Consider the following 144,179-nt stretch of genomic DNA (forward strand, 5'->3'; position numbering starts at 1 on the left):
CCAGATAATCCACATCACACCAGATAACCCTCACCAGATAACCCACATCACACCAGATAACCAACAGCAGATAACCCACACCAGATAACCTACATCACACCAGATAACCCACACACCAGATAACCAACACCACACCAGACAACCCACACCAGATAACCCACATCACACCACATAACCCACACACCAGATAACCCACATCACACCAGATAACAAACACCACACCAGACAACCCACACCACACCAGATAACCCACATCACAACAGATAACCCACACCAGATAACCCACATCACACCAGATAACCCTCACCAGATAACCCACATCACACCAGATAACCAACAGCAGATAACCCACACCAGATAACCTACATCACACCAGATAACCCACACACCAGATAACCAACACCACACCAGATAACCCACATCACACCACATAACCCACACACCAGATAACCCACATCACACCAGATAACAAACACCACACCAGACAACCCACACCACACCAGATAACCCACATCACAACAGATAACCCACACCAGATAACCCACATCACACTAGATCACCCACACCAGCCCAGATAACCCACACCAGATAACCCACACCAGATAACCCACACCACACCAGACAACCCACATCACACCAGATAACCCACATCACAACAGATAACCCACACCAGATAACCCACATCACACCAGATAACCCACGCCACACGAGATAACCCACATCACACCAGATAACCCCCACCAGATAACCCACATCACACCAGATAACCAACAGCAGATAACCCACACCAGATAACCCACATTAAACCAGATAACCCACACACCAGATAACCAACACCACACCAGACAACCCACACCAGATAACCCTCACCAGATAACCCACATCACACCAGATAACCAACAGCAGATAACCCACACCAGATAACCTACATCACACCAGATAACCCACACACCAGATAACCAACACCACACAACCCACACCAGATAACCCACATCACACCACATAACCCACACACCAGATAACCCACATCACACCAGATAACAAACACCACACCAGACAACCCACACCACACCAGATAACCCACACTACACCAGACAACCCACACCAGATAACCCACACCACACCAGACAACCCACACCAAATAACCCACATCACACCATCACTACTTTAGACCAGAGGCCATAGGGAGCCCCATAGGCAGCCCTGGATAAAAGTAGTGCACTATGTAGGGAATAGGGCTGCCATATGGGACGCAGACCCTATTTCCGTTTGATTAGTTTAACAGAAACTTCCTGTCAGTGGCCTCAGCTGATCACACCCTTTGTCGGTCGGTCGCTGCACCCCACTATGAGACACTGTATCTAGCTAGACAAGTAGACCATCATCCTTTGAAGCCGTCTCCACTTGGCATTCAATGAGTGTGTGTGTGTGGGTGGGTGGTTGAGTGGGCACTGAATGTTCTGTGCACGATTTACGATATCCGTCACACTTCTGTCCCTACCTAGTCTATATCTTATAAATAAATAATAATATATGACATTCAACAGATGCTTTTATCCAAAGTGCTTCATCCTTAGTGCATTCTCCTTCAATGTAGTCTCATCACCTTTGACCTCTGAGATGAATTCTAAAAGTGGAATCAACATGGTGGAAATCTACAGGGAAGAAATAACTAGTTGTTTTAGATCCTGCCAGACATCAGTAAGAAATCATAGCTTTCACCTGGTCATTCTATATCGTGGAAAGACGACGTGTTCCTAATGTTTTGTACATTCAGTATATTTACTGTGTAAGTTACATAGTCAATTTACTGAGTGTACAAAACATTAGGAACAGGTCATCTTTCCATGACATAGAACGACCAGGCGAACCCAAGTGAAAGCTATGATCTCTTATTGATGTCACTTGTTAAATCCTCTTCAAATCAGTGCAGATTGAAGACGAGGAGACAGGTGAAAGGATTTTTAAGCCTCGAAACAATTGAGACAAGGATTGTGTATGTATGATCGACAATTGGCAACCCATTCCCTATGGGATTAATTGACACATCAGCAAACATTACAATAATTCACTATGGTCATTAAATTATCATTTTTCTTCCGGCGTTCTCTGCATTGTGCATTACATAAAGAGTGAAAAAAAAAACAATCTATACATAATAGTAAATAAAGTTATCCAAACAATAATTATATCCTTAGAGCAGTAAAATAATATATCTACAGAACCAGTCAAAAGTTTGGACACACCGACTCATTCAAGGGATTTTCTTTATGTTCTACATTATAGAATAATAATGAAGACATCAAAACTATGAAATAACACATATGGAATCATTTAGTAACCAAGAAAAAGGGTTAAACAAATCCAAATATATTTTATATTTGAGATTCTTAAAATAAAACACCCTTGATGACAGCTTTGCACTGTCTTGGAATTTGCTCAACCAGCTTCACCTGGAATGCTTTTCCAACCATCTTGAAGGAGTTCCCACATATGCTGAGCACTTGTTGGCTGCTTTTCCTTCACTCTGCGTTCCAACTCATTTATTTGGGCTGCAATTTCTGAGGCTGGTAACTCTAACTTATCCTCTGAGACCCAGAGGGAACTCTGGGTCTTCCTTTCCTTTGGCGGCCTACATGAGAGCCAGTTTCATCCTAGCGCTTGGTTTTTGCGACTGCACTTGAAGAAACTTTAAAAGTTCTTGATATGTTCCGTATTGACTGACCTTCATGTCTTAAAACTAATGATGGGCTGTCGTTTCTCTTTGCTTATTTGAGCTGTTCTTGACATAATATGGACTTGGTGTTTTACCAAATAGGGCTATCTTCTGTATTCCAAGAGCTCTACTTCCTGAGTCGGCCAGGGCAGATGTTGCATATAGAAAGGTAATATGTTCATCAATACAAAATACCCAAATATTTATAATTGCTAGTAAACTCAATGTTTTCATTATCTGTGTTTTAGTCTGGTTGATCATGAGTCTCTTTTACACCAAGTCATTATCTGTGTTTTAGTCTGGTTGATCAGGAGTCTCTTTTACACCAAGTCATTATCTGTGTTTTTGTCTGGTTGATCATGAGTCTCTTTTATACCAAGTCATTATCTGTGTTTTTGTCTGGTTGATCAGGAGTCTCCAAGTCATTATCTGTGTTTTAGTCTGGTTGATCAGGAGTCTCCAAGTCATTATCTGTGTTTTAGTCTGGTTGATCATGAGTCTCTTTTACACCAAGTCATTATCTGTGTTTTAGTCTGGTTGATCAGGAGTCTCCAAGTCATTATCTGTGTTTTAGTCTGGTTGATCAGGAGTCTCCAAGTCATTATCTGTGTTTTTGTCTGGTTGATCATGAGTCTCTTTTACACCAAGTCATTATCTGTGTTTTAGTCTGGTTGATCATGAGTCTCTTTTACACCAAGACATTATCTGTGTTTTAGTCTGGTTGATCATGAGTCTCTTTTACACCAAGACATTATCTGTGTTTTAGTCTGGTTGATCATGAGTCTCTTTTACACCAAGTCATTATCTGTGTTTTAGTCTGGTTGATCATGAGTCTCTTTTACACCAAGTCATTATCTGTGTTTTAGTCTGGTTGATCAGGAGTCTCTTTTACACCAAGTCATTATCTGTGTTTTTGTCTGGTTGATCATGAGTCTCTTTTATACCAAGTCATTATCTGTGTTTTTTGTCTGGTTGATCAGGAGTCTCCAAGTCATTATCTGTGTTTTAGTCTGGTTGATCAGGAGTCTCCAAGTCATTATCTGTGTTTTAGTCTGGTTGAACAGGAGTCTCCAAGTCATTATCTGTGTTTTAGTCTGGTTGATCAGGAGTCTCCAAGTCATTATCTGTGTTTTAGTCTGGTTGATCAGGAGTCTCCAAGTCATTATCTGTGTTTTTGTCTGGTTGATCATGAGTCTCTTTTACACCAAGTCATTATCTGTGTTTTAGTCTGGTTGATCATGAGTCTCTTTTACACCAAGACATTATCTGTGTTTTAGTCTGGTTGATCATGAGTCTCTTTTACACCGACATTATCTGTGTTTTAGTCTGGTTGATCATGAGTCTCTTTTACACCAAGACATTATCTGTGTTTTAGTCTGGTTGATCATGAGTCTCTTTTACACCAAGTCATTATCTGTGTTTTAGTCTGGTTGATCATGAGTCTCTTTTACACCAAGACATTATCTGTGTTTTAGTCTGGTTGATCATGAGTCTCTTTTACACCGACATTATCTGTGTTTTAGTCTGGTTGATCATGAGTCTCTTTTACACCAAGACATTATCTGTGTTTTAGTCTGGTTGATCATGAGTCTCTTTTACACCAAGACATTATCTGTGTTTTAGTCTGGTTGATCATGAGTCTCTTTTACACCAAGTCATTATCTGTGTTTTAGTCTGGTTGATCATGAGTCTCTTTTACACCAAGACATTATCTGTGTTTTAGTCTGGTTGATCATGAGTCTCTTTTACACCAAGACATCATCTGTGTTTTAGTCTGGTTGATCATGAGTCTCTTTTACACCAAGACATTATCTGTGTTTTAGTCTGGTTGATCATGAGTCTCTTTTACACCAGGACATTATCTGTGTTTTAGTCTGGTTGATCATGAGTCTCTTTTACACCAAGTCATTATCTGTGTTTTAGTCTGGTTGATCATGAGTCTCTTTTACACCAAGTCATTATCTGTGTTTTAGTCTGGTTGATCATGAGTCTCTTTTACACCAAGTCATTATCTGTGTTTTAGTCTGGTTGATCATGAGTCTCTTTTACACCAAGTCATTATCTGTGTTTTAGTCTGGTTGATCATGAGTCTCTTTTACACCAAGTCATTATCTGTGTTTTAGTCTGGTTGATCAGGAGTCTCCAAGTCATTATCTGTGTTTTTGTCTGGTTGATCAGGAGTCTCCAAGTCATTATCTGTGTTTTTGTCTGGTTGATCAGGAGTCTCCAAGTCATTATCTGTGTTTTAGTCTGGTTGAACAGGAGTCTCCAAGACATTATCTGTGTTTTAGTCTGGTTGATCATGAGTCTCTTTTACACCAAGACATCATCTGTGTTTTAGTCTGGTTGATCATGAGTCTCTTTTACACCAAGACATTATCTGTGTTTTAGTCTGGTTGATCATGAGTCTCTTTTACACCAGGACATTATCTGTGTTTTAGTCTGGTTGATCATGAGTCTCTTTTACACCAAGTCATTATCTGTGTTTTAGTCTGGTTGATCATGAGTCTCTTTTACACCAAGTCATTATCTGTGTTTTAGTCTGGTTGATCATGAGTCTCTTTTACACCAAGTCATTATCTGTGTTTTAGTCTGGTTGATCAGGAGTCTCTTTTACACCAAGTCATTATCTGTGTTTTAGTCTGGTTGATCATGAGTCTCTTTTACACCAAGTCATTATCTGTGTTTTAGTCTGGTTGATCATGAGTCTCTTTTACACCAAGTCATTATCTGTGTTTTAGTCTGGTTGATCAGGAGTCTCCAAGTCATTATCTGTGTTTTAGTCTGGTTGATCATGAGTCTCTTTTACACCAAGTCATTATCTGTGTTTTAGTCTGGTTGATCATGAGTCTCTTTTACACCAAGTCATTATCTGTGTTTTAGTCTGGTTGATCAGGAGTCTCCAAGTCATTATCTGTGTTTTAGTCTGGTTGATCAGGAGTCTCCAAGTCATTATCTGTGTTTTTTGTCTGGTTGATCATGAGTCTCTTTTACACCAAGTCATTATCTGTGTTTTAGTCTGGTTGATCAGGAGTCTCCAAGTCATTATCTGTGTTTTTGTCTGGTTGATCAGGAGTCTAAGTCATTATCTGTGTTTTTGTCTGGTTGATCAGGAGTCTCCAAGTCATTATCTGTGTTTTAGTCTGGTTGAACAGGAGTCTCCAAGTCATTATCTGTGTTTTAGTCTGGTTGATCAGGAGTCTCCAAGTCATTATCTGTGTTTTAGTCTGGTTGATCAGGAGTCTCCAAGTCATTATCTGTGTTTTAGTCTGGTTGATCAGGAGTCTCCAAGTCATTATCTGTGTTTTTGTCTGGTTGATCATGAGTCTCTTTTACACCAAGTCATTATCTGTGTTTTAGTCTGGTTGAACAGGAGTCTCCATGTTTTACACCAACAGACTGCACATAACATGTTCTGCGGGTCTTGTTCAGTGTCCGCCATCAAAATAATATCATCAGCATATAAAAGGATACTTAGCATTTCATCATCATATCTTACTCAAAATATTTATCCGTTTAATTTGTTTTGCGCCAAATCAATTATAAACAAAGCAAACGAAGTCTGTGAAAAATGAGTTTCCTTGTTTTAAACCTGAGGGTGTGTGAAACCAATCTGAACGTTATTCATTAACACGCACCCAACCAATTGGTACTTTGTAAAGAGACTGAATTGCTTGATAAAATTTCCCATCAATCCCTGTAACAAACTATAGGCTAAATGTGTGCCATTCAGAGTGTGTTTGGGCAAGAAAAACGGTTTAAGTGCCTTTGAACAGGGTGTGGTAGTAGGTGCCAGGCACACAGGTTTGTGTCAAGAACGGCAATGCTGCTGGGATTTACAGCACTCAACAGTTTCCTTTGTGTATCAAGAATGGTCCACCACACAAAACACATCCAGCCAACTTGAAACAACTGTGAGAAGCATTGGAGTCAACATTGGCCAGCATCCCTATGGAACGCTTTTGACACCTTGTGGAGTCCATGTCCCTGATGAATTGAGGCTGTTCTGAGAGCAAAAGGGGGTGCAACTCATTGTTAGGATGGTGTTCCTAATGTTTTGTACACTCAGTGTATATGTATAAATTATTTAAAGTGATATACTGATATTTCACTCCAAGATGCCTCTATGTATATTGCCTTCTGGGTAGGTACTGCAGGTAGCAGAAACCTAAAGATGTAATAAATCACCCGTGGGACTGTTCCCATGTGGTGGTGGTGGAGGTGATGAGAGCTCATCCACCCTAGTCCCATGGTAGTAGAAAACACCTACCTGACCTGGGCAGACTGAACTGAGGTGGATGTGAACAATTTTAATATACAGAGATGGCCGCCCAGCCAAAGTGAGCAATTGGGGGGGGGGGGGGGTAAGGGCCTTGGACAAGGGAGGTGACCAAAAACCTGATGGTCACTTTGACAGAGCTCCAGTTCCTCTGTGGAGATGGAAGAACCTTCCAGAAGGGACAACCATCTCTTTCAGCACTCCACCAATCATGCCTTTATGGTAGAGTGGCCAGACAAAAGCCACTCCTCGGTAAAAGGCATATGACAGCCCGCTTGGAGTTTGCCAAAAGGCACCGAAAGACTCTAGTCTCCCAAGATTTAACCCTTTGGCCTGAATGCCAAGCGTCACGTCTGGAGGAAACCTGGCACCATCGCTACGGTGAAGCATGGTGGTGGGAGTATCACGCTGTGTGGATGTTTTTCAGCGGCAGAGACTGGGAGACTAGTCAGGATCTAGGGAAAGGTGAACGGAGAAAAGTACAGAATGATCCTTGATGAAAACCTGCTAACAGAGCGCTGAGGACCTCAGACTGGGGTGAAGGTTAACCTTCCAACAGGACAACAACTCTAAGCACACAGCCAAGACAACACGGGAGTGGCTTTGGGACAAGTCTCTGAATGTCCTTGAGTGGCCCAGCCAGAGCCCGGACTTGAACTTGATCGAACATCTCTGGAGAGACCTGAAAATAGCTGTGCGTCAACGCTCCCCATCCAACCTGACAGAACTTGAGAAGATCTACAGAGAAAAATGGGCTGTAATCGCTGCAAAATGTGCTTCAACAAAGTACGGAGTCAAGGGTCTGAATACTATTGCAGTTAAATTTAATTTTTTAGAATAAATTAGAAAAACAAATCTGAAAACCATTTTGTTTACTTTGTCATTATGGGGTATTGTCTGTAGATTGATGAGGAAAAACATACCATTTTTTTAATATTTTTTTTTTTAGTAAGGATGTAAATTAATAACAAATTGTGGAAAAAAATCAAGGGGTCTGAATACTTTCCGAATCATTCTAGCTCGGAGCTAGGCTAACAAGGAAGAGTTTGAGAGTCAGCCATCTATAGAATGTGGCATGCGGTGAGATAAGAGTGCCGACACACATTCGTCTAAAAGGAGATTATTAAAAGAAGAAGAGTGAAAGACCGGAAACGCAAAATGTCTTAATAAGTGGCAAGCTGCTACAAAACTACTTTAGACCGAGGACCGACTGTACCTATTTTGGTAGCAGCTTGCCAAACAATACTGTGCATTCATCTGTACAGAAACTTAATGTGGTGTGTGTCAGAAGCTCAGAAAAAACTCAGAAGAAACTGGAGAGAAAAAGCCCCCTCCCCAAAACATAATACCAGTGTTACCAGTTGACGTTATTCTTCAATAACACAAAGCCCAACGCAAATCAGGGGGAGGAAAACAGGTGTATTCAAAAGAGGATAAATCATAGATGTTACGCTGAGAGGTAGATGGTCGTTCCTTCCCTGTCCTCAGTGATTCTCTCCTGTGATTCTCTCCATCAAACAGTTCCTTCCCTGTCCTCAGTGATTCTCTCCATCGAACAGTTCCTTCCCTGTTCTCAGTGATTCTCTTCATCAAACAGTTCCTTCCCTGTTCTCAGTGATTCTCTCCATCGAACAGTTCCTTCCCTGTCCTCAGTGATTCTCTCCATCGAACAGTTCCTTCCTTCCCTGTCCTCAGTGATTCTCTCCATCAAACAGTTCCTTCCCTGTCCTCAGTGATTCTCTCCATCCAACAGTTCCTTCCCTGTTCTCAGTGATACTCTCCATCGAACAGTTCCTTCCCTGTCCTCAGTGATTCTCTCCTGTGATTCTCTCCATCAAACAGTTCCTTCCCTGTTCTCAGTGATTCTCTCCATCGAACAGTTCCTTCCCTGTCCTCAGTGATTCTCTCCTGTGATTCTCCCCCCCCCAGAACAAAGGGACAGCGTGTAGTTTTATAACCCAGCCCTAGCCTGCCTGCGGTTGACCAATTAGAATTCCTTGCAATAAAACTGAGCCAGTGGCCAAATAACAAATTATCCTATTTCAGACTCAATATATAGACAAATTCCTCCCATGTCTCTGCATTAATCCCCTATTTCCATTGATCGCTATATAAAACTCTATCGACTTTTAGTCCTCCGTGTCTGCGTTGTGTATTTATGTTCCAAATATTCTTATACACTGGACACAATCCATATTGACAGGTCAAACATTTATAAATTAATTTTTAAAACAACTTTAAAAAAACATGCCCTTTTATATTTTATTTTTAAACTTTTAATTATAAAAATATTTATTACAACATTCTTCATTTTGCGTGTAATTCATTCAATCCAGTTGATTAATTCATAGGCGTCCGTATTTATAAAGACCCATTTGGTTGGTTTCTACATGATTTAGAGACAAGACTCAGTCCACCTCCCGTTTCAATCGAAGCCTGTTTGCATAGATTCCAGGAGACATAATAACATCTCTGGGCAAGTCTATCCTTCGTTTCACAACGCAGAAACAAAAGTAGGAAAGAAGAGATGACATAACGTAAAAATGTAAAAAGTGATAAAGCGAGATTTTTGTCAATTCATTTTCTCTACTTCCTCAGAGTCAGATGAGATAACGGATAACATTTTCATGTCTCTGCATTCAGCACGAAGGAAGTTAAGAAGTCATTTCATTAAAATGGTATTTACATGCTTCTGACTCTGGGTATGTTGATAAAGGTTGATAAAGGGCCCAATTGCCCCCCCCAAAATCTCGCAATATCCCTTTACATCAAAATGAAAACACGACAACCAGAACTCCTTAAACATCATATGATTATTGATTACATGATCAGTTCATGATGTCACAGAGATGGAACAGCTGCCACATGGTGTAAACACGACGAACAGTTAACATACCAGGAACTCATGACAATAATATTGGAGATCTTATTAAAAGCTGGACGCTGGGAGAGACATACGGAGTGGCAAAACAATTATTTGGCTGTCAGTTCCAGAGAGATGGCTGTAAAGGGGGGAAAGAGGTGCTGAGGAAGACGACTGCTGAGGAAGACGACTTCTGCCCCTCTCTCTCTCTCTCTCTCACACGCGCGCACACGTGAAGAGTTGAACACACTCACAAAACATCAAACAATCAATACAATTTGAAACGGTTGCTTGAATGTCTTAGCGTTTTCATTTGTAAAAGTTTACCATGGTAACCCCGCCAGATCCAGCCATTGACTGGACCCCTCAGTCAGTCAGTCCATCCACCAATCAGTCAGTCAGTCCATCCACCAATCAGTCAGTCAGTCCATCCACCAATCAGTCAGTCAGTCAATCCACCAATCAGTCAGTCAGTCAATCCACCAATCAGTCAGTCAGTCAATCCACCAATCAGTCAGTCAGTCAATCCACCAATCAGTCAGTCAGTCAATCCACCAATCAGTCAGTCAGTCAATCCACCAATCAGTCAGTCAGTCAGTCAATCCACCAATCAGTCAGTCCATCCACCAATCAGTCAATCAATCAATCAGTCAGTCAATCAATCAAATCAACTGAAGATAGTTTAGTGTTTGTATATGTATCCGTATACCTACTTTGCGTTTCATAACGTATGATTGCTTATGGTAGATTTGCATGGCTTGTGGATTGGATTGGTTGTTTCAACACAATAGTCCAACTGTTACAACTTTTAAAAAATAACAGCTTTTTTTCCCCCCCCCCTTCCTTCATACAAGTGAGTCTTCATGTAAAAACTGATTGATGTTCTGCATAAAAACAATCAATCAATCAGACAAAGATGAATGGACTGATTAAATGAATCATTACAACGTTAATTGGGAGAAGTGTTGTAAAATGGGACCTGCTCTACAACTGCCTTTTGTGACAAATCAAGAACATGTGTATAACATTTTTATTTTTTAAATTAACAGTCAGAAGTGAAGTTGCACAATGAGAAGAAAGAAAGAAAGAAAGAAAATAAAAAAAAAAGGTCAAATTAAAGGGGAGCCTGGGATATCCCAGACATCTCAGGGGCAAATATCTGACCCGTGTAGGTCTTCCTAGAGACACTGGACGTGGTTGAACGCTGTGAGGGGTGACTTGAAGAATATATATGTTATTCAATTGGCATGTCCATTTCAGTTCCGATATAGATTTCCTAACACAACGGCAAAAACATTGTCGTTTCACTCATCGACCAGGGATGAGTATGGAAAGTATGTGTAAAGCCAATGACAATAGAGGCTGGGTTAGAGATGGACTTTCACGTACACACACACACACACACACACACACACACACACACACACGCTTAAAACAACTGCAACAGTTTTTTTTTTTTATAAAAACTGAAATTAAAGTGATTAAAGTGTCTTGGCAAAACAGCTCGCTAGCTTCTCAACGCTCAACAGGACACATACTAATAAATATGGGATCTACTGCAACACTGACACGGTCAACGTTTATAATAAATATGTCAGGGACCATCAACCAGATTCAGTCGCGGGACGATTATTTCTTGAGTGGATGGCCGGGGGGGGGGGGGTCGTTTTGTTTTTATAAAAACATTTTGCTCTGAAAACTTGGGGGAGGGGGGACAAATAGAACCGGGCCGTTAGTTGGGGTACCCTGATATATGTGATCCACTGCAACAGACGAGGTCAAAGTTCCTACACACTAGGTTTCCCTTCCTTCTTTACTTAAGTATCTCAGAGACAAAAAGTAATGAGTTATTATCTCTATATATTATCTCCGTATATTATCTCTGTTTATGAATTAATATGCAAAGTTTAGTATCAGGGTTTAATACAGGCTAGATCCAAGGTTATCAGTGCTTGTTGGGTCTAGTGTTCTTTATTCCTGGGGATGGGGACTATTTCTCTCAGGGTTTTAAGAGACAAAACTGGTTGGTTATTTTAGACTCGAGTGTGTCTCACGCACACAACAACAGATTTTGATGGACGGGAATATCCGACTAGTTCACGCAAACAAGAAGTGACTGTGATAAACCGTAGTCACATTAAACCAACATCTCCTGTCCTGAGGCAAACCATCTAACCCAACAGAGTTCAGAAAGAAGGGAGGTTGAATGCAACAAGCACGGTTTTCTCCCAGTCTCTCTCAGACTACTGTGAGAGCATACTATAAAGCAGGATCATTGAGTAAGCCAGCTAAATTTGCTGAAATAACGTTCACAAATTATTTTATTTTTTTGAAAGAAAGAAAAGCTTGACATGGATTCAACAAGCAAAAACTCCTGGCTCTAATTGCTAGGGGGCTGGCTGGTCCACATGGGGGAAAACGGCACAGAACAGCTTCCATACTACTCTGAGGGTTTAGAGCTTGAGGTAGTCACCTCATACCAGTACTTGGGAGTATGGCTAGACGGTACACTGTCCTTCTCTCAGCACATAACAAAGCTGCAGGCTAAAGTTAAATCTAGACTTGGTTTCCTCTATCACAATCACTCCTCTTTCACCTCGGCTGCCAAACTAACCCTGATTCAGATGACCATCCTACCCATGCTAGATTACGGAGATGTAATTTATAGATCGGCAGGTAAGGGTGTTCTCGGGTGGCTAGATGTTCTTTACCATTCGGTCATCAGATTTGCCACCAATGCTCCTTATAGGACACATCACTGCACTCTATACTCCTCTGTAAACTGGTCATCTCTGTATACCCGTCTCAAGACCCACTGGTTGACGCTTATTTATATATTTATATCCCTGGGTCGCTCCTCTTTTCAGTTCGCTGCAAATAGCGACTGGAACGAGCTGCAAAAAACACTCAAACTGGACAGTTTGATCTCCATCTCTTCATTCAAAGACTCCATCATGGACACTCTTACTGACAGTTTGATCTCCATCTCTTCATTCAAAGACTCCATCATGGACACTCTTACTGACAGTGTGATCTCCATCTCTTCATTCAAAGACTCCATCATGGACACTCTTACTGACAGGTTTATCTCCATCTCTTCATTCAAAGACTCCATCATGGACACTCTTACTGACAGGTTTATCTCCATCTCTTCATTCAAAGACTCCATCATGGACACTCTTACTGACAGGTTTATCTCCATCTCTTCATTCAAAGACTCCATCATGGACACTCTTACTGACAGTTTGATCTCCATCTCTTCATTCAAAGACTCCATCATGGACACTCTTACTGACAGGTTTATCTCCATCTCTTCATTCAAAGACTCCATCATGGACACTCTTACTGACAGTTTTATCTCCATCTCTTCATTCAAAGACTCCATCATGGACACTCTTACTGACAGGTTTATCTCCATCTCTTCATTCAAAGACTCCATCATGGACACTCTTACTGACAGGTTTATCTCCATCTCTTCATTCAAAGACTCCATCATGGACACTCTTACTGACAGTGTGATCTCCATCTCTTCATTCAAAGACTCCATCATGGACACTCTTACTGACAGTTTTATCTCCATCTCTTCATTCAAAGACTCCATCATGGACACTCTTACTGACAGGTTTATCTCCATCTCTTCATTCAAAGACTCCATCATGGACACTCTTACTGACAGTTGTGGCTGCTTCACGTGATATATTTTTGTCTCTACCTTCTTGCCTTTGTGTCTGTGCCCAATATTGTTTTTCCATGTTGTGCTGCTACCACGTTGTCATGTGTTGCTGCCATGCTCTGTTGTTGTCTTAGGTCTCTCTTTATCGAGTGTTGAGTTGTGTCTCTAGTCGTGATGTGTGTTTTGTCCTATATTTTTAATCCCCCATCCACGCTGGAGGCCTTTCGCCTTTTGGTAGGCCACCATTGTAAATAAGAATTTGTTCTTAACTGACTTGCCTAGTTAAATGAAGGCTAAATAAAATAATTCCATAAAAACAGTCGCTTTCTGTGACTAATTGAGGTAAAATAGTAATTCTGCATGTCAGCAGTACACAATGACACATCCAGCCCAGAGTAGGAGTTTTAAGAAATATTTGGTAGTCACCTAAATTTCAGAGCACGTCTTCAATGAGGAAAAAAATCTCTAGTTATTTCTGGTTGTTTATTGAAGTTAGCTGGCTAACTCATTGATCCTTCTGCCTATTATAGTGCTCTGACTAGCCTTTCCTACCTCAGTCCCACAACACAACTTTAAGCCTTCTGAGCAGAGACATCTTTCCCATGGCAACACCAGAACAGAAACACACCTTTCCCATGGCAACACCAGAACAGAAACACACCTTTCCCATGGCAACACCAGAACAGAAACACACCTTTCCCATGGCAACACCAGAACAGAAACACACCTTTCCCATGGCAACACCAGAACAGAAACACACCTTTCCCATGGCAACACCAGAACAGAAACACACCTTTCCCATGGCAACACCAGAACAGAAACATACCTTTCCCATGGCAACACCAGAACAGAAACATACCTTTCCCATGGCAACACCAGAACAGAAACACACCTTTCCCATGGCAACACCAGAACAGAAATACACCTTTCCCATGGCAACACCAGAACAGAAACACACCTTTCCCATGGCAACACCAGAACAGAAACACACCTTTCCCATGGCAACACCAGAACAGAAACACACCTTTCCCATGGCAACACCAGAACAGAAACACACCTTTCCCATGGCAACACCAGAACAGAAACACACCTTTCCATTGGCAACACCAGAACAGAAACATACCTTTCCCATGGCAACACCAGAACAGAAACATACCTTTCCCATGGCAACACCAGAACAGAAACACACCTTTCCCATGGCAACACCAGAACAGAAACACACCTTTCCCATGGCAACACCAGAACAGAAACACACCTTTCCCATGGCAACACCAGAACAGAAACATGCCTTTCCCATGGCAACACCAGAACAGAAACACACCTTTCCCATGGCAACACCAGAACAGAAACACACCTTTCCCATGGCAACACCAGAACAGAAACATACCTTTCCCATGGCAACACCAGAACAAAAACACACCTTTCCCATGGCAACACCAGAACAAAAACACACCTTTCCCATGGCAACACCAGAACAGAAACACACCATTCCCATGGCAACACCAGAACAGAAACACACCTTTCCCATGGCAACACCAGAACAGAAACACACCTTTCCCATGGCAACACCAAAACAGAAACACACCTTTCCCATGGCAACACCAGAACAAAAACACACCTTTCCCATGGCAACACCAGAACAGAAACACACCTTTCCCATGGCAACACCAGAACAGAAACACACCTTTCCCATGGCAACACCAGAACAGAAACACACCTTTCCCATGGCAACACCCAAACAGAAACACACCTTTCCCATGGCAACACCAGAACAGAAACATGCCTTTCCCATGGCAACACCAGAACAGAAACACACCTTTCCCATGGCAACACCAGAACAGAAACACACCTTTCCCATGGCAACACCAGAACAGAAACACACCTTTCCCATGGCAACACCAAAACAGAAACACACCTTTCCCATGGCAACACCAGAACAGAAACACACCTTTCCCATGGCAACACCAGAACAGAAACACACCTTTCCCATGGCAACACCCGAACAGAAACACACCTTTCCCATGGCAACACCAGAACAGAAACATGCCTTTCCCATGGCAACACCAGAACAGAAACACACCTTTCCCATGGCAACACCCGAACAGAAACACACCTTTCCCATGGCAACACCAGAACAGAAACACACCTTTCCCATGGCAACACCCGAACAGAAACACACCTTTCCCATGGCAACACCAGAACACAAACACACCTTTGCCATGGCAACACCAGGTGCAGGCCTGACAACTGACTGGATAGTGTTCCTCTGAGAAGGGAGACATTCTAATACATGCACCACACACACACACGTTGAGATTTTGCCACTCCCACATGGCATTGATATGTCTTAAAAAAGGTTTCATTTAGAAAATAAATAATACAATTCAATTTAAAATATGAATGATAAAACATGAACACGTTTGTCCAGCACGTCTTCCAGGACAGTTACAGAGGATCTCTGTCCATCACGTTTTCCAGGACAGTTACAGAGGATCTCTGTCCAGCACGTCTTCCAGGACAGTTACAGAGGATCTCTGTCCAGCACGTCTTCCAGGACAGTTACAGAGGATCTCTGTCCAGCACGTCTTCCAGGACAGTTACAGAGGATCTCTGTCCAGCACGTTTTCCAGGACAGTTACAGAGGATCTCTGTCCAGCACGTCTTCCAGGACAGTTACAGAGGATCTCTGTCCAGCACGTCTTCCAGGACAGTTACAGAGGATCTCTGTCCAGCACGTCTTCCAGGACAGTTACAGAGGATCTCTGTCCAGCACGTTTTCCAGGACAGTTACAGAGGATCTCTGTCCAGCACGTTTTCCAGGACAGATCCAGAGGATCTCTGTCCTCTGGTTTCCTTCCCTTTCCCAGACCCCTCCTCTCCCATTCCTCCCTTCTTGTTAAATCTCCAACGCTGAGGCGATGCGTTTCAAAACACAAAACAAAAGATGTGTCTTCTTGAGATGCTCTGTACCCGAACAGCGAAATGAAAGTCGGGGGGGGGGGCATTTTTTGTTGTTGCCTAATCTCCTAAAAAGACGGAAGCTTTAACCTTGTTCTCATTTTTAAGCTGGTACAATGTCCAATGAGCATCATTTACTAAAGAGAGGAGAGTGGAAAGAGCTGACTCAGCACCACGTACCCATGTACACTACAGACCACCCTCTAAAATCTACATGTACTGAGAGTTAGCGTTCATAGTATATATCCACATAAACAATATTTACATGATATGCACAGTCTCATAACAGAAGAGTTTTGTAGTCTCTCCCCTAATACTCTTTCACATACAGCAATTCCCTTCTTCGATTTCTCATTGTCCGAATTAACCTTGTCGTCCCCCCCCCCTCTCCCTCGTCTCTTCCCTGCAGCGCTCAGCCCTGTCAGTGCTCCCCTCTGCCCCCTGCAGGAGGGAAGGGGGGTAAACGGTAGCTGGACCGAGGAAAGAACCCACGTCCACAAAGTGTCTCCGAGGAGGGGTGCCCGTCTAGGACCTGTCCATGTGATTTAAAAGTTTAAAACGGATGATAATCTGAGATGTTTTGTGGACATGGGGGGTCCAGACATTCCCCAGATCACATTCCATCATAGATTTAAAATGGTAGGGAAAGAAATGCCTTCAGCCAATGCTTTTCAATCATGATGGGGAGTCTGCAAGACCACACATTGGGAGGATGGTGTAGAATTGGGACGCAGAATTGGGAGCATCACTCCTCAGGAAGGGCACGGAGACTGACAGCATCACTCCTCGGTGTCGTGGCTCTGGAGGAAGGGCATGGAGACGGCGTGCTCCTGGGCCAGAGCGGCCAGCTCCTTGAGGAACTCAGAGAAGATGACGGCGCAGTAGACGGCGTTCTTCACCCTCAGAGCCTCCACCTGTTTCTCCAGCCCCGACGCCCCTCCCCCAGTCCCTCCCCGGAACAGGGCACTGTGCAGCGATTGGCCGCCGTCTCGTACGTGGGCCAGGGCAAGTTGGGCGGCGTGGCGTGCCCGCGTGGGGCTGTTGGTGTGTCTCATGATCAGGTCGCCTAGCGAAGGTTTCCGGCTCTTCACTGAAAAGGAGACAGCAACACACAGCATAGCAAGTGGTTAAGATAAAACAGACTGACACAACAGACAGACAGGACAGGTGGCCCATTTAAAACAGGTCCGTTATGTCAGTTGAAAACAGGTCCGTTATGTCAGTTGAAAACAGGTCCGTTATGTCAGTTGAAAACAGGTCCGTTATGTCAGTTGAAAACAGGTCCGTTATGTCAGTTGAAAACAGGTCCGTTATGTCAGTTTAAAACAGGTCCGTTATGTCAGTTTAAAACAGGTCCGTTATGTCAGTTTAAAACAGGTCCGTTATGTCAGTTTAAAACAGGTCCATTATGTCAGTTTAAAACTCTAAAACGTGCATATATAGACATGGGTACATATTAGGTGCCCATGTCTGTGTGTGATTGTTCATGTGGCCAGAACACAGTTCCAGACTGGTTCACTAGAGACAGTGATGATGTAATAACCAGTGTCAGATGACCAACTGCACCAGCCTGGCTGACTGCTGCAGCCAAACCAGAACTATTCAGACAGTAGCAGCCACACCAGAACCATCCAGAGAGTAGCAGCCACACCAAACCATCCAGACAGTAGCAGCCACACCAAACCATCCAGACAGTAGCAGCCACACCAAACCATCCAGACAGTAGCAGCCACACCAAACCATCCAGACAGTAGCAGCCAAACCAGAACCATCCAGAGAGTAGCAGCCACACCAAACCATCCAGACAGTAGCAGCCACACCAGAACCATCCAGACAGTAGCAGCCGAACCAGAACCACCCAGACAGTAGCAGCCACACCAAAACCATCCAGACAGTAGCAGCCACACCAGAACCATCAAGACAGTAGCAGCCAAAGCAGAACCATCCAGACAGTAGCAGCCAAACCAGAACCATCCAGACAGTAGCAGCCACACCAGAACCATCCAGACAGTAGCAGCCAAACCAGAACCATCCAGACAGTAGCAGCCAAACCAGAACCATCCAGACAGTAGCAGCCAAACCAGAACCATCCAGACAGTAGCAGCCAAACCAGAACCATCCAGACAGTAGCAGCCAAACCAGAACCATCCAGACAGTAGCAGCCGAACCATCCAGACCAGAACCATCCAGACAGTAGCAGCCACACCAGAACCATCCAGACAGTAGCAGTCAAACCAGAACCATCCAGACCAGAACTATCCAGACAGTAGCAGCCAAACCAGAACCATCCAGACCAGAACCATCCAGACAGTAGCAGCCACACCAGAACCATCCAGACAGTAGCAGCCAAACAAGAACCATCCAGACCAGAACCATCCAGACAGTAGCAGCCACACCAGAACCATCCAGACAGTAGCAGCCACACCAGAACCATCCAGACAGTAGCAGCCAAACCAGAACCATCCAGACAGTAGCAGCCACACCAGAACCATCCAGACAGTAGCAGCCACACCAGAACCATCCAGACAGTAGCAGCCAAAGCAGAACCATCCAGACAGTAGCAGCCACACCAGAACCATCCAGACAGTAGCAGCCACACCAGAACCATCAAGACAGTAGCAGCCAAAGCAGAACCATCCAGACAGTAGCAGCCAAACCAGAACCATCCAGACAGTAGCAGCCAAACCAGAACCATCCAGACAGTAGCAGCCAAACCAGAACCATCCAGACAGTAGCAGCCAAACCAGAACCATCCAGACAGTAGCAGCCAAACCAGAACCATCCAGACAGTAGCAGCCAAACCAGAACCATCCAGACAGTAGCAGCCAAACCAGAACCATCCAGACAGTAGCAGCCAAACCAGAACCATCCAGACAGTAGCAGCCAAACCAGAACCATCCAGACAGTAGCAGCCAAACCAGAACCATCCAGACAGTAGCAGCCACACCAGAACCATCCAGACAGTAGCAGCCACACCAGAACCATCCAGACAGTAGCAGCCAAACCAGAACTATTCAGACAGTAGCAGCCGAACCAGAACCATCCAGACAGTAGCAGCCACACCAGAACCATCCAGACAGTAGCAGCCAAACCAGAACTATTCAGACAGTAGCAGCCGAACCAGAACCATCCAGACAGTAGCAGCCACACCAGAACCATCCAGACAGTAGCAGCCAAACCAGAACCATCCAGACCAGAACTATCCAGACAGTAGCAGCCGAACCAGAACCATCCAGACAGTAGCAGCCGAACCAGAACCATCCAGACAGTAGCAGCCGAACCAGAACCATCCAGACAGTAGCAGCCACACCAGAACCATCCAGACAGTAGCAGCCAAACAAGAACCATCCAGACCAGAACCATCCAGACAGTAGCAGCCACACCAGAACCATCCAGACAGTAGCAGCCAAAGCAGAACCATCCAGACAGTAGCAGCCAAACCAGAACCATCCAGACAGTAGCAGCCAAACCAGAACCATCCAGACAGTAGCAGCCAAACCAGAACCATCCAGACAGTAGCAGCCACACCAGAACCATCCAGACAGTAGCAGCCACACCAGAACCATCCAGACAGTAGCAGCCAAACCAGAACTATTCAGACAGTAGCAGCCGAACCAGAACCATCCAGACAGTAGCAGCCACACCAGAACCATCCAGACAGTAGCAGCCAAACCAGAACTATTCAGACAGTAGCAGCCGAACCAGAACCATCCAGACAGTAGCAGCCACACCAGAACCATCCAGACAGTAGCAGCCAAACCAGAACTATTCAGACAGTAGCAGCCAAACCAGAACCATCCAGACCAGAACTATCCAGACAGTAGCAGCCGAACCAGAACTATCCAGACAGTAGCAGCCGAACCAGAACCATCCAGACAGTAGCAGCCGAACCAGAACCATCCAGACAGTAGCAGCCGAACCAGAACCATCCAGACAGTAGCAGCCGAACCAGAACCATCCAGACAGTAGCAGCCACACCAGAACCATCCAGACAGTAGCAGCCACACCAGAACCATCCAGACAGTAGCAGCCACACCAGAACCATCCAGACAGTAGCAGCCAAACCAGAACCATCCAGACAGTAGCAGCCAAACCAGAACCATCCAGACAGTAGCAGCCACACCAGAACCATCCAGACAGTAGCAGCCGAACCAGAACCATCCAGACAGTAGCAGCCGAACCAGAACCATCCAGACACCCTCCCTGCTGCTGCCTATCCAATTCCATTCAACCCAGTAACCCTGTGAACAGATGGCACAAATCCCCCAAATCAACTACAACACAGCCTCTGCATTATTCATTCTCTCTAGCTTTCCAATGTGCTACTACAGGGTGTGTGTGTTTGTGTGTTGTGTGTGTGTGTGTGTCTCTCTCACCCAGGGAATCAGAGCGTCGCAGGGTGGGTACCCCCATGGGGGAAGAGTCAGCCCAGTCCACCTTGCCCCTGGCAACCAGGTAGCGCTGGGCTTTCCTCAGCATGGCAGGGAAGTCCTCATGGGATGCTGCAAACACCTCAATGCGGTTCTTTACTGAGCCCAGAACCTGAGGCAGGGGAGAGAGTTGGAGAGATGGGGGGGAGTGGGGAGAGAGGAGGAAGGAAAGAGAGGAGGAAGACAGGAGGAAGGGGGGAGAGAGAAGAGAGAGGAGGAAGGGGGGAGAGAGAAGAGAGAGGAGGAAGGAAAGAGAGGAGGAAGACAGGAGGAAGGGGGGAGAGAGAAGAGAGAGGAGGAAGGGGGAGAGAGGAGGAAGGGGGGAGAGAGGAGGAAGGGGAGAGAGAGAAGAGAGAGGAGGAAGGGGGGAGAGGGAAGAGAGAGAAGGAAGGGGGGAGAGGGAAGAGAGAGGAGGAAGGGGGAGAGGGAAGAGAGAGGAGGAAGGGTGGAGAGGGAAGAGAGAGGAGGAAGGGGGAGGGAAGAGAGGAGGAAGGGCAGAGAAGAGAGGAGGAAGGGCAGAGAGAGAAGGCAGAGCAGGCAGAGGAGGGAGATGGGAGGGAAGAGAGAGGAGGAAGGGGGAGGGAAGAGAGAGGAGGAAGGGGGGAGGGAAGAGAGAGGAGGAAGGGGGGAGGGAAGAGAGAGGAGGAAGGGGGAGAGGGAAGAGAGAGGAGGAAGGGGGGAGAGGGAAGAGAGAGGAGGAAGGGGGGAGAGGGAAGAGAGAGGAGGAAGGGGGGAGAGGGAAGAGAGAGGAGGAAGGGGGGAGAGGGAAGAGAGAGGAGGAAGGGGGGAGAGGGAAGAGAGAGGAGGAAGGGGGAGAGGGAAGAGAGAGGAGGAAGGGGGAGAGGGAAGAGAGGAGGAAGGGCAGAGAGAGAAGGCAGAGCAGGCAGAGGAGGGAGATGGGAGCGAGGAGACAGGGGAATGAGGAGACAGGGAGATAGTAAGTAATCTGATCATTACAAAAAACATACAGCCATATGGCCTCCAGCTATTCTGAAGTACGGTGCATTCAGAAAGTATTCAGACCCTTTCCCACATGTTCTTACGTTACAGCCTTATTTAAAAATGGATGAAATACAATGATTTTCCTCATCAATCTACACACAATACCCCATAATGACAGTGAAAAAGTGAAAACATTTATAAGAAATAAATACATAGAAATACCTCGTTTACATAAGTATTCAGTATTCATTGCTATGAGACTCGAAATTGAGCTCAGGTGCATCCTGTTTCCATTGATTATTCTTGCGATTTTTTCAACAACTTGCTTGGAGTCCACTTGTGGTAAATTCAATTGCTTGGACATAATTTGGAAAGGCACACACCTGTCTATATAAGGTCGCACAGTTGACAGCGCAGGTCAGAGCAAAAACAAAGCCAGGATTGTGTCGAGGCACAGATCTGAGGAAGGGTACCAAAAACATGTCTGCCGTATTGAAGGTCCCCAAGAACACAGTGGCCTCCATCTTTCTTAAATGGAAGAAGCTTGGAACCACCAAGACTCTTCCTAGAGCTGGCCGCCCGGCCAAACTGAGCAATCAGGGGAGAAGAGGCTTGGTCAGGGAGGTGACCTAGAACCCAATGGTCACTCTGACAGAGCTCCAGAGTTCCTCTGTGGAGATGGGAGAACCTTCCAGAAGGACAACCATCTCTACAGCACTCCACCAATCAGGCCTTTATGCTAAAGTGGCCAGACGGAAGCCACTCCTCAGTAAAAGGTACATGCCAGCTTGGAGTTTGCCAAAAGGCAACTAAAGGACTCAGAGCATGAGAAACAAGATGCTCCGGTCTGATGAAACCAAGATTTGAACCTGATCGAACATCTCTGGAGAGACCTGAAAATAGCGTTGTCCAACCTGACAGAGCTTGAGAGGATCTGCAGAGAAGAAATACAGGTGTGTCAAGCTTGTGGTGTCATCCCCAAGAAGACTTGAGGCTGTAATCACTGCCAAAGGTGCTTCAACAAAGTACTGAGTAAAGGGTCTGAAAACATATGTAAATTTGATATTTCAGATTTTTCATTTCTATATACATTTGCAAACATGTCTAAAAACCAGTTTTTGCTTTGTCATTGTCACAACATTATTGTGTTTAGATTGAGGGGGGGAAAAAACAATTGAATCAATTTTAGAGTAAGGCTGTAATGTAACAACATGTGGAAAATGTCAAGGGGTCTGAATACTTCCTGAATGCTCTGTATAAACAGTCCATTGAGAGAGCAGCAGAGGGCATAGGTCATAGGAGAAAGTGGTCAGCAGTTGAAGGAAACAGAGCGAAGATGAGTGATGGAGGTCAGCAGAGGACAGCCAGGTGATGTTAGGGCAAGAGATTAGAAGAGATGGGCAACTGACCCTTGAGGCAGAATGTGGTCATTTACAAAATAACAGCTACTTAGTAAACATCACACAACCCCCGATGTTTGCCTGGAAATATACACTTTCTACCAGACCAGGAACACAGTGATGTCTTCCTACCTGTATGAGAGACCTTCTACCAGACCAGGAACACAGCGATGTCTTCCTACCTGTATGAGAGACTTTCTACCAGACCAGGAACACAGTGATGTCTTTCTACCAGACCAGGAACACAGCGATGTCTTCCTACCTGTATGAGAGACTTTCTACCAGACCAGGAACACAGCGATGTCTTCCTACCTGTATGAGAGACTTTCTACCAGACCAGGAACACAGCAATGTCTTCCTACCTGTATGAGAGACTTTCTACCAGACCAGGAACACAGTGATGTCTTTCTACCAGACCAGGAACACAGCGATGTCTTCCTACCTGTATGAGAGACTTTCTACCAGACCAGGAACACAGCGATGTCTTCCTACCTGTATGAGAGACTTTCTACCAGACCAGGAACACAGTGATGTCTTCCTACCTGTATGAGAGACTTTCTACCAGACCAGGAACACAGTGATGTCTTCCTACCTGTATGAGAGACTTTCTACCAGACCAGGAACACAGCGATGTCTTTCAAACAGACCAGGAACACAGTGATGTCTTCCTACCTGTATGAGAGACTTTCTACCAGACCAGGAACACAGTGATGTCTTTCTACCAGACCAGGAACACAGTGATGTCTTCCTACCTGTATGAGAGACTTTCTACCAGACCAGGAACACAGTGATGTCTTTCTACCAGACCAGGAACACAGTGATGTCTTCCTACCTGTATGAGAGACTTTCTACCAGACCAGGAACACAGCGATGTCTTTCTACCAGACCAGGAACACAGTGATGTCTTCCTACCTGTATGAGAGACTTTCTACCAGACCAGGAACACAGTGATGTCTTTCTACCAGACCAGGAACACAGTGATGTCTTTCTACCAGACCAGGAACACAGTGATGTCTTCCTACCTGTATGAGAGACTTTCTACCAGACCAGGAACACAGTGATGTCTTTCTACCAGACCAGGAACACAGTGATGTCTTCCTACCTGTATGAGAGACTTGACGCTGGGCTGGAACACCATGTTGGTGTTGAGGAGGAAGGATCGGAGCAGGGGCTGAGGGTAGCAGGCTAGCTGGCACAGGATCCCTGTCAGCAAGATGTTCACATACAGAGAGTTCTGGAGCATGTTCTCCAGCTTGGCAAACAGAACCACCATAAACGGACCTGACGGGGAGAGGGAGAGAACGTGAGAACGCAGGGAGAGGGTGCACCAGCACACTAACGGATGGATGGCTAGATCCAACATGAAAAAACAAGACAACACTAAATATCAAAAGGAAGCAACAGTCAGAATTAAATTTACAGTGTCTCACCAAATATACAATTGGAAAAGTATTCGGGCCCTTTCAACCTTTATCCATATGTTATTACGTTACAGCCTTATTCTAAATGTTTATTTTTAAATGTCCTCATCAATCTTATTAGAGACACAGAGAGACAGAGAGAGAATATATTTACTGAATAAGTGGTGCAGCCTTATTCTAAATGATTATTATTATTTTTAAATGACCTCATGAATCTACACACAATACCACATAATGACAAAAGAGAAAACAGGTTTTAATAATTTTTTTTTGCAAATTGACATACCCAAGAAGACTTGAGGCTGTAATCACTACCTAAGGTGCTTAAACAAAGTACGGAGTAAAGGGTCTGAATACTTATGTAAATGTCATATTTCTATACATTTGCAAACATTTTAAAAAACCTGTTATAACTTTGTCATTATGGGGTATTGTGTGTAGATTCATGATGGGAAAAAACAATTTAACACATTTTAGAATAAGGCTGTAACCTAACAAAATGTGGAAAAAGTCAAGGGGCCTGAATACTTTCCGAATGCTCTGTATAAACAGACAGTATAAATTGACTGTGTCACACCAAACGGCCTGTATTAATTTACTGTGTCACACCAAACAGTCTGTATTAATTTACTGTGTCACACCAAATGGTCTGTATTAATTTACTGTGTCACACCAAACTGTCTGTATTAATTTACTGTGTCACACCAAACGGTCTGTATTAATTTACTGTGTCACACCAAACGGTCTGTATTAATTTACTGTGTCACACCAAATGGTCTGTATTAATTTACTGTGTCACACCAAACTGTCTGTATTAATTTACTGTGTCACACCAAACGGTCTGTATTAATTTACTGTGTCACACCAAACTGTCTGTATTAATTTACTGTGTCACACCAAACTGTCTGTATTAATTTACTGTGTCACACCAAACAGTCTGTATTAATTGACTGTGTCACACCAAACTGTCTGTATTAATTGACTGTGTCACACCAAACAGTCTGTATTAATTTACTGTGTCACACCAAACAGTCTGTATTAATTTACTGTGTCACACCAAACAGTCTGTATTAATTTACTATGTCACACCAAACTGTCTGTATTAATTTACTGTGTCACACCAAACTGTCTGTATTAATTTACTGTGTCACACCAAACTGTCTGTATTAATTTACTGTGTCACACCAAATGGTCTGTATTAATTTACTGTGTCACACCAAACTGTCTGTATTAATTTACTGTGTCACACCAAACACCAAACGGTCTGTATTCATTTACTGTGTCACACCAAACGGTCTGTATTAATTTACTGTGTCACACCAAACTGTCTGTATTAATTTACTGTGTCACACCAAATGGTCTGTATTAATTTACTGTCACACCAAACACCAAACGGTCTGTATTAATTTACTGTGTCACACCAAACGGTCTGTATTAATTTACTGTGTCACACCAAACTGTCTGTATTAATTTACTGTGTCACACCAAACTGTCTGTATTAATTTACTGTGTCACACCAAACAGTCTGTATTAATTTACTGTGTCACACCAAACAGTCTGTATTAATTTACTGTGTCACACCAAACAGTCTGTATTAATTTACTGTGTCACACCAAACTGTCTGTATTAATTTACTGTGTCACACCAAACTGTCTGTATTAATTTACTGTGTCACACCAAACTGTCTGTATTAATTTACTGTGTCACACCAAACACCCCATTTTTTTTAAAATATATAAAACCAACATTAAATGTCAAACAATTGAGCATCATCCACGATGAGCATCATCCAACATCAAACACCAAATCAATATTTAGCAATCATCCCCAAAACAAACATCAAAACAGATTGATACACATTACACTGTAGTGTGGTGGTCTTTCTCACCTGTGTAGGGCTGAGCGGATGGCTGTCCTAGAGGCCTGGCAGGGCTGCACAGCCCCACAGCTGACCCCACTACCTTGGGCTCCACTCCAGCCCCTGCCCCATTCCCAATCAGGTCAGAGTCCAGGGGTGAGGGGGGCAGTGGTTCCTCTGAGTCGGGGTCTCTGGTGGTCTCCTCCAGCTGTCTGAGAAGCCCCACCCCCCTGCTCCTCTCCCTCACCCTCTCCTCCAACTCCCGGAGTTCCTGGGTGAAGGCCTCGATGCTGATGCCCTGGCCGTTGGAGTCTCCAGGCCCCTGCTGGCCCCCCTCCCCAGGCCCCTGCTGCCCCCCCTCCCCCGGTCCAGCCCCATCCAGGAGCTCAGAGATCAGCCTCTCCACTGCTTCTGACTGGGTAGAGAGCATTGCCTCTGGAGGTCCCGATCCAGGGACCTGAGGGGTCAGGCTGACGTTGGAGGAGTTGGCACAGGCTCCTGGAGTCCACGGAGCCGGCTGATCCTGGGTGTGACTCTGTACGTGTGATGTTAGACGTCTGGAGTGTTCCCCAGTCACACTTCCATTCCCTTCCCTGTGCAACCCCTGTAGGGGCCCACAGGACTGGGCCGGGGTAGGGACCGGGGTTGGGCTGGCACCTACTGCAACGTTCTGACTAGAGTCTCCGTGCTGCTGCTGCTCGTCCAAATCTCTCTTCACCTTCTTAACCTCCATCCCTCCATCCTGGCTGTCTGGACACCCGTCCTCCTGACCCCCCGACGACGTTCCATTGAAGATGGCCTGGTGAGGGCCTATGGAGAGGCCGGAGGGGAGGTGGGGGGCAGCAGAGGGGTCAGGGACGGAGGCAGAGGTAGAGTCAGGAGGGAGGTGGAGAGGTTTGGGGAGGGGGACCTCCTCTCTCTGCAGGCTGCGTTTCTTGGTGCGGGGCGTGAGGCTGATGGTACAGTTGTTTTTACCGATGGTGACGTCCCACTCTCCACTGTCCCTCTCTGTACTGCTCCACTCTGACCGCGCTGCTGCCACCACCGCTGCCCTCTGCTGGCCGTGGGAGGTACTACCACCTCCTCCTCCCTGCTGGAAGGAGAAGTGCTCTGGGAACATGGCCAGGGAGGGGTTGGAGGTGGGGGGCGGGGGCAGTAGAGGGGCCGTGTTGGGTGAGGGGTCCTCTCCGTCGTAGGGGGCTGACCAGTTCCGGCAGGCCCAGGAGCACAGCTCTACCCCCCTACGGGCGTCCCTGAGGTACTCCAGGTACCCCGACTCCCAGTCCAGCCCCTCTGGGACGGGGTGCATGGGGCTGTCGGGGGACAGGGGGGTGCTAGGGCCCCCGCGGGGGGACGAGGGGACCGTCTCAGTGGGGGAGGGGGTGAAGGGCAGTGCGGTGCTCTGCTGGCGCATGAAGAGGGCCAGGCGGGACGGAGTGCTCGGTTTGGGGTGCACAGGAGACTCTGAGCTGGGGCTGTTCAGTACTGCAGACAGACACAGGGAGAGACAGAGAGACGGATGGACGGATAGGGGGAGATGGATGGACGGATAGGGAGAGACAGACAGGGGGAGAGACAGACAGACAGACAGCCAGGGGTAGACAGACAAACAGACAGACGGGGAAGACAGACAGACAGACAGACAGACAGCCAGGGGTAGACAGACAAACAGACAGATGGGGAAGACAGACAAACAAACAGACAGATGGGGAAGACAGACAAACAAACAGACAGATGGGGAAGACAGACAAATGAGGAAGACAGACAGATGGGGAAGACAGACAGATGAGGAAGACAGACAGATGAGGAAGACAGACAGATGAGGAAGACAGACAGATGAGGAAGACAGACAGATGAGGAAGACAGACAGATGGGGAAGACAGACAGATGGGGAAGACAGACAGACGGGGAAGACAGACAAACAGACAGACGGGGAAGACAGACAGACGGGGAAGACAGACAGACAGACAGACGGGGAAGACAGACAGACAGACAGACGGGGAAGACAGACAGACAGACAGACGGGGAAGACAGACAGACAGACAGACAGACGGGGAAGACAGACAGACAGACAGACAGACGGGGAAGACAGACAGACAGACAGACAGACGGGGAAGACAGACAGACGGGGAAGACAGACAGACGGGGAAGACAGACAGACGGGGAAGACAGACAGACGGGGAAGACAGACAGACAGACAGGGGGACGGAGACAGAGACGGACGGAGACAAAGAGCACATAACAGGGAGGAACGTCAGCCATGGTTATCCTTCAACACTTCAACTTCCTCCAACTTTTAACACAACACCATGACGGGTCCCTCTGCATTCATTTTAGCGTGGCACTGCTCCACGACAGAACCATTGCCGACCACACTAAAAGAAACATCCCCATTTCTACCAAACACAGTTTAAATAAAGTTCTGTAAAAGCACATTCGCTTTTCTTTGGCAAATAGATCATCTGTCTGGGTTCAACACAGTTATGCAGGTTATTTATCTCTGTGAGCTGTGGCAGCTGTGGCAACTCAAAAACAAAGCGCGGCAGGGATCAGGTGGGGGGGGACAGCGGAGGGATCAGGTGGGGGGGACAGCGGAGGTATCGGGTGGGGGGGACAGCGGAGGGATCGGGAGGGGGGACAGCGGAGGGATCGGGAGGGGGGACAGCGGAGGGATCGGGAGGGGGGACAGCGGAGGGATCGGGAGGGGGGACAGCGGAGGGATCAGGGAGGGGGGACAGCGGAGGGATCAGGGAGGGGGGACAGCGGAGGGATCAGGGAGGGGGGACAGCGGAGGGATCAGGTGGGGGGGACAGCGGAGGGATCAGGTGGGGGGGACAGCGGAGGGATCAGGTGGGGGGGACAGCGGAGGGATCAGGTGGGGGGGACAGCGGAGGGATCAGGTGGGGGGGACAGCGGAGGGATCAGGTGGGGGGGACAGCGGAGGGGACAGCGGAGGGATCAGGTGGGGGGGACAGCGGAGGGATCAGGTGGGGGGGACAGCGGAGGGATCAGGTGGAGGGGACAGCGGAGGGATCGGGAGGGGGGACAGCGGAGGGATCAGGAGGGGGGACAGCGGAGGGATCAGGAGGGGGGGACTGCGGAGGGATCAGGTGGGGGGGGACAGCGGAGGGATCAGGTGGGGGGGACAGCGGAGGGATCGGGAGGGGGGACAGCGGAGGGATCAGGAGGGGGGGACTGCGGAGGGATCAGGTGGGGGGGACAGCGGAGGGATCAGGTGGAGGGGACAGCGGAGGGATCGGGAGGGGGGACAGCGGAGGGATCAGGAGGGGGGACAGCGGAGGGATCAGGAGGGGGGGACTGCGGAGGGATCAGGTGGGGGGGGACAGCGGAGGGATCAGGTGGGGGGGACAGCGGAGGGATCGGGAGGGGGGACAGCGGAGGGATCAGGAGGGGGGGACTGCGGAGGGATCAGGTGGGGGGGACAGCGGAGGGATCAGGTGGGGGGGACAGCGGAGGGATCGGGTGGGGGGGACAGCGGAGGGATCAGGTGGGGGGGACAGCGGAGGGATCAGGTGGGGGGGACAGCGGAGGGATCAGGAGAGGAGAGGAGGAGGCCAGGTGGAGAAGACAAAGACCAAGAAGCAGTTCTGGTGAAACCATTTGTTTCAAATGCTGTGATGAAACCAATGTTCCATCATGTGTGTTGGATAAACTAAAACAAACAGACAGCTATTAACCACTTATTTCAACACCCCCAAACAGGAGACCAGGGATCACCCCCAAACAGGAGACCAGGGATCAACCCCCCCCCCCCCCCCCCCACAGGAGACCAGGGATCAACCCCTCCCAACAGGAGACCAGGGATCAACCCCCCCCCACAGGAGACCAGGGATCAACCCCCCCCACAGGAGACCAGGGATCAACCCTCCAACACAGGAGACCAGGGATCAACCCTCCAACACAGGAGACCAGGGATCAACCCCCCAACACAGGAGACCAGGGATCAACCCCCCAACACAGGAGACCAGGGATCAACCCCCAAACACAGGAGACCAGGGTTCAACCCTCCAACACAGGAGACCAGGGATCAACCCTCCAACACAGGAGACCAGGGATCAACCCCCCAACACAGGAGACCAGGGATCAACCCCTCCCAACAGGAGACCAGGGATCAACCCTCCAACACAGGAGACCAGGGATCAACCCCTCCCAACAGGAGACCAGGGATCAACCCCTCCCAACACAGGAGACCAGGGATCAACCCCTCCCAACACAGGAGACCAGGGATCAACCCCTCCCAACACAGGAGACCAGGGATCAACCCCTCCCAACACAGGAGACCAGGGATCAACCCCTCCCAACACAGGAGACCAGGGATCAACCCCTCCCAACACAGGAGACCAGGGATCAACCCCTCCCAACACAGGAGACCAGGGATCAACCCCTCCCAACACAGGAGACCAGGGATCAACCCCTCCCAACACAGGAGACCAGGGATCAACCCCTCCCAACACAGGAGACCAGGGATCAACCCCTCCCAACACAGGAGACCAGGGATCAACCCCTCCCAACACAGGAGACCGGGGATCAACCCCTCCCAACACAGGAGACCGGGGATCAACCCCCCAACACAAGAGACCGGGGATCAACCCCTCCCAACAGGAGACCGGGGATCAACCCTCCAACACAGGAGACCGGGGATCAACCCCTCCCAACAGGAGACCAGGGATCAACCCCTCCCAACAGGAGACCAGGGATCAACCCCTCCCAACAGGAGACCAGGGATCAACCCCTCCCAACACAGGAGACCAGGGATCAACCCTCCAACACAGGAGACCAGGGATCAACCCTCCAACACAGGAGACCAGGGATCAACCCTCCAACACAGGAGACCAGGGATCAACCCTCCAACACAGGAGACCAGGGATCAACCCCCCAACACAGGAGACCAGGGATCAACCCCTCCCAACAGGAGACCAGGGATCAACCCTCCAACACAGGAGACCAGGGATCAACCCCTCCCAACAGGAGACCAGGGATCAACCCCTCCCAACAGGAGACCAGGGATCAACCCCTCCCAACACAGGAGACCAGGGATCAACCCCTCCCAACACAGGAGACCAGGGATCAACCCCTCCCAACACAGGAGACCAGGGATCAACCCCTCCCAACACAGGAGACCAGGGATCAACCCCTCCCAACACAGGAGACCAGGGATCAACCCCTCCCAACACAGGAGACCAGGGATCAACCCCTCCCAACACAGGAGACCAGGGATCAACCCCTCCCAACACAGGAGACCAGGGATCAACCCCTCCCAACACAGGAGACCAGGGATCAACCCCTCCCAACACAGGAGACCAGGGATCAACCCCTCCCAACACAGGAGACCAGGGATCAACCCCTCCCAACACAGGAGACCAGGGATCAACCCCTCCCAACACAGGAGACCAGGGATCAACCCCTCCCAACACAGGAGACCAGGGATCAACCCCTCCCAACACAGGAGACCAGGGATCAACCCAAGCGTCAAACCTTCCCACTGTCTCCCATTCTCCTGTCTCCCATTCTCCTGTCTCCCATTCTCCTGTCTCCCATTCTCCTGTCTCCCATTCTCCTGTCTCCCATTCTCCTGTCTCCCATTCTCCTGTCTCCCCGTCTCATTTCCTTACTATCTGTATAAAGTGTCAATAACAGAGTGTCCAGTTGGTTACCTTTCCCCCAGAAGGCAGGTTCTTCCTCCCGCTCAGCAGAGGGCAGTACGCTGAGGCGGCAGCACTCTGGGATGAGGGACAGGAACTTGTCAGCTGATTTACCATAGAGATCGGTGTCCCTGACGGCACGCCTCTGACTCAACATCACATGGGTACAGGGTAGAAGATACCTGCACGACAACAATACAATGACTACGCAGGCATTCCACATAGACTACGCAGGCATTCCACATAGACTACGCAGGCATTCCACATAGACTACGCAGGCATTCCACATAGACTACGCAGGCATTCCACATAGACTACGCAGGCATTCCACATAGACTACGCAGGCATTCCACATAGACTACGCAGGCATTCCACATAGACTACGCAGGCATTCCACATAGACTACGCAGGCATTCCACATAGACTACGCAGGCATTCCACATAGACTACGCAGGCATTCCACATAGACTACGCAGGCATTCCACATAGACTACGCAGGCATTCCACATAGACTACGCAGGCATTCCACATAGACTACGCAGGCATTCCACATAGACTACGCAGGCATTCCACATAGACTACGCAGGCATTCCACATAGACTACGCAGGCATTCCACATAGACTACGCAGGCATTCCACATAGACTACGCAGGCATTCCACATAGACTACGCAGACATTCCACATAGACTACGCAGACATTCCACATAGACTACGCAGGCATTCCACATAGACTACGCAGGCATTCCACATAGACTACGCAGGCATTCCACATAGACTACGCAGGCATTCCACATAGACTACGCAGGCATTCCACATAGACTACGCAGGCATTCCACATAGACTACGCAGGCATTCCACATAGACTACGCAGGCATTCCACATAGACTACGCAGACATTCCACATAGACTACGCAGGCATTCCACATAGACTACGCAGGCATTCCACATAGACTACGCAGGCATTCCACATAGACTACGCAGGCATTCCACATAGACTACGCAGGCATTCCACATAGACTACGCAGGCATTCCACATAGACTACGCAGGCATTCCACATAGACTACGCAGGCATTCCACATAGACTACGCAGGCATTCCACATAGACTACGCAGGCATTCCACATAGACTACGCAGACATTCCACATAGACTACGCAGGCATTCCACATAGACTACGCAGACATTCCACATAGACTACGCAGGCATTCCACATAGACTACGCAGGCATTCCACATAGACTACGCAGGCATTCCACATAGACTACGCAGGCATTCCACATAGACTACGCAGGCATTCCACATAGACTACGCAGGCATTCCACATAGACTACGCAGGCATTCCACATAGACTACGCAGGCATTCCACATAGACTACGCAGGCATTCCACATAGACTACGCAGACATTCCACATAGACTACGCAGACATTCCACATAGACTACGCAGGCATTCCACATAGACTACGCAGGCATTCCACATAGACTACGCAGGCATTCCACATAGACTACGCAGGCATTCCACATAGACTACGCAGGCATTCCACATAGACTACGCAGGCATTCCACATAGACTACGCAGGCATTCCACATAGACTACGCAGGCATTCCACATAGACTACGCAGGCATTCCACATAGACTACGCAGGCATTCCACATAGACTACGCAGGCATTCCACATAGACTACGCAGGCATTCCACATAGACTACGCAGGCATTCCACATAGACTACGCAGGCATTCCACATAGAAACTGTCTGTCTGCGTAGTCTACCTGAGAACGAGCTGCAACATGAGGTCTTCACAGTTGAGAGAGAGCAGAGTCCTGAACAGGCTCAAAGACACCATACACAGCTGTAGGAGAGAAACAACAGAACATTAGACACAGCTGTAGGAGAGAAACAGCAGAACATTAGACCCAGCTGTAGGAGAGAAACAACAGAACATTAGACACAGCTGTAGGAGAGAAACAGCAGAACATTAGACACAGCTGTAGGAGAGAAACAGCAGAACATTAGACACAGCTGTAGGAGAGAAACAACAGAACATTAGACACAGCTGTAGGAGAGAAACAGCAGAACATTAGACACAGCTGTAGGAGAGAAACAGCAGAACATTAGACACAGCTGTAGGAGAGAAACAGCAGAACATTAGACACAGCTGTAGGAGAGAAACAACAGAACATTAGACACAGCTGTAGGAGAGAAACAACAGAACATTAGACCCAGCTGTAGGAGAGAAACAACAGAACATTAGACACAGCTGTAGGAGAGAAACTGCAGAACATTAGACACAGCTGTAGGAGAGAAACAACAGAACATTAGACACAGCTGTAGGAGAGAAACAACAGAACATTAGACACAGCTGTAGGAGAGAAACAACAGAACATTAGACACAGCTGTAGGAGAGAAACAACAGAACATTAGACACAGCTGTAGGAGAGAAACAGCAGAACATTAGACACAGCTGTAGGAGAGAAACAACAGAACATTAGACACAGCTGTAGGAGAGAAACAACAGAACATTAGACACGTAGAGATAGATAGAAACAGCAGAACATTAGACACAGCTGTAGGAGAGAAACAGAACATTAGACACAGCTGTAGGAGAGAAACAACAGAACATTAGACACAGCTGTAGGAGAGAAACAACAGAACATTAGACACAGCTGTAGGAGAGAAACAACAGAACATTAGACACAGCTGTAGGAGAGAAACAACAGAACATTAGACACGTAGAGATAGATAGAAACAGCAGAACATTAGCATGTTTGTGAGTCAGTGAGTGAGAGGAGAGAGTTTGTGAGTCAGCGAGTGAGAGGAGAGAGTATGTGAGTCAGCGAGTGAGAGGAGAGAGTTTGTGAGTCAGCGAGTGAGAGGAGAGAGTTTGTGAGTCAGCGAGTGAGAGGAGAGAGTTTGTGAGTCAGCGAGTGAGAGGAGAGAGTTTGTGAGTCAGCGAGTGAGAGGAGAGAGTTTGTGAGTCAGCGAGTGAGAGGAGAGAGTTTGTGAGTCAGCGAGTGAGAGGAGAGAGTTTGTGAGTCAGCGAGTGAGAGGAGAGAGTTTGTGAGTCAGCGAGTGAGAGGAGAGAGTTTGTGAGTCAGCGAGTGAGAGGAGAGAGTTTGTGAGTCAGCGAGTGAGAGGAGAGAGTTTGTGAGTCAGCGAGTGAGAGGAGAGAGTTTGTGAGTCAGCGAGTGAGAGGAGAGAGTTTGTGAGTCAGCGAGTGAGAGGAGAGAGTTTGTGAGTCAGCGAGTGAGAGGAGAGAGTTTGTGAGTCAGCGAGTGAGAGGAGAGAGTTTGTGAGTCAGTGAGTGAGAGGAGAGAGTTTGTGAGTCAGCGAGTGAGAGGAGAGAGTTTGTGAGTCAGTGAGTGAGAGGAGAGAGTTTGTGAGTCAGCGAGTGAGAGGATAGTATGTGAGTCAGTGAGCGAATGGGTGAGTGTTAATGTCAATGTGAGTAGGCACCTGAGCTGAGCCATTGTGCAGACAAAGCCTCTACCACCCCACTATCAGATTGGGGGGGGGGGGGGGGATGCCCCCCGATATCACCATTCCCTGATTAACTTGTCATTTTTGAAGAAGGTTTTGAGCTAGTACTATGTCAGTATTTATATTCAGAGACTAGCGTGGCATTTAGCCAATGAATAAAATGCAGCTTTTTCATTTTTATCCCCGTCTCTCGAAAGCGAATGGTTTGCACCGTTTGGAATTTGGAATGCCGAAATGATTACTGTCCTTTTATGAAATGATACCCTGTTCATGTAAAAAAAAAAAATGACCAAGTACACCGACTGTTTAAACCAAAGCCAATTTTACAAAGCATTTGAATGCTGAATGTGCCAGATTTAGGAACAGCCTACGAAAAGAACAGGGGTTGGCATACAATCTGGTTGTCGCGATCAGCTGTGTCTCCGACACCGCGCTCACTTATCTGACAGTCATTCGCAGTCACATGCATAACAGTTGGGACAGGCTACTGAACCGAAGGAGAGGATGCAGCAATTCAGTCACAACAGATAGAGGTATTTTTGGAATTAAAATATGAGTGAACCGGCGAATTGGAAACATGGCCAAATACAAACTGTAGTTATTCCCTCCGCAAGGGGGAGGAATACCTATATAACAATGCTGTTCATTGACTACAGCTCAGCATTCAACACCATAGTACCCTCCAAGCTCATCATCAAACTGGGTCCTGGACTTCTTGACAGGCCGCCTCCAGGTGGTGAAGGTAGGAAACAACATCTCCACTCTGCTGATCCTCAACAATGGGGCCCCACAAGGGTGCGTTCTCAGCCCCCTCCTATATCAATTATCAAGTCTGCAGGTAGGCTTGATTACCAACAACGACGAGACCCTCGGAGTGTGGTGCCAGGAAAATAACCACTCACTCAATGTCAGCAAAACAAAAAATATGATTGTGGACTTCAGGAAACAACAGAGGGAGCACCCCCTTATCCACATCGAAGGGACAGCAGTGGAGAAGGTGGAAAGTTAAGTTTCTCTGTGTACATACCGGCAAACTGAAAAGGTCCACGCACACAGACAGAGTGATAAAGAAGGCACAACAGCGCCTCCCTCAACCTCAGGAGACTGAAAAAAATGTGGCTTGTCACCTACAACCCTGACTAACTTCTACAGATTCACAATTGACAGCATCCTGTCGGGCTGTATCACCACCTGGTACGGCAACTGCTCTGCCCACAACCGCAGGGCTCTCCAGAGGGTAGTGAGGTCTGCCCAACACATCACCAGAGAGCAAATTAATTGCCCTCCATGACAACTACAGCACCCGATGTCACAGGAAGGCCAAAAAGATCATCAAGGACAACAACCACCCGAGCCACTGCCTGTTCACCCCGCTATCATCCAGAAGGCGAGGTCAGTACAGGTGCATCAAAGCAGGGGACCGAGAAACTGAAAAACAGCTTTTATCTCAAGGACATCAGACTGTTAAACAGCCATCACTAACACAGAGAAACTGAAAAACAGCTTCTATCTCAAGGACATCAGACTGTTAAACAGCCACCACTAACATTGAGAGGCTGCTGCCAACATACAGACCTGAAATCACTGGCCACATTAATAAATGGATCATTAGTCACTTTAATAATGTTTACATATCTCGCTTTACACATCTCATATGTAAATACTGTATACTGTATCCTTCAATATATATTATTTACTATCTATTGCATCTCAGCCACTCTGTCACTGCTCAGCCATATATTTTATACTTAATATATTCTCATTCCATTCCTTTACTAGATTGTGTGTATTAGGTTTTGTTGTGGAATGTGTTAGGATATTAGGTTTTGTTGTGGAATTTGTTAGATATTAGGTTTTGTTGTGGAATTTGTTAGATATGACCTGTTAGATACTGCTGCACTGTTGGATCTATAAGTATTTCACTACACTCACTCACAATAACGTCTGCTAAGCATGTGTATGTGACCAATAACATTTCATTTGATTTGTATCGGTTTTCTGACCAACGCATGCTTAATTAAATCGGTTTGGGCTCCCGCGGACCGATCCACCAGTACGTTAAACATTTGAACCCGGGGACCGATACCTACATCTCCGCTATTAATGCACCACACACCGTTACTGTACTACTGACCCTGGAGTTGCTGCTGACGCGCGTCAGCAAGGTGTCCAGGATGGTGTCGTTGTCATGGCGATGCATGAGGATGAAGCGTAGGAAGGTTTTGAGGAGAGCTGTTTCCGTCACGCTGCGCAGGAACAGATCCAGGTAGGCTGTACTGGCTATCATCTCATCTACAGATGACTGGAGGGAGGGAGGGAGGGGAGGGAGGGAGGAAGAAAGAGTGAGAGGGAGGAAGAAAGAGTGAGAGGGAGGGAGGGAGGGAGAGAGAGAGAAAGGGGGAGGGAGGGAGAGAGAGAGAAAGGGGGAGGGAGGGAGGGAGGGAGGGAGGGACAAAGAGAGAGTGGGAGGGAGGGAGGGAGAGAGAGAGACAAAGAGAGAGTGGGAGGGAGGGAGAGAGAGAGAGAGAGAGTGGGAGGGAGAAATACAGGATGGTCAACACATTAACATTTTAGTGTTTTATCAGACGCTCTTCTCCAAAGCGACTTAAAGTAGTTTTCATACTTTAAAAAATATATATATTTTCTACATATTAAGATATAATTCTGATGAAGGTTGTTGGCAGCATGACATGTTTTAACAACTAGAGTATAATAAATGTTTTAAACATGGCTAATACTGAGGAGCAGCCTAGTTACTACTTTTAATGATCACATAATTGCAATCAATCAATCAATCAATCAATCAATCGATCAGTGAAAGCGATGCTCAGGCTAGATGACCCCCCCCCCCCCCTACCTTATGTAGGGCGGGTCCCATGACAGGGACCAGGAAGCCGTTGTGAACGTAGTCGACCAGCTGGCTACGGACCAGGGGGTGAGCCACCTGGATGACAGCGTTACAGAACTCCAGAGAGTTCATGAAGAGCACCAGAGAGGACACGCCCATCCAGTCCTCCCTGCGCAGAGCGTGCCAGTCATCCCCCCGTACCTCTATCTTCCTCGGCAGGGAGGAGTAGAGAGCACTGAGGCCCGTGGCCAGCACCTGGAGAGGGTTAGCAGAGGAAGAGGAGAGGTAAAGGGGGGGTTAGGACTGAATTAAAGAGGAAAGGGAAGACCATATTTGGATATTTGTACAAGATGAGAAGGATTTAAGGCGTGTTGGCAGCACAGTATGAGAATTCTGGGGGAAAGATAAACAGGTTGAGATTTATGAACACCTGTAGCTGATATAAAAAATGTTTAAAAAAAATAAGGCCTTAAAAGATGAAGTCATATTGTTGTATTTTTTACATATTGGCAAAGCCAGTCCACAAGGTGGAGCAGCGGCCCTCTTACATTCTTTGGGGAGAACAATGTGTAGCGTGAGCTAAACTCTGAGATAAACCCTCATCTACAGCCTGACATTACCAATAAACCCCCATCTACAGCCTGACATTACCAATAAACCCCCATCTACAGTCTGACATTACCAATAAACCCCCATCTACAGTCTGACATTACCAATAAACCCCCATCTACAGCCTGACATTACCAATAAACCCCCATCTACAGCCTGACATTACCAATAAACCCCCATCTACAGCCTGACATTACCAATAAACCCCCATCTACAGCCTGACATTACCAATAAACCCCCATCTACAGTCTGACATTACCAATAAACCCCCATCTACAGCCTGACATTACCAATAAACCCCCATCTACAGCCTGACATTACCAATAAACCCCCATCTACAGCCTGACCATTACCAATAAACCCCCATCTACAGCCTGACATTACCAATAAACCCCCATCTACAGCCTGACATTACCAATAAACCCCCATCTACAGCCTGACATTACCAATAAACCCCCATCTACAGCCTGACATTACCAATAAACCCCCATCTACAGTCTGACATTACCAATAAACCCCCCATCTACAGTCTGACATTATCAATAAACCCCCATCTACAGTCTGACATTACCAATAAACCCCCATCTACAGTCTGACATTACCAATAAACCCCCATCTACAGCCTGACATTACCAATAAACCCCCATCTACAGCCTGACATTACCAATAAACCCCCATCTACAGCCTGACCATTACCAATAAACCCCCATCTACAGCCTGACATTACCAATAAACCCCCATCTACAGCCTGACATTACCAATAAACCCCCATCTACAGCCTGACATTACCAATAAACCCCCCATCTACAGTCTGACATTACCAATAAACCCCCATCTACAGTCTGACATTACCAATAAACCCCCATCTACAGCCTGACATTACCAATAAACCCCCATCTACAGCCTGACATTACCAATAAACCCCCATCTACAGCCTGACATTACCAATAAACCCCCATCTATAGCCTGACATTACCAATAAACCCCCATCTACAGCCTGACATTACCAATAAACCCCCATCTACAGCCTGACATTACCAATAAACCCCCATCTACAGCCTGACATTACCAATAAACCCCCATCTACAGCCTGACATTACCAATAAACCCCCATCTACAGTCTGACATTACCAATAAACCCCCATCTACAGTCTGACATTACCAATAAACCCCCATCTACAGCCTGACCATTACCAATAAACCCCCATCTACAGTCTGACATTATCAATAAACCCCCATCTACAGCCTGACATTACCAATAAACCCCCATCTACAGCCTGACATTACCAATAAACCCCCATCCATAGCCTGACATTACCAATAAACCCCCATCTATAGCCTGACATTACCAATAAACCCCCATCTACAGCCTGACATTACCAATAAACCCCCATCTACAGTCTGACATTACCAATAAACCCCCATCTACAGCCTGACATTACCAATAAACCCCCATCTACAGCCTGACATTACCAATAAACCCCCATCTACAGCCTGACATTACCAATAAACCCCCATCTATAGCCTGACATTACCAATAAACCCCCATCTACAGCCTGACATTACCAATAAACCCCCATCTACAGCCTGACATTACCAATAAACCCCCATCTACAGCCTGACATTACCAATAAACCCCCATCTACAGCCTGACATTACCAATAAACCCCCATCTACAGTCTGACATTACCAATAAACCCCATCTACAGTCTGACATTACCAATAAACCCCCATCTACAGTCTGACATTACCAATAAACCCCCATCTATAGCCTGACATTACCAATAAACCCCCATCTACAGCCTGACATTACCAATAAACCCCCATCCATAGCCTGACAACTCACAGACAACGAACGCACAGATCTCTGTCAAGTCACAGAGATCCATAGGACTAGATGTAGCTCAGTGGGTGATGGTGATGTCAGATACCATGACCAGTTAAATCAGTGGGTGATGGTGATGTAAGATAAAAATGACCTACCAAAATTGCTACCATGCAGACTGGTCTGTAGACTGTAGCTAGTTAACACTGCAGCAGGACACTGGCCTGTAGACTGTAGCTAGTTAACACTGCAGCAGGAGACTGGCCTGTAGACTAGCTAGTTGACACTGCAGCAGGAGACTGGCCTGTAGACTAGCTAGTTGACACTGCAGCAGGAGACTGGCCTGTAGACTGTAGCTAGTTAACACTGCAGCAGGAGACTGGCCTGTAGACTCTAGCTAGTTAACACTGCAGCAGGAGACTGGCCTGTAGACTGTAGCTAGTTAACACTGCAGCAGGAGACTGGTCTGTAGACTGTAGCTAGTTAACACTGCAGCAGGAGACTGGCCTGTAGACTCTAGCTAGTTAACACTGCAGCAGGAGACTGGCCTGTAGACTGTAGCTAGTTAACACTGCAGCAGGAGACTGGCCTGTAGACTGTAGCTAGTTGACACTGCAGCAGGAGACTGTTTGGCCCTGTCCGGGGGTGTCCTCGGATGGGGCCACAGTGTCTCCTGACCCCTCCTGTCTCAGCCACCAGTATTTATGCTGCAGTAGTTTATGTGTCGGGGGCTAGGGTGAGTTTGTTATATCTGGAGTACTTCTCCTGTCCTATTCGGTGTCCTGTGTGAATTTAAGTGTGCTCTCTCTAATTCTCTCTTTCTCTCTCTCTCGGAGGACCTGAGCCCTAGGACCATGCCTCAGGACTACCTGACATGATGACTCCTTGCTGTCCCCGGTCCACCTGGTCGTGCTGCTGCACCAGTTTCAACTGTTCTGCCTTATTATTATTGGACCATGCTGGTCATTTATGAACATTTGAACATCTTGGCCATGTTCTGTTATAATCTCCACCCGGCACAGCCAGAAGAGGACTGGCCACCCCACATAGCCTGGTTCCTCTCTAGGTTTCTTCCTAGGTTTTGGCCTTTCTAGGGAGTTTTTCCTAGCCACCGTGCTTCTACACCTGCATTGCTTGCTGTTTGGGGTTTTAGGCTGGGTTTCTGTACAGCACTTTGAGATATCAGCTGATGTACGAAGGGCTATATAAATGAATTTGATTTGATTTGAGACTGGCCTGTAGACTGTAGCTAGTTACACTGCAGCAGGAGACTGGCCTGTAGACTGTAGCTAGTTGACACTGCAGCAGGAGACTGGTCTGTAGACTGTAGCTAGTTGACACTGCAGCAGGAGACTGGTCTGTAGACTGTAGCTAGTTGACACTGCAGCAGGAGACTGGTCTGTAGACTGTAGCTAGTTAACACTGCAGAAGGAGACTGGCCTGTAGACTGTAGCTAGTTAACACTGCAGCAGGAGACTGGTCTGTAGACTGTAGCTAGTTAACACTGCAGCAGGAGACTGGCCTGTAGACTGTAGCTAGTTAACACTGCAGCAGGAGACTGGTCTGTAGACTGTAGCTAGTTAACACTGCAGCAGGAGACTGGTCTGTAGACTGTAGCTAGTTGACACTGCAGCAGGAGACTGGCCTGTAGACTGTAGCTAGTTGACACTGCAGCAGGAGACTGGCCTGTAGACTGTAGCTAGTTGACACTGCAGCAGGAGACTGGCCTGTAGACTGTAGCTAGTTGACACTGCAGCAGGAGACTGGCCTGTAGACTGTAGCTAGTTGACACTGCAGCAGGAGACTGGCCTGTAGACTGTAGCTAGTTGACACTGCAGCAGGAGACTGGCCTGTAGACTGTAGCTAGTTGACACTGCAGCAGGAGACTGGCCTGTAGACTGTAGCTAGTTGACACTGCAGCAGGAGACTGGCCTGTAGACTGTAGCTAGTTGACACTGCAGCAGGAGACTGGCCTGTAGACTGTAGCTAGTTGACACTGCAGCAGGAGACTGGCCTGTAGACTGTAGCTAGTTGACACTGCAGCAGGAGACTGGCCTGAAGACTGTAGCTAGTTGACACTGCAGCAGGAGACTGGCCTGTAGACTGTAGCTAGTTAACACTGCAGCAGGAGACTGGCCTGTAGACTGTAGCTAGTTAACACTGCAGCAGGAGACTGGTCTGTAGACTGTAGCTAGTTAACACTGCAGCAGGAGACTGGCCTGTAGACTGTAGCTAGTTGACACTGCAGCAGGAGACTGGCCTGTAGACTGTAGCTAGTTGACACTGCAGCAGGAGACTGGCCTGTAGACTGTAGCTAGTTGACACTGCAGCAGGAGACTGGCCTGTAGACTGTAGCTAGTTAACACTGCAGCAGGAGACTGGTCTGTAGACTGTAGCTAGTTGACACTGCAGCAGGAGACTGGCCTGTAGACTGTAGCTAGTTAACACTGCAGCAGGAGACTGGTCTGTAGACTGTAGCTAGTTAACACTGCAGCAGGAGACTGGCCTGTAGACTGTAGCTAGTTGACACTGCAGCAGGAGACTGGCCTGTAGACTGTAGCTAGTTGACACTGCAGCAGGAGACTGGCCTGTAGACTGTAGCTAGTTAACACTGCAGCAGGAGACTGGCCTGTAGACTGTAGCTAGTTGACACTGCAGCAGGAGACTGGCCTGTAGACTGTAGCTAGTTGACACTGCAGCAGGAGACTGGCCTGTAGACTGTAGCTAGTTAACACTGCAGCAGGAGACTGGCCTGTAGACTGTAGCTAGTTGACACTGCAGCAGGAGACTGGCCTGTAGACTGTAGCTAGTTGACACTGCAGCAGGAGACTGGCCTGTAGACTGTAGCTAGTTAACACTGCAGCAGGAGACTGGCCTGTAGACTGTAGCTAGTTGACACTGCAGCAGGAGACTGGCCTGTAGCTAGCTAACCATTATTTTGTGGTGGTGGTGTTAGAAGAGAGAGAGAGACACAGCGAGAGAGCAAGAGAGCGAGAGAGACAGACAGAGACAGGGACACAGAAAGAGAGAGAGAGAGAAAGAGAGAGAGAGAGACACAGAGAGAGAGAGACTGCTACCGCACGGCAAGCGGTACCGGAGCGCCAAGTCTAGGACCAAAAGGCTCCTTACCATCTTCTACCCTCAAACCATAAGACTGCTAAACAATTAATCAAAATGGCCACCTGGACTGACTCGGGTTCAAAGGGCAAGCTCCAACTGGTCCAGTAATTTCAGGTTCAACGGTACACATCAGAGTGACAGGACCAATATGAAACGTTGATAAGACGTTATCTATCAGTTAAGAGGGCTGGTTGACGAGGAAGACGAGGAGGAGGAAGATTAACCACAGACTTCTCTTTCCTCTTATCTCACACACACACACAGTCATCATCATCACCGTGAGATCAGCATGTGTCTGTCAGTCAGCAGGAAACGTTCCAGATCCTCAGTGAGATAACAAAATCAGCCCACAAACACACAGACAAAGTTAGTGAGGCAATATTGAATTAATCCTGGGTTTAAAACCATGTAGAGTGTTGTCAGGGTGTCTGTTCTAGATCAGGGGGGTTTCTTTAGAATCCAGGTAATCCACAACTCTACACCAGCTAATCTCATCGCCCCCCCGAGGTAGTTGATTCGTAACGCTCTCCTCTAGCCAACTGGATTTTCTAAGGTTTTCTTCAAACCACAAGTGAAAGAACAGAATGAATGGTCAGTGAAAGAGGTATCATAACGGTCCATAACACCCACAACCCCTTGGTTCACGTCTTGAAAAACATGGGACTCTTGAATCTCTAACCGGCAGCCCTCAGACCCTGGTTCCTGTCTGCCCAGTACAGCCAGTAGAGGACTGGCCAGCCCTCAGACCCTGGTTCCTGTCTACCCGGTACAGCCAGAAGAGGACTGGCCACCCCTCAGACCCTGGTTCCTGTCTACCCGGCACAGCCAGTAGAGGACTGGCCAGCCCTCAGACCCTGGTTCCTGTCTACCCGGTACAGCCAGAAGAGGACTGGCCAGCCCTCAGACCCTGGTTCCTGTCTACCCGGTACAGCCAGAAGAGGACTGGCCAGCCCTCAGACCCTGGTTCCTGTCTACCCGGTACAGCCAGAAGAGGACTGGCCACCCCTCAGACACTGGTTCCTGTCTACCCGGCACAGCCAGAAGAGTGGCCAGCCCTCAGACCCTGGTTCCTGTCTACCCGGCACAGCCAGAAGAGTGGCCAGCCCTCAGACCCTGGTTCCTGTCTACCCGGCACAGCCAGAAGAGTGGCCAGCCCTCAGAGCCTGGTTCCTGTCTACCCGGCACAGCCAGTAGAGTGGCCAGCCCTCAGACCCTGGTTCCTGTCCACCCGGCACAGCCAGTAGAGTGGCCAGCCCTCAGACCCTGGTTCCTGTCTACCCGGCACAGCCAGAAGAGTGGCCAGCCCTCAGACCCTGGTTCCTGTCTACCCGGCACAGCCAGAAGAGTGGCCAGCCATCAGAGCATGGCTCTTCTCTAGGTTTCTTCCTAGGTTCCTGCATTCTAGGTAGATTTTCCAAACCCTCTGCATTGCTTTCTCTCTGGGTTTTTTAGCCTGGGTTTCTGTAAAGCACTTTGTGACAACTGATGATGGAAAAGGGGCTTGATAAAATACATTTGATGAATTGATCGATCACTCACCGGGCAGAAGTAGGAGTTCTCTGCGATGTAGCGTGCCACGCCCTGGTTGCTGGCGGAGGTTGCCATGACGAGGAGCAGGGCGTCTCGGGCCTGCTGTCCGATGGCCCCGTCACGGTGGATGAAGGGGACCAGCAGGGAGAAGATGAGCAGGTTGGTAGGACCGTGTTGGACCGGGGCCGACCTGAACAACAGCTCCAACACCGCAGGGGCACGCGCCATCGACACACAGATCTGGTGATGAGAGCAGAATATCTTATTCAGTTCAGGAAACATGAAAACAAATTAAAACAACACAATGTCCACCACTTAAGCCCCTTTTCAAGCCAGAAGAAACCTTTAGAACAATCCTACTAACAGTTAAGAGTACATTATATGGATAAGAAAAGGTTCAGACAGCACAAAACGATAGTTCATGCTAGTTTTTTTTTAGCTAAATGCCTTCCGTGCCTCCATGATCCACACCTCTTTCAATCAATCAATCAATCAATCAAATCGTATTTTATAAATCCCTTTTTCCTCCAGCAGTTGTCACAGAGTGCTCTACAGATACCGAATCGTTTCGAAACTAAACGTATTGTTCCTGTATCGTATCAGAGCCCATGTAACTAGATAGGTATGGAATGGTGCTTGTACAGAGGAGATCCCTACTAGAGAGGACGCCCTGTTCCGCTGTTCCTCCCACCTGGTTGAGCAGCAGTACCAGACTGTTCTCCAGAGAGGGAGGGCAGCCCAGCTGGGGCTCAGCACAGGCCCCCAGCAGACCCAGTAGAGGTTGCAGCACCGCCTTGTGTTGGAGCAAGGGCTGCTGAGACTGGCCTATCAGCATCTCGAACAGCTTGAGCAACGCCCCCTGGCTGTCGGGGTCCAAGCCGCGACGCAGGTGCCACTGCACCACTCGCTCCAGGACGTTCTCGGTCACCACCAGACCCAGGATGGGTCCCACCGGGGGGACGGTACTGGACGTTAACGTCCCGGGGGGGCCCTCGCCCACTTCCCCCGGACGCTCTTCAGCCAGGAGGCACAGCATCTGATCGGTGTGGTTCCGCACCGCGGTGAGGTCATCGCTGCATCCTGACGGCTCCTGCTGCTCCAGTACCCAGGACAACTACAGCAGAAGGAGAGAGAGGTGAGTGTGTTTTACAGATGAATGTGGGGTCTTGAACACTGTTTTTCTTTTTTTCATCCTGAGTGTTGTCTAGATTTAAAATCATTAAATACTAACTGCGTTGTTCCGTCAATCATTTCAATTCTTAACTTTGTTCACATAGAAAGGAAGAAAGGAAACATCGACAAAACACATGTTATGATACACGTGTGTGTGTGTGTGTGTGTGTGTTGACTCCTAACAGCCAGAGAAAGACTGCAACATGACCATCGAACAAGCAGGAAGAATGTTTCTAGACTGAGAGGTCTGCTTGTGTCGGGTCGTAGTGTCGGGTCGTGGTGTGTCGGGTCGTAGTGTCGGGTCGTGGCGTGTCGGGTCGTGGCATGTCGGGTCGTGGCGTGTCGGGTCATGGCGTGTCGGGTCATGGCGTGTCGTGGCGTGTCGTGGTGGGTCACGGCGTGTCGGGTCGTGGCGTGGTGGGTCACGGCGTATCGGGTCGTGGCGTGTCGGGTCGTGATTCCAGAACCCTGGCAGTAAAACATCCTGCTGTCTGCAGTGATTCCAGAACCCTGGCAGTAAAACACCCTGGTGTTTGCAGTGATTCCAGAGCCCTGGCAGTAAAACACCCTGCTGTTTGCAGTGATTCCAGAACCCTGGCAGTAAAACACTCTGCTGTTTGCAGTGATTCCAGAACCCTGGCAGTAAAACACTCTGCTGTTTGCAGTGATTCCAGAACCCTGGCAGTAAAACACTCTGCTGTTTGCAGTGATTCCAGAACCCTGGCAGTAAAACACTCTGCTGTTTGCAGTGATTCCAGAACCCTGGCAGTAAAACACCCTGCTGTCTGCAGTGATTCCACATTCGGGCACTCCACATTCCACATTCACACGGGCACCCTCATAGATATCATCCTAACCAACTTGCCCTCTAAATACACCTCTGCTGTCTTCAACCAGGATCTCTGTGATCACTGCCTCATTGCCTGCATCCGTAATGGGTCAGAGGTCAAACGACCTCCACTCATCCCTGTAAAACGCTCCCTGAAACACTTCAGCGAGCAGGCCTTTCTAATCGACCTGGCCGGGGTATCCTGGAAGGATATTGATCTCATCCCGTCAGTAGAGGATGCCTGGTTATTTAAAAAAAATGCCTTCCTAACCATCTTAAATAAACATGCCCCATTCAAGAAATTTAGAACCAGGAATAGATATAGCCCTTGGTTCTCCCCAGACCTGACTGCCCTTAACCAACAAAAAAACATCCTATGGCGTTCTGCATTAGCATCCAACAGCCCCCGTGATATGCAGCTGTTCAGGGAAGCTAGAAACCATTATACACAGGCAGTTAGAAAAGCCAAGGCTAGCTTTTTCAAGCAGAAATTTGCTTCCTGCAACACTAACTCAAAAAAGTTCGGGGACACTGTAAAGTCCATTGAGAATAAGAACCCCTCCTCCCAGCTGCCCACTGCACTGAAGATAGGAAACACTGTCACCACTGATAAATCCACCATAATTGAGAATTTCAATAAGCATTTTTCTACGGCTGGCCATGCTTTCCACCTGGCTACTCCTACCCCTGTCAACAGCACTGCACCCCCAACAGCAACTCGCCCAAGCCTTCCCCATTTCTCCTTCTCCCAAATCTGCTCAGCTGATGTTCTGAATGAGCTGCAAAATCTGGACCCTATCCTATCCTACCATGCCTTTCTAAGGTCTTCGAAAGCCAAGTCAACAAACAGATTACCGACCATTTCGAATCTCACCATACCTTCTCTGCTATGCAATCTGGTTTCAGAGCTGGTCATGGGTGCACCTCAGCCACGCTCAAGGTCCTAAATGATATCTTAACCGCCATCGATAAGAAACATTACTGTGCAGCCGTATTCATTGATCTGGCCAAGGCTTTCGACTTTTGTCAATCACCACATCCTCATCGGCAGACTCGACAGCCTTGGTTTCTCAAATGATTGCCTCGCCTGGTTCACCAACTACTTCTCTGATAGAGTTCAGTGTGTCAAATCGGAGGGTCTGCTGTCCGGACCTCTGGCAGTCTCTATGGGGGTGCCACAGGGTTCAATTCTTGGACCGACTCTCTTCTCTGTATACATCAATGAGGTCGCTCTTGCTGCTGGTGAGTCTCTGATCCACCTCTACGCAGACGACACCATTCTGTATACTTCTGGCACTTCTTTGGACACTGTGTTAACAAACCTCCAGGCAAGCTTCAATGCCATACAACTCTCCTTCCGTGGCCTCCAATTGCTCTTAAATACAAGTAAAACTAAATGCATGCTCTTCAACCGATCGCTACCTGTACCTACCCGCCTGTCCAACATTACTACTCTGGACGGCTCCGACTTAGAATACGTGGACAACTACAAATACTTAGGTGTCTGGTTAGACTGTAAACTCTCCTTCCAGACCCATATCAAACATCTCAAATCCAAAGTTAAATCTAGAATTGGCTTCCTATTTCGCAACAAAGCATCCTTCACTCATGCTGCCAAACATACCCTCATAAAACTGACCATCCTACCGATCCTCAACTTCGGCAATGTCATTTACAAAATAGCCTCCAATACCCTACTGAATCAATTGGTGCAATCCGTTTTGTCACCAAAGCCCCATATTCTACCCAGCATTGCGACCTGTACGCTCTCGTTGGCTGGCCCTCGCTTCATACTCGTCGCCAAACCCACTGGCTCCATGTCATCTACAAGACCCTGCTAGGTAAAGTCCCCCTTTATCTCAGCTCGCTGGTCACCATAGCATCTCCCACCTGTAGCACACGATCCAGCAGGTATATCTCTCTAGTCACCCCCAAAACCAATTCTTTCTTTGGCCGCCTCTCCTTCCAGTTCTCTGCTGCCAATGACTGGAACAAACTACAAAAATCTCTGAAACTGGAAACACTTATCTCCCTCACTAGCTTTAAGCACCAACTGTCAGAGCAGCTCACAGATTACTGCACCTGTACATAGCCCACCTATAATTTAGCCCAAACAACTACCTCTTTTCCCTACTGTATTTAATTTATTTAGTTTGCTCCTTTGCACCCCCATTATTTTTATTTCTACTTTGCACATTCTCCCATTGCAAATCTACCATTCCAGTGTTTTACATGCTATATTGTATCTACTTTGCCACCATGGCCTTTTTGCCTTTACCTCCCTTATCTCACCTCATTTGCTCACATCGTATATAGACTTGTTTATACTGTATTATTGACTGTATGTTTGTTTTACTCCATGTGTAACTCTGTGTCGTTGTATGTGTCGAACTGCTTTGCTTTATCTTGGCCAGGTCGCAATTGTAAATGAGAACTTGTTCTCAACTTGCCTACCTGGTTAAATAAAGGTGTTCTCAACTTGCCTACCTGGTTAAATAAAGGTGAAATAAAAAAATAAAAAAAATAAATTCTTATGCTGCAGACTAGGCCCAGAAAACCTCTCGAGATACACAGCAAAATGCGACTGCAAACAAGACAACCCGGGAACACTACACCAGAGACTCGTGGGGGAAACATCCCTTTCCTGCAGTCCTAAGTCAGTAGAGGCCTTGAGATGCTGCTTCTGCTGGTCATAAAATGGCCTCTCTTGGCATGATGTGACCGACACTTCAAGAAAAACTCTAAAAAGGGTCAATCAAAAACGTACTGATGGGAGCTGACTATTCACAGGCTGGTCCATCCTTCTTCACAGCCAGGCACCCACACCTATTGACTCACACCCCCCATGCACACGCTTTGCAGGCACTTCACACATACCAGTATACAATGAGGCCGAAAGACATAGAAAGTGCCTCCACTCTCCATACACATAATAACCCTGCCCGGATATGTCTATTTCGATAGATAAAGACATAGAAAGTGCCTCCACTCTCCATACACATAATAACCCTCCCCGGATAGGTCTATTTCGATAGATAAAGACATAGAAAGTGATTTTCTTGCAGCTCCACATGTGTCATTCCAGGAATAACAGTCTAGGTAGGCACAGCGAGACCAGAACTCCACCTAGCAACAACAACACATCAATGTCACATGAAACCGTATGTTTCTTTGTCGTGGCTAGTTGCCAGGACTGTTTGTGCTTTAGTCGTCAACTTCTCTTTCATTTATAGCCATCTTAAACATTCCTGAAGAATGACAAAAGATAAAACGGCAACATTTCTTTATGCGTTCATAGTTGATATAATAATATAATACAATACAACGTGTTCTGTCAGAAAAAGCATAGAGAATAACAAACAATGAAATCCTTGTAAAAATCAGTAAACTCTTCAAGCATTGTGTGGGTAAGTGCATTGTAGCCTGAGGCGAGGAACCACTTGCCTCTCCCCCAATGAGCTTTGAGAGGCAAGTGAGGAATGGGGGAAAGAAGAGGAGAATCTCAATTGCATTTTGCTGATTCCTCACAACCCATTGGATAAGATGACAACAGGGGAGGGACCTCTGACCTTCTCATCCAATGGGTTTTGATGGAGGAGACAAGGAGAGAGGATGCAATGAATCAAGGAAAATGCCATTGAGATACTCCCAAGGACAGAGGAAGCAAGTATTTGAAAGCTATTGAAGCCCTCATGCAGTCATTGTCATGTTAAATCACTGTATTTAAAAAAATAAATAAAATACCTTGTTTATTTCCCTGAGCCTCCATTGGCCCTTAAAATGCTTAGTCGGTTAGTGTGGGTGTTTGGAAACACATTAAGATATTTACATACACAGCTCAGATTGGCTGATAGAATGGTCTTGAGCCCACCCCCTTACCCAGATGAACAGTAATTGGTCTATTATAAATCAGATTACATTGTGAGGTCATGTGTGTCATAAATTCCATCCCACCTGAACAGGATGAAATTCCGGGCCTTTTATTCCCCAAACAGCACTTACACAAAAAGGGAATCATCATTTTCACAATGTGTTATTATAAAGCGTTATTTATAATAACACAAATTAGTGTTTTGAATTATTATTTTTATTTTTTATATTACAGGAACATGAGCCGCCCCTTGAAAATTGCAAGACTGACTGAGCTACCATAGTACCCATAATACCCTTGTCCTGTCCAGACTGACTGAGCTACCATAGTACCCATGTCCTGTCCAGACTGACTGAGCTACCATAGTACCCATGTCCTGTCCAGACTGACTGAGCTACCATAGTACCCATGTCCTGTCCAGACTGACTGAGCTACCATAGTACCCATGTCCTGTCCAGACTAACTGAGCTACCATAGTACCCATGTCCTGTCCAGACTGACTGAGCTACCATAATACCCATAATACCCTTGCCCTGTCCAGACTGACTGAGCTACCATAGTACCCATGTCCTGTCCAGACTGACTGAGCTACCATAGTACCCATGTCCTGTCCAGACTGACTGAGCTACCATAGTACCCATGTCCTGTCCAGACTGACTGAGCTACCATAGTACCCATGTCCTGTCCAGACTGACTGAGCTACCATAATACCCATAGTACCCATGTCCTGTCCAGACTGACTGAGCTACCATAGTACCCATGTCCTGTCCAAACTGACTGAGCTACCATAATAGCCATAATACCCATGTCCTGTCCAGACTGACTGAGCTACCATAGTACCCATGTCCTGTCCAGACTGACTGAGCTACCATAATACCCATAGTACCCATGTCCTGTCCAGACTGACTGAGCTACCATAGTACCCATGTCCTGTCCAGACTGACTGAGCTACCATAATACCCATAGTACCCATGTCCTGTCCAGACTGACTGAGCTACCATAGTACCCATGTCCTGTCCAGACTGACTGAGCTACCATAGTACCCATGTCCTGTCCAGACTGACTGAGCTACCATAGTACCCATGTCCTGTCCAGACTGACTGAGCTACCATAATACCCATAGTACCCATGTCCTGTCCAGACTAACTGAGCTACCATAATACCCATGTCCTGTCCAGACTGACTGAGCTACCATAGTACCCATGTCCTGTCCAGACTGACTGAGCTACCATAATAATACCCATAGTACCCATGTCCTGTCCAGACTGACTGAGCTACCATAATAATACCCATAATACCCATGTCCTGTCCAGACTGACTGAGCTACCATAATAATACCCATAATACCCATGTCCTGTCCAGACTGACTGAGCTACCATAATACCCATGTCCTGTCCAGACTGACTGAGCTACCATAATAATACCCATAGTACCCATGTCCTGTCCAGACTGACTGAGCTACCATAATACCCATAGTACCCATGTCCTGTCCAGACTGACTGAGCTACCATAGTACCCATGTCCTGTCCAGACTGACTGACTACCATAATAATACCCATAATACCCTTGTCCTGTCCAGACTGAGCTACCATAATAATACCCATAATACCCTTGTCCTGTCCAAACTGACTGAGCTACCATAGTACCCTTGTCCTGTCCAGACTGACTGAGCTACCATATTACCCATGTCCTGTCCAGACTGACTGAGCTACCATAGTACCCATGTCCTGTCCAGACTGACTGAGCTACCATAATACCCATGTCCTGTCCAGACTGACTGAACTACCATAATACCCATATCCTGTCCAGACTGACTGAGCTACCATAGTACCCATGTCCTGTACAGACTGACTGAGCTACCATAGTACCCATGTCCTGTCCAGACTGACTGAACTACCATAATAGCCATAGTACCCATGTCCTGTCCAGACTGACTGAGCTACCATAGTACCCATGTCCTGTCCAGACTGACTGAGCTACCATAGTACCCATGTCCTGTCCAGACTGACTGAGCTACCATAGTATCCATGTCCTGTCCAGAAACAACCTCTAACTAGGAATAATAAAGGGGCTTTGTGTCGTTTCTGGACAGGATCCCACAACCCTCTGAGTGTTTGCTGGACCAACAACACGATTCGAAGGCAATGGTTGGATGTTTAATTTCATTGCCCCACACACACACACACACACACTGGGGTACATTCGTTAAAGCAGTAAAAAATGAGACATTTACATATCTACTATTAACACACTGGCTTCATTCCAGCTAGTTAGGTGTGGAAATTGACTGACTGTAGCATATCTTTAGTCTTTTTAAATTTTTTTACATTTATTTTACCTTTATTTAACTAGTCAGTTAAAGAACAAATTCTTATTTTCAATGACGGCCTAGGAACAGTGGGTTAACTGGCCTAGGAACAGTGGGTTAACTGCCTGTTCAGGGGCAGAACGACAGATGTCAGCTCGGGGATTTGAACTTGCAACCTTCCGGTTACTAGTCCAACACTCTAACCACTAGGCTACCCTGCCGCCCCGGGGGCACCAATAAATACTGCTGTTTTGGCTGTATGGCGTCATTGAATGAATGATGCCATAATGTAGCGCACGTTAAAACTAACGTTAATACTACTTCACGACAGTGTTACCGTTATCAGGTCCGTTACGTTAACAGCATCATTCGTACCAAGGCTACTCGTATCATAGACCACAATTCAACTGTGGTACAAATCGGGCACGTAAAATAGCCTGCTAAAACTGGAGGTGCTTTTCTCCATTTTCTTTCCTTGAGTTGAGCTGACACCCTGTGCTGTGGAGAAACAGCAGTGCCTGGATGTTGCGCCAACAACAAAACACACCAGATAGACCAAGCAAACGAACCCAGAACTGACATGAACTAAACTCATATTGATGTTTTGGAGCTGGAAAGAGAGAGAGAGAGAGAGAAAAAAAATCTACTGCAGATTGGAGGTCCTGAATTTACAAAAAGAGCTACTGTGAATTCACAAACAGAAACTCCTTCAGAGAAACAACTGCCCACTGTGTAAAGAACACTGATCTTTTTAATTATTTAAACAATTATTTATTAAAACAATCCATTCCCAAGCAATTGGGGGGGCCCTCCTCAGATAGGCCCTCCTCCACAGTCCCCTCGGGTAGGACCTCCACAGTCCCCTCGGGTAGGACCTCCACAGTCCCCTCGGGTAGGACCTCCACAGTCCCCTCGGGTAGGACCTCCACAGTCCCCTCGGGTAGGACCTCCACAGTCCCCTCGGGTAGGACCTCCACAGTCCCCTCGGGTAGGACCTCCACAGTCCCCTCGGGTAGGACCTCCACAGTCCCCTCGGGTAGGACCTCCACAGTCCCCTCGGGTAGGACCTCCACAGTCCCCTCGGGTAGGACCTCCACAGTCCCCTCGGGTAGGACCTCCACAGTCCCCTCGGGTAGGACCTCCACAGTCCCCTCGGGTAGGACCTCCACAGTCCCCTCGGGTAGGACCTCCACAGTCCCCTCGGGTAGGACCTCCACAGTCCCCTCGGGTAGGACCTCCACAGTCCCCTCGGGTAGGACCTCCACAGTCCCCTCGGGTAGGACCTCCACAGTCCCCTCGGGTAGGACCTCCACAGTCCCCTCGGGTAGGACCTCCACAGTCCCCTCGGGTAGGACCTCCACAGTCCCCTCGGGTAGGACCTCCACAGTCCCCTCGGGTAGGACCTCCACAGTCTCCTCGGGTAGGACCTCCACAGTCTCCTCGGGTAAGTCATCTCCTTGTCCCCTGCCAAAGTTCTACAGTACCTCCACTGCAATAACGAGTCCAAAAAGATCCACATCCGCCATCTGGAAAAATCCGGTTGCGTAGAACCTTAGGCGCTGAAGTAGTGTGTGTCCAGCCTCGTTCATATCACTCCCATGCTTAATGGTTGGCGCAACCTTTTCTTTCCAGTTGCATTACAAGAGTCCATGGAGAAGCGGTATCTCCTTGAAAACTCATCATTATCATAAAGCTCAACGGGATTCAACCTGTCTGTAATTATTCTCTGAGGAACTCTTGTCGTTTTGGTCTCTTCAGGGTAGATATGCTGCCCTTTTAAAATCAGTTCAACCACCTCAAGAACCAGTTTAGAATTAACCTCTAGTCTAGGTTTATATTAAAATGTATCTAGGTTTTAAAGTGAAAACTAAATTTAGATTTAGAGAAAGGAATTTAACTAGTATTAATTTAAAACTAGGTTTAAAATTTGGTGCAACAAGATGAAAAGATAAAACATTGATTTAATCCAGTTTAAAGAGCTAATCCATGTTGGTGCAACCTACCCCAAATGTTCTGTCCTTCCAGATGAACATTCATTCCCTCACCTTGGCCGTTGTTAAATCGCGTGCAGTATCACACCAGCTCTTTATCACTTGACTGTCATTCAGAAAATCATTTCCTGAACCAGTTGATGTTGTGTGATAATGTCCCTGTGTAACTAAACAGCTAGACATCATTCTCGTATGATTAAATCTTGTTTAAAAAGTTACTATTTCTGTTAGAAGCATTTGATTTTGCAATCGCGTACATTATTTTGGGATGCGTTTCAATGAATTGGTTTCACACCGTAACATACGCCGATACGAACCGTTACAATGAACTGGTTTCACACCGTAACATACGCCGATACGAACCGTTACGAGGTTACAATGAACTTCCGAGATCGGCATACAAATAAGAAGACCCGCAGCAATATCCAATATAATATATAATAATATATAATAAATATCCAAACATTATACAGGATCCAATTCAAAAGTGTAATTCAACTGTTAAATGCTAATGTACGATCTTTAGTCATTATGTCAAATATGTACGGAAAGGTAGTGTTTTGTCACAGGATTTTGGACAAATCTGTGAAGACTAAGCATGAGAGAGGGTTTATAGGTTTTGATTCAATATATTGAATGTGTCTATGTTCCCCTTTTATATCTTAATGTATTCACATGAAGATAAAAAAAAAAATGGGGGAAAACTATGTGAATTATTATCAATGACCTTATAAAGAGCTACAAATAGTTGTCCACAACAAGAAATGCTCACTGATCCCCTAGTTTATAGAAATACCCTGATACGCAGTCATTTGAGAGAGAGAGAACGAGCTAGAGCGAGCGCGCGAGAGAGAGAGAGAGAGAGAGAGAACGAGTTAGAGCACGCGCGCGAGAGAGAACGAGCTAGAGCGCGCGCAAGAGAGAGAACGAGCTAGAGCGCGCGCAAGAGAGAGAACGAGCTAGAGCGCGCGCAAGAGAGAGAACGAGCTAGAGGGGGAGAGAGAGAACGAGCTAGAGGGGGAGAGAGAGAGAACGAGCTAGAGGGGGAGCGAGAGAGAACGAGCTAGAGGGGGAGCGAGAGAGAACGAGCTAGAGGGGGAGAGAGAGAGAACGAGCTAGAGGGGGAGAGAGAGAGAACGAGCTAGAGGGGGAGCGAGAGAGAACGAGCTAGAGGGGAAGAGAGAGAGAACGAGCTAGAGTGGGGAGAGTCAGCTGCAGCAGTATTGAGTCATGTACAGGCTGCAGCATTGTGATGGAAGAGCTTTTTAATACTGCCTGCAGAGTTTAACAGTGTATGTATTAGGGCTGGGTATTGCCAAGGACCTCACGATACTCACGATTAGGCTTTTAGTGGTCATAAAATTGTGTCAGCTGTTTATTGTCATGCAAAAGACTGCCGGATTCACGGTAATTGACCGTTAATGAACAAACACATTAAGCATCTCAAGGCCTTCATGCATAGCTGCCAAATACGTGATTTTGGAACGTCAACATTTATATAAAAAAATTAATAAAACAATGTAATATAAATCCATTATTTATTTTAGGCAGGTTGAATAAAACATTATGATATGAAGAAAATGTATTTCAGGAGAAAAGAAAATCTGTCTATCCTCCATTCTGTAGGCTTGTTCATTTAGCTTTATAAGTACCAGTGCTATGATTTTAAAGAAGAATATCATTTTTTTATTTTATTTGACCTTTATTTAACTAGGCAAGTCAGTTAATAACAAATTCTTATTTTCAATGACGGCCTAGGAACAGTGGGTTAAACTGCCTTGTTCAGGGGCAGAACGACAGATTTGTACCTTGTCAGCTCGGGGATTTGAACATGCAACCTTCCGTTTACTAGTCCAACGCTCTAACCACTAGGCTACCCTGCCGCCTCTACACTCTAACCACTAGGCTACCTACCTCCTCTACACTCGAACCACTAGGCTACCTACCTCCTCTACACTCGAACCACTAGGCTACCCTAATTGAACTTAGCCTAATGAAATAGAAAGAAAGGTACATTCTGGAGTGAGTGAGTATATGAAGTGGTTATGTTGAGCGTGAAAGTGATCATTTGAAACGGGTCCTTTTTGGTAGATTTAAAGTTACATAATAATCACAACAACCATTTCTAAGATTTGACTGAGATACAGTTCAGAAGGAAATCAGAAATAAATGAATTAGGTCCTAATCTATGGATTTCACATAACTGGGAATACAGATGTGAATATGTTGGTCACAGATATAATACCTTTAAAAAACAAAAAGTAGGAGCATGGATCAGAAAAACCATTCAGTATCTGGTGTGAACACCATTTGCCTCATGCAGAGCAACACATCTCCTTCGCATCGAGTTGATCAGGCAGAGAGAACAGTCTATGACTTGGGTATCTTCAGTCTGACAATTTTCTGGGCCTTCCTCTGACACCGCCTAGTATATACAGTGGGGAGAACAAGTATTTGACACACTGACGATTTTGCAGGTTTTCCTACTTACAAAGCATGTAGAGGTCTGTAATTATTATCCTAGGTACACTTCAACTGTGAGAGACGGAATCTAAAACAAAAATCCAGAAAATCACGTTGTATGATTTTTAAGTAATTAATTAGCATTTTATTGCATGACGTGAGTATTAAACTCATTGAGCTGATCCTGGGAGAACTGTAAACTGTTCATCAGGTCCTGGACCTCTCTGGTCAGGTCGTCCATTATTTTATTTGTTGACTCCACCAGTAATTGAACACCACACTTGAAGCGATTTTCTTGTGGTAACAACTGCTTGACAAACTCCTTTGAAAGAGACACACCACTGTCCTCAACGGTACTCCGGCCGGCTTTGGTCTTTGTCATGGTAGCAACGTAGGCTACGCGGTTACTCCTCACAGTTTCAGACAGGGCATGTCGCAGGGAAGCTAGAAAATGCAACAAAACAGCAGTGATCTAGGGAGTTACAAGCACGGGACAACCCGCCGTCCCAGCCACAAGGTCTAACCGTGTCGCGGGCTGTGTTCAAAGCCCTCAAGGAAACCCTGCTAGCTTGATAGGCGGCTAATAGTGCTACGCCAAGCAGCTCATCAGACCCTTGGTCGGCAGGATTCCTGGACAGATAGCAGCGGTGCCAGCAACACATGACAACTGTGTCACGAGATCCAAATGCAAAAAGGTAGCTAGCTAGTAACTTTTTCAGACTTTCCAATATTACCAAAAACAAGAAACAGAGTACTCCCTTGTTCCCGAGATCAACCGTGAGTGAGTGAGTGAGTGTCTCACCTGTCTCCAGTGGTTCTCGAACACCATGAGGCAGGTCTCTGGGTCAGCAGTACAGGGACTGGAAGAGGCTACGTTCCTACTGGACCTGCCCCCCGGACCCCGGGGGGTCAGCCGGCTCAGCCAGCTCATCCTGACCTCCAGAGGGATCAAGGGTCAGAAGTCAATGTTCAGGGTTCAGACAGGAGCAGGAGAGAGGTGCTGGCACATGGACAACAAGGTAGGAGAGAAGGAAGAGATTGACAGTAGGGAAGAAGAGGGGAGGGAGGAGGGAAGGTGAGGGGAAAAGGAGGAGAGGGAAGGGAAGGAGGGGGCAGTAGAGGGGACCAGGAGAGAGTCCAGATAGAGTCGGATGAGGAAAAAGAGGTAGATTCTGTTGTGGTCGCCGGGGTGAAGATGTCTCTCGCCGTCAGTGTTACCGTAACGCAACGGATTAGCGGTGGGCTACCCCTGAAGACCCTGTCATCCAGTCTGCAGCTGACACCACTCCATTCCCAGGCAGAGGACCCACAGCACTGGAGGAAAACAAACACAACACAGGAGGTTAGAGAGTTAGGGTTGTATTATAAACTGGGTGGTTCCAGCCCTGAATGCTGATTGGCTGACAGCCGTGGTATATCAGACCGTATAATCTAGAGTCGAAAGAAACGCACACCTGTTTAGGCGAGGTGCTGGCTAGCAGGAGTATAACACTTGAAAATGAAAAGGAGAGCTGAAAACTCCAGGAGCTCAGACGCAATCATTTAATAACCTAATATCCAACGTTTGGACAGACAAGCTGTCCTCATCAGACTGTATACCACGGGTATGATAAAATATGTATTTTTACTGCTCTAATTACGCTGGTAACCAGTTCATATTAGCAATAAGGCAACTCAGGCGTTGGTGATATATGGCCAATATACCACGGCTAAGGGCTGAATCCAGCCCTTAACAGGGGTATATTGGCCTTAAACACCACATCTCCTCTGCCCTTATTGCTTAAAATATAGAAATGTTTTTATACAGAGGGTAGGGTTGTAATATATTTGAGAAAGGCCATTTATTGGTCGCCAACTCATCTGCCAAAAAATAAAGAATTATAGGCCATGGTAGCATGCACGATGGGCAACTCACAAATCAACCACCCCGGCTGGCCGCTCACTTGGATACATCATGTCAATTCCCACCACAAAAGGACATTATACAGTTGAAGTCAGAAGTTTTACATACCTTGTCTTAGGTCAGTTAGGATCACCACTTTATTTTAAAAAGGTGGAATGTTAGAATAATAGTATTTCAGCTTTTATTATTTCAGCTTTTATTATTTTCATCACATTCCCAGTGGGTCAGAAGTTTACACACACTCAATTAGTATTTGGTATCATTGCCTTTAAATTGTTTAACTTGGGTCAAATGTTTCAGGTAGCCTTCCACAAGCTTCCCACAAGAAGTTGGGTGAATTTTGGCCCATTCCTCCTGGCAGAGCTGGTGTAACTGAGTCAGGTTTGTAGGCCTCCTTGCTCACACACACGTGTTTTCAGTTCTGCCCACAAATGTTCTATAGGATTGAGGTCAGGGCTTTGGGATGGCCACTGCAATACCTTGACTTTGTTGTCCTTAGGCAATTTTGCCACAACTTTGGAAGTATTCTTGGGGTAATTGTCCATTTGGAAGACCCATTTGCGACCAAGTTTTAAATTCCTGACTGGTGTCTTGAGATGTTGCTTCAATATATCCACATAATTTCCTGCCTCATGATGCCATCTATTTTGCGAAGTGCACCAGTCCCTCCTGCAGCAAAGCACCCCCACAACATGATGCTGCCACCCCCGTGCTTCACGGTTGGGATGGTGTTCTTCGGCTTGCAAGCCTCCCCCTTTTTCCTCCAAACATAACGATGGTCATTATGGCCAAACAGGTCTATTTTTGTTTCATCAGACTAAAGGACATTTCTCCAAAAAGTATGATCTTTGTCCCCATGTGCAGTTGCAAACTGTAGTCTGGCTTTTTTATGCCGGTATTGGAGCAGTGGCTTTTTCCTTGCTGAGCGGCCTTTCAGGTTATGTCAATATAGGACTTGTTTTACTGTGGAAATAGATACTTTTGTACCCGTTTCCTCCAGCATCTTCACAAGGTCCTTTGCTGTTGTTCTGGGATTGATTTGCCCGTTTCACACCAAAGTACATTCATCTCTAGGAGACAGAATGCATTTCCTTCCAGAGCGGTATGATGGCTGTGTGGTCCAATGGTGTTTGTACTTGCATACTATTGTTTGTACAGATGAACGTGGTACCTTCAGGCATTTGAAAATTGCTCCCAAGGATGAACCAGACTTGTGGAGGCCTACAATTTTATTTCTGAGGTGATTTCTTTTGATTTTCCCATGATTTCAAGCAGAGAGGCACTGAGTTTGAAGGTAGGCCCTGAAATACATCCGCAGGTTCCCTCCAATGGACTCAAATGATGAAAATTAGTCTATCAGAAGCTTCTCAAGCCACAACATCATTTTCTGGAATTTTCCAAGCTGTTTAAAGGCAGTCAACTTAGTGTATGTAAACTTCTGACCCACTGGAATTGTGATATGGTAAATAAGTGAAATAATCTGTTTGTAAACAATTGTTGGAAAATGTACTTGTGTCATACACAAAGTAGATGTCCTAACAGACTTGCCAAAACAATAGTTTGTTAACTTCACTAGGGTAGGGGGCAGCATTCAGCATTTTGGATGAAAAGCGTGCCCAAAGTTAACTGCCTGCTACTCAGGTCCAGAAGCTAGGATATGCATATAATTGGTAGATTTGGAAAGAGAGAAAAGACTCTACATTTTCAAAAACTGTTAAAATAATGTCTGTGAGTATAACAGAACTGATATGGCAGGCGAAAACCTGAGGAAAATTCACCCAGGAAGTGCTATTATTTTGAAATGCCTGTTTTTTCATTGAAAGCCTATCCACCATACAAATACTTAAGATGCAGTTCACGATCCCTATGGCTTCCACTACATGTGGCCAGTCTTTAGGCATTTACTCTGAAAAATGAGGGCGAAACACCACTTTCAATGAGAGGACATTGGACATTTCCAGACATGAGTCCTGCGCGTGACCGGGACCGTGCCTTTCTTGTTTTCCCTTTCCAATGACGAAGGTATTGTCCGGGTGAAATATGATCGATTATTTATGACAAAAACAACCTGAGGATTGATTATAAACATTGTTTGACATGTTTTTACCAAATTTTATGATACTTTTTTGATTTTTCGTCTGTCTGTTGTGACCGCGCTTTGTTCCAATGGATTACTGAACAAAACGGAGGTTTTTGAATATAAAGAGGGACATTCTCAAACAAAACAAACATTTATTGTGTAACATGGAGTCTTGGGAGTGCAATCATATGAAGATCATCAAAGGTAAGTGATATATTTTATCGCAATTTCTGACTTTTGTTACTCCTCTAATTGGCTGGTTACTGTTTGTAATGATTTGTCTGCTGGGCGCCGTTCCCAGATAATCGCATGATATGCTTTCGCCGTAAAGTAATTTTGAAATCTGACACAGCGGTTGGATTAACAAGAAGTTAATCTTTAAGCCAATGTATAACACTTGTAAAGTGGGGCAAAAAAGTATTTAGTCAGCCACCAATTGCGCAAGTTCTCCCACTTAAAAAAGATGAGAGGCCTGTAATTTTCATCGTAGGTACACTTCAACAAAAAATCCCGAAAATCACATTGGGGCGGCAGGGTAGCCTAGTGGTTAGAGCGTTGGACTAGTAACCGGAAGGTTGCAAGTTCAAACCCCCGAGCTGACAAGGTACAAATCTGGCGTTCTGCCCCTGAACAGGCAGTTAACCCTAGGCCGTCATTGAAAATAAGAATTTGTTCTTAACTGACTTGCCTAGTTAAATAAAGGAAAAATAAAAAAAATTGAATTTATTTGAAAATTATGGTGGAAAATAAGTATTTATGTAGATGTGGTGACTAATATATACATATCAATATCTCTCTCTATTTCTATCTATCACCATAACTTGCAAATAAATTCATAACAAATCCTACAATGTGATTTTCTGGATTTTTTTCTCCTAATTTTGTCTGTCATAGTTGAAGTGTACCTATGATGAAAATTACAGGCCTCTCATCTTTTTTAAGTGGGAGAACTTGCGCAATTGGTGGCTGACTAAATACTTTTTTGCCCCACTTTACATATCTATCTCTATTTTTTTATTTATTTTACCTTTATTTAATATTTTACCATTATCTATACAGTTCATCGAACCTACAGTATACATTCAACCATCTACACAAAGAGGTAGATTTAGTAAACACAAAGGTGGGGTCGAGGACAGAGTGGTGATGTCTCTTCCTGTCTTCCAATCCACTGACCGGTGGGCAAGGGCAGAGAAGCAAATGCGTGAGCAAGCAGAAGAGGAGTTTAAAAGTTGGCATAAAAAAAAAAGGTTGTCAACAGGAAGTTTCCGGCATTTCCAGAGAAAGGACGCGTTTAAAAAAAAGAAGAAGAAGAAGTGGTGACGGTGGGATGTTATGCTCCAGTCTAAAACACGCAGAAAAAAATAAGAAGAAGAAGTGGTGACGGTGGGATGTTATGCTCCAGTCTAAAACACGCAGAAAAAAAGAAGAAGAAGAAGTGGTGACGGTGGGATGTTATGCTCCAGTCTAAAACACGCAGAAAAAAAGAAGAAGAAGAAGTGGTGACGGTGGGATGTTATGCTCCAGTCTAAAACACGCAGAAAAGAAGAAGAAGTGGTGACGGTGGTATGTTATGCTCCAGTCTAAAACACGCAGAAAAAAAGAAGAAGAAGTGGTGACGGTGGTATGTTATGCTCCAGTCTAAAACACGCAGAAAAAAAGAAGAAGAAGAAGTGGTGACGGTGGGATGTTATGCTCCAGTCTAAAACACGCAGAAAAAAAGAAGAAGAAGTGGTGACGGTGGGATGTTATGCTCCAGTCTAAAACACGCAGAAAAAAAGAAGAAGAAGAAGTGGTGACGGTGGGATGTTATGCTCCAGTCTAAAACACGCAGAAAAAAAGAAGAAGAAGTGGTGACGGTGGGATGTTATGCTCCAGTCTAAAACACGCAGAAAAAAAGAAGAAGAAGAAGTGGTGACGGTGGTATGTTATGCTCCAGTCTAAAACACGCAGAAAAAAAGAAGAAGAAGTGGTGACGGTGGGATGTTATGCTCCAGTCTAAAACACGCAGAAAAAAAGAAGAAGAAGTGGTGGTGACGGTGGGATGTTATGCTCCAGTCTAAAACACGCAGAAAAAAAGAAGAAGAAGAAGTGGTGACGGTGGGATGTTATGCTCCAGTCTAAAACACGCAGAAAAAAAGAAGAAGAAGAAGTGGTGACGGTGGTATGTTATGCTCCAGTCTAAAACACGCAGAAAAAAAGAAGAAGAAGAAGTGGTGACGGTGGGATGTTATGCTCCAGTCTAAAACACGCAGAAAAAAAGAAGAAGAAGAAGTGGTGACGGTGGGATGTTATGCTCCAGTCTAAAACACGCAGAAAAAAAGAAGAAGAAGTGGTGACGGTGGTATGTTATGCTCCAGTCTAAAACACGCAGAAAAAAAGAAGAAGAAGAAGTGGTGACGGTGGGATGTTATGCTCCAGTCTAAAACACGCAGAAAAAAAGAAGAAGAAGTGGTGACGGTGGGATGTTATGCTCCAGTCTAAAACACGCAGAAAAAAAGAAGAAGAAGAAGTGGTGACGGTGGGATGTTATGCTCCAGTCTAAAACACGCAGAAAAAAAGAAGAAGAAGAAGTGGTGACGGTGGGATGTTATGCTCCAGTCTAAAACACGCAGAAAAAAAGAAGAAGAAGAAGTGGTGACGGTGGTATGTTATGCTCCAGTCTAAAACACGCAGAAAAAAAGAAGAAGAAGAAGTGGTGACGGTGGGATGTTATGCTCCAGTCTAAAACACGCAGAAAAAAAGAAGAAGAAGAAGTGGTGACGGTGGGATGTTATGCTCCAGTCTAAAACACGCAGAAAAAAAGAAGAAGAAGTGGTGACGGTGGTATGTTATGCTCCAGTCTAAAACACGCAGAAAAAAAGAAGAAGAAGAAGTGGTGACGGTGGGATGTTATGCTCCAGTCTAAAACACGCAGAAAAAAAGAAGAAGAAGAAGTGGTGACGGTGGGATGTTATGCTCCAGTCTAAAACACGCAGAAAAAAAGAAGAAGAAGTGGTGACGGTGGTATGTTATGCTCCAGTCTAAAACACGCAGAAAAAAAGAAGAAGAAGAAGTGGTGACGGTGGGATGTTATGCTCCAGTCTAAAACACGCAGAAAAAAGGAAGAAGAAGTGGTGACGGTGGGATGTTATGCTCCAGTCTAAAACACGCAGAAAAAAAGAAGGAGAAGTGGTGACGGTGGGATGTTATGCTCCAGTCTAAAACACGCAGAAAAAAAGAAGAAGAAGAAGTGGTGACGGTGGGATGTTATGCTCCAGTCTAAAACACGCAGAAAAAAAGAAGAAGAAGAAGTGGTGACGGTGGGATGTTATGCTCCAGTCTAAAACACGCAGAAAAAAAGAAGAAGAAGTGGTGACGGTGGTATGTTATGCTCCAGTCTAAAACACGCAGAAAAAAAGAAGAAGAAGAAGAAGTGGTGACGGTGGGATGTTATGCTCCAGTCTAAAACACGCAGAAAAAAAGAAGAAGAAGTGGTGACGGTGGGATGTTATGCTCCAGTCTAAAAAACACAGAAAAAAAGAAGAAGAAGAAGTGGTGACGGTGGGATGTTATGCTCCAGTCTAAAACACGCAGAAAAAAAGAAGAAGAAGTGTTGGTGACGGTGGGATGTTATGCTCCAGTCTAAAACACGCAGAAAAAAAGGTGGACCTTATTACGCTTTTATGTAAATGGTTCAATCTCAAATAACACACCCATGTCACAGAAAGGGTTAAAAGAGACCAAAACAATAGTAAAAGCTCTAAGGGGTAGTTTTATCGATATAGTATGTTTTAATTTAGTAAAAATTTGTATATGGCTAATGTATTTTATAATTAGTAAGCACAGAGTATGAATTTAAAAATAATTCATATTAATGAGGGTAAAGCAAATCATGAATATCCAACGGAGATTGGTAATAAATACATACAGTAAAATGGTAGATTAAAGCACCAACACATACAGTAAAATGGTAGATTAAAGCACCAACACATACAGTAAAATGGTAGATTAAAGCACCAACACATACAGTAAAATGGTAGATTAAAGCACCAACACATACAGTAAAATGGTAGACTAGATTAAAGCACCAACACATACAGTGACATGGTAGATTAAAGCACCAACACATACAGTAAAATGGTAGATTAAAGCACCAACACCTACAGTAAAATGGTAGAGTAGATTAAAGCACCAACACATACAGTAAATTGGTAGATTAAAGCACCAACACCTACAGTAAAATGGTAGATTAAAGCACCAAAACATACAGTAAAATGGTAGACTAGATTAAAGCACCAACACATACAGTAAAATGGTAGATTAAAGCACCAACACATACAGTAAAATGGTAGATTAAAGCACCAACACATACAGTAAAATGGTAGAGTAGATTAAAGCACCAACACATACAGTAAATTGGTAGATTAAAGCACCAACACCTACAGTAAAATGGTAGATTAAAGCACCAACACATACAGTAAAATGGTAGACTAGATTAAAGCACCAACACATACAGTAAAATGGTAGATTAAAGCACCAACACATACAGTAAAATGGTAGATTAAAGCACCAACACATACAGTAAAATGGTAGACTAGATTAAAGCACCAACACATACAGTAAAATGGTAGACTACATTAAAGCACCAACACATACAGTAAAATGGTAGATTAAAGCACCAACACATACAGTACAATGGTAGACTAGATTAAAGCACCAACACATACAGTAAAATGGTAGATTAAAGCACCAACACATACAGTAAAATGGTAGGATAGATTAAAGCACCAACACATACAGTAAAATGGTAGACTAGATTAAAGCACCAACACATACAGTAAATTGGTAGATTAAAGCACCAACACCTACAGTAAATTGGTAGATTAAAGCACCAACACCTACAGTAAATTGGTAGACTAGATTAAAGCACCAACACCTACAGTAAATTGGTAGACTAAAGCACCAACACCTACAGTAAATTGGTAGATTAAAGCACCAACACCTACAGTAAATTGGTAGACTAGATTAAAGCACCAACACATACAGTAAATTGGTAGATTAAAGCACCAACACCTACAGTAAATTGGTAGATTAAAGCACCAACACCTACAGTAAAATGGTAGATTAAAGCACCAACACCTACAGTAAATTGGTAGACTAGATTAAAGCACCAACACATACAGTAAATTGGTAGATTAAAGCACCAACACATACAGTAAAATGGTAGAGTAGATTAAAGCACCAACACATACAGTAAAATGGTAGACTAGATTAAAGCACCAACACATACAGTAAAATGGTAGATTAAAGCACCAACACATACAGTAAAATGGTAGACTAGATTAAAGCACCAACACATACAGTAAAATGGTAGATTAAAGCACCAACACATACAGTAAAATGGTAGACTAGATTAAAGCACCAACACATACAGTAAAATGGTAGATTAAAGCACCAACACATACAGTAAAATGGTAGATTAAAGCACCAACACATACAGTAAAATGGTAGACTAGATTAAAGCACCAACACATACAAGGTCTAACGGGGAGTGGCCTCGCCGTGAACAGAAGTTAGAATGTTTTTTTGGTTTCGTCTGTAATTTAAAAAACCTCTTATGAAATGTTAGAGGGAATGTTGTCTGTGCCGAGGGTCACTCTTCTGTTTCAGAGTGCGACTAGGAAACATGTGACTCAAGAGTTTGGTACTCAACGCCAATGCACTCTCTCTCTTCCTCTCCTCCCGGAGGTTTGGGACCAAGCCAAGGTCAAAAGGTCATTGTTTCTAAACATGAACTATTAGGCCCTTAAGCCTACGACTTTCACGAGGGGGTGGGGTAGAGATGGGCCTTGGGATGAGAGGTGCTTTCTAGGGGGTGGGGTAGATGGGCCTTGGGATGAGAGGTGCTTTCTTGGGGGTGGGGTAGAGATGGGCCTTGGGATGAGAGGTGCTTTCTAGGGGGTGGGGTAGAGATGGGCCTTGGGATAAGAGGTGCTCTCTAGGGGGTGGGGTAGAGATGGGCCTTGGGATGAGAGGTGCTTTCTAGGGGGTGGGGTAGAGATGGGCCTTGGGATGACTTGAGGCCTGATAACTACTACCCACAAACAACAAGCATAGGGATTGATAGAGGCTTTAGCAGGTAGAGATTGGCATGAGGAGGAATAGAATGAAGTGAGGAGGGTACCAAGCGGCTATAGGAGGAGGAGGAATAGAATGAAGTGAGGCGGAGGGTACCAAGCGGCTATAGGAGGAGGAGGAATAAAATGAAGTGAGGAGGGTGGTACCAAGCGGCTACAGGAGGAGGAGGAATAGAATGAAGTGAGAAGGAGGGTACCAAGCGGCTACAGGAGGAGGAGGAATAGAATGAAGTGAGGAGGAGGGTACCAAGCGGCTACAGGAGGAGGAGGAATAGAATGAAGTGAGGAGGAGGGTACCAAGCGGCTACAGGAGGAGGAGGAATAGAATGAAGTGAGGAGGAGCGTACCAAGCGGCTACAGGAGGAGGACGAATAGAATGAAGTGAGGAGGAGCGTACCAAGCGGCTACAGGAGGAGGAATAGAATGAAATGAGGAGGAGCGTACCAAGCGGCTACAGGAGGAGGAGGAATAGAATGAAGTGAGGAGAAGGGTACCAAGCGGCTACAGGAGGAGGAGGAATAGAATGAAGTGAGGAGGAGGGTACCAAGCGGCTACAGGAGGAGGAGGAATAGAATGAAGTGAGGAGGAGCGTACCAAGCGGCTACAGGAGGAGGAGGAATAGAATGAAGTGAGGAGGAGGGTACCAAGCGACTACAGGAGGAGGAATAGAATGAAGTGAGGAGGAGCGTACCAAGCAGCTACAGGAGGAGGAGGAATAGAATTAAATGAGGAGGAGCGTACCAAGCGGCTACAGGAGGAGGAATAGAATGAAATGAGGAGGAGCGTACCAAGCGGCTACAGGAGGAGGAGGAATAGAATGAAGTGAGGAGGAGGGTACCAAGCGGCTACAGGAGGAGGAATAGAATGAAGTGAGGAGGAGGGTACCAAGCGGCTACAGGAGGAGGAGGAATAGAATGAAGTGAGGAGGAGGGTACCAAGCGGCTACAGGAGGAGGAGGAATAGAATGAAGTGAGGAGGAGCGTACCAAGCGGCTACAGGAGGAGGAGGAATAGAATGAAGTGAGGAGGAGCGTACCAAGCGGCTACAGGAGGAGGAGGAGGAATAGAATGAAGTGAGGAGGAAGGTACCAAGCGACTACAGGAGGAGGAGGAATAGAATGAAGTGAGGAGGAGCGTACCAAGCGACTACAGGAGGAGGAATAGAATTACATGAGGAGGAGCGTACCAAGCGGCTACAGGAGGAGGAGGAATAGAATGAAGTGTACACCTGCAGGGGTAGACTGACAGAGGGGTAGACTGACTGAGGGGTATTGATCCTTTATTCTTGCCAATCTCAGCAGAAAAGCAGCCCACAGGCATAGAGCCTGGAGGTGGGAAGTGCCAGGTTTTTTAAACTTCCTTCAAGTATGTCCACACATTAAACACGTTACTCCACTGTATCTGTTACATTTGTGCTATTACACTCCTAGGTCCCTGACAGAACTATAAACAATAATCTTGAGGCCATCTTTCTTTTAGCTGGTGTGGGAGTTCGTTTCTCCGGCCCTTTGTACTCTCATAGAAACTAGGTTATCGCTACTCTATGTACAGAATGGAAGGAGTCTGAGTTGACAACAACAGAGCACATTTTAGAGTGTAGGCTAGTCCTGCTTCAGGTCAGAGTAGAGTTGTTCTTCTCCAGCAGGCAGGTCAGTTGGGATGTTCTGCCTTGCGAGTTCCTCCAATTACTTTCTGTCCTCATTAGGAGACTGTTCGGTTTGTTTCTACCCACAGCAAATGCTGTACAGTCTACACTCCGGCCACCTACAGCGCCTAACAGAGACAGACCGAGAGAGAGAGCGAGAGGCCGAGAGCGAGCGAGAGGCCGAGAGAGAGAGAGCGAGAGGCCGAGAGAGAGAGAGGCAGAGAGAGAGAGAGCGAGAGGCAGAGAGAGCGAGAGGCCGAGAGAGCGAGAGGCCGAGAGAGCGAGAGCGCGAGAGGCCGAGAGAGATGATGTTGATGATGCCATTCTTACTCTCCTCAACATGGTCTACAGACATCTAGAGGGTGTTGAATCCCATGTCAGGGTTCTGTTTGTTGACTTTTCTTCTGCCTTTAATTACAATCCAGCCTTACATTCTGGCACAAAGACTCATTCGGGACTTCTCTTTAGATGAGGGGGGGGTGGTTTTGTAGCTGTTGGGACTTCCTGAGCAGGTCAAAATGGGTCCCCACGTGTCAGACATACGCAATACAAAACATAGGCGCTCCTCAGGGATGTGTTTTGTCCCCACTCCTGTACACTAATAGTTGTACTAGTTCCCATCCTGGCAGACACCTCGTTAAGTTCTCTGATGACACTGCCTTGATCAGCCTGTTGCATGATGACGAGGAACACCATGGCCGAGTCCTAGATGACTTTGTAGAGTGCTGTGAGGAATCACACTTGGTCCTCAATACCGACAAGACCAAAGAGATGTGCATAGACTTCAGGAAGCGTACAACACCTGCCTCTGTAACATATATCAGAGGTCAGAACATAGAGATTGTAGAGGAATACAAATACCTGGGTGTCCTCTTGGACAATAAGCTTCAGTGGAGTAAATGTACAGACCTAATCTACAAAAAAGAGCCAACAGAGACTGTACTTTCTCAAAAAGCTGGGATCTTTTAATGTTAATTGTACAATGTTGTTTGGCAATGCCACTGCCAGCCAGAGAAATATGCTGAGAAGGATTATTACCACAGCAAGCAAGGTACTAGGAGTCAAACAGACAGGCCTGGATGAGATCTTTAAGGTCAGGGCCCTCTGTAAAGGCTCACAAAATCATTTTAGACCCAAGCCACCCCCTATACCTGGACTTTGAACTACTCCCCTCTGGGCGCAGGTATAAGGCAACCCTCAGCAGGAAAAACAGAACTAGACAATCACTTGTGCCAGGTGTGATATCACTCCTAAATAACTCAGGCTAATGTTCCTATCCACCCAGTAAGGCCAGCAGGCTAATGTTCCTATCCACCCAGTAAGGCCAGCAGGCTAATGTTCCTGTCCACCCAGTAAGGCCAGCAGGCTAATGTTCCTATCCACCCAGTAAGGCCAGCAGGCTAATGTTCCTATCCACCCAGTAAGGCCAGCAGGCTAATGTTCCTATCCACCCAGTAAGACCAGCAGGCTAATGTTCCTATCCACCCAGTAAGACCAGCAGGCTAATGTTCCTATAGACTCAGTAAGACCAGCAGGCTAATGTTCCTATAGACTCAGTAAGGCCAGCAATCTAATGTTCCTATCCACCCAGTAAGACCAGCAGGCTAATGTTCCTATCCACTCAGTAAGGCCAGCAGGCTAATGTTCCTATAGACTCAGTAAGATCAGCAGGCTAATGTTCCTATAGACTCAGTAAGGCCAGCAGGCTAATGTTCCTATCGACTCAGTAAGATCAGCAGGCTAATGTTCCTATAGACTCAGTAAGGCCAGCAGGCTAATGTTCCTATAGACTCAGTAAGGCCAGCAGGCTAATGTTCCTATAGACTCAGTAAGGCCAGCAGGCTAATGTTCCTATAGACCCAGTAAGGCCAGCAGGCTAATGTTCCTATCCACCCAGTAAGGCCAGCAGGCTAATGTTCCTATCCACTCAGTAAGGCCAGCAGGCTAATGTTCCTATCCACTCAGTAAGGCCAGCAGGCTAATGTTCCTATAGACTCAGTAAGACCAGCAGGCTAATGTTCCTATAGACTCAGTAAGACCAGCAGGCTAATGTTCCTATCCACTCAGTAAGGCCAGCAGGCTAATGTTCCTATAGACTCAGTAAGATCAGCAGGCTAATGTTCCTATAGACTCAGTAAGGCCAGCAGGCTAATGTTCCTATCGACTCAGTAAGATCAGCAGGCTAATGTTCCTATAGACTCAGTAAGGCCAGCAGGCTAATGTTCCTATAGACTCAGTAAGGCCAGCAGGCTAATGTTCCTATAGACTCAGTAAGGCCAGCAGGCTAATGTTCCTATCCACCCAGTAAGACCAGCAGGCGAATGTTCCTATAGACTCAGTAAGGCCAGCAGGCTAATGTTCCTATAGACTCAGTAAGGCCAGCAGGCTCATGTTCCTATATACCCAGTAAGACCAGCAGGCTAATGTTCCTATCCACCCAGTAAGACCAGCAGGCTAATGTTCCTATAGACTCAGTAAGGCCAGCAGGCTAATGTTCCTATCCACCCAGTAAGACCAGCAGGCGAATGTTCCTATAGACTCAGTAAGGCCAGCAGGCTAATGTTCCTATAGACTCAGTAAGGCCAGCAGGCTCATGTTCCTATATACCCAGTAAGACCAGCAGGCTAATGTTCCTATCCACCCAGTAAGACCAGCAGGCGAATGTTCCTATAGACTCAGTAAGGCCAGCAGGCTAATGTTCCTATAGACTCAGTAAGGCCAGCAGGCTAATGTTCCTATAGACTCAGTAAGGCCAGCAGGCTCATGTTCCTATATACCCAGTAAGACCAGCAGGCTAATGTTCCTATCCACTCAGTAAGGCCAGCAGGCTAATGTTCCTATCCACCCAGTAAGACCAGCAGGCGAATGTTCCTATCCACCCAGTAAGGCCAGCAGGCTAATGTTCCTATCCACTCAGTAAGGCCAGCAGGCTAATGTTCCTATAGACTCAGTAAGACCAGCAGGCTAATGTTCCTATCCACTCAGTAAGGCCAGCAGGCTAATGTTCCTATAGACTCAGTAAGACCAGCAGGCTAATGTTCCTATCCACTCAGTAAGAACAGGACTCTTGTCTCTTTTTATTGGTATGTAACAGTTATGAAAGTTATATTGTCAACTTGTTTGGTTATTTAAAAAACGCCACTTTAAAACGTGTACATGACACCAACAAACTGTCCCCATGGGGACAATAAAGTCAGTACAGTAAAGACAGCAGGAGAGTGGGAAAACAAGAGAGAGCTGAAGCATGTGAGAGGGAGAGCAAGAGAAGGAGAGAACCAACGTGAAAGAGTAGAGGAGAGAAAGAGCGTGGGAGGATGAGTCACCACTTATGAGCATAATATCTAAATTAACCTCGGGTTGGAACCAAAATTATTTCCCAATAGCTTTCAAAAATGTTTTTAACAAGTGTAGGGTACGATATGTGACTGAAACTTTGCAGGTGAGGAGAACTCTGGGTAATAAGGCGCTGGGCATCTTGTTGTTATGACGTGCATGACTTGAATTTGCAAAATTATACCTACGGAGGAGTAGCTTCTATAGAGGAACTTTGAATGTCTTTTAACTTCAGAGAGTTGGCTTAACTAACATTGGACCAGAACTAGCCCTTGGCCATGACTCAGTTCCATTGCATTACACATGATGTCGCCTAGAGTTTGAGAGAGCTAGACCTGAGCTAGCTAACGGGCTAGCTAACGGGCTAGCTAACGGGCTAGCTAACGGGCTAGCTAACGGGCTAGCTAACGGGCTAGCTAACAAGAAAGCTTGTGTGTGTGCAGAGTGGCACCAGAAATAAAGTAAACAATCCAATGTGAAACGTGATAACTGTAGTATCCTTAACTAGCATTGAACAAGTTCAGAACTGTTCTCTAATTAAACCACTCCCTAATTTCTGAATCAGTCCTGTAAAGGCAGTAGCTACAGTAGACTCTGCACGCCTAGGGGGGAGGGGCTACAGTAGACTAGGAAGGCCTGGGGGGGGGGCTACAGTAGACTAGGCAGGCCTAGGGGGGAAGGGGCTACGGTAGACTAGGCAGGCCTAGGGGGGAGGGGCTACAGTAGACTAGGAAGGCCTGGGGGGGGGGCTACAGTAGACTAGGCACACCTGGGGGGGAGGGCTACAGTAGACTAGGCACACCTGGGGGGGAGGGGCTACAGTAGACTAGGCAGGCCTAGGGGGGAAGGGGCTACGGTAGACTAGGCAGGCCTAGGGGGGAGGGGCTACAGTAGACTAGGCAGGCCTAGGGGGGAGGGGCTACAGTAGACTAGGCAGGCCTAGGGGGAGGGGCTACAGTAGACTAGGCAGGCCTGGGGGGGAGGGGCTACAGTAGACTAGGCACACCTGGGGGGGAGGGCTACAGTAGACTAGGCACACCTGGGGGGGAGGGGCTACAGTAGACTGCACGCCTAGGAGGGGGGGGGGGGGCTACAGTAGACTCTTTGCTTAGGGGGGAGGGGCAGGTAGCCTACACAAACACAAAGATTTTCAGCTGGCAGGCAGAGACTGGAATAAGTTTGAGTGAGAGTGAGGGCAGTGAGGGCAGTGAGTGACAGTGAGGGCAGTGAGTGACAGTGAGTGACAGTGAGGGCAGTGAGTGACAGTGAGTGACAGTGAGGGCAGTGAGTGACAGTGAGGGCAGTGAGTGACAGTGAGTGACAGTGAGTGACAGTGAGGGCAGTGAGTGACAGTGAGGGCAGTGAGTGGCAGTGAGTGACAGTGAGTGACAGTGAGTGACAGTGAGTGACAGTGAGTGACAGTGAGTGACAGTGAGGGCAGTGAGTGACAGTGAGGGCAGTGAGTGACAGTGAGGGCAGTGAGTGACAGTGAGTGACAGTGAGGGCAGTGAGTGACAGTGAGGGCAGTGAGTGACAGTGAGGGCAGTGAGTGACAGTGAGTGACAGTGAGGGCAGTGAGGGCAGTGAGTGACAGTGAGTGACAGTGAGGGCAGTGAGTGACAGTGAGGGCAGTGAGTGACAGTGAGGGCAGTGAGTGACAGTGAGGGCAGTGAGGGCAGTGAGGGCAGTGAGTGACAGTGAGGGCAGTGAGTGACAGTGAGGGCAGTGAGTGACAGTGAGGGCAGTGAGGGCAGTGAGTGACAGTGAGTGACAGTGAGGGCAGTGAGGGCAGTGGGGGCAGTGAGTGACAGTGAGTGACAGTGAGGGCAGTGAGTGACAGTGAGGGCAGTGAGTGACAGTGAGGGCAGTGAGGGCAGTGAGTGACAGTGAGGGCAGTGAGTGACAGTGAGTGACAGTGAGTGACAGTGAGTGACAGTGAGGGCAGTGAGGGCAGTGAGGGCAGTGAGTGACAGTGAGTGACAGTGAGGGCAGTGAGGGCAGTGAGTGACAGTGAGTGACAGTGAGGGCAGTGAGTGACAGTGAGGGCAGTGAGGGCAGTGAGTGACAGTGAGGGCAGTGAGTGACAGTGAGGGCAGTGAGTGACAGTGAGTGACAGTGAGTGACAGTGAGGACAGTGAGGACAGTGAGGACAGTGAGGGCAGTGAGTGAAAGTGAGGGCAGTGAGTGAAAGTGAGGGCAGTGAGGGCAGTGAGTGACAGTGAGTGACAGTGAGTGGCAGTGAGGGCAGTGAGGGCAGTGAGTGACAGTGAGGGCAGTGAGTTTTTGTGGGACTGAGAAAAAAAAATGGCCAGAACGTAAAAAGAACGTTATCAACCGGTTCAAAAGCTTTTTAAAATAACAGTTACGTTCCAATGTTGTTCTTTGTGACAAGAGTACCAACAGGCAGCTCATGATGACGATTTTACAATAGCATCGTCTGATGACAATGATTGACAGGATCTGACAATTACATCTTGATGATTGTACAGTCGTCTCCAATAAAACTGTGAAGGACCTCGACGTTACCCTGGACCCTGATCTCTCTTTTCACGAACACGTCAAGAATATTTAAAAGGACAGCTCCCCCCCCCCATCTTCGTAACGTCGCAAATATCTGAAACTTTGTCCAGAAATGATGCAGAAAATAATCCATGCTTTTGTCACTTCTAGATTAGACGACTGCAATGCTCAACTCTCCGGCTTGATCTCTGGCTTCCTCAAGGCATTTGTGTGTCTTAATTATTTGATCAAAACAGTGTGCTTAAAAGCATCAGACAAACTCAGTACATATAGTTGTTTTTATTAAAACAGATGGGGTGTGCCTATACATGGAAAAATAAATGTTTTAAAATAGGCTACACTACTAGATGTCCAGTCTCCCTTATGGATCTAATCTGATAGTGGTAGTGGGGTGGTAGATGTCTAGTTTCCCTTATGGATCTAATCTGATAGTGGTAGTGGGGTGGTAGATGTCTAGTTTCCCTTATGGATCTAATCTGATAGTGGTAGTGGGGTGGTAGATGTCTAGTCTCCCTTATGGATCTAATCTGATAGTGGTAGTGGGGTGGTAGATGTCTAGTCTCCCTTATGGATCTAATCTGATAGTGGTAGTGGGGTGGTAGATGTCTAGTTTCCCTTATGGATCTAATCTGATAGTGGTTGTAGGGTGGTAGATGTCTAGTTTCCCTTATGGATCTAATCTGATAGTGGTAGTGGGGTGGTAGATGTCTAGTCTCCCTTATGGATCTAATCTGATAGTGGTAGTGGGGTGGTAGATGTCCAGTCTCCCTTATGGATCTAATCTGATAGTGGTAGTGGGGTGGTAGATGTCTAGTCTCCCTTATGGATCTAATCTGATAGTGGTAGTGGGGTGGTAGATGTCTAGTCTCCCTTATGGATCTAATCTGATAGTGGTAGTGGGGTGGTAGATGTCTAGTTTCCCTTATGGATCTAATCTGATAGTGGTAGTGGGGTGGTAGATGTCTAGTCTCCCTTATGGATCTAATCTGATAGTGGTTGTAGGGTGGTAGATGTCTAGTTTCCCTTATGGATCTAATCTGATAGTGGTAGTGGGGTGGTAGATGTCTAGTCTCCCTTATGGATCTAATCTGATAGTGGTAGTGGGGTGGTAGATGTCCAGTCTCCCTTATGGATCTAATCTGATAGTGGTAGTGGGGTGGTAGATGTCTAGTCTCCCTTATGGATCTAATCTGATAGTGGTAGTGGGGTGGTAGATGTCTAGTCTCCCTTATGGATCTAATCTGATAGTGGTAGTGGGGTGGTAGATGTCTAGTTTCCCTTATGGATCTAATCTGATAGTGGTAGTGGGGTGGTAGATGTCTAGTCTCCCTTATGGATCTAATCTGATAGTGGTAGTGGGGTGGTAGATGTCTAGTTTCCCTTATGGATCTAATCTGATAGTGGTAGTGGGGTGGTAGATGTCCAGTCTCCCTTATGGATCTAATCTGATAGTGGTAGTGGGGTGGTAGATGTCTAGTTTCCCTTATGGATCTAATCTGATAGTGGTAGTGGGGTGGTAGATGTCTAGTCTCCCTTATGGATCTAATCTGATAGTGGTAGTGGGGTGGTAGATGTCTAGTCTCCCTTATGGATCTAATCTGATAGTGGTAGTGGGGTGGTAGATGTCTAGTCTCCCTTATGGATCTAATCTGATAGTGGTAGTGGGGTGGTAGATGTCTAGTCTCCCTTATGGATCTAATCTGATAGTGGTAGTGGGGTGGTAGATGTCTAGTCTCCCTTATGGATCTAATCTGATAGTGGTAGTGGGGTGGTAGATGTCTAGTTTCCCTTATGGATCTAATCTGATAGTGGTAGTGGGGTGGTAGATGTCTAGTCTCCCTTATGGATCTAATCTGATAGTGGTAGTGGGGTGGTAGATGTCTAGTCTCCCTTATGGATCTAATCTGATAGTGGTAGTGGGGTGGTAGATGTCTAGTTTCCCTTATGGATCTAATCTGATAGTGGTAGTGGGGTGGTAGATGTCTAGTCTCCCTTATGGATCTAATCTGATAGTGGTAGTGGGGTGGTAGATGTCTAGTCTCCCTTATGGATCTAATCTGATAGTGGTAGTGGGGTGGTAGATGTCTAGTTTCCCTTATGGATCTAATCTGATAGTGGTAGTGGGGTGGTAGATGTCTAGTTTCCCTTATGGATCTAATCTGATAGTGGTAGTGGGGTGGTAGATGTCTAGTTTCCCTTATGGATCTAATCTGATAGTGGTAGTGGGGTGGTAGATGTCTAGTTTCCCTTATGGATCTAATCTGATAGTGGTAGTGGGGTGGTAGATGTCTAGTTTCCCTTATGGATCTAATCTGATAGTGGTTGTAGGGTGGTAGATGTCTAGTTTCCCTTATGGATCTAATCTGATAGTGGTTGTAGGGTGGTAGATGTCTAGTTTCCCTTATGGATCTAATCTGATAGTGGTAGTGGGGTGGTAGATGTCTAGTTTCCCTTATGGATCTAATCTGATAGTGGTAGTGGGGTGGTAGATGTCTAGTTTCCCTTATGGATCTAATCTGATAGTGGTAGTGGGGTGGTAGATGTCTAGTCTCCCTTATGGATCTAATCTGATAGTGGTAGTGGGGTGGTAGATGTCTAGTCTCCCTTATGGATCTAATCTGATAGTGGTAGTGGGGTGGTAGATGTCTAGTTTCCCTTATGGATCTAATCTGATAGTGGTTGTGGGGTGGTAGATGTCTAGTTTCCCTTATGGATCTAATCTGATAGTGGTAGTGGGGTGGTAGATGTCTAGTTTCCCTTATGGATCTAATCTGATAGTGGTAGTGGGGTGGTAGATGTCTAGTTTCCCTTATGGATCTAATCTGATAGTGGTAGTGGGGTGGTAGATGTCTAGTTTCCCTTATGGATCTAATCTGATAGTGGTAGTGGGGTGGTAGATGTCTAGTTTCCCTTATGGATCTAATCTGATAGTGGTAGTGGGGTGGTAGATGTCTAGTTTCCCTTATGGATCTAATCTGATAGTGGTTGTAGGGTGGTAGATGTCTAGTTTCCCTTATGGATCTAATCTGATAGTGGTAGTGGGGTGGTAGATGTCTAGTTTCCCTTATGGATCTAATCTGATAGTGGTAGTGGGGTGGTAGATGTCTAGTTTCCCTTATGGATCTAATCTGATAGTGGTTGTAGGGTGGTAGATGTCCAGTCTCCCTTATGGATCTAATCTGATAGTGGTAGTGGGGTGGTAGATGTCTAGTTTCCCTTATGGATCTAATCTGATAGTGGTAGTGGGGTGGTAGATGTCTAGTCTCCCTTATGGATCTAATCTGATAGTGGTAGTGGGGTGGTAGATGTCTAGTTTCCCTTATGGATCTAATCTGATAGTGGTAGTGGGGTGGTAGATGTCTAGTTTCCCTTATGGATCTAATCTGATAGTGGTAGTGGGGTGGTAGATGTCTAGTTTCCCTTATGGATCTAATCTGATAGTGGTAGTGGGGTGGTAGATGTCTAGTCTCCCTTATGGATCTAATCTGATAGTGGTAGTGGGGTGGTAGATGTCTAGTTTCCCTTATGGATCTAATCTGATAGTGGTAGTGGGGTGGTAGATGTCTAGTTTCCCTTATGGATCTAATCTGATAGTGGTTGTAGGGTGGTAGATGTCCAGTCTCCCTTATGGATCTAATCTGATAGTGGTAGTGGGGTGGTAGATGTCTAGTTTCCCTTATGGATCTAATCTGATAGTGGTTGTAGGGTGGTAGATGTCCAGTCTCCCTTATGGATCTAATCTGATAGTGGTAGTGGGGTGGTAGATGTCTAGTTTCCCTTATGGATCTAATCTGATAGTGGTAGTGGGGTGGTAGATGTCTAGTCTCCCTTATGGATCTAATCTGATAGTGGTAGTGGGGTGGTAGATGTCTAGTTTCCCTTATGGATCTAATCTGATAGTGGTAGTGGGGTGGTAGATGTCTAGTTTCCCTTATGGATCTAATCTGATAGTGGTAGTGGGGTGGTAGATGTCTAGTTTCCCTTATGGATCTAATCTGATAGTGGTAGTGGGGTGGTAGATGTCTAGTCTCCCTTATGGATCTAATCTGATAGTGGTAGTGGGGTGGTAGATGTCTAGTTTCCCTTATGGATCTAATCTGATAGTGGTAGTGGGGTGGTAGATGTCTAGTCTCCCTTATGGATCTAATCTGATAGTGGTAGTGGGGTGGTAGATGTCCAGTCTCCCTTATGGATCTAATCTGATAGTGGTAGTGGGGTGGTAGATGTCTAGTTTCCCTTATGGATCTAATCTGATAGTGGTAGTGGGGTGGTAGATGTCTAGTTTCCCTTATGGATCTAATCTGATAGTGGTAGTGGGGTGGTAGATGTCTAGTTTCCCTTATGGATCTAATCTGATAGTGGTAGTGGGGTGGTAGATGTCTAGTTTCCCTTATGGATCTAATCTGATAGTGGTAGTGGGGTGGTAGATGTCTAGTTTCCCTTATGGATCTAATCTGATAGTGGTTGTAGGGTGGTAGATGTCTAGTTTCCCTTATGGATCTAATCTGATAGTGGTAGTGGGGTGGTAGATGTCTAGTTTCCCTTATGGATCTAATCTGATAGTGGTAGTGGGGTGGTAGATGTCTAGTTTCCCTTATGGATCTAATCTGATAGTGGTAGTGGGGTGGTAGATGTCTAGTTTCCCTTATGGATCTAATCTGATAGTGGTAGTGGGGTGGTAGATGTCTAGTTTCCCTTATGGATCTAATCTGATAGTGGTAGTGGGGTGGTAGATGTCTAGTTTCCCTTATGGATCTAATCTGATAGTGGTAGTGGGGTGGTAGATGTCTAGTTTCCCTTATGGATCTAATCTGATAGTGGTAGTGGGGTGGTAGATGTCTAGTTTCCCTTATGGATCTAATCTGATAGTGGTAGTGGGGTGGTAGATGTCCAGTCTCCCTTATGGATCTAATCTGATAGTGGTAGTGGGGTGGTAGATGTCTAGTTTCCCTTATGGATCTAATCTGATAGTGGTAGTGGGGTGGTAGATGTCTAGTTTCCCTTATGGATCTAATCTGATAGTGGTAGTGGGGTGGTAGATGTCCAGTCTCCCTTATGGATCTAATCTGATAGTGGTAGTGGGGTGGTAGATGTCTAGTTTCCCTTATGGATCTAATCTGATAGTGGTAGTGGGGTGGTAGATGTCTAGTTTCCCTTATGGATCTAATCTGATAGTGGTAGTGGGGTGGTAGATGTCTAGTTTCCCTTATGGATCTAATCTGATAGTGGTAGTGGGGTGGTAGATGTCTAGTTTCCCTTATGGATCTAATCTGATAGTGGTAGTGGGGTGGTAGATGTCTAGTTTCCCTTATGGATCTAATCTGATAGTGGTAGTGGGGTGGTAGATGTCTAGTTTCCCTTATGGATCTAATCTGATAGTGGTAGTGGGGTGGTAGATGTCTAGTTTCCCTTATGGATCTAATCTGATAGTGGTAGTGGGGTGGTAGATGTCTAGTTTCCCTTATGGATCTAATCTGATAGTGGTAGTGGGGTGGTAGATGTCTAGTTTCCCTTATGGATCTAATCTGATAGTGGTTGTAGGGTGGTAGATGTCCAGTCTCCCTTATGGATCTAATCTGATAGTGGTAGTGGGGTGGTAGATGTCTAGTTTCCCTTATGGATCTAATCTGATAGTGGTTGTAGGGTGGTAGATGTCCAGTCTCCCTTATGGATCTAATCTGATAGTGGTAGTGGGGTGGTAGATGTCTAGTTTCCCTTATGGATCTAATCTGATAGTGGTAGTGGGGTGGTAGATGTCTAGTTTCCCTTATGGATCTAATCTGATAGTGGTTGTAGGGTGGTAGATGTCCAGTCTCCCTTATGGATCTAATCTGATAGTGGTAGTGGGGTGGTAGATGTCTAGTTTCCCTTATGGATCTAATCTGATAGTGGTTGTAGGGTGGTAGATGTCCAGTCTCCCTTATGGATCTAATCTGATAGTGGTAGTGGGGTGGTAGATGTCTAGTTTCCCTTATGGATCTAATCTGATAGTGGTAGTGGGGTGGTAGATGTCCAGTCTCCCTTATGGATCTAATCTGATAGTGGTAGTGGGGTGGTAGATGTCTAGTTTCCCTTATGGATCTAATCTGATAGTGGTAGTGGGGTGGTAGATGTCTAGTTTCCCTTATGGATCTAATCTGATAGTGGTAGTGGGGTGGTAGATGTCTAGTTTCCCTTATGGATCTAATCTGATAGTGGTTGTAGGGTGGTAGATGTCCAGTCTCCCTTATGGATCTAATCTGATAGTGGTAGTGGGGTGGTAGATGTCTAGTTTCCCTTATGGATCTAATCTGATAGTGGTTGTAGGGTGGTAGATGTCCAGTCTCCCTTATGGATCTAATCTGATAGTGGTAGTGGGGTGGTAGATGTCTAGTTTCCCTTATGGATCTAATCTGATAGTGGTTGTAGGGTGGTAGATGTCTAGCCTCCCTTATGGCTCTAATCTGATAGTGGTAGTGGGGTGGTAGATGTCCAGCCTCCCTTATGGCTCTAATCTGATAGTGGTAGTGGGGTGGTAGATGTTTAGCCTCCCTTATGGCTCTAATCTGATAGTGGGGTGGTAGATGCCAAGTCTCCCTTATGGCTCAGTACAGGTGCCTAAATAGTACATACACTATAGTAGGACTGACCCCATTTAGTCGATTGCTCGATGGACTGTTGATCGACCCATTTTTTTTTTTAATTGAGCAGTCTAAAATATACACCTATTTTTGTTGGCACATGAGACACTGGTCTGATTCACGGCTGTCTCAGTGGACTAAACCATTGTGGAGGATGCGGGGATGGCATACCGAGAATTTTGATTAACCACATGATACAGTGGCTTGCGAAAGTATTCACCCCCTTGGCATTTTTCCTGCTTTGCTGCCTTTCAACCTGGAATTAAATCTGATTTTTGAGGCGTTTGTAATCATTTGATTTACACAACATGCCTACCACTTTGAAAAATATGTATTTATTTATACTGTGGAACAAACAGGAAATAAAGACAAAAACAGAAAACTTGAACGTACATAACTATTCACCCCCAACCAAAGTCAATAATTACTAGAGGCACCTTTTGCAGCAATTACAGCTGCAAGTATCTTGGGGTGTCTCTATAAACTTGGCACATCTAGCCACTAGGATTTTTGCCCATTCTTCAAGGCAAAACTGCTCCAGCTCCTTCAAGTTGGATGGGTTACGCTGGTGTACAGCAATCTTCAAGTCAACCACAGAATCTCAATTGGACTGAGGTCTGGCCATTCAAAATGTTTCCCCTTAAACCACTCGAGTGTTGCTTTAGCAGTTTGCTTAGGGCCACTGTCCTGCTGGAAGGTGAACCGCTGTCCCAGTCTCAAATCTCTGGAAGACAAACAAATTGAAAATTCTAGCCCCGATGATCACACCACGTTCAAAGTTCCTTAGGTCACTCGTTCTAACGTCGCGTGTGAAAAGCCCAAGAGGCCGGCCGTTTCTGAGGTACTGGAAACAGTGCGCCTGGCCCCGATGATCACACCACGCTCAGAGTTCCTTAGGTCACTCGTTCTGCCCATTCTAACTTTCAATCAAACAGTAACTGGATGCCTCGATGCCTGTCTGCCTGCTTTATATTTATTTATTTCACCTTTATTTAACCAGGTAGGCTAGTTGAGAACACCTTTATTTAACCAGGTAGGCTAGTTGAGAACACCTTTATTTAACCAGGTAGGCTAGTTGAGAACACCTTTATTTAACCAGGGAGGCCAGTTAAGAACAAGTTCTCAATTACAACTGCAACCTGGCCAAGATAAAGCAAAGCGTCAAAAACAAACTCATGGAGTAAACAAACGTACAGTCAATAACACAATAGAAAAATCTATATACAGCGTGTGCAAATGAAGTAAGGAGGTCACAGTCACGTGACTCACTGTGTATATGAATGGTGTGTATAGACAGTATATGAATAGAAAAGGTGTGTGTGTACATTAGGCAGTCATTATAGGATGAGCCATGACTAGATTACAGGATGGTTTTCCTGACTGAACCAAATGACTATCGCCTCAGGCACTCACCAGCAATACATGTTAAAGTGAGTTTTACCACTCGTCGTTCACTCCGTCAACACTTCATATTACAGAAAGGAAATTAGCGATAGCACGGTATATCACGATAGGACAACGTTTGACCCCGCCCCCAAAACCTAGACGACAGCAAAACGCCGCCCCCCCCACATTCCGAGGCAACAACCATTTCAGCAGGGCTTGTGATTTATCACAGCATGTTCACTGCACATTACGTCAGCCAGCTCTGTCCTTTAGGCACAAAAACAAGGTTACAACGCTACGGAGATGGAAAGTACTGATTTCAGACAACCTGGAATCCGAACATGGAATAGCATGTAACATAGAATAACATTAACCTTCCGCGTCCACAATTTAAAAACAGGATTTCTTCTCTAACTTTGTTTATCATGTCAAAAGAAAAAAGACAGACCACAAAGCAAAAGTATTAGTAGGACACAGGGCATCTCTTACGTAACTTCTGAAATGGTCAGTCAAAGAGCTAACAGCAGACAGACTCAAACAACAAAAACAGAGCTGGTAAATGCTCCCTGCCCCACCCGGTCATGCCTTTCCCCCCCAAAAAACTTCCCTGGAACATCCTGTGACAGTTTCCTTCCAAGAGCCAGCCTGAGATGGGGCCCGGCCTGGTCCGAAGTTCCAATGACATCATCTGTCGCTGGGTGCGTCCCTTCAAAGGAGCTCTGACTGAACCCAACAATCCCCCCCCCCCACACACACAACCACTGTTTGTCTAACTACGTAAAGCTGTTAAAATGTGAGTTTGTGTCTCTGCTAAGAGGAGGAAGACAAAGTAGAGGGAGAGAACAGCTTGAGAAAGAGAGAGAAGCAGCAGTATCCTCCTGCTGTCTTTCCAGCTCTGTTCCCAGGCCCAGACGAACTGAAAATGTAGTGGTGGTACCACTCACCTCAGAATGAGATGAGGATAACAAACCTTAGCACCCCGTATTATCGGCATAGCGTTATCAACAGCGTTTAAAAAAAAATATATATATATATATATATATATATATATTACCTTCAACAAGTGTTATCTTGTGATCAAGCCATCAATGGATTTGTGATTATTGGTGTCATAAAAATGTTAGCTAATGTTAGCAATTAGCATGTTTGACATTTCAGTGGAAATACTACTATCAGCTTTTTGATAAGCAGTTTACCCCTACAACAAAAAAAGTCACGCATTATCGGCATACATATATACATACAATATAGTTATTGGCCATCGTACTATTTTGATCAATTACAAGATATATTTGTTAAATTATATGTATATTTTTAAATACAACCTTATATCCGAAGTGTTTACTAGATAGTTGGCTAGCCTTAGAGTAAAAAAAATAAAAAATGTACTTGCCTGAAATCCGTTATCTATATTTCAGAGGAAAAAGTTGTATATTAAAATGATGTGTGGTCTAATTTTACAATATACAGAGTGTCCCACAAAATGTGTGTATATATATATATATATATAAATAAATTAAAAATGTTTAAAAATTAACTTTCAAAACCTAACTTACATAAATAGCCATGTATATCGGTGGTCAGCTAGCTGGAAGGGTGTCTTTAGTCGCAAAACGTACCAATATTTTACAGTCCATTTAAAAATGTTGAGCTCGAGGTGATTTATTCCTCTAACCGCTAGAGTGTCCGATGTTGGGGGAAAAATTTGCGAGTACACTGTCCAAGAAAAGTTTAAATTCCCTATACTGTTCTCCTAAAACCTATTAGGCTACAGTTCAGAGGCATTTGAGATGCTCCGACCTACAGCAAAAAGTTAAAAAGAGACTGAAAGTGAACATATTAAGGATGGGCTACCACAGGCAGCATGATCTGCTACACCAGCATCAGTCTACATTCTTTACCAGCTACCATCATTCTTCACAGAAGCAGTGTCTTGAACATTTCCTCAAAACAATTCAATCACGACAACGCACTGCTATACTTGGCTCAAGACGAGAACAGAGGCTGCTGGGAGATAAAGTACGTTTTGTAGCACCTCAGAGAGTCACTACGATTCATTGCGGTTTTGTTTGCTTACATCACGTGTACAGAGAGAGAGCGAGAGAGAGGTCCTGTAAAAAAACACCATCTTACCTGAACACTTGCTCGGCGTCTGTCTGGTCTAAACCTCCATGTTGGCTCTGGTCCACAGAAGGAAGAGGGACTTCTGGCTCATGGCCATAGCTGGCTGCTCCAGTCCAACACCAGCTTCTAAGGGAAGTCACCAGCCAGCAGCAATCAGCTTAGCCTTCCTTAGCCCCAACTGCTACCCCGAGACTGAATATTGAAACACAGAGAGAAAGACGGAGAGACAGAGTTTGGTTATAGGCTGTGGTAAACCATTGTATTATACTAAACTACAGGTCTAGTCTGGTGAAGACAGACAGACAGTAGTGACAGTGAAGGTGTACTGTTACAGCACTGTCTCCGAATGCTGGGCTACGACAGGCAGTGTTCGGTTTCATCCCAGTGGCACACCGTCCTCTGGGAGCCCCAGCCATTACTCACCAGTCTAAACAACCACTATAGGCCCCGGCTGTTTCAAAACAAGAGGTCAGAAGTCTTCCAGTTTAACGACTGTAGGCTGGAGTAGAACAGAATCAAATCAAATGTATTTATAAAGCCGTTCGTACATCAGCTGATATCTCAAAGTGCTGTACAGAAACCCAGCCTAAAACCCCAAACAGCAAGCAATGCAGGTGTAGAAGCACGGTGGCAAGGAAAAACTCCCTAGAAAAGCCAAAACCTAGGAAGAAACCTAGAGAGGAACCAGGCTATGAGGGGTGGCCAGTCCTCTTCTGGCTGTCCCGGGTGGAGATTATAACAGAACATGGCCATGATGTTCAAATGTTCATAAATTACCAGCATGGTCAAATAATAATAATCACAGTAGTTGTCGAGGGTGCAGCAAGTCAGCACCTCAGGAGTAAATGTCAGTTGGCTTTACATAGCCGATCATTAAGAGTATCTTTACCACTCCTGCTGTCTCTAGAGAGTTGAAAACAGCAGGTCTGGGACAAGGTAGCACGTCCGGTGAACAGGTCAGGATTCCATAGCCGCAGGCAGAACAGTTGAAACTGAAGCAGCAGCACAGCCAGGTGGACTGGGGACTGGAATCCTCCTCGTGTTCTGTTTTGTTAACTGTTGTTTACGGAGCGCAGGACAAACCGCTAAAACCACAGCTCAGGTCAAGTCAGAGACAACGTGGGAATGCTTCTTCAGGATGGCAGAGGGTACTGTATCATCTCTCATCAACAACACGTGGGAGTGCTTCTTCAGGATGGCAGAGGGTACTGTATCATCTCTCATCAACAACACGTGGGAGTGCTTCTTCAGGATGGCAGAGGGTACTGTATCATCTCTCATCAACAACACGTGGGAGTGCTTCTTCAGGATGGCAGAGGGTACTGTATCATCTCTCATCAACAACATGGGGACATAAGAACAAGTGAGGCAGTGTACAAATGTCCCAGTGTTGTCCGGGTTAGGGGAAGGGTTTTGGCCTGCCGGGATTTGTCCCATTGAGATGTAGCAACTCCTTGTGGCGGGCTGGGCGCAATGCACGATGACTTCAGTTGCCAGCTGTATGGTGTTTCCAACAAGACATTGGTGCGGCTGGCTTCCCGGGTTCAACGAGCAGTGTGGCTTGGAAGCGTCATGTTTCGGAGTACGCATGGCTCTCGAACGTCGCCTCTCCCGAGTCCGTACGGGAGCTGCAGTGATGGGACAAGACTGTAACTACCAATTGGATATCATGAAATTGGAGAGAAAAAGGGAGTGAAAGGTACCATAAATAAAACAGGGAATGTAAAAGAGGGTAACAAGTAGGGATGTTAATAGTTAACCGCTAATTAACATAGTTAACCTTTGGCGGCAGGTAGCCTAGTGGTTAGAGTGTAGAGGCGGTAGGTAGCCTAGTGGTTAGAGTGTAGAGGCGGCAGGTAGCCTAGTGGTTAGAGCATTGGACTAGTCACCAAAAGGTTGCAAGATCAAATCCCCGAGCTGACAAGGTAAAAATCTGTCGTTCTGCCCCATCAACAAGGCAGTTTACCCACTGTTCCCCCGTAGGCAGTCATTGAAAATAAGAATGTGTTCTTAACAGACCTGTCTAGTTAAATAAAGGGGAGAGAAAAAAAAAGAAAAACATTTGCTTAACAGCCCCCAAAAAATTGCCCAGTCATGCTTATTGGTCTATAGGTTAACATGCATAGTGTAATTAAATTGGGTATTTGTTTGTCGTCATGTTTCTAACTTATCACACGCCACAGAGCCTAGTTAGAGGAATATCACCTGTCAGGCAGCATTGCGCAATCTGAGCTTGAGGAAGCATAACTGTTTGAAACCTGAGCGTTTTACTTTACTTAAAATAACGAGGTCTAACCTTGCTTCAAAGTAGCCTTGCAAAAAAAATCCATCCATAAAAACTTAAGACTCTTCCTCATTCCATTAACCAGAATTTCTCTCCTGTTCTATTGGTTTTCATATCAACTTTCTTTCGTTGTCCAGAAGCCCGAAGGCACAATCTTAGTCATATAAATCAGGGAGAGTAGAAGGGGTCCTCAAGAATGAAGGAAATGAAGGCCAGTCCGAACTCAAACGTTAACAAAAACCTTAACGAACGGCTAACAATCTACGGTATGTTGAATCCAGGCGCATTTCAGTCATGTTTCCTCTGTTTTCTTGCCTGTTGTACAACGTCATATAATCAACTCATAGGCAGAGCTCCCACAAAGCACCTTATAGCCATTACAGGCCTATCCCATCGCAGAACTTGTGTTCGCGGGTTTATAAGCTGAACAGCAGCTAAGCTTAAGGCTCAATATGTCTGACAAAACAAAGAAGTCAGCCTTTCAATCCCTGAGCTAAATGTGGGGAAAGAAAGGAGGTGTGCCACGGCAGAACTATGTATCCGGCTAATGTACAAAAACGGTGGGGATTTTATTTCCAGGTCACATTCTTCAGGTGCTATAAAAGTCAGTAAGTTGAGCTCAAAGTCCACCTGCTCATATTCTAACACTGGGAGATTAAGGCTGCACGTACACAATAAGGATGTAGAAAGGAAAGACAAAGGTCAGTTATGAGGTGAACAGAACTAAAAATGTGCGTAGTTCTGTCCTTGAGCTGTTCGTGTCTATTAATGTTCTGTATTAGGTTTCATGTGGTGTGTTCTGTGTGGAACCCCAGGAAGAGTAGCTACTGCTTTTGTAACAACTAATGGGGATCCATAATAAAATGCCAAAATAAACTTAACCAAACCTTGAAACCGTTCGTTCTGTCGACGCGGACAGTCAGAGCAGAAATTAGACGTTAGCACAGTGAGAGGCCTTTATGGGATCTCTAGATAGGTTGGGTTCTAAGGCTGCTCTTTATGGGATCTGTAGTTAGGTTCTACGGTTGCTCTTCATGGGATCTGTAGTTATGTTGGGTTCTACTGTTGCTCTTTATGGGATCTCCAAGAGTGTCTGTATTTCTGTCGAGAGAGAGAATATGAGAAAGAGAGAGAGAATGAGGTGTGTGTATGAAAGGAAGAGATGAGAAACTGGGTGAATAGGCTAGATATGATTCTGCTGAGATCCAGCAGGCCTGAGGCAGAGAGGCAGAGTCAGTTCCCAGAGAGGTAGTCTATATATGATGTTATCAGACCTCCCACACACAGACACACACACACATCCTAAAGACTCAGTGAAAGCCACGTAACTCTCACAAATGGACAGAGATAAAAATATGAGGGTAGGGAAGAGATTCTCATGAGAGGCCAACCGACCAGTCATGTTTGTTGAACTCTTGTGCCTGCATCTGAAATGGCACCCTATCCCCTGTATAGCGCACTACTTTTGACGGTCAAAAGTAGTGCACTACATAACTTAGGTAATAGGGTTCTCTCTGTCTCTCTCTCTCTCTCTGGAAGATGCGTCTCCGTGATAAATGATTGAGTGGCAAGTCAGCCACCATTGCTCCTCAGCCTGTCGTGTCAAGTCCATCTCAACAAAGAACCTATTGACCTGGACAGTTCGGTCATGTCTCAAAATGTTCTCAATGACCAACTTAAAAAATGTGCTGAAGAATTATAAATCATTCGCAGAATAATTTCAGGGTCTGTGCCAGTGTTGAAGTAGACCGAGAGGAATGTAAAATGCAAGCTGTTGCACTCTGAAAACAATGAAGGTTAACTAGAAAGACTAGTAGATCATACAGTCAAAAAGGTGAAGATCGTGTCTCAACAAGTTTTGAGAAACACTAGCTACAACATCCTCAGCCAACCTTGACATGATGCACGTCAATTATTAATAAAGAAGGTTAGACATTTGATAGATATGAGCTTAGAAGAAAATATTTATCCCAATCCTAAAATAACCAGCAACAAGCTAGCTAACTAGCAATTGATTGGCTAAGCTAAATAGCCAGTTAGCTTCGTTTATTAGCATTGCTGACGTTAGCAATTACAATCACTGGGAAATGGTGCTAGCTACACATTTCAAAACTCCCAAAGTGAATATAAAGTAACATTAAGGGAATATTTTAGGAACTAGTGTGCCTGCCTGCTGGTCGTTGGCATAACATCCCTCTGTCACAGACTGTATTCACAGTGCTGATGTTTGATGCAGTGTTTAGCTAATAACACAATAATGTGTTTCAATAAGGCGCTAATTTAGCTAATAAAAACGGTCTATCTAGCTAGCTCATATAACGTTATGTCTCCTTCGGCGATTTAAACGTTAGCAAAAAAAAAAACTGATGTGTTCACACTCAACTAGCTAAACGTGGTTAAATAACGTTAGCAAGCTAAATGACAAAAGTCATATTAAACCAGCAAAATACTCACCGTTTGGGTTTGCATTATTTAACAAAACCGCTAAACTGCTGCGGAGGAGCAGTGATTTCCACAGGATAACTTCGCTAGCTAGCTAGCCAACAGAAAAGCGAATTTATCAGTTTACTATCCAGGATATTCCACTGTCAGTCGACCAGTGTACAGTAAAATAATAATTACACAACACTGTGAAAACGTAATTAGCTACTCACCGACGCAAAAGAAGATCGCCGTTGAATTGTATACATTTTTTTTGTCGCATAGGTTATTCCTTCAGACAACAACAAACCGTTTTCATGATTTCACAATCTCTCTCTCTCTCTCTCTTCGCCACCTTCTCGAATTCCTCTATCTCACACGCACACACACGCAAGGGACGCGATGACGTTGTGTGATAGAAAGCGCGTCTCCGTGTCCTCTTCCACCTGTGTGATGCTAGACACAATAAGGAATTAGTTAGCCGCAATTGTGGAATTTGTGCTTTGCCTTCAAAAAAAGAAAAGTCCACATCTGAAAGTGATTAAACAGATACAAATAATGGAATCATGCCATATTTGGACTAGATAATGCGAAACAAAGTCTGAATGTTGTTAAACAAATTTATAACAAAAGATGATAATTAGTTAAATTGAAAGTAAACATCTGTTGGAATTGCACTGTGGCTGTAACAGACTTTAGAATTGCATTGGGGGCATACTTATACACTTTACAGCCTAACCTATTATGCACCCATTAAATGGGGTATCAACCTACTCAGAAACATTCACTTTAGCTCTCATTGCAGGACGTTGACTGTGGGAATTAACCTTTCCAGTCAGTCTATAGTGTGTATCGAACATTTATATTGCACTGTGCACACTGGCAAGGCGGGTGGGGGGGGGGGGGGGGGGGGGGGGGTGCTACATACTCCGGGATCCCCCCCAATCCCCCATATAGCATATGAACACGTCAATAGCCATGATTTTTTATATGTATATATATGTAATTACACAAAATTAGCTTTAAAACGAAACAAAGGATCCCAATTTCAAACTCTCCAAAAAGGTGTTCTAAAAACTGGCAATAATGGGTATTAACTGATGTCATTTCAATCACGAATATTAACTGATGTCATTTCAATAATGGATATTAACTGATGTCATCTCAATAATGGATATTAACTGGTTTCATTTCAATAATGGATATTAACTGATGTCATTTCAATCACGAATATTAACTGATGTCATTTCAATAATGGATATTAACTGATGTCATTTCAATAATGGATATTAACTGATGTCATTTCAATAATGAATATTAACTGATGTCATCTCAATAATGGATATTAACTGATGTCATTGTTACTGTGTATCCTACTCCGTAGAACATCAACTCCGTCCGATTTTTTGTCTAAAGTCAAGCGTCAGATTTTTTGTCTATAGTCAACTCCTTGTCTAAAGTCACCTCTGTCAGATTGTGCATACCATCCCCCGAAATGTAGAGTCTGTATGTTTGAAGAGGTAAACTTTTTTTTACCAGGCCACATTTGTTGTGGTAGCATATAGTACAACAAAAAGCATAAAGATACTGAATTTCCACGCGAGACCTCTCATATCTGCACTGACAGAGTCCACCTTGTAGAGTCCCTGCTTCAAGATTGTTTTGATCACGCAGACTGGGACATGTTCCCGGGTAGCCTCAGAGAATAATATAGATTTATACGCTGATTCGGTGAGTGAGTTTATAAGGAAGTGCTGTACCCACTGTGAGTATTAAAACCTATCCTAACCAGAAACCGTGGATAGATGGCGGCATTCGCAGAAAACTGAAAGTGCAAACCACCGCATTTAACCATGGAAAGATGACAGGAAATATGGTTAAATACAAACAGTCGAGATATTCCCTCCGCAAGGCAATCAAACAAGCAAAATGTCAGTATAGTTACAAAGTGGAGTCGCAGTTCAACGGTTCAGACGCGAGACGTATGTGGCAGGCCTCTACAGACGGACCACAAAAAGAAAAATCAGCCACGTCGCGGACACCCACTGGAGAACCCACCGAGAACTGTGGGTTCTCCTTCTCCGAACACGCAAGGCTGCCGGCCCAGACTGCATCACTAGCCGCGTTCTCAGAGCATGTGCAGACCAGCTGACTTGTGTGTTTACAGACATATTCAATCACTCCCTATCCCAGTCTGCTGTCCCCGCGTGCTTCAAGATTGCCACCATTGTTCCTGTGCCCAAGAAGGCAAAGGTAACTGAACTGACTGACTATTGCCCCGTATCACTCACTTCTGTCATCATGAAGTGCTTTGCGAGACTATTCAAGGATCATATCACCTCCACCTGACCTGTCACCCTAGACACACTGCAATTTGCATAGCACCACGATAGGTCCACAGATGATGCAATCACCATCACACTACATACTGCCCTATCCCATCTGGACAAGAGGAATACCTATGTAAGAATGCTGTTCATTGACTACAGCTCAGCATTCAACACCATAGTACCCTCCAAGCTCATCATTAAGCTTGAGGCCCTGGGTCTCAACCCCGCCCTGTGCAATTGGGTCCTGGACTTCTTGAAGGGTCACCCCCAGGTGGTGGAGGTAGGAAACAACATCTCAACTTCGCTGCTCCTCAACACTGGGGCCCCACAAGGGTGCGTGTTCAGCCCCCTCCTGTACTCCCTGTTCACCCATGACTGCGTGGCCATGCATGCCTCCAACACGATCATCAAGTTTGCAGACAACACAACAGCAGTAGAATTAGAGGTGGAATTATCTGGTGAAATCTTGCTTTCAAAATAAGTCTGTGAAATCTGTATTAATGCCTGCTGCTTTTCTTACCCAAATATTTTCAGAACCTCTATTGGGAAAACATAGATGTTCTGCCTAAGGTCCCCATAGCAGAGTTCACTTGCTGGTGTTCTGAGCTAGGTTTAGTGATAATTCCAGGGAATTTCAGTTCCTCACATTGGGTTGGCATAACAATTGACATGGAGCACAGAGCGAGACAACCAGAACATTAAACTGTTGAATAATGAGACAACCATTACATTAAACTGTAGAATAATGAGACAACCAGAACATTAATCTGTTGAATAATGAGACAACCATTACATTAAACTGTAGAATAATGAGACAACCAGAACATTAAACTGTAGAATAATGAGACAACCAGAACATTAAACTGTAGAATAATGAGACAACCAGAACATTAAACTGTAGAATAATGAGACAACCATTACATTAAACTGTAGAATAATGAGACAACCAGAACATTAAACTGTAGAATAATGAGACAACCATTACATTAAACTGTAGAATAATGAGACAACCAGAACATTAAACTGTAGAATGATGAGACAGCCAGAACATTAAACTGTTGAATAATGAGACCAGACCATTAAACTGTAGAATAATGAGACAACCAGAACATTAAACTGTAGAATAATGAGACAACCATTACATTTAACTGTAGAATAATGAAACAACCAGAACATTAAACTGTTGAATAATGAGACAACCAGAACATTAAACTGTAAAATAATGAGACAACCAGAACATTAAACTGTAGAATGATGAGACAACCAGAACATTAAACTGTAGAATAATGAGACAACCAGAACATTAAACTGTAGAATGATGAGACAACCAGAACATTAAACTGTAGAATGAGACAACCAGAACATTAAACTGTAGAATAATGAGACAACCAGAACATTAAACTGTAGAATGATGAGACAACCAGAACATTAAACTGTAGAATAATGAGACCATTACATTAAACTGTAGAATAATGAGACAACCAGAACATTAAACTGTAGAATAATGAGACCAGACCATTAAACTGTAGAATAATGAGACAACCAGAACATTAAACTGTAGAATGAGACAACCAGAACATTAAACTGTAGAATAATGAGACAACCAGAACATTAAACTGTAGAATGATGAGACAACCAGAACATTAAACTGTAGAATAATGAGACCAGACCATTAAACTGTAGAATAATGAGACAACCAGAACATTAAACTGTAGAATAATGAGACAACCAGAACATTAAACTGTAGAATAAATGAGACAACCAGAACATTAAACTGTAGAATGATGAGACAACCAGAACATTAAACTGTAGAATGATGAGACAACCAGAACATTAAACTGTAGAATAATGAGACAACCAGAACATTAAACTGTAGAATAAATGAGACAACCAGAACATTAAACTGTAGAATGATGAGACAACCAGAACATTAAACTGTTGAATAATGAGACAACCAGAACATTAAACTGTTGAATGATGAGACAACCAGAACATTAAACTGTAGAATAAATGAGACAACCAGAACATTAAACTGTAGAATGATGAGACAACCAGAACATTAAACTGTTGAATAATGAGACAACCAGAACATTAAACTGTTGAATGATGAGACAACCAGAACATTAAACTGTAGAATGAGACAACCAGAACATTAAACTGTAGAATAATGAGACAACCAGAACATTAAACTGTAGAATAATGAGACAACCAGAACATTAAACTGTAGAATAATGAGACAACCAGAACATTAAACTGTAGAATAATGAGACAACCAGAACATTAAACTGTAGAATAATGAGACAACCAGAACATTAAACTGTTGAATAATGAGACAACCAGAACATTAAACTGTTGAATGATGAGACAACCATTACATTAAACTGTAGAATAATGAAACCAGACCATTAAACTGTAGAATAATGAGACAACCAGAACATTAAACTGTAGAATAATGAGACAACCAGAACATTAAACTGTTGAATAATGAAACCAGACCATTAAACTGTAGAATAATGAGACAACCAGAACATTAAACTGTAGAATAATGAGACAACCAGAACATTAAACTGTTGAATAATGAGACAACCAGAACATTAAACTGTAGAATAATGAGACAACCAGAACATTAAACTGTTGAATAATGAGACAACCAGAACATTAAACTGTAGAATAATGAGACAACCAGACCATTAAACTGTAGAATAATGAGACAACCAGAACATTAAACTGTAGAATAATGAGACCAGACCATTAAACTGTAGAATAATGAGACAACCAGAACATTAAACTGTAGAATAATGAAACCAGACCATTAAACTGTAGAATGATGAGACAACCAGAACATTAAACTGTAGAATGATGAGACAACCAGAACATTAAACTGTTGAATAATGAGACAACCAGAACATTAAACTGTAGAATAATGAGACAACCATTACATTAAACTGTTGAATAATGAGACAACCAGAACATTAAACTGTAGAATAATGAGACAACCAGAACATTAAACTGTAGAATAATGAGACAACCAGAACATTAAACTGTAGAATAATGAAACCAGACCATTAAACTGTTGAATGATGAGACAACCAGAACATTAAACTGTAGAATAATGAGACAACCAGAACATTAAACTGTTGAATAATGAGACAACCAGAACATTAAACTGTAGAATGAGACAACCAGACCATTAAACTGTAGAATAATGAGACAACCAGAACATTAAACTGTAGAATAATGAGACAACCAGAACATTAAACTGTAGAATAATGAGACAACCAGAACATTAAACTGTTGAATAATGAGACAACCAGAACATTAAACTGTAGAATAATGAGACAACCAGAACATTAAACTGTAGAATAATGAGACAACCAGAACATTAAACTGTAGAATAATGAGACAACCAGAACATTAAACTGTAGAATAATGAGACAACCAGAACATTAAACTGTAGAATAATGAGACAACCAGAACATTAAACTGTAGAATAATGAGACAACCAGAACATTAAACTGTAGAATAATGAGACAACCAGAACATTAAACTGTTGAATAATGAGACAACCAGAACATTAAACTGTAGAATAATGAGACAACCAGAACATTAAACTGTAGAATAATGAGACAACCAGAACATTAAACTGTAGAATAATGAGACAACCAGAACATTAAACTGTAGAATAATGAAACCAGACCATTAAACTGTAGAATAATGAGACAACCAGAACATTAAACTGTTGAATAATGAGACAACCAGAACATTAAACTGTAGAATAATGAGACAACCAGAACATTAAACTGTAGAATAATGAGACAACCAGAACATTAAACTGTAGAATAATGAGACAACCAGAACATTAAACTGTAGAATAATGAGACAACCAGAACATTAAACTGTAGAATAATGAGACAACCAGAACATTAAACTGTAGAATGATGAGACAACCAGAACATTAAACTGTTGAATAATGAGACAACCAGAACATTAAACTGTAGAATAATGAGACAACCAGAACATTAAACTGTAGAATAATGAGACAACCAGAACATTAAACTGTTGAATAATGAGACAACCAGAACATTAAACTGTTGAATAATGAGACAACCAGAACATTAAACTGTAGAATAATGAGACAACCAGAACATTAAACTGTAGAATAATGAGACAACCAGAACATTAAACTGTTGAATAATGAGACAACCAGAACATTAAACTGTTGAATAATGAGACAACCAGAACATTAAACTGTAGAATAATGAGACAACCAGAACATTAAACTGTAGAATAATGAGACAACCAGAACATTAAACTGTAGAATAATGAGACAACCAGAACATTAAACTGTAGAATAATGAGACAACCAGAACATTAAACTGTAGAATAATGAGACAACCAGAACATTAATCTGTAGAATGATGAGACAACCAGAACATTAAACTGTAGAATGATGAGACAACCAGAACATTAAACTGTAGAATAATGAGACAACCAGAACATTAAACTGTAGAATAATGAGACAACCAGAACATTAAACTGTAGAATAATGAGACAACCAGAACATTAAACTGTAGAATAATGAAACCAGACCATTAAACTGTAGAATAATGAGACAACCAGAACATTAAACTGTAGAATGAGACAACCATTACATTAAACTGTAGAATATAAAATAAATAATAGAGTTGTGATGGATATTGTCCTTTACTATGAATTCTGGCATCGATTAAGTAAATAAAAAACTGTCAGATTGCAGCAGTTGTGGTATCTACAGTACGTTTGTTTTCCAAAGCAGTCCTTTCACGGCAAAGCATTAAGTGATTTTTGCAACAAAGCAATGAGAGATTGCCTGTTCTATGAGTTGACAGAATACAAAGTATTTGTTTAGAAAGATCTAGCTGTGTGATATCATTTAACGATAAGCCTTTTATGAAATAATTATTTTTGAATGAATCATTTCATGAATTAAGTAATCTAATGAAATGAAGATGGTGCTGGGATCTCAGAGGTTTAATTTTGTCTTTCAGGAACTGAAAGTCTGGGACCTTTCTGTCAGGTATCAAGGTAAGACCCAGATGCAGACCTTGTCGAAGTAACAATGTTTATTACAGCAACAGGGGCAAAGGTACAGGACGGCAGGAAGGCTCAGGGTCAGGCAGAGTGGTCAGGCGGGTGGACACATGGTCAGGCAGAGTGGTCAGGCGGGTGGACACAGGGTCAGGACAGGCAAGGTCAGGGTCAGGCAGAGTGGTCAGGCGGGTGGACACAGGGTCAGGACAGGCAAGGTCAGGGTCAGGCAGGTGGACACAGGGTCAGGACAGGCAAGGTCAGGGTCAGGCAGAGTGGTCAGGCGGGTGGACACAGGGTCAGGACAGGCAAGGTCAGGGTCAGGCAGAGTGGTCAGTCGGGTGGACACAGGGTCAGGACAGGCAGGCTCAGGGGCAGGGGCAGGCAGAGTGGTCAGGCGGGTGGACACAGGGTCAGGCAGGTGGACACAGGGTCAGGCGGGTGGACACAGGGTCAGGCGGGTGGACACAGGGTCAGGACAGGCAAGGTCAGGGTCAGGCAGAGGGGTCAGGCGGGTGGACACAGGGTCAGACAGGCAAGGGTCAAAAACCAGGAGGACAAGAAAAGAGAAACTGGGGAAACGCAGGCGCTGAGACAAAAAAACGCTGGTTGTCATGACAAACAAGATGAACTGGCAATAGACAATCAGAGAACACAGGTATAAATACACAGGGGATAATGGAGAAGATGGGTGAACTCTGGAGGGGGGCTGGAGACAATCACAAAGACAGGTGAAACAGATCAAATCAAATCAAATGTTATTTGTCACATACACATGGTTAGCAGATGTTAATTCGAGTGTAGTGAAATGCTTGTGCTTCTAGTTCCGACCGTGCAGTAATATCCAACGAGTAATATAACCTAACAATTTCACAACAACTAAATACACACAAGTGTAAAGCAATGAATACGAATATGTACATACAAATATATGAATGAGTGATGCCCGAAAGGCAAGATGCAGTAGATGGTATAGAGTACAGTATACATATGAGATGAGTAATGTAGGGTATGTAAACATTATATAAAGCATCATTATTTAAAGTGACTAGTGGCACATTTCAGGGTGTGACACTTTTTACCTTTATTTAACTAGGCAAGTCAGTTAAGAACAAATTCTTATTTTCAATGACGGCCTAAGAACAGTGGATTAACTGCCTGTTCAGGGGCAGAACGACAGATTTGTACCTTGTCAGCTCGGGGGTTTGAACTTGCTAGTCCAACGCTCTAACCACTAGGCTACCCTGCCGCCCCACTTTGAGATGTGATGTTACTCACCATGGGAATTTGCTTGAAATCACAAATAGAGAACCAATATTGAAGCTGTGTTGATCTCCAAAAGCACATGTTATGGCATTTGTGTTAGCGTAGGACTAATTCTATATTTTGTAACACTTGTATAACGACGACTATTTCCTAGCAGTATGTCATTCATTACAGTATTTGTCAAGGAGTGCCTAACCCTTCTCTCAACCACAGGACACGGAAGGCTTTTCTTCAATCATCATTCTACCACACCTATGTTTACTAATCAACTGCTCAACGTGACCAAGAGAGGTAGAATCAGGTGTGGTAGGATTGGTCTGAAACAAAAGCTTGAACAGCCTGCAGGTGGTAAAGAACAGTCCTGATAGGTAGAGAACAGTCCTGATAGGTAAAGAACAGTCCTGATAGGTAAATAACAGTCCTGATAGGTAAATAACAGTCCTGATAGGTAAAGAACAGTCCTGATAGGTAAAGAACAGCCCTGATAGATAAAGAACAGCCCTGGTAGATAAAGAACAGTCCTGATAGGTAAAGAACAGTCCTGATAGATAAAGAACAGCCCTGATAGGTAAAGAACAGCCCTGATAGGTAAATAACAGCCCTGATAGGTAAAGAACAGCCCTGATAGGTAAAGAACAGTCCTGATAGGTAAAGAACAGCCCTGATAGGTAAAGAACAGCCCTGATAGGTAAAGAACAGCCCTGATAGGTAAAGAACAGCCCTGATAGGTAAAGAACAGCCCTGATAGGTAAAGAACAGTCCTGATAGGTAAAGAACAGCCCTGATAGATAAATAACAGTCCTGATAGGTAAAGAACAGCCCTGATAGGTAAAGAACAGCCCTGATAGGTAAAGAACAGCCCTGATAGATAAAGAACAGCCCTGATAGGTAAAGAACAGCCCTGATAGATAAAGAACAGTCCTGATAGGTAAAGAACAGCCCTGATAGGTAGAGAACAGCCCTGATAAATAAAGAACAGCCCTGATAGGTAAAGAACAGCCCTGATAGGTAAAGAACAGTCCTGATAGGTAAAGAACAGTCCTGATAGGTAAAGAACAGCCCTGATAGGTAAAGAACAGTCCTTATAGGTAAAGAACAGCCCTGATAGGTAAAGAACAGCCCTGATAGGTAAATAACAGCCCTGATAGGTAAAGAACAGCCCTGATAGGTAAAGAACAGTCCTGATAGGTAAATAACAGCCCTGATAGGTAAAGAACAGCCCTGATAGGTAAAGAACAGCCCTGATAGATAAAGAACAGCCCTGATAGGTAAAGAACAGCCCTGATAGGTAAAGAACAGTCCTGATAGGTAAAGAACAGTCCTGATAGGTAAAGAACAGTCCTGATAGGTAAAGAACAGTCCTGATAGGTAAAGAACAGCCCTGATAGATAAAGAACAGCCCTGATAGGTAGAGAACAGTCCTGATAGGTAGAGAACAGTTCTGATAGGTAAAGAACAGCCCTGATAGGTAAAGAACAGTCCTGATAGATAAAGAACAGTCCTGATAGGTAAAGAACAGCCCTGATAGGTAAAGAACATCCCTGATAGATAAAGAACAGTCCTGATAGGTAGAGAATTGCTTTCCTTCAGTCTAATTTATTCTACATTATCTTGTACATAGTTGATGGGTGTATGTTGATGCTTTGTGTAGTTTCCAGGAGCTTGCTCGCTTATCTTGTTAAAAAGAGATCAGGGAACATTTTCAGTTTCTCACAAATTGGCTCAAATGGGTTACTGTTTTTCGATTCCCTCTGAAAAATAATTTATTTAAATAAACACGGATTAAAAACATTTATATTTGCAATTTGTCATCGTTGGGTATCTTCGATACTGTCACATGTATGATTTCACACAGTTAAAGTTCACAAATATTGGGTAAACTCTTCAGAATTGTAATCTGTGGATGTCACTGAGTAGGCTGATATCCCATTTCATGGACCCAAAGATTCACAGGTAAGGCTGTACAGTGAACATAGCAATATGAATGTTGCTCATTTCACACTGTTTTCAAAGTCCAGCAATAAGAGCTAAGACCATAATATATACATAGCTGTGTCCTGTAAATGTCACTGAGTAGGCTGATATCCCCATTTCATGGGTGCACAACACATAGGTTAGGCCTATAAGTGCATATAAGTATGCCCCCAATTCAACTATGTAGTCTAATACATCCACAGCAGGATTTAAACAGTTTTTTCAGTTTATTACCAAAATAATTAATTACTGTATTTAACTGTAAATTATGTAATAACATTACAACCTTGTTTAGCATTATCTACCCCAAAGGGTAGATTCCGTTTGCATCACTTTCAATGCGGGACTTTTATTTTGAAGGCAGAACTCAAATTCCACTATTGTGGCTATTCCTTATTGTGGCTAGCTTCACACAGGTGCACAATCCCTCCACCACCCTTGAAGGCAGCCTCCTATCTGAAAGTCAGTACTATTGAGTATCCTTGGGATGTCCTTACTCTAAACCCTAACCTTAAACCCTACCTTAACCTTAACCAAAACCATAACCATAACGCTTACCTAACCTTGACCCTAACCTTGGGGCGGCAGGGTAGCCTAGTGGTTAGAGTGTTGGACTAGTAACCGGAAGGTTGCAAGTTCAAACCCCCGAGCTGACAAGGTACAAATCTGTCGTTCTGTCCCTGAACAGGCACTGTTCCCAGGCCGTCATTGAAAATAAGAATTTGTTCTTAACTGACTTGCCTGGTTAAATAAAGGTAAAATAAATAACCTTTTTAAAGGTCAACATAAATTGAGAAGGGACATTCATCCATGAGTTTAAAAACACATTTCCCATTTAAGCTAGTGGGTAATCTTCATAAAAGGGCCTCATTTTCTTTTTAGACACCCCTACCTGAGGTAGAACAAAACACAACCATCTCTTACGTCTCACATTTATGAAATGGATGGTCGTGTAAAACATATTTTACTGCTAAAGCGGTTAAATTGACAGAAATGGTCAAACAAGAGGCTCCTCAGGGTGGGTCAAACTTGCCCAGAATGACCAGTTAGCTGTGCAAGCTGGTCAGGTCCCAGAACTACAACCACTACTGGTTAACTTTGTCTCCACACGCTGTTAGAATCAACACACTTAAGTTTCAGTGTACATAGCAGCGCCTCTAGAAAGCTTTCATACCCTTTTGACTTATTCCACATGTTGTCACAGCCTTAATTGCAAAATGGATGAAATAGATTGTTTTTTCTCTCACTCTCTCTCTCTCTCTCTCTCTCACCCATCTATACACTATACATAATGACAAAGTGAAAACATGTTTTTTTTTTTTTTAAATGTTAACACATTTATTGAAAAGGGAATACAGAAATATCTCATTTACATACTTTAAGTATTCACACCCTTACATTGTAGAAGTACCTTTGGCAGCGATTACAGCTGTGAGTCTTTCTGGGTAAGTCTCTATGAGCTTTCCACACCTGGATTGCGCAACATTTTAATTCTTCAAGCTCTGTCAAATTGGTTGTTGATCATTGTTAGACAACTGTTTTCAGGTCTTTCCATAGTCAAAACTGTAACTCGGTTACTCAGGAGCATTCACTGTCTTCTTGGTAAGGAACTCGAGTGTAAATTTGGCCTTGTGTTTTAGGTTATTATCCTACTGAAAGGTGAGTTTGCCTCCCAGTGTCTGGTGGAAAGCAGACTGAACCAGGTTTTCCTCTAGGACTTTGCCTGTGCTTATAGCTCTATTCCATTTAGTTTTTAGCGATTTTTTTTATTTTTAACGATTACAGAGCATACCCATAACATGATGCAGCCACCACTATGCTTGAAAATATGGAGAGTGGTGCTCAGTAATGTGTTGTATTGGATTTACCACAAACATAACACTTTGTATTGAGGACTGAAACGTCATTTCTTTGCCACATTTTTTGCAGTTTTACTTTTAGTACAGGATGAATGTTTTCAAATGTTTTTATTCTGTACAGGATTCCTTCTTTTCGCTCTGTCAATTAGGTTAGTATTGTGGAGTAACTACAATGTTGTTGATCCATCCTCAGATTTCTCCTATCACAGCCATTCAACTCTATAAGTTACAGATACTTGTGTGTGTGTGTGTGTGTGTGTGTGTGTGTGTGTGTGTGTGTGTGTGTGTGTGTGTGTGTGTTACAGAGATGATGTAGTCATAAAATCACGTTCAACACTATTATTGAGTACATGCAATTTATGTGACTTGTTAAGTACATTTTTACTCCTGAACTTATTTAGGCTTGTCATAATTTAGGGGTAGAGGTAGCATCGTGGTTAGAGAGTTGGGCCAATAACCGGAAAGGTTGCCAGATGAAGTCCCTGAGCTGACAAGGTACAAATCTGTTGTTCTGCCCCTGAACAAGGCAGTTTAACCCACTGTTCTCCAGTAGGCTGTCATTGTAAATAAGAATTTGTTCTTAACTGACTTGCCTAGTTTTAAAAAAACAAAGGGATTGAATACTTATTTACTCAAGCCTTTTAATTTTTAATGAATTTGTATATTTTCTTTTTTTAGAAAAACATGATTCCATTTTCACATTATGGGGTAGTATGAAGGCCAGTAAATTCAGGCTGTAACACAACAAAAGTTCAAGGGGTGTGAATACTTTCCGAAGGCACTGTGTTTGCAAACGCTACTAGAGAGGCTGATTGTCGTATCACAGGTCGCTTTCCTGTAACTTGGATACGTAACTGTGTGCCTGTGTCGTAAAAAGCCTTGTTACATTTCACAGAATGGCCCATTGTTGATATGCTGTGAAAGTGTAAATCTATTTGGCTTCAGGTATTCAAACACAAGAGAGGCATGGCAGTGCCACTTCATGCAAAATGTATATTTACATGTCATCAACCTCCATCAAATGGTATTTCGGAAGCCATATTGGATTTGGAAAGCCATATTGGATTTGGGAAGCCATATTGGATTTGGGAAGCCATATTGGATTTGGGAAGCCATATTGGATTTGGGAAGCCATATTGGATTTGGGAAGCCATATTGGATTTGGGAAGCCATATTGGATTTCGGAAGCCATATTAGATTTCGGAAGCCATATTGGATTTCGGAAGCCATATTGGATTTCGGAAGCCATATTGGATTTGGGAAGCCATATTGGATTTGGGAAGCCATATTGGATTTCGGAAGCCATATTAGATTTCGGAAGCCATATTGGATTTCGGAAGCCATATTAGATTTCGGAAGCCATATTGGATTTCGGAAGCCATATTGGATTTCGGAAGCCATATTGGATTTCAGGCAAAATCCATGGTAGCCTGAAAGATAATCTGTGGTGGTCCTCTGATTTAATTACAAGAGTAGGTGCTAAGACGTACATCCTCCAAGGAATCTTGGACTCCCACAAAATACATAAGATGTATTTATCTGGTTAAACCAGAGGAGGACTGTAGAACATATTTCAGCTCAATTTAATAAAACCACAGGCTAAGATTACATCATTGTTTGTTTTATAGCCTATCCTTATCAAATGAACTGAGAAGTCGACACCATCTAAACCCTTTGGGATTTGTTGCGGCAGGGCTAGTTGGTTCATGAACAAATGAGGTCCCTGAAGGGATCTACCTGCCGCCTGGATAGAGAGTCACCTGCTCCCCTCCCGCGGAGACAGTTCAGCGTGATCAACAGGTGTGCCGCTGCTCAGGTAGGCTTGGCTTGTTGTCATGTTAACACAGCAATGCCGCTATAACACCAGACAACAGAGTTGTGCGGGCAGCTTACACTTCTACTCCCTTATTACTACCAGGTACCTCTGCTGGACCATCAGGGCGAAGGCGCAGGGAGGGCCTATGACTGAGGCAAAAACTTTTGACAGATTAGGTAAGGGCAGAATGAACCGATGGGCGAGGGTGTTCAGGTGGCATCGGATGCAGAAAGAGGACGATGAAGAGGAGAAGAAAGAGGAGGGGAAAGATGAGAAGAAGCTTCCGGCAAAGCCCAAAGTGAAGTAAGAGACTTGGGCAAAACATGACGGATACATGATGGCATAGATACAATTTATAATTTAAAATAAGTTATAACATTATAGATGCTTTTCCCAGCTCTAGATTGATGTTGTTGTATGTTACTCCTTTAATCTAATCACCTTTACTATTTATTTTGTATTTATTTTTTACCTTTATGGGTATTGTTGATGTCATTATCTCACTTCGCTTTAGAAACAGTGGCTTCGTGCCATTCATGCTAATAAAGTTGATCTGAATGTGAATCACCCAGGATGTTTGTGATATTTCTCTCTGCCCATCTCCTGATCAGATGGACGGAGTGGGTGGTTGACCCATCAGAGGAGTTTTATTATGGATGGCTCCAGGTCATGATCTTCCCCGTCTTCTACAACTGGATCATCATCATCTGTAGGTGAGTGTCTCAAATGTACAATAATAATAATAATAATAATATTTCATTTGGCTGGCTCAATGTGCATTTTAGCATTGTAGTATAATTTCTACAGGTGCCAGTGGTCTATAATCCACCTGAATAATAAATGGACCTCACAGAAACCTGAAACATGTAAACCGATTGAAATGTCATTTTGTAGCCTCCCGGGTGGCGCAGTGGTCTAGGGAACTGCATTGCTAGCTGTGCTACCAGAGACTCTGGGTTCGCGCCCAGGCTCTGTTGCAGCTGGCTGTGACCGGGAGGTCTGTGGGGCGACACACAATTGGCCTAGCGTCGTCCGGGTTAGGGAGGGTTTGGTCGGTAGGGATATCTTTGTCTCATTGCACACCAGTGACTCCTGTGGCGGGCCGGGTGCAGTGCACGCTAACCAGGTCGCCAGGTGCATGGTGTTTTCTCTGCTGTCTTAAAGAAGCTTGGTTGGGTTGTGTTTCGGAGAGGACGCATGACTTTCGACCTTTGCCTCTCCCGAGCCCGTACAGGAGTTGTAGCAATGAGACAAGATCGTAACTACTAACAATTGGATACCATGAAATTGGGTAAAATTTAAAATAAAAAAAAGATGACATTTGAAAATGGAATTTGACCTACTTTTCTAGGACATGCTTTAAGGAAATAGAGGATGAATTCCTGACACTGTGGCTCACGCTGGACTACTGCTCCGATCTCCTGTACGTGGCTGACACCATCATCAAATTTCGCACTGGTAAAGATAAAACATTTTTCTACATATAGGAACTGTGTGTGGTCTGCCAGTGCTGGGTTAGAGAACATCTTTTGTCATTATTGTACTTACTAGATCACGATTCACAGTGGTATTTTAAAGAGTCACTGAACAACACAATCCACAGTGGTATTTTAAAAAGTCACTGAACACGCCAATTGGCACGTGTGTTTATTTTTCGATTCCTGGTTTGGTTAATTATGATTGTCCCTCATGAGACACTGTAGACACGGAAGCCAATATCTCTTGCTCAAAATCCCCAGAATGAATCTAAGATAACACAAGAAATCTGTTTTTGCCGTGGATGTTTTAGTTGCGCAATTTTACATCTAAGGTGTTTGGTGCAGTATTTGCAAAGTGTTGTCTTATGTAAACTAAGTCGGTCTGCTGGACAGGTCTGTTTCACTGTCTAATGCTATTGGATAAGGAGCAATCACCACAGCTGTTCACACCATGTTAGTGGGCAAATTAACATGGTCAAATCAAAACCCAACCATCATTTACCTGTTGTGACACACGGATTGCTGTGATAATATAACTATGCTTTCATACATCTAGAATAATACTTTCTGACTCATATCGACGCCACATAGGCCGTTTTCAAAGGATTTATTTTTTATTTTTTTAAAGGCAGTTGCTCTTTAATGCTCTTAAAAGCATGTGAAAAGCCCATGTGGAGAGCCCATGACTGAATTCTGTAAGAGGACGGAGAGAGAGTTAATGACTTCCTTTTCTTTCGTGATGACTCCGAGGCTTAGTTAAGTTATGAAATACATATTTTTTTATATCTCTGGTGATATGAACTTAACTCTGACCCAGACTGTATCTGTGCTGTGTTGCCACCTGCAGGTTTCCTAGAACAGGGTATCCTGGTGCAGGACAGGGACCGTCTGAAGAAGCGGTACCTCTTCTCCTCACATTTCCTGTTGGACCTGGCCTCCCTACTGCCCACTGACCTCCTCTATCTGTACTTCGGCATCAACCAGCCACTGGTGAGGGTCAACCGCTTCCTCCGTATCTCCCGGCTCAACGAAGCCATGGACCGCATGGAGACCCGTACCTCTTACCCCAACACCTTCCGCATCTCCAAGCTTATGCTCTACATCTTCGTGCTCATCCACTGGAACGCCTGCATCTACTTCGCCCTGTCCAGTTACATCGGCTTCGGGGTGGACCGCTGGGTTTACCCAAACATCACCGACCCTATGTTCTCCCCAGTGAGGCACCAGTACATCTACTGCTTCTGGTTCTCTGCGCAGATCTTCACCACGGTGGGCGACACGCCACTGCCCGACCGCGAGGAGGAGTACCTGTTTATGATTGCTGATCTGCTGATCGCCGTTCTGGTGTTTGCCTCCGTCGTGGGGAACGTGGGGAACGTCATCACCAACCTCAGGGACCGAGACAACGTCTTCTTCCCCAACCACGAGCTGGTGAGGGGTCGGGGCCAGAGTATTGTTTTCTCCTCTATTTTATAGTCAGGGACATGGGGGTGGTGGGTCGGGGTCAGGCAGCCTTAGTTTTTCCTAGCCCCTGTGCTTCTGCCTCTACATTGCTTGCTATTTGGGGTTTTGGCTGGGTATCTGTACAGCACTTTGCAACAACTACTGATGTAAAAAAAGAGATTTATCAAATAAATTTGATGGATAGCTCTGTTACCCTTTCCCCTAAAAGAGTTTGCCTTGCATTCTCTCCCAGTGGCAATATACTTTCTGAAGGATCCCAGGATTTGGGACAGGCCTGGCTAATTCTACTTTATTTCATTCCAGGTCAAAGGTTACCTGCGCAACAGGTACATCAGCAAGGAGTTGCGTAACCGTGTCAACGACTGGTACCAGCACCTGTACATCAACCGTAAGATCACGAGGGAGAACGAGATCCTGCAGCAGCTTCCCGTCCAGCTGCAGACGGAGATCGCTGTGAGCGTACATCTGCCAACGCTCTCCAAGGTCACCATCTTCCAGAACTGTGAGACCAGTCTGCTGGAGGAGCTGGTGCTCAAACTCATCCCGCAGGTCAGAGGTCAAGGGTGAAATGGACAATCTGCAGTTGCTACATCCATTTTTGGACTTATAAATTTAAAATATATACAACCATTGATTCTTGAAGGATACAACTTACTCCGTCAGAACCCAAAATGTAAGCTTCTTTAACTCCTTTGTTTGTAAACAAAGTAAATTAAAACAAACACATTTAGCTGACGATTCTTATCCAGAGTGATTAGGGTTAAGTGCCTTGCTCAAGGGCACGTCTACAGATTTCACCTAGTCAGCTCGAAGACTCGAACCAGCTGCTTTTCAGTTATTGGCCTGACACTCTTAACCGCTAGCCTACCCACTGTTAATCCTGGTTGAAAGTATCACTTTGATATCATGGATGGCCAGTCATTTCTCCAGCCCCGTCCGTTAGCTGTTCACAAACTTAGCGGTGGGGTATCAGCTTTGTTCTTTTTCTAACTGCAAATTGTCCCTTTAAAGCCGGGTGCAATTCTTGTTATGTCTGCGTAGTCAATGGCGGTTGACATGTATATGACTGCTAACTTGACTCATGCTAGAGAACAATATTTCAGTTAAACATTACTTTGTTGTTTTTTTGTGCGACTGTAGCCATGACTTCCCAGACATGTCCTCTTGCCTGTAGGTGTATAGTCCCGGGGAGTACGTGTGCAGAAAGGGGGACGTGGGACATGAGATGTACATCATTAAGGATGGGAAACTGGCTGTGGTGGCAGACGATGGCATCACACAGTTCGCTGTGTTGAGTGACGGCAATTTCTTCGGGGAAATTAGCATCCTGAACATCAAAGGTGAGGAGTAATTCAGCACATTTATAGCATGTCCCTAACATTTTAACATTCCAACAATCCAACATTCCAGCATTCCAACATTCCAACAATCCAACATTCCAGCATTCCAACAATCCAACATTCCAACATTCCAACAATCCAGCATTCCAACAATCCAGCATTCCAACAATCCAACATTCCAGCATTCCAACAGTCCAACATTCCAACTTTCCAACATTCCAACATTCCAACATTCCAACATTCTAGTATTCTAACATTCCAACACAATGTCTCAATGGACAATCATGTCCCTAATAACTCAACACAATGTCTTAATGTACAGTCATGTCCCTAACATTCCAACACAATGTCTCAATGGACCCACAGTACAGACTTTAGAGTAGAAGTCAAGCAAATGAAATGTCAAAATGCCTCACACAAATACAACATTCCTCATCCTCTGGCAGGAAACAAATCAGGCAACCGTCGGACGGCCAACATCCGCAGCATCGGCCACTCAGACCTGTTCAGCCTTTCCAAGGAGGACCTGACAGACGTGCTGTCTGAGTTCCCAGCTGCCAAGCGACACCTGGAGGAGAAGGGTCGTCAGATCCTCACTAAGATGGGCATGTTGGTGGAGGCCGCGGAAGGCGAGGAGGAGCAGGACGAGGAGAAGGTGGAGGTCAAGGTGGAGAGACTGGAGGGTAACCTGAACACCCTGCAGACCAAGCTGGCCCGTTTAATGGCAGAGCTGGAGTCCAGCAACCGCAAGATCCTGGCCAGGGTGGAGCAATTGGAGCTAGAGACAGAGGGCTGGGAGGACAACTCGCCTGAGGAGGGAGAGGGAGGGGAGGTGGAGAGAAGGGATGGGGTGGGGATGGAAGTTGAGGGGGAGCGAGGAGAGGCGGAGGGAGAGGACCAGGCAAAGGGGACTAAAAGAGAGAATGAGGGAGAGAAGCACGCGGAAGACACTAAAAGAGAGGATGAGGGTGAGGGAAAGGATGAAGGATATGGAGAGGATAAAGGAGGAGAGGAAGGAGAAACAAGAGACTGAGAGAAGAGGACAGGAAGACATGTAGAGGACAATAAGAGAGATAAAAGGAAGACATGTAGAAGACAATAAGAGAGGACAGGAAGACATGCAGAGGACAATAAGGTAGATGAGGACAGGAAGACATGTAGAGGACAATAAGGTAGATGAGGACAGGAAGACATGTAGAGGACAATAAGAGAGATGAGGACAGGAAGACACGTAGAGGACAATAAGAGAGATGAGGACAGGAAGACACGTAGAGGACAATAAGAGAGAGGACAGGAAGACATGTAGAGGACAATAAGGTAGATGAGGACAGGAAGACATGTAGAGGACAATAAGAGAGATGAGGACAGGAAGACATGTAGAGGACAATAAGAGAGATGAGGACAGGAAGACATGTAGAGGACAATAAGGTAGATGAGGACAGGAAGACATGTAGAGGACAATAAGATAGATGACAGGAAGACATTTAGAGGACAATAAGGGAGAGGACAGGAAGACATGTAGAGGACAGGAAGACATATAGAGGACAATAAGGTAGATGAGGACAGAAAGACATGTAGAGGACAATAAGAGAGAGGACAGGAAGACATGTAGAGGACAATAAGGTAGATGAGGACAGGAAGACATGTAGAGGACAGGAAGACATGTAGAGGACAATAAGGGAGAGGACAGGAAGACATGTAGAGGACAGGAAGACATATAGAGGACAATAAGGTAGATGAGGACAGAAAGACATGTAGAGGACAATAAGGGAGAGGAAAGGAAGACATGTAGAGGACAATAAGAGAGAGGATAGGAAGACATGTAGAGGACAAAAAGACCAGGAGTAAAGACCAGGAGGGAAAGCAGGACTAAAGACCAGGAGGGGAAGCAGGACTAAAGACCAGGAGGGGAAGCAGGACTAAAGACCAGGACGGGAAGCAGGACTAAAGACCAGGACTAAAGACCAGGACTAAAGACCAGGACTAAAGACCAGGAGGGGAAGCAGGACTAAAGACCAGGACTAAAGACCAGGACTAAAGACCAGGAGGGGAAGCAGGACTAAAGACCAGGAGGGGAAGCAGGACTAAAGACCAGGAGGGGAAGCAGGACTAAAGACCAGGAGGGGAAGCAGGACAAAAGACCAGGAGGGGAAGCAGGACTAAAGACCAGGAGGGGAAGCAGGACTAAAGACCAGGAGGGGAAGCAGGACTAAAGACCAGGAGGGGAAGCAGGAAAAATGACCAGGAGGGGAAGCAGGACTAAAGACCAGGAGGGGAAGCGGGACTAAAGACCAGGACGGGATGCAGGACTAAAGACCAGGAGGGGAAGCAGGACTAAAGACCAGGAGGGGAAGCAGGACTAAATACCAGGACTAAAGACCAGGAGGGGAAGCAGGACTAAAGACCAGGATGGGAATCAGGACTAAAGACCAGGAGGGGAAGCAGGACTAAAGACCAGGAGGGGAAGCAGGACTAAAGACCAGGACGGGAAGCAGGACTAAAGACCAGGAGGGGAAGCAGGACTAAAGACCAGGAGGGGAAGCAGGACTAAAGACCAGGACGGGAAGCAGGACTAAAGACCAGGACTAAAGACCTGGAGGGGAAGCAGGACTAAAGACCAGGACTAAAGACCAGGAGGGGAAACAGGACTAAAGACCAGGACTAAATACCAGGAGGGGAAGCAGGACTAAATACCAGGATGTGAAGCAGGACTAAAGACCAGGACGGGAAGCAGGACTAAAGACCAGGAGGGGAAGCAGGACTAAAGACCAGGACTAAAGACCAGGAGGGGAAGCAAGACTAAAGACCAGGACTAAAGACCAGGATGGGAAGCAGGACTAAAGACCAGGACTAAAGACCAGGAGGGGAAGCAGGACTAAAGACCAGGACTAAAGACCAGGAGGGGAAGCAGGACTAAAGACCAGGACTAAAGACCAGGAGGGGAAGCAGGACTAAAGACCAGGACTAAAGACCAGGAGGGGAAGCAGGACTAAAGACCAGGACTAAAGACCAGGAGGGGAAGCAGGACTACAGACCAGGACGGGTAGAGGAACAAAAGGAAAAATAAGATGTGGAGCAGTAGAGAGGAGAGAGGATGACAGACGGGGATCAAGGGAAGGAGAGAATGGGATTGGTGTGGAGAGGACTGCAAAAAAGAATACAGTTATACCTCACTCTTGACAGGACTGCAAAGTGCTGACCAATGTACCACGATGACAACAAGTTCCCGAACCCTGATTGGTTTGAATGGTGTCAGCAATTTTTTACATCGTGTTCTTTTGAACTTACCCACATGAATTGGGGGTGTTTGGAGTACTATATAGATAGAGAACATTGAACACAACAAGTCAATAACTAGATTTTGACAAGAAATCTGATAGAACCTTATAGTTCCAAGCTTTCGATAGGCTACCACTATTCTATTATCACTTTAATACTTAAACGCTGAAAATGAGCTACAATAGTTTTACAGTTAAAGTAGGAAGTTTACATCCACTTAGGGTCAATAGAAGTCATTAAAACTTGTTTTTCAACCACTCCACAAATTTCTTGTTAACAAACTCTAGTTTTGGTAAATTGGTTAGGATGACACATGTCATTTTTCCCAAAAAATGTATGCAGACAGATTATTTCACTTATAATTTACTGTATCACAATTCCAGTGGGTCAGAAGTTTACATATACTAAGTTGACTGTGCCTTTAAACAGCTTGGAAAATTCCAGAAAATGATGTCATGGCTTTAGAAGCTTCTGATAGGCAAATTGACATAATTTGAGTCAATTGGAGGTGTACCTGTGGATGTATTTCAAGGCCTACCTTCAAACTCAGTGCCTCTTTGCTTGACACCATGGGAAATCAAAATAAATCAGCCAAGACCTCAGAAATAGTATTGTAGACCTCCACAAGTCTGGTTCATCCTTGGGAGCAATTTCCAACTGCCTGAAGGTACCACGTTCATCTGTACAAACAATAGTATGCAAGTATAAACACCATGGGACCACGCAGCCGTCATACCGCTCAGGAAGGAGACGCGTTCTGTCTCCTAGAGATGAACGTACTTTGGTGCGAAAAGTGCAAATCAATCCTAGAACAACAGCAAAGAACCTTGTGAAGTTGCTGGAGGAACCAGGTACAAAAGTATTTATATCCACAGTAAAACGAGTCCTATATCGAAATAACCTGAAAGGCCGCTCAGCAAGGAAGAAGCCACTGTTCCAAAACCGGCATAAAAAATCCAGACTATGGTTTGCAACTGCACATGGGGACAAACATCGTACTTTTTGGAAAAATGTCCTCTGGTCTGATGAAATAAAAACAGAACTGTTTGGCCACAATGACCATCGTTATGAATGGAGGAAAAAGGTGGTGGCTTACAAGCCGAAGAACACAATCCCAACCGTGGTAGCATCATGTTGTGGGGGTGCTTTGCTGCAGGAGGGACTGGTGCACTTCACAAAATAGATGGCATCATGAAGCAGGAAGATTATGTGGATATATTGAAGAAACATCTCAAGACATCAGTCAGGGAGTTAAAAGCTTGGTCGCAAATGGGTCTTCCAAATGGGCAATGACCCCAAGCATACTTCCAAAGTTGTGGCAAAATGGCCTAAGGACAACAAAGTCAAGGTATTGGAGTGGCCATAACAAAGCCCTGACCTCACTCTTATAGAAAATTTGTGGGCAGAACTGAAAAAGTGTGTGTGAGCAAGGAGGCCTACAAACCTGATTTAGTTACACCAGCTCTGTCAGGAGGAATGGGCCAAATTTCACCCGACTTATTGTGGGCAGCTTGTGGAAGGTTACCAGAATATTTGACCCAAGTTAAACAATTTAAAGGCAATGAAACGGAATACTAATTGAGTGTATGTAAACTTCTGACCCACTGGGAATGTGATGAAAGAAATAAAAGCTGAAATAAATTATTCTCTCTACTATTATTCTGACATTTCACATTCTTAAAATGAAGTGGTGATCCTAACTGACCTAAAACAGGGAATTTTATACTAGGATTAAATGTCAGGAATTGTGACATACTGAGTTGAAATGTATTTGGCTAAGGTGTATGTAAACTTCCGACTTCAACTGTATATAATAGTCATTCAGAATAGTCATTGCAGTCAATCATTCATCACAGGAGGTTGGTGGCATCTTAATTGGAGCTTTTGGTAATGGCTGGAGTGGAATAGATGTGGAATGATATAAAACACATGGTTTCTATGATTCCATTCTATTTGGTGGCATCTTAATTGGAGCTTTTGGTAATGGCTGGAGTGGAATAGAAGTGGAATGATATAAAACACCAGGTTTCTATGATGCCATTCCATTCGCTCCGTTCCAGACATTATTATGAGCCGTCCTCCCCTCAGCAGCCTCCACTGAGATTTATATATTTCAACAAACCTATTTGAAAGGCACATACAGTGCCTTTATTCTACTAGCTTAAAGAGAATGCAGCAACATAATGTTGCTTCCCTGGATAAAAAAAAATGCATACATGATATGCCTGACAGAGAAACGCCTGACACAAATGCTCTCCATCCAACCTCACTGAGCTCGAGCTGTTTTGCAAGGAGGAATGGGAAAAATGTCAGTCTCTCGGTGTGCAAAACTGATAGAGACATACCCCAAGCGACTTACAGCTGTAATCGCAGCAAAAGGTGGCGCTACAAAGTATTAACTTAAGGGGGCTGAATAATTTTACACGCCCAATTTTTCAGTTTTTGATTTGTTAAAAAAGTTTGAAATATCCAATAAATGTCGTTCCACTTCATGATTGTGTCCCACTTGTTGTTGATTCTTCACAAAAAAAATACAGTTTTATATCTTTATGTTTGAAGCCTGAAATGTGGCAAAAGGTCGCAAAGTTCAAGGGGACCGGATACTTTCGCAAGGCACTGTATTTCTTGAATGTATTGATTGAATGTTTGCAGTTAGGAACTTCACCTGGTGTTGAATTTCTGTCAGGCGTTTCTCTGTCAGGCATATCATGTATGAATTTTTTTTTATCCAGGGAAGCAACATTATGTGGCTGCATTCTCTTTAAGCTAGTAGAATAAAGGCGTATTCCAGGAAGCGTAAAGGGACACGTCACAGCTTTTGGATTTGCTCACCTCCTCATCTCTTCTTCTTATTGGTGTCCTTTAGTAGTGGTTTCTTTACAGCAATTCGACCATGAAGGCCTGAATCACACAGTCTCCTCTGAACAGTTGATGTTTCAGATTTGTCTGTTTGTTGAACTCTGTGAAGCATTTGTTTGGGCTGCAATCTGAGATGCAGTTAACTCTAATGAACTTATCCTCTGCAGTAGAGGTCACTCTGGGTCTTCCTTTCCTTTGGCGGCCCTCATGAGAGCCAGTTTCATCATAGTGCTTGATGGTTTTTACGACTGCACTTAAAGAAACTGTCAAAGTTCTTGAAATATTCCATAATATGGACTTGGTCTTTTACCACATAGGGCTATCTTCTGTATACCACCCCTACCTTGTTCACAAAACAACTGATTGGCTCAAATGCATTAAGAAGAAAATATATTAGCTTTTAACAAGGCACACCTGTTAATTGAAATGCATTCCAGGTGACTACCTCATGAAGCTGGTTGAGAACATGGCAAGAGTGTGCAAAGCTGTCATCAAGACAAAGGATGGCTACTTTGAAGAATCTCAAATATAAAATATATTTTGAATTTTTTTTAACACTTTTTTTGGTGACTCCATGATTCCATATGTGTTATTTTATAGTTTTGATGTCTTCACTGTTAGTCTCCAAACTTTTGACTGGTATGTATCTACAGTATACAGTATACATAGAGTGGTCATATTATTCATTATGCTGGCTATACCGTTCGGATGCTATTGACATTTTTGTGAGAAGACTGATTTTTGGGATGTCTCCCGGTCTGACAAACGGCCATGTGAATTGAGACACAGGCCATAAAGAAAAAAATACATCTCTATTTAAAAAAATACACCACATCACTAGAGCCCTGATGAACTACATTAACCACATCACTAGAGCCCTGATGAACTACATTAACCACATCACTAGAGCCCTGATGAACTACATTAACCACATCACTAGAGCCCTGATGAACTACATTAACCACATCACTAGAGCCCTGATGAACTACATTAACCACATCTCTAGAGCCCTGATGAACTACATTAACCACATCACTAGAGCCCTGATGAACTACATTAACCACATCACTAGAGCCCTGATGAACTACATTAACCACATCACTAGAGCCCTGATGAACTAACATTAACCACATCACTAGAGCCCTGATGAACTACATTAACCACATCACTAGAGCCCTGATGAACTACATTAACCACATCACTAGAGCCCTGATGAACTACATTAACCACATCACTAGAGCCCTGATGAACTACATTAACCACATCACTAGAGCCCTGATGAACTAACATTAACCACATCACTAGAGCCCTGATGAACTACATTAACCACATCACTAGAACCCTGATGAACTACATTAACCACATCACTAGAGCCCTGATGAACTACATTAACCACATCACTAGAGCCCTGATGAACTAACATTAACCACATCACTAGAGCCCTGATGAACTACATTAACCACATCACTAGAGCCCTGATGAACTACATTAACCACATCACTAGAGCCCTGATGAACTACATTAACCACATCACTAGAGCCCTGATGAACTACATTAACCACATCACTAGAGCCCTGATGAACTACATTAACCACATCACTAGAGCCCTGATGAACTACATTAACCACATCACTAGAGCCCTGATGAACTACATTAACCACATCACTAGAGCCCTGATGAACTACATTAACCACATCACTAGAGCCCTGATGAACTACATTCACCACATCACTAGAGCCCTGATGAACTACATTAACCACATCACTAGAACCCTGATGAACTACATTAACCACATCACTAGAACCCTGATGAACTACATTAACCACATCACTAGAGCCCTGATGAACTACATTAACCACATCACTAGAGCCCTGATGAACTACATTAACCACATCACTAGAGCCCTGATGAACTACATTAACCACATCACTAGAGCCCTGATGAACTACATTAACCACATCACTAGAGCCCTGATGAACTACATTAACCACATCACTAGAGCCCTGATGAACTAACATTAACCACATCACTAGAGCCCTGATGAACTAACATTAACCACATCACTAGAGCCCTGATGAACTACATTAACCACATCACTAGAGCCCTGATGAACTACATTAACCACATCACTAGAACCCTGATGAACTACATTAACCACATCACTAGAACCCTGATGAACTACATTAACCACATCACTAGAACCCTGATGAACTACATTAACCACATCACTAGAACCCTGATGAACTACATTAACCACATCACTAGAACCCTGATGAACTACATTAACCACATCACTAGAACCCTGATGAACTACATTAACCACATCACTAGAGCCCTGATGAACTACATTAACCACATCACTAGAGCCCTGATGAACTAACATTAACCACATCACTAGAGCCCTGATGAACTACATTAACCACATCACTAGAACCCTGATGAACTACATTAACCACATCACTAGAGCCCTGATGAACTACATTAACCACATCACTAGAGCCCTGATGAACTACATTAACCACATCACTAGAACCCTGATGAACTACATTAACCACATCACTAGAACCCTGATGAACTACATTAACCACATCACTAGAACCCTGATGAACTACATTAACCACATCACTAGAACCCTGATGAACTACATTAACCACATCACTAGAGCCCTGATGAACTACATTAACCACATCACTAGAGCCCTGATGAACTAACATTAACCACATCACTAGAGCCCTGATGAACTACATTAACCACATCACTAGAAGCCTGATGAACTACATTAACCACATCACTAGAGCCCTGATGAACTACATTAACCACATCACTAGAACCCTGATGAACTACATTAACCACATCACTAGAACCCTGATGAACTAACATTAACCACATCACTAGAACCCTGATGAACTACATTAACCACATCACTAGAGCCCTGATGAACTACATTAACCACATCACTAGAGCCCTGATGAACTACATTAACCACATCACTAGAGCCCTGATGAACTACATTAACCACATCACTAGAGCCCTGATAAACTACATTAACCACATCACTAGAGCCCTGATGAACTAACATTAACCACATCACTAGAGCCCTGATGAACTACATTAACCACATCACTAGAGCCCTGATGAACTACATTAACCACATCACTAGAGCCCTGATGAACTACATTAACCACATCACTAGAGCCCTGATGAACTACATTAACCACATCACTAGAGCCCTGATGAACTACATTAACCACATCACTAGAGCCCTGATGAACTAACATTAACCACATCACTAGAGCCCTGATGAACTACATTAACCACATCACTAGAGCCCTGATGAACTACATTAACCACATCACTAGAGCCCTGATGAACTACATTAACCACATCACTAGAGCCCTGATGAACTAACATTAACCACATCACTAGAGCCCTGATGAACTACATTAACCACATCACTAGAGCCCTGATGAACTACATTAACCACATCACTAGAGCCCTGATGAACTACATTAACCACATCACTAGAGCCCTGATGAACTACATTAACCACATCACTAGAGCCCTGATGAACTACATTAACCACATCACTAGAACCCTGATGAACTACATTAACCACATCACTAGAGCCCTGATGAACTACATTAACCACATCACTAGAGCCCTGATGAACTACATTAACCACATCACTAGAGCCCTGATGAACTACATTAACCACATCACTAGAGCCCTGATGAACTACATTAACCACATCACTAGAGCCCTGATGAACTACATTAACCACATCACTAGAGCCCTGATGAACTACATTAACCACATCACTAGAGCCCTGATGAACTACATTAACCACATCACTAGAGCCCTGATGAACTACATTAACCACATCACTAGAGCCCTGATGAACTAACATTAACCACATCACTAGAGCCCTGATGAACTACATTAACCACATCACTAGAACCCTGATGAACTACATTAACCACATCACTAGAACCCTGATGAACTACATTAACCACATCACTAGAACCCTGATGAACTACATTAACCACATCACTAGAACCCTGATGAACTACATTAACCACATCACTAGAGCCCTGATGAACTACATTAACCACATCACTAGAGCCCTGATGAACTACATTAACCACATCACTAGAGCCCTGATGAACTACATTAACCACATCACTAGAGCCCTGATGAACTACATTAACCACATCACTAGAGCCCTGATGAACTACATTAACCACATCACTAGAGCCCTGATGAACTACATTAACCACATCACTAGAGCCCTGATGAACTACATTAACCACATCACCAGAGCCCTGATGAACTACATTAACCACATCACTAGAGCCCTGATGAACTACATTAACCACATCACTAGAGCCCTGATGAACTACATTAACCACATCACCAGAGCCCTGATGAACTACATTAACCACATCACTAGAGCCCTGATGAACTACATTAACCACATCACTAGAACCCTGATGAACTACATTAACCACATCACTAGAACCCTGATGAACTACATTAACCACATCACTAGAGCCCTGATGAACTACATTAACCACATCACTAGAACCCTGATGAACTACATTAACCACATCACTAGAGCCCTGATGAACTACATTAACCACATCACTAGAGCCCTGATGAACTACATTAACCACATCACTAGAGCCCTGATGAACTACATTAACCACATCACTAGAACCCTGATGAACTACATTAACCACATCACTAGAGCCCTGATGAACTACATTAACCACATCACTAGAGCCCTGATGAACTACATTAACCACATCACTAGAACCCTGATGAACTACATTAACCACATCACTAGAGCCCTGATGAACTACATTAACCACATCACTAGAGCCCTGATGAACTACATCCACCACAATCATCTGTTTTCTCTTTCTTCTTCTTCATCCTCCTGTTCAGACTGAGATCTATCAGACTACCGTGTCTCTCCTCTTCAATCTGAGATCTATCAGACTACCGTGTCTCTCCTCTTCAATCTGAGATCTATCAGACTACCGTGTCTCTCCTCTTCAATCTGAGATCAGACTACTGTGTCTCTCCTCTTCAATCTGAGATCTATCAGACTACTGTGTCTCTCCTCTTCAATTTGAGATATATCAGACTACTGTGTCTCTCCTCTTTAGACTGAGATATATCAGACTACTGTGTCTCTCCTCTTAAATCTGAGACATATCAGACTACTGTCTCTCCTCTTCAGACAGATCTATCAGACTACCATGTCTCTCCTCTTCAATCTGAGATCAGACTACTGTGTCTCTCCTCTTCAATCTGAGATCTATCAGACTACCGTGTCTCTCCTCTTCAATCTGAGATCTATCAGACTACCATGTCTCTCCTCTTCAATCTGAGATCAGACTACTGTGTCTCTCCTCTTCAATCTGAGATCTATCAGACTACCATGTCTCTCCTCTTCAATCTGAGATCTATCAGACTACCGTGTCTCTCCTCTTCAATCTGAGATCAGATTACTGTGTCTCTCCTCTTCAATTTGAGATATATCAGACTACTGTGCCTCTCCTCTTAAATCTGAGACATATCAGACTACTGTCTCTCCTCTTCAGACAGATCTATCAGACTACCGTGTCTCTCCTCTTCAATCTGAGATCAGACTACTGTGTCTCTCCTCTTCAATCTGAGATATATCAGACTACAGTGTCTCTCCTCTCCAGACAGATCAGACTACCGTGTCCCGGAGATGGGAGAAGGTGCACATTGCCAAACCCTGCTGAGATACTGAGGCCTTTAGCCAAGGCAATCTCACCCCTCCCTCAAACTTCTGAATGAAACTCAAACTCACCAAAGCCCTGAGTAGCCTGTATGACTGTGTGTATGCTTGTCCAGGTAGACCGATGGAAATTGAGTGTTGGCTTTACACACATTCCCCGGCTCCTTCTCACCTTTCACCATTCTCACACCCAATCCCAGTCTAGTTCCCACATTGTTATGCTTGTAGTTATACTGCCCTCATCTGGCCACCATACATACTGTTGTGGAAATAAACGTGATATGCAAATATAGGCTCCCTGTCTTTTCTCTGCAGGGTTCTACAACATTAAAACAATACAAGTAGGAAAATATAATTTTATTACAACTTAATGGAAAATGAGATGTTCAAAACAAAAATGATTTTACTTTATTTCTTAAAATCGACTTTTTTGAGTTGAGTACTGTGTGGTGAGATGTATAAACTACTGAAGGGTGGTAGGTATGTGGGTAAGGGTGGTAGGTATGTGGGTAAGGGTGGTAGGTATGTGGGTAAGTATGTGGGTAAGTGTGGTAGGTATGTGGGTAAGGGTGGTAGGTACGTGGGTAAGGGTGGTAGGTATGTGGGTAAGGGTGGTAGGTATGTGGGTAAGGGTGGTAGGTACGTGGGTAAGGGTGGTAGGTATGTGGGTAAGGGTGGTAGGTATGTGGGTAAGGGTGGTAGGTATGTGGGTAAGGCTGGTAGGTACGTGGGTAAGGGTGGTAGGTATGTGGGTAAGGGTGGTAGGTATGTGGGTAAGGGTGGTAGGTACGTGGGTAAGGGTGGTAGGTACGTGGGTAAGGGTGGTAGGTACGTGGGTAAGGGTGGTAGGTATGTGGGTAAGTATGTGGGTAAGTGTGGTAGGTATGTGGGTAAGGGTGGTAGGTACGTGGGTATGGGTGGTAGGTACGTGGGTAAGGGTGGTACGGATGGTTACAGGTGTCATTTTTCATTGCGTACGTTAGTGGATAACTTCAGCTGGTCTGTCTGCGTGTATCGTGCAGAGGGAGGCACAGTGTGTTCGTCGGTGTGTGTGTAGGCCGGGTTAGTGATTGAAACCAGGCTGGTGAGACGTGGGTTGTTGAGTGTGTGTGCCCGTGGCTCAATCAGAGAGTGTGTGTTTTGCATCTTCCAGATCCTGTGAAGAAACACACTCATCACAACAACCGTCATCCCCAGGGCTACACACAGTCCCGTCAGCACGTACAACACAACCGTCTCTACACCTACTGGGGTGGACACAGGCACACAGCGGGTGTGTGACGTTCCAGCTCCATTCAGTGCGCTTACACACACTCCATATCTCCCTCCCGCTTTTAGCCCGAACACACTGGCCTGGCGTGACCAGGCGCTCACGCTGCCGTTACTGAACACACTGCCGTTCTCTCTCAGCGCCCACACACCAAACTTACTCACAGCCGAGTAGGGGGCGCACCAACGCACCCTCACAGCCTCAGGCCATACCCCCCACACCTCCAGCGCCACCACAGGGTCAGGGGTCACAGAGGTTGGAGTCAGGCCCGGACAGCGGCAGCTCTGACCCTTGGCCTCCCTGACCTCTGGACAGGGTCTCTGCAGGTGCAAGCAGGGGTTAAAGTCACACAGATTTTCCTTGATGAGTTTGCCTCCTTCCTCCTCCTCCGTTACTTCCTCCTCTTCTTCAGACTCATCGTCATAGTCGCCCTCGTCACCTATGAACTGATGAGGGGGAAGGGTGGGCATGCGAGTGGGGTGAGGACAGCAGGGTGGCTTTTTGGGGGCGCGAGATGGTGCTGGAGTTGTTGCCATGGGGTTTGTCGCCACCGGTGATATGACTGTGTGAGGGATGTGCGGCTGGGTGCTTGAGTCTTTAGGGGGGACTGTTGCACTGGTTACTACTGTTGTCATGGCAGCACTGGTCTTGATGGTCCCTGCAATGGTCGTCACGGTCACTGTTTCTAGAACTCTCTGTGTGGATCTCCCCAATCTCTCATATCTGTAAGCACAGTAAACATAATGTATAATGGTAAGAAAAATGCACAAGCTCTCTGGGCTATCACTCCAGTTCTAAACTAGATTCAGCCTGAACTCCATTCATATCCGTCAGACCTATGACTACAGCTCTCTGGGCTATCACATGTAGGCCTCCCGAGTGGCACAGCGGTCTAAAGCACTGCATCGTAGTGCTAGAGGCGTCACTACAGACCCTGGTTTGATCCCCGGGCTGTATCACAAACCGGCCGTGATCGGGAGTCCCATGGGGCGGCGCACAATTGACCCAGCATCGGCCGGGTTTGGCCCGGGTGGTAGGCCCGTAATTGTAAGTAAGAATTTGTTCTCAACTGACTTGCCGAGTTAAATAAAGGGTCAATATTTGTAATTTTTTTTAAACATCACTCCAGTTCTAAACTGGATTCAGCCATTCATATCTATCAGACCTAGACTAAAGCAGTGGATGTTAGAGCTACTCACTTGTCTGTTGGAATGCTGTTGAAGATATGTCCGTCTGGACTGCTAATGTCTGTTGGACGGCTGTCTGTGCTAGGTTGGCTGGTTGTGGGTGTGTTCGTCTCACTGGCTGTCAGTGTGTTTGGAGTGACGAAAACTGGAGTCTGGTCACCTATAGCTGTTGTCCAAATGACACACACAGTGAAGGCCCAGGTGGATATCAGGTGAAGAGGTGACATCTCACTGAGAACAACAACAACAACAACACACAGTGAAGGCCCAGGTGGATATCAGGTGAAGAGGTGACATCTCACTGAGAACAACAACAACAGCAACAACAACACACAGTGAAGGCCCAGGTGGATATCAGGTGAAGAGCTGACATTTCACTGAGAACAACAACAACACACACAGTCCCAACCCAGCCATCAGCTCTTCAACGGAAAGTTAGAAGCAGCAATAAGAGGTTTAACAGCAGAGCTATGGCAGTATAGATATACATGTCAGTATATTGGCAGTAAATATATACATGGCAGTATAGATATACATGTCAGTATATTGGCAGTAAAGATATACATGGCAGTATATTGACAGTAAATATATACATGGCAGTATAGATGTACATGTCAGTATATTGGCAGTAAAGATATACATGTCAGTATATTGGCAGTAAATATATACATGGCAGTATATTGACAGTAAATATATACATGGCAGTATAGATGTACATGTCAGTATATTGGCAGTAAAGATATACATGTCAGTATATTGACAGTAAAGATATACATGTCAGTATATTGGCAGTAAATATATACATGGCAGTATATTGGCAGTAAATATGTACATGGCAGTATATTGGCAGTAAAGATATACATGGCAGTATGTTGGCATATATATATAGACATGTTGTCCTTACAGACCTAATGGTTCAGTAGACATGTTGTCCTTATAGACCTAATGGTTCAGTAGACATGTTGTCCTTATAGACCTAATGGTTCAGTAGACATGTTGTCCTTATGGACCTAATGGTTCAGTAGACATGTTGTCCTAATAGACCTAATGGTTCAGTAGACATGTTGTCCTTATAGACCTAATGGTTCAGTAGACATGTTGTCCTTATAGACCTAATGGTTCAGTAGACATGTTGTCCTTACAGACCTAATGGTTCAGTAGACATGTTGTCCTTATAGACCTAATGGTTCAGTAGACATGTTGTCCTTATAGACCTAATGGTTCAGTAGACATGTTGTCCTTATAGACCTAATGGTTCAGTAGACATGTTGTCCTCATAGACCTAATGGTTCAGTAGACATGTTGTCCTTATAGACCTAATGGTTCAGTAGACATGTTGTCCTTATAGACCTAATGGTTCAGACATACATGGCAGTAAAAATATACATGGCAGTATAGATATACAATGCAGTATATTGGCAGTATAGATATACATGGCAGTATAGATATGGGTCACACACACACGCACGTGCACACGCACACACACACACTTACCAACACATCCTCATTGTCCTGCTACCATACACTCGTTCCAGAATGTTCCCCAATGAAAGATGAAGGTAGCGAGTATTGTGGCCCGTGGGAGGAGTTGTAGATCTACAGTGAAGCTGTGTGGAGCCTTGTTAAAGCCGTGTTCTGTCTGGTCCTCTTGTGTTTTATATCCTTCAGTGAGATAGAGGACTGAGGGGGCTGCTGCCTACCAGGGTAAAAATTGGGAGTGTTACTTGATTACACACACATTTTTCACAAAGATTGCACTTACACACACACAGAGAGAGAGAGAGAGAGAGAGAGAGAGAGAGAGAGAGAGAGAGAGAAAGAGAGAGAGAGAGAGAGAGAGAGAGAGAGAGAGAGAGGAAGAGGATCAGCTCAGAGAGAGAGAGAGAGAGAGAGAGAGAGAGAGAGAGAGAGAGAGAGAGAGGATATATGGGCACACTCGTTTACAGTTGTTGCTTAGCGATGTGAGGTCACATTCCAGGCTCCCATCGCCACGGGCACACAGGCCTAAGAACATCCTAGAATACTCCCTCCTGCATAACTAAGACACAGCTCATACTGATTACAGATACACACACACACACACACACACACACACACACACACACACACACACACACACACACACACACACACACACACACACACACACACACACACACACACACACAGGTCTTATCTGGTCTCGGGGCGTCAGTGGCTCAGTCATCAGACCCCCAGCAACAGAGAGCAGAGGTATGCTCCTAGACTTCCTGACGGGCAGACCCCCAGGTGGTGAGGTTAAGCAACATCACTTCTGCTACACTGACCCTCAACAAGGGTGCAACTAAATGCTCAGTCCCCTCCTGTACTCCCTGTTCACCCAAGACTGCGTGACCGCGCATGACTACAACACCATCATTAAGTTTGCACAGACTACGACGAGACAGACTGTAGGGAGGAGGTCAGAGACCTGGCCGTGTGGTGCCAGAAAAACAACCTCTCCCTCAACGATGAGACAGCCTATAGGGTGGAGGTCAGAGACCTGGCCGTGTGGTGCCAGAAAAACAACCTCTCCCTCAACGATGAGACAGCCTATAGGGTGGAGGTCAGAGACCTGGCAGTGTGGTGCCAGAAAAACAACCTCTCCCTCAACGATGAGACAGCCTATAGGGTGGAGGTCAGAGACCTGGCAGTGTGGTACCAGAAAAACAACCTCTCCCTCAACGATGAGACAGCCTGTAGGGTGGAGGTCAGAGACCTGGCAGTGTGGTGCCAGAAAACAACCTCTCCCTCAACGATGAGACATCCTGTAGGGTGGAGGTCAGAGACCTGGCAGTGTGGTGCCAGAAAAACAACCTCTCCCTCAACGATGAGACATCCTGTAGGGTGGAGGTCAGAGACCTGGCAGTGTGGTACCAGAAAAACAACCTCTCCCTCAACGTCAGCAAGACAAAGAAGCTGATGGTGGACGACAGGAAACTACAGGAGCACGCGCCCATTCACATCGACGGGGCTGCAGTGGAGCGAGTCGAGAGCTTCAAGTTGGATCCACATCACTAATGATCTATCATGGTCCACACACACCAACACAGTTGCGAAGAGGGCACGACAACGCCTCTCCCCCCCAGAGGGTGGTGCGTATGCCCGAGCTGTCTGCCATCCAGGACTTCTATACCAGGCGGTGTCAGAGGAAAGGCCCGAGAAATTGTCAAAGACTCCAGTCACCCAAGTCATACACCGTTCTCTCTGCTACCGCACGGCAAGCGGTACCGGAGCGCCAAGTCTAAGACCAAAAGGCTCCAGAACAGCTTCTACCCACACTGACTGGACTCTACCCACATTGACTGGACTCTACCCACACACTGACTGGACTCTACCTACACTGACTAGACTCTACCCACACTGACTGGACTTTACCCACACTGCCTGGACTCTACCCACACTGACTGGACTCTACCCACACACTGACTGGACTACCCACACACTGACTGGACTCTACCCACACTGACTGGACTCTACCCACACTGCCTGGACTCTACCCACACTGACTGGACTCTACCCACACTGACTAGACTCTACCCACACACTGACTAGACTCTACCCACACTGACTGGACTCTACCCACACACTGACTAGACTCTACCCACACACTGACTGGACTCTACCCACACACTGACTGGACTCTACCCACACACTGACTGGACTCTACCCACACTGACTGGACTCTACCCACATACTGACTAGACTCTACCCACAGACTGACTGGACTCTACCCACACTGACTGGACTCTACCCACACTGACTGGACTCTACCCACATACTGACTAGACTCTACCCACACTGAGTAGACTCTACCCACACACTGACTGGACTCTACCCACACACTGACTGGACTCTACCCACACACTGACTGGACTCTACCCACACACTGACTAGACTCTACCCACACACTGACTAGACTCTGCCCACACACTGACTGACTAGACTCTACCCACACTGACTAGACTCTACCCACACTGACTGGACTCTACCCACACACTGACTGGACTCTACCCACACACTGACTGGACTCTACCCACACACTGACTGGACTCTACCCACACACTGACTAGACTCTACCCACACACTGACTAGACTCTGCCCACACACTGACTGACTAGACTCTACCCACACTGACTAGACTCTACCCACACTGACTAGACTCTACCCACACTGACTGGACTCTACCCACACACTGACTAGACTCTACCCACACACTGACTGACTAGACTCTACCCACACTGACTAGACTCTACCCACACTGATTAGACTCTACCCACACACTAACTGACTAGACGCTACCCACACTGACTAGACTCTACCCACACTGACTGGACTCTACCCACACACTGACTGGACTCTACCCACACTGACTAGACTCTACCCACACACTGACTAGACTCTACCCACACACTGACTAGACTCTATCCACACACTGACTGGACTCTACTCACACACTGACTAGACTCTACCCACACACTGACTGGACTCTACCCACACTGACTGGACTCTACCCACACACTGACTAGACTCTACCCACACACTGACTGACTAGACTCTACCCACACTGACTAGACTCTACCCACACTGACTAGACTCTACCCACACTGACTGGACTCTACCCACACACTGACTAGACTCTACCCACACACTGACTGACTAGACTCTACCCACACTGACTAGACTCTACCCACACTGATTAGACTCTACCCACACACTAACTGACTAGACGCTACCCACACTGACTAGACTCTACCCACACTGACTGGACTCTACCCACACACTGACTGGACTCTACCCACACTGACTAGACTCTACCCACACACTGACTAGACTCTACCCACACACTGACTAGACTCTATCCACACACTGACTGGACTCTACTCACACACTGACTAGACTCTACCCACACACTGACTGGACTCTACCCACACTGACTAGACTCTACCCACACTGACTGGACTCTACCCACACTGACTGGACTCTACCCACACTGACTGGACTCTACCCACACACTGACTAGACTCTACCCACACTGACTGGACTCTACCCACACACTGACTAGACTGTACTCACACTGACTAGACTCTACCCACACACTGACTGGACTCTACCCACACACTGACTGGACTCTACCCACACACTGACTGGACTCTACCCACACACTGACTGGACTCTACCCACACACTGACTAGACTCTACCCACACACTCACTGAACTCTACCCATACTGACTGGACTCTACCCACACTGACTAGACTCTACCCACACACTGACTAGACTCTACCCACACACTGACTAGACTCTACCCACACACTGACTAGACTCTACCCACACACTGACTGGACTCTACCCACACACTGACTGGACTCTACCCACACACTGACTGGACTCTACCCACACTGACTAGACTCTACCCACAGACTGACTGGACTCTACCCACACTGACTGGACTCTACCCACACTGACTGGACTCCACCCACACACTGACTAGACTCTACCCACACTGACTAGACTCTACCCACACACTGACTGGACTCTACCCACACTGACTGGACTCTACCCACACACTGACTGGACTCTACCCACACACTGACTAGACTCTACCCACACACTGACTAGACTCTACCCACACGCTGACTGACTAGACTCTACCCACACTGACTAGACTCTACCCACACTGACTAGACTCTACCCACACACTGACTAGACTCTACCCACACTGACTGGACTCTACCCACACACTGACTAGACTCTACCCACACACTGACTGACTAGACTCTACCCACACTGACTAGATTCTACCCACACTGATTAGACTCTACCCACACACTAACTGACTAGACTCTACCCACACTGACTAGACTCTACCCACACTGACTGGACTCTACCCACACACTGACTGGACTCTACCCACACACTGACTGGACTCTACCCACACACTGACTGGACTCTACCCACACACTGACTGGACTCTACCCACACACTGACTGAACTCTACCCACACTGACTGGACTCTACCCACACACTGACTAGACTCCACCCACACACTGACTAGACTCTACCCACACACTGACTGGACTCTACCCACACACTGACTAGACTCTACCCACACTGACTGGACTTTACCCACACTGCCTGGACTCTACCCACACTGACTGGACTCTACCCACACACTGACTGGACTACCCACACACTGACTGGACTCTACCCACACTGACTGGACTCTACCCACACTGCCTGGACTCTACCCACACTGACTGGACTCTACCCACACACTGACTGGACTCTACCCACACTGACTAGACTCTACCCACACACTGACTAGACTCTACCCACACTGACTGGACTCTACCCACACACTGACTAGACTCTACCCACACACTGACTGGACTCTACCCACACACTGACTGGACTCTACCCACACACTGACTGGACTCTACCCACACTGACTGGACTCTACCCACATACTGACTAGACTCTACCCACAGACTGACTGGACTCTACCCACACTGACTGGACTCTACTCACACTGACTGGACTCTACCCACATACTGACTAGACTCTACCCACACTGACTAGACTCTACCCACACACTGACTGGACTCTACCCACACACTGACTGGACTCTACCCACACACTGACTGGACTCTACCCACACACTGACTAGACTCTACCCACACACTGACTAGACTCTACCCACACACTGACTGACTAGACTCTACCCACACTGACTAGACTCTACCCACACTGATTAGACTCTACCCACACACTAACTGACTAGACTCTACCCACACTGACTAGACTCTACCCACACTGACTGGACTCTACCCACACACTGACTGGACTCTACCCACACTGACTAGACTCTACCCACACACTGACTGGACTCCACCCACACACTGACTAGACTCTACCCACACTGACTAGACTCTACCCACACACTGACTGGACTCTACCCACACTGACTGGACTCTACCCACACACTGACTGGACTCTACCCACACACTGACTAGACTCTACCCACACACTGACTAGACTCTACCCACACGCTGACTGACTAGACTCTACCCACACTGACTAGACTCTACCCACACTGACTAGACTCTACCCACACACTGACTAGACTCTACCCACACTGACTGGACTCTACCCACACACTGACTAGACTCTACCCACACACTGACTGACTAGACTCTACCCACACTGACTAGACTCTACCCACACTGATTAGACTCTACCCACACACTAACTGACTAGACTCTACCCACACTGACTAGACTCTACCCACACTGACTGGACTCTACCCACACACTGACTGGACTCTACCCACACACTGACTGGACTCTACCCACACACTGACTGGACTCTACCCACACACTGACTGGACTCTACCCACACACTGACTGAACTCTACCCACACTGACTGGACTCTACCCACACACTGACTAGACTCCACCCACACACTGACTAGACTCTACCCACACACTGACTGGACTCTACCCACACACTGACTAGACTCTACCCACACTGACTGGACTTTACCCACACTGCCTGGACTCTACCCACACTGACTGGACTCTACCCACACACTGACTGGACTACCCACACACTGACTGGACTCTACCCACACTGACTGGACTCTACCCACACTGCCTGGACTCTACCCACACTGACTGGACTCTACCCACACACTGACTGGACTCTACCCACACTGACTAGACTCTACCCACACACTGACTAGACTCTACCCACACTGACTGGACTCTACCCACACACTGACTAGACTCTACCCACACACTGACTGGACTCTACCCACACACTGACTGGACTCTACCCACACACTGACTGGACTCTACCCACACTGACTGGACTCTACCCACATACTGACTAGACTCTACCCACAGACTGACTGGACTCTACCCACACTGACTGGACTCTACCCACACTGACTGGACTCTACCCACATACTGACTAGACTCTACCCACACTGACTAGACTCTACCCACACACTGACTGGACTCTACCCACACACTGACTGGACTCTACCCACACACTGACTGGACTCTACCCACACACTGACTAGACTCTACCCACACACTGACTAGACTCTACCCACACACTGACTGACTAGACTCTACCCACACTGACTAGACTCTACCCACACTGACTAGACTCTACCCACACACTGACTAGACTCTACCCACACTGACTGGACTCTACCCACACACTGACTAGACTCTACCCACACACTGACTGACTAGACTCTACCCACACTGACTAGACTCTACCCACACTGATTAGACTCTACCCACACACTAACTGACTAGACTCTACCCACACTGACTAGACTCTACCCACACTGACTGGACTCTACCCACACACTGACTGGACTCTACCCACACTGACTAGACTCTACCCACACACTGACTAGACTCTACCCACACACTGACTAGACTCTATCCACACACTGACTGGACTCTACTCACACACTGACTAGACTCTACCCACACACTGACTGGACTCTACCCACACTGACTAGACTCTACCCACACTGACTGGACTCTACCCACACTGACTGGACTCTACCCACACTGACTGGACTCTACCCACACACTGACTAGACTCTACCCACACTGACTGGACTCTACCCACACACTCACCGGACTCTACCCACACACTGACTAGACTGTACTCACACTGACTAGACTCTACCCACACACTGACTGGACTCTACCCACACACTGACTGGACTCTACCCACACACTGACTGGACTCTACCCACACACTGACTGGACTCTACCCACACACTGACTAGACTCTACCCACACACTGACTAGACTCTACCCATACTGACTGGACTCTACCCACACTGACTAGACTCTACCCACACACTGACTAGACTCTACCCACACACTGACTAGACTCTACCCACACACTGACTAGACTCTACCCACACACTGACTGGACTCTACCCACACACTGACTGGACTCTACCCACACACTGACTGGAATCTACCCACACTGACTAGACTCTACCCACAGACTGACTGGACTCTACCCACACTGACTGGACTCTACCCACACTGACTGGACTCCACCCACACACTGACTAGACTCTACCCACACTGACTAGACTCTACCCACACACTGACTGGACTCTACCCACACTGACTGGACTCTACCCACACACTGACTGGACTCTACCCACACACTGACTAGACTCTACCCACACACTGACTAGACTCTACCCACACGCTGACTGACTAGACTCTACCCACACTGACTAGACTCTACCCACACTGACTAGACTCTACCCACACACTGACTAGACTCTACCCACACTGACTGGACTCTACCCACACACTGACTAGACTCTACCCACAAACTGACTGACTAGACTCTACCCACACTGACTAGACTCTACCCACACTGATTAGACTCTACCCACACACTAACTGACTAGACTCTACCCACACTGACTAGACTCTACCCACACTGACTGGACTCTACCCACACACTGACTGGACTCTGCCCACACACTGACTGGACTCTACCCACACACTGACTGGACTCTACCCACACACTGACTGGACTCTACCCACACACTGACTGAACTCTACCCACACTGACTAGACTCCACCCACACACTGACTAGACTCTACCCACACACTGACTGGACTCTACCCACACACTGACTAGACTCTACCCACACATTGACTGGACTCTACCCACACTGACTGGACTCTACCCACACTGACTGGACTCTACCCACACTGACTGGACTCTACCCACACACTGACTAGACTCTGCCCACACTGACTGGACTCTACCCACACACTCACCGGACTCTACCCACACACTGACTAGACTCTACCCACACTGACTGGACTCTACCCACACACTGACTGGACTCTACCCACACACTGACTGGACTCTACCCACACACTGACTGGACTCTACCCACACTGACTAGACTCTACCCACACTGACTGGACTCTACCCACACTGACTGGACTCTACCCACACTGACTGGACTCTACCCACACACTGACTAGACTCTACCCACACTGACTGGACTCTACCCACACACTGACTAGACTGTACTCACACTGACTAGACTCTACCCACACTGACTGGACTCTACCCACACACTGACTGGACTCTACCCACACACTGACTGGACTCTACCCACACACTGACTGGACTCTACCCACACTGACTAGACTCTACCCACACTGACTAGACTCTACCCACAGACTGACTGGACTCTACCCACACTGACTGGACTCTACCCACACTGACTGGACTCCACCCACACACTGACTAGACTCTACCCACACTGACTAGACTCTACCCACACACTGACTGGACTCTACCCACACTGACTGGACTCTACCCACACACTGACTGGACTCTACCCACACACTGACTAGACTCTACCCACACACTGACTAGACTCTACCCACACGCTGACTGACTAGACTCTACCCACACTGACTAGACTCTACCCACACTGACTAGACTCTACCCACACACTGACTAGACTCTACCCACAGACTGACTGGACTCTACCCACACACTGACTAGACTCTACCCACACACTGACTGACTAGACTCTACCCACACTGACTAGACTCTACCCACACTGATTAGACTCTACCCACACACTAACTGACTAGACTCTACCCACACTGACTAGACTCTACCCACACTGACTGGACTCTACCCACACACTGACTGGACTCTGCCCACACACTGACTGGACTCTACCCACACACTGACTGGACTCTACCCACACACTGACTGGACTCTACCCACACACTGACTGAACTCTACCCACACTGACTAGACTCCACCCACACACTGACTAGACTCTACCCACACACTGACTAGACTCTACCCACACATTGACTGGACTCTACCCACACTGACTGGACTCTACCCACACTGACTGGACTCTACCCACACTGACTGGACTCTACCCACACACTGACTAGACTCTGCCCACACTGACTGGACTCTACCCACACACTCACCGGACTCTACCCACACACTGACTAGACTCTACCCACACTGACTGGACTCTACCCACACACTGACTGGACTCTACCCACACACTGACTGGACTCTACCCACACACTGACTGGACTCTACCCACACTGACTAGACTCTACCCACACTGACTGGACTCTACCCACACTGACTGGACTCTACCCACACTGACTGGACTCTACCCACACACTGACTAGACTCTACCCACACTGACTGGACTCTACCCACACACTGACTAGACTGTACTCACACTGACTAGACTCTACCCACACACTGACTGGACTCTACCCACACACTGACTGGACTCTACCCACACACTGACTGGACTCTACCCACACACTGACTGGACTCTACCCACACACTGACTAGACTCTACCCACACACTGACTGAACTCTACCCATACTGACTGGACTCTACCCACACTGACTAGACTCTACCCACACACTGACTAGACTCTACCCACACACTGACTAGACTCTACCCACACACTGACTAGACTCTACCCACACACTGACTGGACTCTACCCACACACTGACTGGACTCTACCCACACACTGTCTGGACTCTACCCACACTGACTAAACTCTACCCACAGACTGACTGGACTCTACCCACACTGACTGGACTCTACCCACACTGACTGGACTCCACCCACACACTGACTGGACTCTACCCACACTGACTGGACTCTACCCACACACTGACTGGACTCTACCCACACACTGACTAGACTCTACCCACACACTGACTAGACTCTACCCACACGCTGACTGACTAGACTCTACCCACACTGACTAGACTCTACCCACACTGACTAGACTCTACCCACACACTGACTAGACTCTACCCACACTGACTGGACTCTACCCACACACTGACTAGACTCTACCCACACACTGACTGACTAGACTCTACCCACACTGACTAGACTCTACCCACACTGATTAGACTCTACCCACACACTAACTGACTAGACTCTACCCACACTGACTAGACTCTACCCACACTGACTGGACTCTACCCACACACTGACTGGACTCTACCCACACACTGACTGGACTCTACCCACACACTGACTGGACTCTACCCACACACTGACTGGACTCTACCCACACACTGACTGAACTCTACCCACACTGACTGGACTCTACCCACACACTGACTAGACTCCACCCACACACTGACTAGACTCTACCCACACACTGACTGGACTCTACCCACACACTGACTAGACTCTACCCACACTGACTGGACTTTACCCACACTGCCTGGACTCTACCCACACTGACTGGACTCTACCCACACACTGACTGGACTACCCACACACTGACTGGACTCTACCCACACTGACTGGACTCTACCCACACTGCCTGGACTCTACCCACACTGACTGGACTCTACCCACACACTGACTGGACTCTACCCACACTGACTAGACTCTACCCACACACTGACTAGACTCTACCCACACTGACTGGACTCTACCCACACACTGACTAGACTCTACCCACACACTGACTGGACTCTACCCACACACTGACTGGACTCTACCCACACACTGACTGGACTCTACCCACACTGACTGGACTCTACCCACATACTGACTAGACTCTACCCACAGACTGACTGGACTCTACCCACACTGACTGGACTCTACCCACACTGACTGGACTCTACCCACATACTGACTAGACTCTACCCACACTGACTAGACTCTACCCACACACTGACTGGACTCTACCCACACACTGACTGGACTCTACCCACACACTGACTGGACTCTACCCACACACTGACTAGACTCTACCCACACACTGACTAGACTCTACCCACACACTGACTGACTAGACTCTACCCACACTGACTAGACTCTACCCACACTGACTAGACTCTACCCACACACTGACTAGACTCTACCCACACTGACTGGACTCTACCCACACACTGACTAGACTCTACCCACACACTGACTGACTAGACTCTACCCACACTGACTAGACTCTACCCACACTGATTAGACTCTACCCACACACTAACTGACTAGACTCTACCCACACTGACTAGACTCTACCCACACTGACTAGACTCTACCCACACTGACTGGACTCTACCCACACACTGACTGGACTCTACCCACACACTGACTGGACTCTACCCACACACTGACTGGACTCTACCCACACTGACTAGACTCTACCCACACTGACTGGACTCTACCCACACTGACTGGACTCTACCCACACTGACTGGACTCTACCCACACACTGACTAGACTCTACCCACACTGACTGGACTCTACCCACACACTGACTAGACTGTACTCACACTGACTAGACTCTACCCACACTGACTGGACTCTACCCACACACTGACTGGACTCTACCCACACACTGACTGGACTCTACCCACACACTGACTGGACTCTACCCACACTGACTAGACTCTACCCACACTGACTAGACTCTACCCACAGACTGACTGGACTCTACCCACACTGACTGGACTCTACCCACACTGACTGGACTCCACCCACACACTGACTAGACTCTACCCACACTGACTAGACTCTACCCACACACTGACTGGAATCTACCCACACTGACTGGACTCTACCCACACACTGACTGGACTCTACCCACACACTGACTAGACTCTACCCACACACTGACTAGACTCTACCCACACGCTGACTGACTAGACTCTACCCACACTGACTAGACTCTACCCACACTGACTAGACTCTACCCACACACTGACTAGACTCTACCCACAGACTGACTGGACTCTACCCACACACTGACTAGACTCTACCCACACACTGACTGACTAGACTCTACCCACACTGACTAGACTCTACCCACACTGATTAGACTCTACCCACACACTAACTGACTAGACTCTACCCACACTGACTAGACTCTACCCACACTGACTGGACTCTACCCACACACTGACTGGACTCTGCCCACACACTGACTGGACTCTACCCACACACTGACTGGACTCTACCCACACACTGACTGGACTCTACCCACACACTGACTGAACTCTACCCACACTGACTAGACTCCACCCACACACTGACTAGACTCTACCCACACACTGACTGGACTCTACCCACACACTGACTAGACTCTACCCACACATTGACTGGACTCTACCCACACTGACTGGACTCTACCCACACTGACTGGACTCTACCCACACTGACTGGACTCTACCCACACACTGACTAGACTCTGCCCACACTGACTGGACTCTACCCACACACTCACCGGACTCTACCCACACACTGACTAGACTCTACCCACACTGACTGGACTCTACCCACACACTGACTGGACTCTACCCACACACTGACTGGACTCTACCCACACACTGACTGGACTCTACCCACACTGACTAGACTCTACCCACACTGACTGGACTATACCCACACTGACTGGACTCTACCCACACTGACTGGACTCTACCCACACACTGACTAGACTCTACCCACACTGACTGGACTCTACCCACACACTGACTAGACTGTACTCACACTGACTAGACTCTACCCACACACTGACTGGACTCTACCCACACACTGACTGGACTCTACCCACACACTGACTGGACTCTACCCACACACTGACTGGACTCTACCCACACACTGACTAGACTCTACCCACACACTGACTGAACTCTACCCATACTGACTGGACTCTACCCACACTGACTAGACTCTACCCACACACTGACTAGACTCTACCCACACACTGACTAGACTCTACCCACACACTGACTAGACTCTACCCACACACTGACTGGACTCTACCCACACACTGACTGGACTCTACCCACACACTGTCTGGACTCTACCCACACTGACTAAACTCTACCCACAGACTGACTGGACTCTACCCACACTGACTGGACTCTACCCACACTGACTGGACTCCACCCACACACTGACTGGACTCTACCCACACTGACTGGACTCTACCCACACACTGACTGGACTCTACCCACACACTGACTAGACTCTACCCACACACTGACTAGACTCTACCCACACGCTGACTGACTAGACTCTACCCACACTGACTAGACTCTACCCACACTGACTAGACTCTACCCACACACTGACTAGACTCTACCCACACTGACTGGACTCTACCCACACACTGACTAGACTCTACCCACACACTGACTGACTAGACTCTACCCACACTGACTAGACTCTACCCACACTGATTAGACTCTACCCACACACTAACTGACTAGACTCTACCCACACTGACTAGACTCTACCCACACTGACTGGACTCTACCCACACACTGACTGGACTCTACCCACACACTGACTGGACTCTACCCACACACTGACTGGACTCTACCCACACACTGACTGGACTCTACCCACACACTGACTGAACTCTACCCACACTGACTGGACTCTACCCACACACTGACTAGACTCCACCCACACACTGACTAGACTCTACCCACACACTGACTGGACTCTACCCACACACTGACTAGACTCTACCCACACTGACTGGACTTTACCCACACTGCCTGGACTCTACCCACACTGACTGGACTCTACCCACACACTGACTGGACTACCCACACACTGACTGGACTCTACCCACACTGACTGGACTCTACCCACACTGCCTGGACTCTACCCACACTGACTGGACTCTACCCACACACTGACTGGACTCTACCCACACTGACTAGACTCTACCCACACACTGACTAGACTCTACCCACACTGACTGGACTCTACCCACACACTGACTAGACTCTACCCACACACTGACTGGACTCTACCCACACACTGACTGGACTCTACCCACACACTGACTGGACTCTACCCACACTGACTGGACTCTACCCACATACTGACTAGACTCTACCCACAGACTGACTGGACTCTACCCACACTGACTGGACTCTACCCACACTGACTGGACTCTACCCACATACTGACTAGACTCTACCCACACTGACTAGACTCTACCCACACACTGACTGGACTCTACCCACACACTGACTAGACTCTACCCACACACTGACTAGACTCTACCCACACGCTGACTGACTAGACTCTACCCACACTGACTAGACTCTACCCACACTGACTAGACTCTACCCACACACTGACTAGACTCTACCCACAGACTGACTGGACTCTACCCACACACTGACTAGACTCTACCCACACACTGACTGACTAGACTCTACCCACACTGACTAGACTCTACCCACACTGATTAGACTCTACCCACACACTAACTGACTAGACTCTACCCACACTGACTAGACTCTACCCACACTGACTGGACTCTACCCACACACTGACTGGACTCTGCCCACACACTGACTGGACTCTACCCACACACTGACTGGACTCTACCCACACACTGACTGGACTCTACCCACACACTGACTGAACTCTACCCACACTGACTAGACTCCACCCACACACTGACTAGACTCTACCCACACACTGACTGGACTCTACCCACACACTGACTAGACTCTACCCACACATTGACTGGACTCTACCCACACTGACTGGACTCTACCCACACTGACTGGACTCTACCCACACTGACTGGACTCTACCCACACACTGACTAGACTCTGCCCACACTGACTGGACTCTACCCACACACTCACCGGACTCTACCCACACACTGACTAGACTCTACCCACACTGACTGGACTCTACCCACACACTGACTGGACTCTACCCACACACTGACTGGACTCTACCCACACACTGACTGGACTCTACCCACACTGACTAGACTCTACCCACACTGACTGGACTCTACCCACACTGACTGGACTCTACCCACACTGACTGGACTCTACCCACACACTGACTAGACTCTACCCACACTGACTGGACTCTACCCACACACTGACTAGACTGTACTCACACTGACTAGACTCTACCCACACACTGACTGGACTCTACCCACACACTGACTGGACTCTACCCACACACTGACTGGACTCTACCCACACACTGACTGGACTCTACCCACACACTGACTAGACTCTACCCACACACTGACTGAACTCTACCCATACTGACTGGACTCTACCCACACTGACTAGACTCTACCCACACACTGACTAGACTCTACCCACACACTGACTAGACTCTACCCACACACTGACTAGACTCTACCCACACACTGACTGGACTCTACCCACACACTGACTGGACTCTACCCACACACTGTCTGGACTCTACCCACACTGACTAAACTCTACCCACAGACTGACTGGACTCTACCCACACTGACTGGACTCTACCCACACTGACTGGACTCCACCCACACACTGACTGGACTCTACCCACACTGACTGGACTCTACCCACACACTGACTGGACTCTACCCACACACTGACTAGACTCTACCCACACACTGACTAGACTCTACCCACACGCTGACTGACTAGACTCTACCCACACTGACTAGACTCTACCCACACTGACTAGACTCTACCCACACACTGACTAGACTCTACCCACACTGACTGGACTCTACCCACACACTGACTAGACTCTACCCACACACTGACTGACTAGACTCTACCCACACTGACTAGACTCTACCCACACTGATTAGACTCTACCCACACACTAACTGACTAGACTCTACCCACACTGACTAGACTCTACCCACACTGACTGGACTCTACCCACACACTGACTGGACTCTACCCACACACTGACTGGACTCTACCCACACACTGACTGGACTCTACCCACACACTGACTGGACTCTACCCACACACTGACTGAACTCTACCCACACTGACTGGACTCTACCCACACACTGACTAGACTCCACCCACACACTGACTAGACTCTACCCACACACTGACTGGACTCTACCCACACACTGACTAGACTCTACCCACACTGACTGGACTTTACCCACACTGCCTGGACTCTACCCACACTGACTGGACTCTACCCACACACTGACTGGACTACCCACACACTGACTGGACTCTACCCACACTGACTGGACTCTACCCACACTGCCTGGACTCTACCCACACTGACTGGACTCTACCCACACACTGACTGGACTCTACCCACACTGACTAGACTCTACCCACACACTGACTAGACTCTACCCACACTGACTGGACTCTACCCACACACTGACTAGACTCTACCCACACACTGACTGGACTCTACCCACACACTGACTGGACTCTACCCACACACTGACTGGACTCTACCCACACTGACTGGACTCTACCCACATACTGACTAGACTCTACCCACAGACTGACTGGACTCTACCCACACTGACTGGACTCTACCCACACTGACTGGACTCTACCCACATACTGACTAGACTCTACCCACACTGACTAGACTCTACCCACACACTGACTGGACTCTACCCACACACTGACTGGACTCTACCCACACACTGACTGGACTCTACCCACACACTGACTAGACTCTACCCACACACTGACTAGACTCTACCCACACACTGACTGACTAGACTCTACCCACACTGACTAGACTCTACCCACACTGACTAGACTCTACCCACACACTGACTAGACTCTACCCACACTGACTGGACTCTACCCACACACTGACTAGACTCTACCCACACACTGACTGACTAGACTCTACCCACACTGACTAGACTCTACCCACACTGATTAGACTCTACCCACACACTAACTGACTAGACTCTACCCACACTGACTAGACTCTACCCACACTGACTAGACTCTACCCACACTGACTGGACTCTACCCACACACTGACTGGACTCTACCCACACACTGACTGGACTCTACCCACACACTGACTGGACTCTACCCACACTGACTAGACTCTACCCACACTGACTGGACTCTACCCACACTGACTGGACTCTACCCACACTGACTGGACTCTACCCACACACTGACTAGACTCTACCCACACTGACTGGACTCTACCCACACACTGACTAGACTGTACTCACACTGACTAGACTCTACCCACACTGACTGGACTCTACCCACACACTGACTGGACTCTACCCACACACTGACTGGACTCTACCCACACACTGACTGGACTCTACCCACACACTGACTGGACTCTACCCACACACTGACTGGACTCTACCCACACACTGACTGGACTCTACCCACACACTGACTAGACTCTACCCACACACTGACTAGACTCTACCCATACTGACTGGACTCTACCCACACTGACTAGACTCTACCCACACACTGACTAGACTCTACCCACACACTGACTAGACTCTACCCACACACTGACTAGACTCTACCCACACACTGACTGGACTCTACCCACACACTGACTGGACTCTACCCACACACTGACTGGACTCTACCCACACTGACTAGACTCTACCCACAGACTGACTGGACTCTACCCACACTGACTGGACTCTACCCACACTGACTGGACTCCACCCACACACTGACTAGACTCTACCCACACTGACTAGACTCTACCCACACACTGACTGGACTCTACCCACACTGACTGGACTCTACCCACACACTGACTGGACTCTACCCACACACTGACTAGACTCTACCCACACACTGACTAGACTCTACCCACACGCTGACTGACTAGACTCTACCCACACTGACTAGACTCTACCCACACTGACTAGACTCTACCCACACACTGACTAGACTCTACCCACACTGACTGGACTCTACCCACACACTGACTAGACTCTACCCACACACTGACTGACTAGACTCTACCCACACTGACTAGACTCTACCCACACTGATTAGACTCTACCCACACACTAACTGACTAGACTCTACCCACACTGACTAGACTCTACCCACACTGACTGGACTCTACCCACACACTGACTGGACTCTGCCCACACACTGACTGGACTCTACCCACACACTGACTGGACTCTACCCACACACTGACTGGACTCTACCCACACACTGACTGAACTCTACCCACACTGACTAGACTCCACCCACACACTGACTAGACTCTACCCACACACTGACTGGACTCTACCCACACACTGACTAGACTCTACCCACACATTGACTGGACTCTACCCACACTGACTGGACTCTACCCACACTGACTGGACTCTACCCACACTGACTGGACTCTACCCACACACTGACTAGACTCTACCCACACTGACTGGACTCTACCCACACACTCACCGGACTCTACCCACACACTGACTAGACTCTACCCACACTGACTGGACTCTACCCACACACTGACTGGACTCTACCCACACACTGACTGGACTCTACCCACACACTGACTGGACTCTACCCACACACTGACTGGACTCTACCCACACACTGACTAGACTCTACCCACACACTGACTAGACTCTACCCACACACTGACTGACTAGACTCTACCCACACTGACTAGACTATACCCACACTGAC

General features: G+C 45.9%; 3 protein-coding genes across 6 annotated transcripts; 1 reads left to right on the forward strand and 2 right to left on the reverse strand.

The window, feature by feature from the left end:
- Positions 1–14,000: 14,000 nt before the first annotated feature.
- Positions 14,001–91,130, reverse strand: LOC110518808 (FTS and Hook-interacting protein homolog). 4 transcript variants are annotated; one of them, XR_005051391.1, is made up of 14 exons: positions 90,913–91,130; positions 85,984–86,166; positions 59,048–59,559; positions 46,302–46,724; positions 45,620–45,850; positions 38,536–38,781; positions 37,813–37,980; positions 33,971–34,050; positions 32,216–32,385; positions 26,571–28,025; positions 24,364–24,542; positions 20,866–21,031; positions 14,160–17,579; positions 14,001–14,126 (listed from the first exon to the last, which is right to left on the reverse strand). XR_005051391.1 is itself a non-coding variant. In XM_036975299.1 (13 exons), exons 3-13 carry the CDS (start codon positions 59,174–59,176, stop codon positions 17,269–17,271), a joined length of 3,558 nt encoding a protein of 1,185 aa, XP_036831194.1. In that variant the 5' UTR covers positions 59,177–59,559; positions 85,984–86,166; positions 90,913–91,130; the 3' UTR covers positions 14,001–17,268. The 4 variants fall into 4 exon arrangements, 3 of the variants coding, with proteins under 3 accessions (XP_036831194.1, XP_036831195.1, XP_036831196.1); XM_036975299.1 differs by having other exon boundaries at positions 14,001–17,579; XM_036975300.1 differs by lacking the exon at positions 90,913–91,130 and adding an exon at positions 90,713–90,816 and having other exon boundaries at positions 14,001–17,579.
- A 14,048-nt stretch (positions 91,131–105,178) lies between these two features.
- cnga4 (cyclic nucleotide gated channel subunit alpha 4) lies at positions 105,179–120,363 on the forward strand. Its single transcript, XM_036965240.1, has 8 exons — positions 105,179–105,294; positions 105,603–105,704; positions 106,343–106,449; positions 107,317–107,900; positions 108,237–108,482; positions 109,108–109,273; positions 109,720–110,241; positions 120,359–120,363. Exons 1-8 carry the CDS (start codon positions 105,179–105,181, stop codon positions 120,361–120,363), a joined length of 1,848 nt encoding a protein of 615 aa, XP_036821135.1.
- A 1,682-nt stretch (positions 120,364–122,045) lies between these two features.
- LOC110520653 (leucine-rich repeat neuronal protein 4) lies at positions 122,046–125,355 on the reverse strand. Its single transcript, XM_036975310.1, has 3 exons — positions 125,136–125,355; positions 123,654–123,872; positions 122,046–123,177 (listed from the first exon to the last, which is right to left on the reverse strand). Exons 1-3 carry the CDS (start codon positions 125,147–125,149, stop codon positions 122,145–122,147), a joined length of 1,266 nt encoding a protein of 421 aa, XP_036831205.1. The 5' UTR covers positions 125,150–125,355; the 3' UTR covers positions 122,046–122,144.
- Positions 125,356–144,179: the final 18,824 nt, after the last annotated feature.

Source organism: Oncorhynchus mykiss, chromosome 3 (genome assembly GCF_013265735.2).
Source record: "Oncorhynchus mykiss isolate Arlee chromosome 3, USDA_OmykA_1.1, whole genome shotgun sequence".
Classification (NCBI taxonomy): domain Eukaryota; kingdom Metazoa; phylum Chordata; class Actinopteri; order Salmoniformes; family Salmonidae; genus Oncorhynchus; species Oncorhynchus mykiss.

Bases quoted from the DNA above. Each gene is read 5' to 3' on its own strand.
- LOC110518808 (XM_036975299.1), bottom strand. From the start codon at position 59,176: ATGAGCTGGCTGAGCCGGCTGACCCCCCGGGGTCCGGGGGGCAGGTCC. The intron at 32,386-33,970 runs GTAGACTACGCA...GTTGTCGTGCAG, and splicing joins ATGTTGCAGCTCGTTCTCAG to GTATCTTCTACCCTGTACCC. The intron at 17,580-20,865 runs GTGAGAGAGACA...TCTCCTTTTCAG, and splicing joins GCGACGCTCTGATTCCCTGG to TGAAGAGCCGGAAACCTTCG.
- cnga4 (XM_036965240.1), top strand. From the start codon at position 105,179: ATGAACCGATGGGCGAGGGTGTTCAGGTGGCATCGGATGCAGAAAGAG. The intron at 105,705-106,342 runs GTGAGTGTCTCA...CTACTTTTCTAG, and splicing joins TGGATCATCATCATCTGTAG to GACATGCTTTAAGGAAATAG. The intron at 106,450-107,316 runs GTAAAGATAAAA...TGCCACCTGCAG, and splicing joins CATCATCAAATTTCGCACTG to GTTTCCTAGAACAGGGTATC.
- LOC110520653 (XM_036975310.1), bottom strand. The intron at 123,178-123,653 runs GTGAGTAGCTCT...CTGTGCTTACAG, and splicing joins AACAGCATTCCAACAGACAA to ATATGAGAGATTGGGGAGAT.